A 125,892-nucleotide genomic window follows, 5' to 3' on the forward strand; every position below is an offset into this window, starting at 1 on the left:
TATATAAATGGTTTGATATACAATTAACCAGAACAATATCATCTCTCTTTTTGTTGTAATGTGGACAAACACTCTTTCATTCCCATATAATTGCCAAAGTTTTCTTCACCTGCAACAAAGAAAATCTAAGAAGACTTAGCACAAAGGATGCTATTGTGTGGTGTCTCAGGTGTTGGACCAGGACTGGGAAGACCTAGGTTCAAGTCCACGAGTCACCATGGAAACCCACTGGGTGACTTTGTCACTCCATCTCAACCTAACCAACTTCACAGAATTGCTGTTGTGGGAATAAAATGAAGGAAAATCCCCCTGAGAGCCACCTAGGGCTCTTGGAGGAAAGGCAGGATATCAATCTAGCAAATCAATCAATAAAAACATTCTTGTCTGAAATGGTTGCAGTAGCAGAAGTCTTTTTGAGAAAACAAACAAAAAATGCAGAAGTGAAGTAAGCCACAGCATTCATTTTCCTAGAACAACAAACTAATTGCTTTCCAAGACAAGTAGAGTTCAATCATTTTGGTACAGGGTATTAGTTCTTAGGAAGCAAAGTATGTAGGATAGGATATACCAGGTTTGGTAATAATGCTTACGAAAATATACTGGAATATTTGGGGTGCCTTCAAGTCACTCTTGACTTCTGGTGACTGCCTGGACAAGTCCCTGCAGTTTTCTTGGCAAGATTTCAGAAATGGTTTGCCATTGCTTCCTTCCTAGAACTGAGAGAGAATGGCTCAAGGTCACCCAGCTGGCTTCATGCCTAAGATGGGACTAGAACTCACAGTCTCCCAGCTTCAAGTCCAGTGCCTTTACACCAAACTGACTCTCACTGGAAGAATAGTTTATTGCAAGTTGAGTATGAGCCAGCAGTATGATATGCTGCAAAAAAGGCAAATGCAATTTTAGGCTGCATCAACAAAAGTGTAACTTCCAAAACATGGAATTTAATTGGTTCAATCTATCCTGCATTGGTTTGACCACTCCTTATATACATTATCCAGTGTCAGACACCATTCATTAAGAAGGATTCAGAAAAATTGGAACAAGTTCAGAGAACGGCAACTAAGATTATCAGGGGACTAAGGAAACTAAGCCCTACTTAGAGAGCTGGATATGCTGAGCCTTGAGGAAACAAAATAGAAACTGAACAGATTAACTGTTGAATTTTTAGTCAACACTAGCCATGCGATAATGTATGCAAAGGCTGCAGGCTAACTTAGGGGAAATAAGGAAGTCTTTTGTGGTAGAAATCCCCAACTCCCATACCAGCTAGTAACTGAGGCCCTTGCTGTCTCACACTACCTAAGAACAGAGTCAGTCACGACCAAAACTATTAACCCACCATTCTTCTGACCTTTGAAAGATTGTGGGAAGGAAGTGGGAAAGGAGTCCAGTTTAGGTGAGAGGAAGCCATTCAAAGAGATTCTGCCTAGATCAACTCAGATAAGTCTGGCTGGGAATTTACTCTTATTATTTTCAATATTATGTTTTCACCCCAGGCTTTAGTATTAAAGATGCCTTTCTCAAATCCATGAGGTTCATGCTTCTTTGGTTTGCCAGCGACTTGGAATTTGACATGATTCAAGAATGGATGACCAGCAGCCATATCACAAGCTTTTCAGCTGCAGAAACAAAAAATAGGTTTCTCTATATTATAAAAAATTATAATATAGAGAAGCCTCCACAAGGGGGAGACTTCATCTCACTAGAGCCAATGTTTTACTTAAAATGACATTTCAGTGATTTTTGTAAAAGCACAAATGGAATGTTGACTCTCTCAATTAAGGTATCAATTAGAATGATGAGAAGAAATTTCATTAGTGGATGATAACATTCCACCTGTTTAAAAAATAAATATTTGGAAGGGCGCATACTGTTTTATCCTTTTAGCTGCGTGCAAACTGGCCCGTCTACAGATGACTGTTTCTATGCCAAAGGTGTTTAGATGGAGTAATGAAATTCAAAATTCATGAGTCATTTTTCTGGCAAAATGAAAGAATCATCAATAATGGCCATTCTTCTTGCTGCCATTGCCTTCCTGTTCACCAATGTTTACTCAGAGCAAAGATGTTGCCAGGCACACATTCCAATCATTTCATAATTGCATTCAAACCCCAGCATTTACTGAAGTTAAACATTTACCAGACTGGTTTAATGCAGGGCCAGGAAATGCGTGTGCATTTGTCATGTTGAAATCAATAACAGATTGGCTAGAATGTGCTGGGCTTCAACGTGCCTCCTTTCTTACGTCAATAAAGCCCAGTAGCAGACCTTTTAGCTTGTAATTTCCATCTCTATACTCTGACCTGCTCCCTTGTGATGTGGCAGAACAAGTCAACCACTTGGATGGATGCCTGTACTCCGACAGCCCAAAGGTAAGACACCGTGTTTTTATGATACTTGTAAAAAGAGAAGCAATTTTCCAAACATCATCCCCCAGTTTTGCTTGTTAAGAATTCTAATGTATTGCTTTGTTGTTTGTACTATTTCCATAAGATGAGTCATGTAAGAATAAAGAGACTGTACCCAGATGACTGAGTTGGCATTGCTGCCATGAAAAGCAGCCTTCCTTATCTGGTGCTGTCTAGATGTATCAGTTTATAACATGTTAGTCATGATGACTGTGGATGATTGCTATAATTCAACTCTTTGAGAAGATGCCACCTTGGGAAAGGCTGTTAGGGTTTATTCCAAGATGAACACTTTGAGGAATCTCTCCTCTAGATGTATTTCTTCCCAAAGAATCATATTCCTTCTTCCTTGAGAGGAAAGAGGAACAACTGAATTATTTTAAAGCAAAACCTGGAAATGCTGTAATTTAGATATAGCCTAGAAAAATAGAAGCTTATTTAAGCAGATACAAACAACATTTTGCAACCAGAAGTCCACATTTAAAATATTTTTTAGTCTTTAAGACCTGGGGAAGGGTTGTAACATCCTGAGGGACTAAGCAGAATCTTTGCCCCTTGTTGTGGTTGGTTTAATAAACCATTTGTCTTCTTAGTTGTTTAAAAAATGTCAGTCAATTCACAGTTGGCTATTGAAGTTGAAAGCCAGTGTAGTGTAATGGTTAAGCTGTTGAAGACAGACCTCAAAATCCCCACTTGATCACAGCATCCACTTGGTGACTTTGGGTCATTCTTTTTCAGTTCAAGCTACTTCACAGGGTTGTTAGAGTTAGAATTAAGTATAGAGCTCTGAGATAAAAGACAGAATATGAACACTATTAATAAATGAATATCTAGGGAACTGGGCATTGGCTGAAGAGCTGCATACCGTCCATGGACTATGGGTTAGCAATTTTATTTTACAGTGACCAACCCACAGACATGACCTCTAAGCCATATAGGCCTCTAATCAAAATAAAACATATACTTCTGAATTAGCAGAGTTTACCAGCAATTTAATAAACCAAATCAAACCACTTTTTTACAATAAAGAAATTATCAGTAATAATTAATAGGAGGCATCACGTTTAAAGAAGTATTCTAAGACAAAGTCTGGCAACTGAAAAAGGGACAGAGTAGAATTCACTGGATGGATCTGAGGATTCTAGAGAAAAATCAGAAACTAAAGAAAGAGATCTTGAATTTAGCTTATTTGGACCTCCTAAACCAAAGTGGGAACTGAAATGAATTCCGCCATTTTCCAAATTTTTACAATGGAGTTTTAACTTGTAAAACATGCACTTAATAATATATACATTTAAACTAATTAAAATCTGTAGTCCCAACATATGTTGGCCAATAATATTTTTAAATATTATTATTTATTAATAATATTAATAATAATATTATTAAATAATAATCTTTAATAGTAAACTTATCTACTTGTTGATACTGTATTAATAGTTAGCTTTTTGGGGAAAAACTGTAATATCATATCCAGTTGGTCAGACCAGAAAATCCCGTTATTACCAGAAATAACTATATTGGGTAGACTGGTATTAGTAACAAACATTTTGCTCTTACACGCAATATCCTGAACTAAAATAACAATGACAACCTGGAATCACAACCCTGGAAAAGTTGATCAAGGTTTGTGATATTGCATGAATGAATAAATTAACCTATTATGTATACATTCGCAAAAGAGAAATGTACGAGAGAACCTGTGATACCAGTTTAGAACCCAATTATTTTATTAATAATTTTGTTACAGAACTTGAATGGTGCTTTTATTACTCAGGCTTATATGGCACTTCATATCACTCTAAGCGGTATACACTCCAATTCAATAAACAGGATAAAAAAATACAACAGCATAATGCGACAGTAATAGAAATAAAATCATATTACATCCAGAAATTATCACGCCAAAATAACTAAACCATCACTTGGTTGTATTGTGTTAAGCCAGGTATTAATAGATTTCTTAAACACCAATAGGCTTTCAGGAGAAACGCTATTCCACAGAAGGGGGGCATCAGAGAAAAAGACCTGCCCTCAAGTCTTCTTTTAGACTGGGATTTCAAAAGGAAACCTTTGCTCCAAATCCTGTGGGGCAGGCAGATACCATTGGGGGTAGGTAGACCTAAACATATCCAGGTCCTGAACCACATAGAGCATGAAAGGGGACTATCAGCACCTCGAATCCATCTAATAATTAGTGTAGCTCCCAAAAAGGAGAGCCAGTCTGGAGTAGCGGTGAAGGCAACAGGCTAGAAAGCAGGAGATGGAGAGTTCTAGTCCCGCCTTAGGCATGAAAGCCGGCTGGTGACTTTGGGCCGGTCACTCTCTCTTAGTCCAACTCACCTCACAGGACTGTTGTTGTGGGGAAAATAGGAGGACAAAGGAGTATTAGGTATGTTCGCTTCCTTGAGTTATTTATAAAATAATAATAATAATAAAGGCGGGATAAAAAATCTAAAAAAAAAGTGTTGTCAAAACGAGAAGCAACAGTTACAATTCAGGCCACAGCATTCTGTGGATAGTGTAATTACTAAGAGGAAAAAGAAAATATTTGTTTGAAGAATAGTCTGTTCTTCCCTCCAGGTTATCAGGGAATGTTCAGATGTGTGGGTCTGGGTATAAGGGAGAGAGCGTTTGTGTATAGGAAGCTGTTTTAAACCATACCAGATCCTTTATCTGTACTGTAATTTTCTGCACTGATTGGATATGAAATGTCACAAATTACCCTTGAAACCTTTTTAATTCAAGTACCAGTTCTAGTTCTACAGTAAATTATGACACCACCACCCCCGCTGAATTTATTTTATTGGAGATGGGGAGCCATAATTTTAAAAATGCAGTCAGGATGCAAGGTTTCCAGTGAAAATCATACAGGAAAAAAAAATTTCCAGTACTGTTGTACAGTAGCATTTGTGATTCCTGGAAGGGAGGGAGGGAATCGATTTTGGAGGACAGCTATACACAATTGAATGTCACATGTATTTCGGCCCTCAGAATGGGAATCTTGGCATTATGTAGTTGTCAGTCTTACAATGGAGGGATGGTTTTTCACTATCAAAACAATTGTGCAAGACAAGAAGGAGGGAACTGGATAAAAATACTACATAAACCTCAGGTGTTCAAGACAAGAATATGTGAAGGGAAGACACTGTTCTTGACTTTTCAGTCCCTGATTAAATTCTGAAGTGAAGATGTACAGGTAGACCTCGCTTAATGACTGCCCTGTTTAGTAACTGTTCAAAGTTACTATGGCACTGAAAAAGTAACTTTATACCTGGTCCTCACATTTATGATTGTCGCAGCATCCTTCCAGTCACGTGATTGCCATTTAGGTGCTTTACAACCTGCAAGCATTTACGACCATTGCCGCATCCCAGGTCACATGACTGCCATTTGTGCACTTCACAGCTGGCTTCCAACAAGCACAGTCAATGGAGAAGCCAGCAGTAAAATCGCAAGTCGCAGCCATGTGAAGTCTCACTTAACGACCATGGGTGATTCACTTGACAACCACAGTGAAAATGAGGTCGTAAGCCCACCGCAGTCACCTGATGTTTCACTTAACAACCGCATCGCTTAGTGATGGAGTTGCTGGTCCCAACCGTGGTCATTAAGCAAGCACTACTTGTATTTGTATTGGATGAATGGAGCTACAACTCTCTGCACATTACATGCAGAGTAATGCATGGAGCCTGTAATTGCATTAAGACAAATGTAGCTTCTCACCCCACCCCACCCTTCAGACCTAACTTGTCAAATTGAAACTGAAGAGGATGGACCCAAGATGCGTGTCCTATTTCCTTCCTTATGGATTTCTTTCCATAATAAGGCCAATATTTTAAGGGCAACCCTCCCATTTTTCCAAGCTGAATTTCACAGGCTCTGACACCAGAAATAGAGCTGTGTATAATTTAGATTTTAATGAGCCCTATTTCTCTACGGTTCACAACATAGTCCTAATAGTGCTTGAATATAAAACAAAATACCCAGAAAACATCAGTGGCCAGAATGATTTATCAATGTCATAATTAGATAAACAGTGACATAGGGATCCCTGTCTCTAAAAATTCAGTCTTGCTACAAATTTGTTCAGTGCATTTCTGCTTTATTATTTATTAACCAATTTGAAAGGGAAGGTAAATGGAGTTTTAAAAAGTATTTTAGTTAGGAAACAGAGTTTGCTCAGAAAAAGTACACAAAAAGAGAAAGAGCAGAATTTTTCAGACTTCAGGAATCCTAAGAGGAATTCTGATTAAGTAGTTTTATTCTGTCTGTTCCAAGCAGAACGAGCTCTGCAACCCTGTGCATGTTCATTCAGAAAGAATACCCCATGTATTGAACGGGATTAATCAACTCATTAATCAAGGATTAGGAGAAAACTTTTAAATCCAGCTAAACATTTCATAGCTTCCAGAAAACGATAGAACGGAGGTGTTGGCAATGGATTCAAGGTGAAAATATCAAGAAAGGGCAAAATATTTGCTATCTACTTTGCTTGACTAGCTTAAGCTAAGAACTCATGTTCTTAGAGTAGATCTGCTCCTGGCAAATGCTAATGTAAACTGAGCTGATGCACGCCTCTTCGAGTAAAATTTAAATCAGAATGTTATTAAGTTACTTATTTAATTTATACTCTGCCTTTCAACATATAAATTACTCCATTTTAAATTAAAGATAAAATATACCTATACATAAAACTGAAGAAAAATAGGGAGAAAGTTTAAAAAAAAACAACCAGGAAAATAAAAATATAATTATTTCTTTACTTACTGCAATTGTGGATATTTTGCTTCTTAGGATAATGCTTTCAATCAAGAATTTTACTATGGTTTTTTTAGAAAGCAGCACGGATTAATATAAAAATAAGAGAGAACAGATTTACTACAGGTAAGCACATATAAAAGTAACATGAACGGGAAATAACAGATTTTCCCAGTCCAAGTACAATCTCTCTGTAAATGTCTTTCAACACTATACAGTACCACAAGTATATGCTGTTCTGTTCCAGTACAACTTGGACTTCTGGCACTGTCAGTTCTAATCTTCCCAATCAAGTCCCTTCAAAAATATTGGGATTACAACTCCATGAATTCCTAGCCAATGGCTATGCTGGCTGGGGAATTCTGGGAGCTGTAGTACTAACACATCTGAAGGGTAGCAGGGTGAGGTTGATCCTAAACAGCAGATATATCTGTGGTAGTGACAAGCTTCATTGTACTATATTAACCATAGCTTTGTTGTTGTTGTTGTTGTTGTTGTTAAAACAATGTATTACATCTTCAACTATACATCCTCCACCATTGCTAAAAGCAGAAATGATTGGTCTAGAGCAGTGTTGTCCAAACTTGGCCACTTTAAGATGAGTGGACTTCAACTCCCAGAATTCCCCAGCCAGCATGGCTGGCTGGGGAATTCTGGGAGTTGAAGTCCACTCATCTTAAAGTGGCCAAGTTTGGACAACACTGCTCTAGAGTAATAAATGCCGTAATTGACCTCAGAAGTCTCTGGAAAAAATGCTGATCTGCTGCCTTCATGACATATAGCATCTGGAGTCAGATGAACCTAAGATTCATGAGTTATATGCGGGAAGAAAACTCTTAGAGTTTCCTTCAGACAAATTAATCACATGGAAACCTAAGCATTAGATAATTCTTTCCCAGAATGAAATATCTCCTACTCATTCACTTACATGCAAACCAGTGAATAGATGGTTGGTCTACAGCAATCACAGGGCATTGCCAGTGTCTTAATTTTGAGAGTTCGCTCATCACAAGCTCTTATGTTTATTTTCTACAAAGACTATAGAACTGCCAGGCCACACAAAAGCCTCCATTCAGTAGAAAGTTTTCCATTTGGGTGTGAACTGATGAAGTCAGCAATGGAGTCAAGGAAACATAATATTACAGCAACAATTGTTATGCAAGACGAATATGTGGAAAAAGTCATGAGTGCATCAATGTCAGCCTCCAAGGTTAAGAATTTAAGGTGGGAAGGCTGCTTGCTAGCTAGTTCTGGGTTTGCCAATAATGATTTGCACATTGCATCAATGAGATGCCAAGCATTTGACCTGCATCAATGGCTTGCTAGCATACAATCTGTCGGAGCTTTATTTTAGCTTTAAAAAAGCCTGCTCAGCTCATCAGATGATGTTGTAAATCAAGTTAAAGAACCACAGGTATATACTGTACAGAGCAAATCCCCCATTCTCCTTCTAAGCAATTGTAAAGCAGCATTCAGAAAGGCAAGAAGGCAGAATTACCAAGAAAGTTTTCTGACTGTCTCACCACTTGGTGATATTTGAATGAGTCAGGGATCTGTCACTAAGGCGGAGGCACTAGCAGCATGTAAGCCAGAACGCATCTAAAGTACTTTTCAACATGATCAGATGCACACAGAAAGCTTATGTAAAAGAGGGCTGTTCTGTGTAGTCAGCATCCAGTATAGATCTGGCCTAGCACACATACGTGTAAATAGTTACCTTGATCAAATAAATTATTCTTAGTCAATCCCATCAAACTGATTACTTACCATAACCTATAGCAGGGTTCCTCAACCTTGGCAACTTTAAGACGGGTGGACTTCAACCCCCAGAATTCCCCAGCCAGCCTTGCTGGCTGGGGAATTCTGGGGGTTGAAGTCCACCCGTCTTAAAGTTGCCAAGGTTGAGGAACCCTGACCTATAGGATGTAAGGAATTCACCTTACCTGTATTGTATTGATCACGTTTATTCAACAAGATTCTTTGTAGACATGAACTATAGCTGCGTGAACTATATGCAATTCTCTGAAATAGGATAACCCTCAAGAGCCAGCAAATAAGCCAGCAAATAAGCCAGCAAATTCTGCCATTGTCATCATACCAATTCAGCTTTCTGTTCATAGTCAGAAACCTGTATGTGGATGTATTGCATGTACTGAATGGTAAATAAAAGGCAGCCTGATTCAGAAGTAGATTCCTAAAAACAAAGTTCAAAAGTGTGATTGAATGTGTGAAATAGTATTGTTTGGAGGTCCTGTGCAGTGTCTGTGAACTGTATGTGAAAATACATTTAAAATGCTTTGTTTCCCCTCCACAAAATGTTTCAAACAAGAAAAATCCCCCCTACACAAAAAAATTCAGACATTTTCCCTAATCTGACCAGCTGAAATGGAGGGACGTAGTTTTCTTTTCCGAATATATTTTCTAAATTACTTTTTAATTTGCAAGGGGTATTCTCCATCACAGATTCCAAACTTAAAAAGAATTGGAGATGCAATAGCATCTCCTTCTCAATTAAGGATTCAACCCCTTTCAACAAGAGGCCAAAAGGATCTGAGAAAGAGGAAATGTTTAATATTAATGTAAGAAAGAGAAAAACAGAGAAAATGATATTTCATAAAATCAAATCTTCCTGACATGGACAGTGCCATTCTACCAAAAATAAGAATTTTTGTTCTTCTAGGCTATGGAAACTATGATAACTTCAAAGTTGAAAGTTACTTTTGAAGGTTTATATACTGTCAAGAATGCCTGATGATTAAACAATATAAAGGAAGATAATGGGAACCAGAATATGACATTAAATACTCTGATCTACCTACTGGGGTTTTATTTTAAGATTATAATGAATTGCAAGCCCCATATTTTTGATACTAGCCTTAACCTCTACCTACTGCCTGCCAATACGCATTGCTTTTTACCTTGCCTAATGAAGATTTCTGAAAACGCAGATATTATACACTCTTTTATAAGCTCTGCGTCCGCCTGTCTTTGAGTAAATGTTTCTTTGAGTTCTTCTGCATTATGTGTCCACCATATCTAAGCTTCAGCTTCACTCTTAGTGCTTCCAGTCAGCAGTCTGGTTTTTACCTTATGAAGTATTGTTTTTCTTTCAGTCCAAGTATTCTCAACAATGTTTTTCACTACTGCAGTTTGAAGACATCAGTTTTTCTTAATTCAGCCTCTCTGATTATTACCTTTTATATCCATATATTACAACTGGAAAACTATAGATTTGACAATATATACGTTTGTTGTCAATGTGATTTCTCTACACTTTAATATTTTGTCTAGACCTGTTACTGTTTTTCTTCCGATTAGCAGACATCTCTGTATTTCATGGCTTCAGGTCTCATCACTGTGAATTAAGCCTAGGAAGATAAAGTCTGTTACATTTTTAATTTCCTGCCATCTGGTGGTCATTTGGGGTTTTGCAGCCTATATATAACATGTCACACTTATTCTGCAGTAAATCCCATACATTTACCTGAGGTTCTTAATCCTAGATTTGTAAATTTAGGACTTCTTGTCCAATTTAGTCAATGAGCTAAGATCACTCTCTTGTTCCTCTCCATATCTTCAACACAGTGCTTCTCTATAAATGATGGATTGAGGATTTTGATTTTTCTGGGTCCTCATTCATGTGGAAAGCCTCCACAAAGAGAGGAAGCTTATCTTGTTACACTGAGTAACAAGAGGAGGCACAGATTTCTTATTCTCCTTCCATTTTAGCACCTTCTTTCATTATTTGCACTTCCTGCTCTTTTCTTTTCTTGCTTTCAGCAGAAGCTTTATCTATGACTGTATTCTCAAATTATTATTATTAGGTTAATGTTCAGCAAACATAAATTGACTCCTTCAATTCACAAGTAAATTATTTGGAGAAAAAAATATTTTATGCCCTTTCCTTGTTTACTGACCACAATCTGTTCCAGCAATTTTGTCATTAAGCAAAATGGTCACTAAGTGAACATGTGACTAAGAAAGAGAGAAAGACAATATGAAGATCGCTGGTTGCTGCAATCTCATTCAGATAAAGTTCTCTCATACAGTGTCCTGTGCCTGACCCATTTTTTTTTTATTTTTTTGCCCCCTCACAGGGTGGAGAGATTGCTTAAACAAGCTATCTCTTCCTGACCTGCTTTTCTCTATAGCACAGCCCTTCCCTAAAAAGTGCTAACCACAAGTTAACAAGCTCAGCTTCTGTGACCTTTTAATTAAAGCTGCCTGAAACTGACCAGACCTTAAGCAGTTCATACTGAAGGCTTTTGTTGTCAGGCCTGCACAAAATTTGGTCCTAAATGCACACATTGGTTGGAAAATGGATTTTTTATGACCATTTATTATTGTCGTATTTGTGAATGGTTGCTAACCAAGGTGTGGCTGTATCATTTTTATAATAAATATTTGATTATGTGATTCATGCTAAATAACTGGAAAACATGCCTTTTAAAAGCCCACAATATCAGAAATCCCCGGAAGCCTATTCCAATTGCAATTCAGTGAACCTATTCAATAGGCTCATCCATATGTTCTGCTTGCCTTGGCAACAGGAGGACCCATTTACTGATACTGGAAGACACAAATTCATGACTTCATCCTCAGCCTGTCCCAAACCCATCACAAAGGCTGTGTTTTTTGGCTCTACATCAAAACTTGTGGTTTTCCAACCTCTGTGGTCTGTCTACTGTGTAGGCCATGTCTCTGCTCCAATTGTATATTTTGTCCTGGGCTGTTGAACTGATGAAACATGAAGCTGTTTGTTTGTTAACCAATCCATCAGTGAAATTGTATTCCTTTGGAATTTGGTTCTCTTCTATTCTGTGCTGTTTGTAGAGATTTTTTGTTTTCTTTTGTTTTTAAATCAGTACTATGGAAATTACCTCAAAACCTCATCCAGATAGAATGCATCCTCAGCATCAGTGTCAATGCTTGAAATGTGGACAGATATTTCTTAAGTCAGAATAATTTCCAGCCAGTATTAGCATGGGCAACAAGCAGCTTAAGCCTGCCTTGCAGAATTGCTCTATATCAACCCTAGGTTATTTGGGAGTTAAATTTGTTCTACTTTTACTTGGTTTGCACCTCTGGCATAGAATTCCTAATATGGATGTTTGGGCCTTCTGCATACATGGGCTTCTGATAGACCTGTCCTCTTTTTTGATTAGTTCATCACAAATAGCATAATGCCAGCTGTCAGAATGATGCGTGTTACTGTTTAACCGAGAATTTTTGGGATGAGAATGCAGTTCCTATTATGTTACCTTGAAAACTTCTTGGCAGAGAAGGTAACCGAGACACACGTGAGCTACTAAGTAAAGATGCATGTCAACGAGAATGTCTTGTGCAAAACAAAAGTGGGCTATGCACCCTGACAAGATTTCTTGTGAACACACCCAGGTGAAGAGTAATTTTGTTCTAGGATTCATCTCTTGTTTCTAAACATTGCTGGCCCAGAACTGAACTGGGTCAGTTGTGCAAATCTTGATATCATAAAATAAAACTACATTTTTGTATGAAAATGGCTTGCAAGTAAATCTGTTGATCTGTCTGTTGCTCATCCCAAACCTATAATTTCTGTAATCAGCATCCATGCACTGTGATCAAGGGAGGTTTTATTATTATTGTTGGTCACACAGTCAGCCAGTTGTTTAGACTGGATTTGGCTTTTTTATCCACCTATCAACTCCTTCCCAAGGACCTGGGATAGGCAGATGTTGCTGTTTGATGGTGTTAAAGGTATCATCACAGGATGTAAGCTGTTCCAAGTAAAGCTGCCTTTTGCAACTGACTGATGGTGATTTTGTCAATGCCGATGGTGTTCAAGTGGTGCTCCAGATGTTTTGGGATTGCACCCAAGGGTGCTATAATTATTGATATTATCTTCACTTTCTTTTGCCACAGTCATTCTATTTCTATTTCCAGGACTTTGTATTTTGTGATTTTCTCCAGTTCTTTCTGTTCTATTCTGCTGTCTCCAGGTATTGCAATGTCCACTATCCAGACTTTCTTATCAACAGTTATTAAGTCTGAGTGTTATGTGGCAGGTGCTTGTCTGTTTGAATTCTAAAGTCCCAGGGCACTCTAGCTTCTTTATTTTCCATTACTTTGTCTGTTTTGTGCAATTCTTACTTGCAGGCAAATGGTATTTCTTGCAGATATTCCAATGCACCATTATTGCTACTTTGTCATGCCGTTGTTTGTAGTCAGTCTGTGCAATCTTCTTGCAGCAGCTAACTAGGTGGTCCCCTGTTTCTTCAGCTTCTTTGCAGAGGTGGCATTTGCTGTCTGTTGCTGTCTTCTTGATTCTGGCTTTGTTTGCATTTGTTCTTAAGGCTTGGTCTTGTGCATCCAGAATTAGCCTCTCTGTCTCTTTCTTCAACTTTCCTGCTCTTAGCCATTGCCAGGTCTTGTTGTTATCTGCGTTGCCTGCTAGTTTTTTTTGTGTACTGCCATGTAATACTTTGCCTTGCCATGTCTCTTTTCTATTCTTCATTTGGTCTTTCTTGTAGGCCAGTTTGGTCTCTTCAGTATTCAGTAAGCCTTCATGGTGTACTAGCTTCAGTGCATCTTCTTCACTGTCCTTCAGATAATCTTCCAATTCCATTTTTTCTTCTTCAACTGTCTGGTGTACTTACAACATTCCACATCCACCAATGCTCCTTGGTAAGTAGAGTCTGTCAACTCTACTTGATGAGGATGATGATGATACAAGATGAAGGGCATGATTCATTGTCATTATTTTTCTGGTATTCCTATCCAGGGCTTCTAGTTCTGCTTGAGTCCAGTCCTCTATTCCAGCTGTGTATCTAATGACTGGAACTGCCCAGGTGTTAATTGCCTTGATGGTAGTGATTTTCTTCATCCAGACTCTTGATGTTTTTTCCATTGGGCATCTTGATTCCTTCAGTTTTCACTATTTTCCCCCTGTTGATGGTAAGGGTGGCATATTTGTCCAGTCCAAACTCCATTGCAATGTTTTGGCTGTATATTCAGACAGTGTTGAGCAGTGATTCTATTTCAGATGGTGTTTTTCCATACAGCTTCAGATCGTCCATGTAAAGGAGGTGGGATAGCCTGGCAGATGTTTTTGATGTTTGATAGCCATGACCTGAGTTGTTCAGTATTGTTGACAGAGGAATCAATGCAATGACAAACAGTAGTGGTGATAGTGAGTCTCCTTGAAAGATTCCTCTCTTGATATTAACTTCTCCCAACGTTGACCAACAACTGTGTCTTCCATTGTGCCATTGATCTCTGCACAAAACTTCTGATGTTTCTACTGATTCCGGTCATTTCTAGGCACTTGATTACCCACTCATGTGGCAGGAAGTCAAATGCCTTATTATAATCAATCCAAGCTACATTCAAGTTGGTCTTCCTTCTCTTGCAGTTTTCCAAATCATCTTGCCAGTTAAGAGCTGATCTTTTGTTCCTCTGCTGTTTGGGCAGTTTCCTTTCTGCTCAGGTGGTTGACCCAGGCGACAACCGATCCAGCATAGGTTTCTGTAAATTACGTCTCACCATATTGTTTATGGGAGAGGCACGCTTCGTCTGGCTCCTCTGATGAGACCTGTGCAGTATGATTGAACCTCTGGTATAGCTCTCATCCTCCTTGGAGCACTCAAGCCCCACAACCACATCAAGGGAGTGCCTTATTATGGTTGGTTGCATAGTCAGCCAGATGTTTAGACTGGATTTGGCATTTTTATCTACCTATCGAGTCCTTCCCAAGGATCTGAGATAGGCAGATGTTGTTGTTTGGTAGTGTTAAAGGTATCATCACAGGATGTAAACTGTTCCAAGTAAAGCTGCCTTTTGCGATTGACTGATGGTGATTTTGTCAATGCCGATAGTCTTCAAATTATTAGTATTATTATAATATTATTATTATTATCATTATTTTTATTAAAGTTGGTTGCACAGTCAGCCAGATGTCTGGCATTCTTATCCACCTATCGAGTCCTTCCCAAGGACCTGGGATGATGATGAGGAGGAGGAGGAGGATTTGTTTTTCTATCTACTTCTGTCTACTTGCAGAAGTGCTGACTCTGTCTCCATTACAGTTGGCAAAGTTACATTCCTCTAGAAGCAGCCTTCTTTTCTGTGCCCTCATTGCTCCTTCAGGAAGAAGCTGAACAACTTCAGCCTGTCAGTTCTCTGACTTTTATTGCGCCTAATTCTACTGCCACCCTTCTTTATTGCCTGCTTGGAGGGACTGTAATGGTATGTGGGAACAACCTTGGGAGTCAGGAGGGAGAGCTGCAGATGAGACAACTGGCATGTAAAAGACGTCTCAGCACACAGAAGGAGGGAGGGTGCAGGAAGCATTTCAGAAGGGACCCTCCCTAGTTTTCCAGAGAGTAAAAGGAAAAGAGAGGAGAAATAATTTCAGCCTGTCAAGATTCTGTTAATGTAACCTTATAATAAAGATAGAGTACTCCTGGTTATGCTTCTTGTCTGGAGTACCTTGCAGGGCTAACAGAGACTCACCTTCCTCCACCCCACCCCCCCCACACACACACCTGTGAGATAATCTTTCAAGGGGAAACAGTGCAATGAAGCCAGGCTTTTGGTGGACGGGGACCACACTTACTCATTCCCAGTGTGGAACAAGGGCTGCGAGAGTGGAGTGATAATACAAAGTGCATGGGCCATGTCATATGCAACTCTGTAGCACCAGGTTTTGTTTTCTTTTTTTACAGTTTGGGTTGGGAAGATATTTCTTTTGCTTTATTTAACCATAGGTGTTAAGCTTGTTCTAGGACTTACACTACAGCTTTTATATGCTTTCTGCCTCAAACTAGTGGGAAACCATGATCAAATCAGTTTTCTGCATTCACACCAGTGAAATTTGGCAGCATTGTTGGAAGACACTCCAGGGACTATGAAAAGGAAATTTAGAGATTGCAGGTTGCCTTAGAATAGATCCTGGGTCTGGGCTTCACAAATAGGTTTCTTTCATCTGTCCCTAATGCAACCCACCAAAGCCCATTTGGTATTCCCTGCTATTCAGAAGACTCAGCAGAGCATAGTTGCCAGTGACCTCTGATACTGCTAAACTTTCCTTGGACACATTTTCCTTAGACAGTATCAGATGCATATACCCAAATGCACTTACTGTTCCTCCAGCTTATTGTATTATTTTCCTAGCTTTTCTATAGCACTTTCTTCTAAGCCAGCTATTTTTCAATCATCAGACAGCTACCACCATTTATCTCTTAGAGGTCTCCTATGTTAGAGAACCAACAGCTTCAAACCAGAAATGGTTTTGCCTATCATCTCTTCATAATCATAATTTTGGATTTTTAAACTAAATTACAATTACAGACAAGAAATATTTCCCTGGACTGTTGTTTCATAATCACCACAATTTCCATTTAAATCCACAAGAGCCTTCCCCAATGTGGTGCTGTCCATAGGTACTAAGTACAACTCCCCAAATTCCCAGACAGAATGGGGTACCAAGTTGGGGAAGACTGTTCAGTACTTGTGCCAACATTATGAATTTACTAAGGCTGAACTCATGAGCAGGAATGACATTTAAGGAAATGAAGCCACCCCTGTCACCTTTTCATTGCTGGTGGCCTAGTTCATACAAACCTAGATAGAACTCTACAGTAGCAAACAAAAGGTTCCAGAGAATGGCCCTTTGGCTGTTCAGATGTTCATGAACTACAGGTCCTTGCAGCCATAACCAGCATGGCTAATAGTGAGAGATGCTGAGCATTGTATTTTAACAGTACAGTGGTACCTCGGGTCACGAACTTAATTCGTTCCGCGACTCTGGTCGCGACCCGAATTGGTCGTGACCCGAATCAAATTTTCCCATAAGGTTCAATGTAATTACGGTTAATCCGTTCTGAACCATATGTATTTTTTTAAAAAAACCACAAAAATATGAAACAAAATACAGTACAGTGCAGTACAAAGAGAGAGAACGCTAACCTTGCTCAAGGCGACTTCTGGCGTGGAGGACAGGAAGGCGGGTGGGGAGGCAGTTATTGCTTGGAGGGAGAGTCCCCCTCCCTACAGGAAACCACAACCACGTGTCATGGCAGGGAAAATGGCCGCGGATCCTGTTCGTCACCCGATGAGGAGTTCGCGGACGGAAGCAAAATTTTGCGTACGGTGCTGTTCGTGACCCGAATTGGTCGTGAACAGAAGCATTCATGACCCGAGGTACCACTGTATTTTGTGGGCCACAGTTCCCACCCCTTAACTATTCCAGGATTAAATCTCACAAACATAGAAGTAAGGTACTAAAGCCACAATCTTTCCCTCTTCTTGGCCCCTAAAATCTAATCTGGAAAAGAACTCTCCAATCAGGCAGAAATTCTATTTAAGCCATCACTAATGAAAACTACTGATGGACATATTCTCCATGAATTGATTTTATCACTTAGGGGCCAAGACATATGTGATATGCTTACATGTGATTGTGCCACAAACATACCCCAATAATCTCCTTTTTTCTGCCATATCTTCATGACATTGTCTTCATCTGATCCCCAGCCCAAATTTGAGGCAGCCTTAAGTCATCCTTTGCTGCTCCAACATGTCACTGCTTTCCCTCTTATGCAAACACGCTTTTTTGTCATGGATACAACTGGATGCACTGCCCCAACCATTCTGTTGGTGGCACATTCCAGGATCAGCCCAGCTTCTGTTAGCTTCATTAGGCTGGTACAAGCACATCCCCTCCCCTTGAGTCCCTGGACACGGTCTCCCAGACCATTTTAGTTTGAGCACTGGAAGAATCTAGATCTCAGAAACTGACTCCCCTGCCTGTACCAACCAGGTCTCTGATCTGACACGTGGCTTGGAGACCAGAGTGTGAAACAGGAATCAGCCCAACTAACAGGTTACAGGCTCAGGAAGTGGGCATGTGCAGTGAATCAGGAAGGAGACCCTTGCTGTATTGCGCAACAACAACTACAACTACTACACTTGTTACCTGTTTATTGGGCTGCCTTTGGATCTACCCATGTGGAAAAGTTGTTCAGAACCTGGACTGAATTTTGACAATGGCTAAACCATCCATCTAAATCAACCGATCTAAATCAAATGGCATAGGCATCCTTCAAAACCTGTCTCTTCCCCAGCCCTAGCCCACATTAAGAGGAGTGATTAATGAATATTTTCCTGCTGGCTGGTGATACTTGGAATGAGGAAAAGGAAAGAAAGCCAGAGAAATCCATCAATTCCTTTCCTCAATATGCCCTGCATACAGTAAATAAGGACACCGCCATTAGATGAAACTGAGCCTGTGGCAAAATAGAGATCAGCAAAGAGGGCAGCATATTTTATGCCACTATAGTTTAGTTTTCTCCTGGTTCAAACTCTGATGAATAGCATTTTCAGTAGAAGAGAATATCTGTAGCTCAGGATTGAACTGTAGAGTTCTTGGTGCTCTCTGAGCTTGGCTGTTTGCTTGCAGACGTTTCATTACCCAACTAAGGTAACATCACTGATACCCAACTAGGTAATATCACTCAACTAGGTAACATCACTGACTCTCACTGATGATGTTACCTAGTTGGGTAATGAAACATCTGCAAGCAGACAACCAAGCTCTGAGAGCACCAAGAACTCTGCAGAATAGAATTTTAAATGAGCCCCTAGGGAGAGCCTAGGGTAACAGTCCAGTGCTTTGGTGGTTAATTGCAACCAACTAACTTATTTTGGTTACAGTGAACACACACACAATTTTTTAAAAAACATATCTTACCTTGCATTTAGGCCTTAGGTCTGTGTTCCAAGTAATAAGGCCTGGTATACATCAAAGAGCTTCTTTCATCATATGAACTATCTGAGATTTAACACTGAGGGCCATGGACGGCTTCAAAACATTATGGTGTTGTTAGTGTAGCCAGGATCTTGAGGCATTATCATAATATAATAGAAGATCAGTATCAAACAACTCATCTTATCCTATTGAGACATGTAGTCATGCTTTTGGAAAAATGCTGATCACAAAGAACCGAACAAATTAAGGTAGATGGAGGAAAAACATGTCTTATACAACTCTATATGAAATATTCAGATAGTCCTCAACTTACAACAATTGGGAGCGGAATTTCCATTGCTAAGTGATGCAGTTGTAAAGCGCAACCGCATCGCTTAGTGACGGCAATCCCTGCCAGTCACCATTGTTAACTGAATCCCATGGTCATTAGGCAAGGTAACTTCCTGCCAGCTTCCCACAAGCAAAGTTAATGGGGAAGCCAGCAGTAAGTTGCAAGTCCCAGGCTGGCAGGCAGGTAAGTGGCTGCTGCTGGGTTGGGGAGGGAGTGACAGGGTGCACAAGAGGTGCCACGTGGGTCAGGAAGGGTGCATGAGGGTGCGGTCCATGGTGGTGCATGATAGGCGCCACGTGGGTTGGGAAGGGTGTGCAGGGGTGTATAGGGGTGCAAGAGAGGTGCTACACTGGTCAGGGAGGGTGTGCAGGAGTGCATGGGGTGCACAAGAGGTGCTGCACAGGTCGGGGAGGTTGCGCGGGGATGCAGCACAGATCAGGGTGGGTGTGCAGGGGTGTGCAAGAGGCGCCACCCAGGTTGGAGAGGGTGCAGGGGGGTGTAGCATGGGTCAGGGAGGGTACATGGGGGTGCACAAGAGGAGTCACACAGGCCAGGGAAGGTGGAGTGGCGTGGAGTCCACTTTGGTGAATATTGGCATTTTGATAGAAGAGAATTGTGAATTTTTTACATCCCAGTTCAGGGCTTCATTAATTCTGGACTAAAAAACAAGCATGTTTAATTAATGCTTACAAAAATAAAGGCTTTTATTGTAAGTCTCACTGCAGGGTCACTCAAGCACAAAATATATGACTGCAGGCTTTTATATCTCAGCATGTGCCATATCCTTATCAAAAGCAAGTAGGCCTACATTGACAATAAAGCAGAATTGTGGAACTTTCATCAGCCCCAAGCAGCAGTAGCTGTGCTTGGAAATAACAGGAACTATAATTCAATAACATTTGGAGGGCTATAGTTTCTTCACTACCTGCAATAAACAAGTTTGTGCTTTCCCAAAAGATGTGGATAGTGTATATTTTTAAATGGAGCAACTTTGAAATTCAGCTACAATGTGCATATTATTTTTCTATCGCTTTCAGGTTTGTAGCATGCTAATTCCGTTGTTTTATTCAAGTATCTTTTTCTTTTCTTTGGGCGGTGCTGATTTTTTTTTGCATACTCTACTGAAACTTTCAGAGTTCTAGACAAAGATGAAAAAGCAAAGCAAACATTCACAGTGCAGTAGTAAATACCAGCAATCCTAACATTGCTTTGTTTTAAATACATTGTTACATGAAGTTATAAGTAGTCCTCATTTAGTGACTGCAATTGGGATTGGCAACTTGGACTTTAAGCAAAGCAGTCACTAAGTGAAAAATCACATGACCACGACTGTGCTTATGATCTTACTTCAGCTTTCCTTTGCTTTACAGAGTCAGAAGGATACAACTCCAAACAACCAGGTGGGCCCAAACAGCAGAGAAGGTTTCTGGAACTCGACTTACAAGGAAGCCGGGTAAAAGGGCAAATCTTATAGCCCTTTTTCCCCACTCCCTGCCCTTTGGAATGCTCACCCCAGTGCTGGGATAATTAGAAAAAAGAATCAATGTTTGTGTTTACATTCATTGGAGAGGAAGGGATTACAAGAGAGTAAGCAGGCACACAATGGGGAATACACATCAAAAGGAATGTGCTGATGCTGGCTGTTTGCCTAGCCAGCCTCTTAGGAGGCAAACAAAATACTTTAGTGTGAAACTGATTAGGGTTTTGTCAATTTCAGGCAGCAGCCCAAGCTGGCTAATTAAGATCACAGAGCTGAGCTTGTTAACTTGTGGTTAGCATTTTTTAGGGACTCCTTTGCTAGAGAGAAAAGCAGCTCATGAAGAGATAGCTTGTTCAAGCAATCTCTTCTCTCTGCCAGGGGGTAAAAAGAGTCAGGCACAGGACAACACCTACTAACTGCTGCAATGGCGAACACCTGACTGAGAGACATTGGGAAGGTCATAAATGTGGGCATTGGTTGCAAAGTTACTTTTTCATCACCGTCGTAACTGTGAATGGTCAATGTCCGAGGAGTCTCAAAACAAGGACCACCAGTACATAAATATCTACCATTTGTGATTTCCAAATACCATTCTGAAGTTGAAACTCTGATCTAAACAGTATAAGAGATCAAGAGTTTAGTACAAATACTAAACTGGGACTGCCTGATCTACATGAACCATCCTAAAAGATGACAAATCTTTCCAGCTGAACAGATCTGCACTCTTCCTGTGGGGTACCTCTAAAGGGGAAAAGCAGTATTTTTAGAGGAATGTTTTTGCTAGAGTATCTGCTCCAATATAATGAATACCCACTCCAAATGTTATAACATCTGATTATATTTACCCTCACCCTTTCATCATAGAATCTAACCAAGTAAGTTTAATATGTAGTTTATATGGGATTCCATTATCACTTTAATCAGTCTACTAGCCTGGAATTATAGATTGCATTTGTACAAGCATACACACACAGTTTCTCAGTTTGTCAGGAATTCCCTGCCCATAAAAATGATGATGGTGATGATGATCATCACAAATGGGTAGGGTAGTAGAAAACTTCCAGTAAAGGGGGAGTAGAAGAGATAACTAATTTTCTTTCTGATAAAACTTTATTTATGATTGGTCATAATCACCCACCATAATAGCAGCCGTTTTGGAGGAGTGCACACAACTTTCTCCTAACGTTATATCCAGGCCCACCAGCCGAGAAGAATGACTGTCCCCGATGCAAGGAGACTATATGAGAAGTTAAGAAGAGATGGTGGTACTGTTTTCCTAGTCCGATACAGAGCAGGGTAACAGTAGTAAGAAACTGATGCCCTTCTCACCAGATGCCACCAAAATGGAAAAGTCAACAGAGTAGGCAGGAATAGCAACCCACACACCCATAGCCAAAAATCCAGAGCTGTACCCAGTTAAGAAGGAGGCTATCATGGGAAACCACTGGGCTGATTACTAGTTTTATTTTTCTAGCACAGGATGCCTTAAATTATAAGTGGAAGTGGTTTAAATGTAAGCCCGCCTTAAGGACCTCTGCTATGTATGGAGGGGGAGGCATTATTTTCGAGAACACATATCTAAAGAAAGCACATTACAAAAGCCAGGAATAATCCCTGAGATGACTGTCTCTATTAGCTATTTTTTAATGAAATCTGCACACTTTCCCCTTAATTAATAACCCTCTGCTAATAGCATTTTCTTGAGTAGTTAGGAAAGGTAATGACATCCAAGGGGAGCACACACTTCTGATGAGGCCATGCAAAAAAGGCTCGTCTTAATTAAATTTTGCTCAGCGGCAAGCTGGTTTTTCTTTTTCACAACGCAGTATGTGGATTTCAAACACTAGGTAGCTGTTTCATCAAAGTAAACAGCTGGTGAGGGAGTTGGGAATGTCTGATTAAAAGTAAACAGCTGGGAGGGGATTGGAAATGTCTCATTAAAAGCCAAAATTGACTTTTAGGGCTCTAGAGTAACCAAGGTGCTGCCCCGGTTTTTCTTTAAAAAGAAAAAAAAAACGCTAGCAAAACTGCACAAAAATCTTCCTGAACATTGAGAAATGTCAGAAGGGTCAGAGCAAAAAAGCATTATTTACCTGCACTAATGATACATACTTTGCCAAAACAGACCATTTTTAGGGCTGCAGCAATTAAATGATGCCAGTGTTTCTGAGAATTATGGCAATCTACTGAGATTTTGTCTTTCCATGCAGAAATGTAGACCATCATCAGAAAGCTAAGATTAAGGTTATTCAGCACTGGGAGACAGGTAATTTATTTTAAATGAACAACAATGTATAGACACAACAATTTTGCTGTTGTTCTTTTATATTCACTGGCACCCGACATTTCCTATCTGTGTTAACAAAAGGAAATTAACAAAGAGTGCAAAGGCCAAGGAGAACTTTTCAAGATAACATTCTTATTTGCCTGTGCTATGACTGAACAGGGATGGCAATTTAATTGCTGTTTTTCCTTCTTATTATGTGCTTTTAGAAAGTATCCATTCTTGTTTTATACTGTTTGGTTTAATTTTGTTCTTTTGCAGTGTTATAAATGTTGGTGCACCATTTTGATTTGGAAAGTCATATTCTGAGTTTTCTTTCGAACCAAAAAGCAAAACAACCCCTCCAAAACAGAAAATAAGTCAAAATAAGAGGAGAGGAGAGAGCATTGGTGCTTTTCAATCTGATGTTCAAGGATCTGAAGGATGCAAAAAGAAGGAATAGCTTTATAGGAAGAAGGAGGAAATGTAGGATTTGGAAAATGTATATTAAATTCCAGTCGTAGCAACTATAACTGGTCATAGTTAAAGTGGATCAGTGAATACTGCACAGAGCATAAATTCAAATTTGAAACAAGAAAATAAATGTTGGGCTTGAATCTGCACACAAACCAGACTATTCCTAATCCTAAAAGCTATGCAAGTTTAATCAAAATAAAAAAGAGAATCAGCACTATAATAGCAATTGTCAGTTTCTCTCCTGATTATAACTGCTTCTGGGTGAAGGGCTCCTGGCATCAGTAGCGTGGTCGAAGTATGGAGTACCAAAGTAGCATAGAAGTAGGATGCTGGGGAACTCAACTTCAAAGTGACTCTCAGTCATGGAAGCTAATTAGATGACTTCTCTCTCTAGTCTTTTTTTTGGGGTGGGGATGAAAGATGAGAGTGCAATATATACTACCTTAAGGTCCTGCAAGAAAGGTAAGGTATAAATCTAACAAATAAATCCATCAAAAGGCTTCTGCCTTTTCTTCATTTGTGGGATCATGGTTTGTTTGTTTTTTTCCCCCTCCTGGGAACAAAAATGATGGGGAAAATGGCAGAAAAAGAGAGGAGGTAACAAATGGAGGCCAATGTCACTTGGACCTCGCATGCAATTCTGTGAATGTGGCAACTGAAAACTTCTACCCAAGGTTTGCTTGACTCGGATCATCCAAATTCTCCACTGGCTATAAACAATATAAAGATGAGATAAATGTGAAATTAATAGAGTTCAAAGAAAAAAATGAATCTGGAGTAACAATATGATGGATTTTATCAAAACTGAACGGCACATCATATTTGATTCTACAGTATGAACACTGGGTAGTGTTGCAGTCTCTTTTCTGAAAAGGTGCCTCAGGGCATACAGGGGTGCAAACATGTACCTGTCTGTAACTAATTTAAAGCAGCTGCTTTTCTTGGGATCCCACAGCAGCTGTTGAGGGCATCTCTGCAATCTGAGAAGAAGATGCAGCTGCTTTAAAGAGTTACAGGCAGGTGCTATGATTGTGACCCCACCGCCTTTGAAATACTTTTTCCAAATTATTTCAGAAATGCTACACAGCTCTAATAGCTGGTATACAATGTGGGCTTTCACATGCCCCCTGCAGAATGGGGCATTAAACTGTAGAAAAATTAGACTTTGCCATACCATTACATGTATAATCATGTTTCATTGTTGAAAATGTTTTATCAAATACTGTTTTAATCTTTTATACATTACTCTGGTTTCCTTTGGGAGGAACCAGATCATTGAAAAGTACAAACACGAAAATATCTACACATATACAGTGGGGCAAAAAAGTATTTAGTCAGCCACCAATTGTGCAAGTTCTCCCACTTAAAAAGATGAGAGAGGCCTGTAATTTTCATCATAGGTATACCTCAACTATGAGAGACAAAATCGGGGAAAAAATCCAGAAAATCACATTTTCTGATTTTTAAAGAATTTATTTGCAAATCATGGTGGAAAATAAGTATTTGGTCAATATCAAAAGTTCATCTCAATACTTTGTTATATATCCTTTGTTGGCATAACCCACAAATTTCCAAGCTGTGTTCTATTACCTCCTGGTGCAATATCATGAGGAATTCACAAGAGAGCCAATCAAAGAATAAGCTGATATCAACACGGTCCTGTTCAATAAGTTGGCAAAGTGTGTACCCTGTCCCTGGCCAACAAATGTACAGCTTGTCATCTAAATAAGATGATCCCACGGGCCATACATCTATCTACTGAGTCAGTATTCCACTGACAACAGAAGGGTAGTAGTAATTGATGCTGGGTTCTATAATAGAGTCTAGACTCACTCACTGCTCATATCCCTTATATATAGCATGCAAACTAGCATAGATCAGCCTGATCTACAACCCAGTCCATGACATTATAAAAACTGAATATTACTCCATACCTATTAATGTAAATGCAGTTAAAAAAAAAAAAGACATTACCTCCTCTTGAAAAAAGAATGAGGAAATAGCAGAACTCATGGACATATCACCTGAGCTGAGATGCCACCTACACTCAGCCTTTGAATATTTAGAAGTTTAAAATTCCAGCCATGGATTCACCAGGATTGCTCCATTGTATACAGTATTCACCTCATGCCTCCAGATGTATAAGAAGACCATTCCCATTAGCCCCAGGAAACCTAGCAGTAGCTGTGCAAGATGGGAGAGGACGTTCAAAACACCTGGAAAGCACCAGGTTGCCTATCGCTGTCCTGGAGAAATAGAAGAAATGGAGTGGGTCGTCACCTATCCAATCTGGAAAAACTAAGCAGGACTGGATTTGGTTTACCCTTGTCTGATAGAACACCAGGAAATCCCAAAGTTGTAAACTAAACTATTATTTTTTAAGACGAGAAGGCAATGACAAGAAAACTTTGTGGCCATGGCTATGAAGTCACCAACAGTCAAACTCAACTTAAGAGAGATTTTACCTTTATTAATAGCAACAAGGAAAGGCCACACAAATATTGGTCTGCACAGAAAATAAATTAATAGTATGCAGAAACTCAGGATACTCATATCTACTGAATTGCTGCAAAGATGTTTCACCATCTCTTAAGGATATAAAAAGAGCCCTGTTGGATCAGAAAAGAAGGCATGGACAGCCTGTAATTTTGTTCCGTTGGTGGTCAGGCAGATATCCCAAAGCAGGACATGAAAATAGCCTCCTTGTTTATAATTTTTACCGATATCCTGGGGAGCCCTGCCTTTTTTAATAGATATTTTCTGAAGTTTTCTTTAAAAGTATCATAGTAACAACGTGGAATACAAATTCATTTTTTGATGGCCTTGTTACTCAACACATATTCATCTCAATTAAATAATTAACAGACTTTATAATGTGCCTAACGGCAGGGCTGGTTCTGGTGAAGAGTTAATGCAACACTGCTTTAAAGCCAGATATGCCTCATTTCTGCTTCTCATGGCTTGCTTTTTAAAGGCAGTTTTCAGATTCAGTTCTCGGTCATTCAATGGAACTTACAGAAACACTGTAAGATTGAATCAGATGTTTTTAAAAATGCATATACTTACATTGTCAAAATAGCTTCATGATGCAATATTTACAGTGTAGAGAGTGGTGGAGATGCAGAAGGAGATTTTTTTTTTTTTAAAGGAGAAGAAAAAGGTGGGAAAGGAGTCCACCACATAATTTTTTTACATGAGGGTGTTACATGCCAGTCACTTTTTAGAAAACATATAGTAGTTTACAGAGAAAACTAGAACTCTATTAACAAGTCCTTTTTCCATCTTAAAAGACTTAACAGGGCGGTTAGAAATAGAAATAGGAAGGGAGATCCATTTAAAGGAACACAGCTACGGAAAACTTTCTTCCAGTGGTGCAGGATGTGGAACTTCTTGTTCAAGGAAGAAAGAAAAACATTTGTTACTTGCTTGGATAAGATTATCTCAACAAATGCTCAGGACAATGTTAAGAGAGCAATCTAAGGTTTCAAAATTATTTTTCTGGTCCTGGGGAGGGGGGGGGGGAAGCAAAATGTCCTTATCACAATGACCCATTCACTATAGAAGGGGATTCAAGGTTTGTTATGGTTGTAGTTTTGATGTCTTATTGCTCAGTAGCCGGCCTCTGTTAAAACCGAAATATAGAACTTGTCAGAGAAAAATGGTAATTAGTGGGGATGAGGTAGAGAAGAGACATGGAACAATAGAGCTTCCTCCTCCAGGAATAATGCTCAGGCACCTAAGATTGAAGCTAACTGATCAAGAAAAAAGAGGGAGAAGCAACTCATTTTAAAGGATTTAGTGCCATTTTGTGTGTCTTGAAAGCAAAATTTTGCAGTGCATGGAGAAGCTGGACTTAGTCAAGTTGATCTGTGGAGTTGTGGATGACAGAATTGGGGTTAGAATAAAGCATTTGAACAATGAGTTTCTAGTTCTACACTTCTATCACCTTTGTTTTTTGGTTTGTTTGGTTTGTTTGGGTTTTTTTTTTTTTTTTTGAAACATGCATTCCTTTGAGTATCCCCTGGGTGTACCTTGAAAACATTTTTGGCATTCCCAGTTAATCTAACTCAGGAGTGCATAACCTTAGTACTCCCAAAAATGCTTGGGTGCAATTTTTTTCTAAATCACAAACTAAAATTTTGAATGGGAACGGAGAAAAAATAGGTAACATCTGGGAAATAATTATACAGTACTGACTACAGCTTATTAAGTTGGTTTTTGAGCAAACTCAAGATGTCAATTTAACTTAATGAAATTGTTTTTGCCTTGGCCCTTTCAAAAATACAGCTTGACAGGCTGCTTGAAGACCAAGCACGGCCCTCAGCCTGAAAAAAATTGTGCGTTCCTGGTTTAAACTGATTTTTTTTTAAATCTAGAAATCACATATTTAATTCATTAGAAGGCTTCCTGAGCAAATCAGGGTGCATTCTTGTTCTAAGAGAAATAGGCTGTAATTCTGTGCACATTGACCTGTTTTAATCCCAATGAGTTCAGTGGCCTTTAATCTCACAGCACAGGATTGCACCCATAACACGGCGCCCTCATCAGCTTTGCTCAGACAAATAGGTATTTGGTTTCATTCAATGCCAAGGTTGCCAAGTCTGTTTATTGCAAGCAAATCTGAATTTGGAGCTTTACATAACTATTTAGCCTTAGTTTTGGAACCAATCTGCAAATTCAAAACAAGGGCTGCTGTGCCGGATTGTGGCTGGTATGTAACAATGACTGGTGTGTGGTTGGTATGTAACCATGCTGGCTTGCTTATTTGATTTTTAATGGTACTCTAGCTTATTTTTAACTGCCTGATTTGATGTGAAGCCTTTGGCAAGGGAACATTGTTGTTTTTATCCCATTAAAAGCCTAACTGCCACTTCCTGCTATGAAAAGTGCACAAGAAGCCAGTTTGTCCTGTATATGTGTGTATTTGTCTAGTTGGTCTGTTTTCTTGGCATTGGCATCTCTGTTGGCAATTCTCCCAGAAAATAGGATAGCTCTGCATCCGATAATTAACCCAGTGCAGCACTTAGGCTGGCATGATGGATTTTCTTTCTTTCTACCACAGTAAACCATCATGGGAATTCAAACAACTTAATACATACCACACAAATATGCAGAAAGGCCAGTTATAGTCTCTGCGAGCATTCAGAGTCAAATTAACAAGGAGTTAAAGCAGACTTGTAAGTCTGGTGTCCTCCAGATGTTTTAGAGATGACAACTTCAAGAATTCCCAGCCAGCATAGCCAAAGGCCATATTGGCTAGAGATTTCTTGCAGCTGCTGCTCCAGGACAGTTACAGGGCACCAGCTTGAGAAAACCTGATTTAAAATGTCTTGATGACCAGGGCATGCATGCAACCTCTGGCCCCCAATGTTCCTACAAGGCTGACAGTTCTGCAAGCATTAACCTCAGAGTGCAAAGGTCTGCAATAAGTTCATAAGCACATTCAGCTGAGCATGTTTACATGCCTCCCTGTGATCTGAACCCATGCCTGCCTTCCTTTTTAATCTATTTTGATATTTTTGTATCAGCATAATGAGAAACATATCAGATAAAAATAATACTCCATAGAACTCAAAGGAAAAGCAATATTAGAATACTAGAATAACATAAAACAATTCAAAATAGCTAGCCTTACCTTACTGTTTCTGGGCCATGCTAAATGCACAGTGAGAACGGGCTGGAATGTGTGAGGCAATAGCCAGAATATCTGTTTGTATCAACATGGCCTATGATGAAGAATGCTTTGACTTGTAATTTAGAAACATCTGAAGAGCCACACGTTGTCCAGCCATGATTTATATTTATTTTCCTCTGGTTCTCATTTTAAGTTTTACTCATTGATCTTCATTCTCCAGCTTGAAGGGTCTGATAGAGCTGCACCAGTTCACATAATTACCATGCCAACCCTCAGCCTGGAAGAAGCCAACTAAGTCTTCAGAACTGGCCCGTGAAGACTTCTCATTGGCTTTAGCTTCTCCCTGCTGAGTTCTGGACACAATGAGAGCAGGATAATGCTGGTTGACTGAAGGATGGTTCGTTGCATGGACCTAATTCTTATTTCAACAACTTACAGCATTTCAAATAAGCCTGCTTGGACAGCAGCTGATCCTCTCTATATGAAGTTCTTCTGTAGGGAAAGCATTCGTAAGAGCGCTATTCTCATGAGCAAAGTGGTCCTTCTTGAAGCACTGAGTTATCTGCCTCCTCCAGCAGATTTGAAATGGCTGCTTTGAGGCTTTCCCAAGTCACATCTGGAAGTGTGTCTGCAACCCTGGTTTGGCTGGGGGTCACACACATAGTATATATACAGTGACCATATTTTCTTGGAAAAAATAAATGACAAACCTGAAAAAGGGGCAAAGCTGAAAGAGGTTCATAAGGATAAAAAAAAAATAGTTTACACAAGAAAATTCAAGAGCAAAACCAATTTTTTTTTTTACAAAAGTGCATATTCTAATAAAAATATCTAAAATCAAACAGTATATGCAAATTTCTTTGTTAAAAGATAATTCAATTTCCATATTTTTCACGTGAATGTGAAAGACTATGCATTGAGTGGTACCATCGGTATGGTGAAAGTTAAAATGACCAAGATAAAGGACAAAAGTGAGTTTCTGAAAAATAAATAAATCTGAAGGACAGCTTTCTGAAATAAAGGACTGTCCTTTATAATAAATGACATACGGTCACTGATAGTGACATACGGTCACTATCCCCAAAGAATTTTGGAAAGCCTCCAAACAGCCATGCTCAGCCTTGCACTTCAGTCAAGCCAATGTGATTTGCTGTATGCTATCACACAGCCCTAGTATCTGGCTCTGAGTCCTATGTATGACTGAATAAAACACACAGTCTTACTTTGGGACTGTAACTCCTGCTCAGAAAGGCTGAAGGCTACTTGTAAAGTAGCTAAACTCAAAATTAGCCTGTTGTTCAATTCCCCTCTCTCCAGCCTTGGCAATGATCCTGCCAGTATCTCAGCCCTCACAAAAGTCTACCTTCTGTTCCTCATGGTGTTCTCCATGGCTCCAGTCATATCAGTTCATTACCTTTGGCAACATCCCTTCCCCTTCTGTCTGGCCACAGCTAAGTAAACCTATTTCTCCTTCGTAGCTCCACTTCCCTCCTTACTTGCTTTGTAATGCAAGGCCTTTAACTCTAGAGCTGCTCTTCACATTTAGCAAAGGGCTGTAATCTGAAAGGTTTTTACTGGGTTAAGATATCTGGGAATGTTTGAGAGCGGTAGTAGAGTTGTCTTAAGAGTAGTTCCTTCTGTAGCCACCTTACTCAGTTCTACAGACAGGTATCTTGTTCAACCCACTGTAAATATAATAGAGATAAGTCAAGAGGATTAAGTATGTTGAAACGAGACAAAGACAAATAAGCAGAAGTACATTATCTGTCACCGAATGTTAAGGTGTTTTCTTATTACTGCATGGTTTTTTAAAATAAAAGATCTGTATCATCTTTTCCCCATTCAGGTAAAAGCAAGCTGTGTCACTGAAATCTAACTAAATGAAGTATTGAAACAAAAAAGTGGCAAATATGTCAAAACACTGTCACTTGTTGTCATTTATATCGGTTGGGAAGCCAAACACTGCAGTCTAGCCAAATTGCTTTTCCTGTACCAAAGAGAATGGTAATCATACAGAGTGATTCGTTTGTACTTCATAAATATCATCATCAGGAAATACAATCCACATCAAATACTTCAGTATTGCAGAACAACATATATTTTTGCAACTAATACAAATTTCAGTTCTGATCATCCAGAACACAGTTCTCTGAATGTAACCAAGGAATTAGCAAACATCTGAACCATGTTGGTTTGGCTAATTAATGTGCTCCGCCTATTACTATCAGTACTATCTTTGCTTTCTCTTGCCACAGTTGTTCTATTTCTATTTGCAGGTCTTTATATTTTGTGATTTTCTCCAGTTCTTTCTTTTCTACTCCGCTGCCTCTGGGTATTGCAATGTCCACTATTCAGACTTTTTTGTCTTTCTTATCAACAATTATTAAGTCTGGGTGTTGTGTGGCAGGTGCTTGTCTGTCTGAATTCTAAAGTCTCAGAGCACTTTGGCTTCTTCATTTTCTATTACTTTGTCTGTTTTGTGGTCCCACCAGTTCTTGCTTGTAGGCAAATAGATTTTCTTGCAGATATTCCAAAGCATCATTGTTGCTACTTCGTCATGCTGTTGCTTGTAGTCTGTGCAATCTTCTTGCAACAGCTAACTAGTTGGTCCACTGTTTCTTCAGCTTCTTTGCAGAGCGGCATTTGCTGTCTGTTGCTGTCTTCTCAGTTCTGGCTTTGTATATGCATTTGTTCTTAATGCTTGGTCTTGTGCAGCCAGAATGAGCCCCTCTGCCTCTTTCTTCAACTTTCCTGCTCTTAGCCATTGCCAGGTCTTGTTGTTATCTGCTTTGGCTACTAGGTTTTCTGTGTACTGCCATGTAATACTTTGCCTTGCCATGTCTCTTTTCTATTCTTCATTTGGTCTTTCTTGTAGGCCAGTTTGGTCTCTTCAGTATTCAGTAAGCCTTCATGGAGTACTAGCTTCAGTGATTATTATTATTATTATTATTATTATTATTATTATTATCATTATTATTATTATTTTTCCTACCACTTTACCTTCCACAATGTTTTGAATTAAGCCTAATTTACACTTCTATTCCATATAGAACAGACATGATCCTCCCTTTTTTGTTTTTTGATTACTTCCAAGTTGCTTGAGTCATTACAACTGGCTCTGTCCCTCACTTTTACCTCAGTTAGCAGTTGATCATCTCAAGAGTAGATTAATATAAGGGACAGTAACATATACAAGATTAATGAATGAGATTTTGAATCCAGGTCTCTTCTCTCCTGGTCTGAAACCCTATTTACCCAATGGCTCTAGAGTAGCAGTATCCCCACAACATACTCCAGAAATCTTAACTACAACTCCCATTAGCTCTGACTACCAAGCATACTTATGTGACCTGAGGGATTTCTACTCCAAACCATCTGGAAGATAGCAAATGACCTCCCTTCACACTAGAATTATATCAACGGAATGACCTGCTTTGAGAAAATGTAAACAAGAATTTTACCCTAGTGGTTTTCAATGTTATTTTTAGCAAAGGACCTAGCCATTAAATTGTTTTTGGGAACCCACTTTCCTGTTGCTAAATTCAAACTGTAGCTTCCTTAACAACTTGTGTGGGCAACATTGTTCCTAACAGAGGTAGATGTTCCAAAGAGATGTGGCAAAGCTGTTGAAAACAGGTGGGTAAAAAAAAAAAAAAAGAATGCAATTTTAGAAAGCAATGCCACTCCAGAAAACTATAATATCCAGAAAAGTATTAGTCTGAAATACGTTATGCATCAGGCTAAGTCAAGGGTTTCTTTTAAAGAAAGTTAAACATAATGCATAATGCTAAACCCCAATGACTTATAAGCCTCAATGGTGTGGCCAAGTAATGTTATTCTTTCTGAGACAATAAGAATGACAGCAATGGCATTCAGGAACTGTGTGTCCTCCCTACCATTGAACAATGGTACATTTTAGAAAAATAATTTCAGACATGAGAGGCATCTGTAAATGATGTATTTATTTAGTGATGACTTATATAAAGATCTAAGTCCCAACCCTTTGAAGGAACTTCTCTGCATGAGTCTGACCATCTTTGTATGAGTTGTAGTTCCGGTGTTTCTTTCACCAGTCCCTGTTGGAAATGGGGAGAAAATGTAGTAGAATGATAGATCTTCAGAGGAGGCTGTCTGTTAAGTTTGTATATGAGTCACTGTTTTCAAGCTTTCTTTATCTCTTCCAAACAGAAACAAGGCAAGGAACTCTTGCTTTCTCTCACTTTGGTGTTAATCCCAGGGAAGACAACACAGTGAAATACTGTATGCCTCCAATTTTAATCCAGAACAGGGTGTGTTCTACAGCTATTGCAATTTGGTGAAGCATCATTTTAGAGTAGGTCAAAAGCTATGGGTGAAGCAACAACAGCTGCTGCAGTTCCTAATCTGTACAGTTATTTAAGATTGCCTTTTGGAACAAAATCCTGAGAACAACAACATATCTATATTCCTTTCCAGTTGTTAGTTTATCATGCAAGGCTCACATTACATTTTTAAAGGCAAAGTATAATCATTTAATCTTCAAAATCCCCAGTCAGTTCTTAATACAGTTATTTCAGTATCTTCAATGGCAAAGCACTGAGAAAGCAACGTGCTACAGTAAATGCCTTTACAATCCAGGGAATGGAATATATACAGCAAGGGGGAAGGTCTCCAGAAGCAAATTGTCAATATGCCAGATGCAATGTCACAAGCATTGTATGAACCAATGTTTGCTTACAACGACTGACTGAAATGGTGGGTTGAAATTTAAGCAAGTTGTTTACTTTCATTGGAATCCGTCATCTTAAAAAGTAACCATAAAGGAATCTATTTTAATTATCAGATTTATCATTCCTTCTCCAAGGAATCTACAGACAATGGCTCTTGTGTAGCTTTCGAGCTATCAAGATATAATCTTTTGGCTCTGGCACCATCATAGACAAAGTGAGCTTAAAGCTACACAGAATGACAGCTGCCCTATTTTTCCTTTTAACTCATAAATCCAGTTCTAACAAAGACTAATCTAAATGGTGGGAAGGAGTCTATTGATTGAAGGAAAAACTCTATATAGCAACAAGTTTAAATGGACCAAATATTTAAGGAACTTTTGGAACTGAAGCCACTTGGGAAAGTGACATTCTTCTGCCGGCAATCTTGTGGAAAGCTATGCGGATATACATCCCACAGAATCCTAATTGCTTTAAAAATAAGTGGCCATTATACAATGAAAAACTGATTGTTTTTTTCCTTTTCTCAAACTAGCTTTAAATACTGTGGTCCTAATACAATAAATAGTGCATGGAGGTATATAAGCAAGCATGATACAATTACAAATAACAAGAAAACCCCCAAACACAAGGGGGGAAAATTCCCAACAAAACAAGGGCAAAATGGAAAATCCTAGCCTGGCCATATATGGGATGTGGCTCCATTCATTTTGTATTATCTCTCTCCCCTCTGTGGCCCTTGACACACCAAGTGTGGCCCTCAGCATCTAATGTCTAGCCCTGATCTATTGAATGTGGATTTTGGTTGCCTTCATTAATAGTTCTCTAATTGGTAGAATGCTGATGCCCATTCTACATGTTATGCTATGTTCTAAAGTTAGTTTTCATACATTTTTGTGAATAGGCCATCAAAGATTGAACCTTACACTCAGTTAATGTTGAGACCAGTTTGCCACAAGTAGCAAAAGAGGGAATAAGGTCACATTTAAAAAAAAAAAAATCTTAATACAATGCTACTTAACAAAAGCCTCAAGTATGGTGTCATTACTGTACCAAACAACCTGCAAGTAGTATAAAAATGGGAAAGAAAAGATGCTAACAATCTTGCTAAATGTTTATAATTATCAGAAGCGAGGGACAGAAGGGAGATCAAGACGGTGAGCCAACATTGATTTGCTATGTAATCAATAATGGATTAAAAAAAGAAAGTTGACACAAATAAATAATCTTCTTACTAATCTTTTACAGACCAATCCAAATTCTTTTGTGGGTTTAAAAATTGAACATATTAAAATACTTTGGTTGGAACCAAAATTATTCAGCTATTTATTTTAGATGCATTCAGAGAAGGCTTAGGGAAGACAGAACAGGAGGGTTCAAATACTTTAAAAAGTTTTTGCAAGATAAAATGTCAGCTGTTCAGTTTGGACACACTGTTCAATAGGCCAAAAGTTTAAGCATCAAGTTACAGAGCAGACAAATGTGGCCTGTTATTGAAAAGTTCTTTGTAAGTTATTACAAAAGAACTTTAACTTAGATCAATGCATGAACCTTGTTTGGAGAAAAGAATTTCATTTCAGAGAAGTAACATTCTTTCAGCTGAGAATATCAGTCAAACGTTATTCAGAGAATAACAAAAGCTAGAAGTTGTAAATTGATTTCATTTTTGAATCAGCTTTTTGAAATTAAACCTGCAAAATTCAAACACATTTAAAGTAGCTACAATTAGATAACAATGATGGGAGAATCCAAACTTGAAAATAGCAAAACAATCATTTTTCTGTCAAATTGGGTCAGACATAATTAGGATTATTAATAGGATTAGAAGATGAATCTTTGTTATTTGGGGAGTTGCAGCATGGTGGCACCTAGTCAACCTTGACCAGCGTTGAAAAAGCTAAGTAAGGTCAGACCTAATTACAGACCTATGGTACTTGAATGAGAGAGTGCCAGAAAAATCCAGCCCTGTAGGCTAAACTGAGAATTCAAACAAAAGTATCCTGGAGAAAGCCAATGGCAAACCACTTATGTATTATTGCCAAGACTTATCCATGTAATCTTGGATAAAACTGGTCTGTTCTAATTATAATTAGAGTTATTATTATTATTATTATTATTATTATTATTATTATTATTTAATTAATTATTGGAGATATAGCACTCCAAACATAGCATCAGTTCATTTAATATTGTTAGTCGTCCTCTGGGGGAGAAGGGCAGCATATAAATTTAATAAATAAATAAATAAATAAACAATATTATCATGTGCTATAGTCTCTCTTTTATGGACTAAAGTTATTTCATATTTTAAGTTCGTTCTGGAAAAATATTGGGTTTTATAGATACTGATGTTCTTTTGCATTACAGTATATGTCAATGGTTTGGAAATTAGCAGGACAATGAAAATATGAATTGCGTATTTTTATTATCATAAGAAATGATATTACAAGTTTGGAAGGATACCATTACCCCACCAATGGCCTGAAGAATTTCCCTCTCTTCCTGTTTTATTATATACTGTGAGTCCCAACTAGACAATTACTTAGAGATTTGGATGAATATAGTGGTTTATAAATTTATTTTTTCTTTTTTTTATTTCAAACTTTTATTTTTTTTCTATTGTTAAATACACGTCCTTAGTTATTAATAGTACATTGTATGGCATACGTAGGACTAGTTTTGATAAGTATATGCAAGTCTATTGGGTTTTTGTTTTCTTTTTTTCATTCTTTTTCTTTGCTTCTTTACATCTTTCATGTTGCATCTAAAATAATAAGCAATACACTTTTTCCAAACTTCACTGGATGATTCACAAAATAAAATTAAATCTTAGCATACATCAGTATAATCTACGGGGCCGCTTTCTAGTACTGGCAGAAAACGGTCTCTTGCAGATGCTTCCCCTGTCAGAAGCCAACTTTTTCGTACACGTAAGAAAGGGTTTTCTGCAAAGTTGCTCCCTAGCTATGGAATGCACTTCCTTGATAGATACATTTTGTCCTCAGTGTTTAGACAATCTACAAAGGCCTATCTCTTTCCCTATTTGTTCGATGACTTCAGCATTTATTTTACAGTTGTTTAAAATCAGTTCTTTTTAACTCCTTATATGTGTTTTTGCTTTTAATTTTGTTAGCTGCCTGCACTGCTCAGCAGAGCAGAAAAGCAGGATATAAATCAAATAAAGTAACATCTATAAGAACCAAGCTAAACGCAACTGCAGAAGGCAGCAATGCTAGAAGGATGTCAGAAGCCATCAATCTACCCTTCAAACTGGAAGACCCAATAGATGGAAATAATTAAAAAGATCATATGACGTTAATTTGATCTAGCCAGAAATCTGGGAAAGAAATGCACAAGGATGAAATGGCATATTTGCTGCATATTGTTATCACTATAATATAATACCCAATTAGCTCATCCCGGTTTCTGAAGTACAAAGCTTTCAGGAGAATCCTTTAAACTAGGGGTTAGACGTTCTGTGCCTAACAGCTCTTGCTGACAACAGAGAAAACGTTTTGCAGTCACGTAGACACAGCGATGAGAAAATGTTTCCCTCTTCATTTCTCCTTATAATTCAAGTATTCCACATGCTACATTCACTGTACACTGTAGAGAAGAAGAAAAAGACGCTGACCGGTTCCCACACCCATGCATACTTGAGCAATTCATAAGGTAAGCTTACCTAATACTGAAGCTATGAAACAATGCCCGATATCATATAACATCTTAAATAATTCACATTCCACTTTTGTCGGGGATTTAAAATAAAAGCTTGGAAAAACAAACCCCTGCTTTGCAAGCATTGTGTGTATTTTTAGAAGGCTTGCCCTTTTAACAAGAGGAAAGAACTTGCTCGTTTTCTCAGCAGTTTAAAGCCACCTTCGACTTTGCCATAAGGTTCATTGTTGTTTTAAGAGACAAATATCTAATTCTAACTTTTTTTTTAAAAAACCCTCTAATTTATGTCTTCTGTATTGTATGATTCCCTACAATAATACCTTGCATCAACAATATTTACCATTTTTTTGGTTCACTTTAAAAAAAACTCCCTTTCAGTTTATAGGGAAAGTCACCCAGTAATTTACAGAAGATGAAAATCTCCTTAAGTCATTAATATTGCTCTGAAGATCATTGGTTGCTTATCCTTCATATATGCCGTGAATTTCATTACAGAAATGATTCTTTTATGGTGTGCTGGCTGGGAATACTAAATACTGTAAATCCAACACATCTAGAGGGTTAGGAAGGGCTGGCGTATTTCAGAAGTCAGAGAAATGCCAGTGAATTTCACACCAGTTTTCAAAACTTGAACTTGCAGCACAGCAAGACTGGAATTCTAGGAAATCATCACCCTGGAAAGCTGCCAATTCAGGGAGAAAGAGTCGAAAGCAGCATTTGGCTACTATCTATGAACAGTAGCCAAGGGGGAAGTGGTCCTTCTTACCAGAAGAAGATAGTTGTGGTGGCAACAGCCCTGGTGGTTCTGTATGTAGACCAGTGTTTCTCAACCTTGGCAACTTTAAGACGTGTGGACTTCAACTCCCAGAATTCCCCAGCCAGCCAGCTGGGGAATTCTGGAAGTTGAAGTCCACACGTCTTAAAGTTGCCAAGGTTGAGAAACACTGATGTAGACACACACAAATAGTGTCTATCCCCCTATCCACACCAAGAGCCACTGGCCATGCCTGGAGATTTTGATAGTGCTCCTTGCGCCATTAGAATAGTAGAAAGAGCAATTAGCAGAGTTCTTGCTGCCTTGTGCCAAGTGAGTGCTGCCCTTTCTTAGCCTGGTTGGACTGACGCCAAGTGACAGGACTCAGCCTATCTCTGCAGGTTCCTACAATCTATAAACTTGTCTGACCTTGACTCAATATCTGCCCTGTAGCCACTCTGAGTGCTGCTACTGCTGCTGCTCTGGACTTTGATTTCAGCTTAACCTGCTCTTCCAGTTGCGCACATGTAGAATGAGCCCCTCTCTTCTACCTGTTGGATTTTCCTCCTTGATTGAGAATCATTAGCAGGAGGAACAATATAACACCCACTTTCCCAAATGTCACCAGCCTCCCTGGCAGCTTTAAAAGAAACGGTTTGTCAAATGGCCCTTCCAAAACACTCATAGAGTTGATGTATGCTTCGAGCAAATCACTTTATTCTTTTGTATTCTCATTGGGACATTTAAACTTGCCTTCCTGACAAGGAACTTAAGATGGCACACAATTTTTATTTTTATTTTTTGCTGCTCTTTTTCATTCTCATAGCAACTACCAATGAGATAGTTAGGCTGAGCAATTGCAGTTGTCCAGCTGAAGGAAGCATTGATTGACTCTATGTATTACCAGTATTTTATGATCAGCAGAAAAGGAGATCCTGGGATGAATTCAAAATGTTCTGGAGGTATTGGGGAGGTAAAAATAGTGATGGGGTGACACTGCTTTATGTCATACAGCTGTTTCTGTCAAATGGTATTAAGTTGACCAGCGCAACATTTTTATTGGAAAGATCAGCTAAAACATTTTCAAAGCACCATCCCAAAGCTTCCCACTTTAAAAGCCAGTAAAAAATATTCAAAAAGTAGAACTTACGTCTGACTTGTCTGGAATAACAAAAAACATATCAAAGGATACTTACTACAGTTACGGTAATTGGCATCTGTTTCCGACTTGGTGTTTGTAAATATCATCATCCCTAACTTACACGGCATTGGCCTGCCTGGAATTGGCTGAGGGAAAACCATGGTTATGGGCTCAACCTCCCAAGTGTTACTGCAGACCTCAAAAAAATGCTTTTAAACAAAGGCAGAATAATAATGCCGAGGGCATCTATAGTGTTAGGGTTAATCAGAGTTCTAATCCAACAGGGCTGAAAGGACCAGATTGGGGAGTTCTGATGTAGCATCTAAGGCCGTGTTTCTCAACCTCAGCAACCCCAGCCAGCAACCTCAGATGCTGGCTGGGGAATCCTGGGAGTTGAAGTCCACACCTTAAAGTTGTTGAGGTTGAGAAACACTAGTCTAAGGGCTCATCCCTACACCCTCTTTGCCTTGATGCTCAGATGGGCTGCTCTCCTTTTCTCAAGGATATGTCTCCACAATAGCACCTCATCTTGCTGTGAGCCAGCCAAATCAAGTGTTTTCCTTCTTCTATACAAGCATTCTAGGTCAAATGGAAGAGGAACCTAAGGGGGGTCAGCAACCTGCAGAACCACCCCAATTCATCCACTCAAGCTTTGACCAGCAGAGAAAACAGAGCCCCGCCTGGTAGCCAATTTTGGGGAGTGGGGGGAATATTGACATTGTGGAAATCTTCCATGAGGTTAATATTCTACTTTGCGCACAAAAGGAATTAAGGGACCAGACACCCTAAGTGCAGCTGCACAGTGGCAGTCCCCTGAGAAGAGTGGGCTCATGGTGGTGGTAGTAGTACCAAAGCTGGTCACATGCACTTTGCACATGGGCAGAAATCTCTACTGCACTGCATGGCAGAACTGCTCTGTGTAGTCAGGTGTCTGCCCACCGCAACTCTCAACAGCACTTTACCATCCTCAATTTAGACAATTGAGAGAATTAGACAGAAGAAAGTATCTCTCTGGGTGTAGAACTGAGAGAATGAGTCCTGAGACTATTGTGATAAGATGGAATTAAACAAGAGGTGTACTCTAGTCCAAATTTCCCTTTAACTTTCAACATACTTTTTCCCCCTCAGCCTCAAGTCTTCCTTTTGACAACCTGGGAACAGTTCTACCTTGTAGGGACCCTACTAGGCATCATTAAGATAAAGCTTTAAACCCTTACAGTCTGCCAGAGAAATGCTTGCCCTTCTTTTCCTGGCCTCTCAAGCAGCACGAAAGGATACACAGGGGTTAAAAATGCCCGATGTTTTCTAGTTTGTCAATTAAAACAAAAACCCAAAAGGAATTCCACAGGCAAATATGACTGGTGTTCTGGTTGGGGGAGAGGACAGAAAATATTTGGGCACTTAATAGTTAATCTGTGGCATGCAAACCGTGCGTATTATTACAACAAAGAATTGGCAGCTGCCGCAGAAGGAAAAGGTTTATGCTCTGCCGTTCAAACTTGTCAGTCAACTGATGCCAGGGCTCTGGACGTTGCCTCTCCCGCACACCCTGCTACATGTGTCTGAGTGAGCAGATTTGCTCTCTCTTCGGAGACACTCCAGCTAAGTCAGGCAGCTTCCTTCCTCGGTGGAATTAGATCTATCCCGCTCAAAGCATCTGCCTGGGAACCCTCTTCCACACGGGAGTCTGGTATTCCTTTGTAGCTTTCACAACCTGTGTGTTTGTTTCACTCCTAGAATGGAAGAAGAGGAACTGCTGAAGGAAAGATTTCAGGCCATCACAGTAAGTAAGAACATATGTATATAAGAAAATTATACATTCTCACTCTCAGCGTGGCTTCTAATGTATTCTTCTACTCTCAGAAGCCCTTTGTTTCTGTTCCTATTTGATGTGACTGTGTACCCCAGCAGCTTTGAAGATCAGCATAATTCAATACCCCAACTGCCTTCACAGTGGGCATCCGAGCTGACAGCTCCAGAGCACAGAATGTGACAGATGCTGGAGTTACACTATGTTTTATATCAGGCATCTGCGATGCTGTCATTAGGACTGAGGGATTTCTTGAACAAACTTTGCATTTGAAGGACACCAGGATAGAAAAGAGACGGAGCTCTACAATTCCATAGCTTGAACTGAAATGACTAGGGTAGGTAGTCTCCTGCTTAGCTGCAGGAATACTTGTGGATAATTCTGTGGTTGTGGTTGTTGAAAGAGCATCATAAGTGAAATTCAGGTCAACTCATACTATAGTCAGGAGATTTTATTCCTTAAAAATCATTCATATATTTTAAGCATGTGGGAAAGCTTCCTCAAAGGTGTGGTTGTAATTAGAAGAAGATACAGAGGAGAAGGCAACGTAACATCAAAATGTGTTGTCTTCTGCTTCTCTCTTGTCCTAATATGACCCTCACACTCCTATGCTTTGACAAGTTGGGCCTACAGACTTTGCCTGTTCTGTAAAGACATGGCTTTAATTGGCTGCTAGCACCACAATAATAATCAAGATCTAAGGGAACACTTTTCAAGTGAGGCATAATGTCCTTCAGGAAAAACAAAATAAGCTAACTTTTCCAAAGTATTTACCCCGTGCATAGTTTCATTGCTCTCAATGCTTCCCAAGCTTACATAGCCAAAGGGCAGAAACTGGAGCTATCTTAAAGTTTGGGGGTAACTTCTAACCACTCGTAGATCATCCTTTCCTTCTCCATCCATGAATAAAAGACCTCTTACTGATCAACAGATTAACTCTCACCTCTCTAGCCAAGTTTGCAAATACAGGCGCACGCTTTTGTAGTTTGTGGTGAATAAAAAAAAAAATGTTCCAAATAACAAGACAATAAAGCTTTAAAAAGAAATGGAAGAGTCCTGAGTTTTTCCCCATCTCCTTCCTAACTATTATGCCTTAAAAGTCTCGGTTAAAAACGAGCAATCAGGCAAATTGTTACGAAGCAGGCAGGCTAGTAACTTCTGGAAACTCATTTGCAAGCCTGCCGTAGCCTCTTTGTAAACAGGTGGCCCAAAGAGTTTTCCATATTCACAATAATAAAATAGTATGAAAATCCAGCTTTATCATAAGATGCATTTTGCATGTAAAGGAAGTACATAATTGTAGACATTCTAATTGTTATTTGTATACCACCATCCATATTCAGTTCAAAGAGTCACCAAAAGAAATAAAGCTGGGTGAATGTGTGTTTATTTTGTATTACGATGTATGGAAAGTCGAGAGTTGGGCCAAAGGTTTCCCAGGAAAAGGTGAAATGTTCTGGGATGGCATTTCTAAAAAGAAACATCTGAAGCCTAGAAAAAAATGTTCTTCAGGCACCCTGGAAATCAATAGAATGCATATCATTTGATAACCAAAAGCAAGGAGCCAACCTCATTTAAAAGGATTAAAGGAAGATCCACGGTTCTGTGTTTGTAAATATAAATGAAATCTCAATTCAGTGCACCTTGATAAAAAAGACTTTGCCTACAGCAAACCAAATTTCTTCTGAAATTATGTCATTTGCATAAACAAATCATTATGCAAATGAATTAATTTTTATGCAAATACATGTTTGCATAAAATGACCTAAGTTGAAACCAATGATGTTATTTGTGTCCCTTGTGTAAGAGCATAAACTACCATGGCGACGTGTTTTTGTATTTAATGGACATTCCTGAATAGCAGATACCTCCTTCTCCCAGTTAGTCTGTTAAAACAGGGTTTCACTAAAATATCATAGAGATAGAGTACATTCAGCTAGGAAAAGTGAGTTAATTGGGGAGTTCACTTGTAAAGTACAAACTCATTCTGATGACCCTTTCAGTTAAGGATTGGATCTTCTCAAGCTGTTTATACAGTATCATCAGGAAGAAAGGAAAGTGTGTAATTCAGAGACTGGCAGCAAGAAGTTCTTGAAATCTGGATAAACTGAACTATCCGAAACTGCTCAATAGAGGCGTATTTAGTAAACAAACTTTAAAAACACATTTGCACAGAGACTGTCATTCTACTGTATTACCCCTACCTGCAAGAAACATTCTTCAAAGATTTAACATGGATTTAGGAATAGAACCCACCCACATTCTAGCCCTCTGTAATTAAAAATATGCCATCAACTTCAGCTTAATTAATTTTCCCTCTGGCCAGATCTACCATGAGATGAAGGGAGAGAGCTGGTTGAGGCAGCAGATACAGAGGCTGCCTCTCTACATTCCTCTGTCTTGGAGGACCTACTTGTATATGCCCTCTAAACCAACTTCTGCCTCAGGTGTGATGAAGGATGCTACCCTTTCAGCAGCATCCACACAGGGAGTGTCAAAAAAAGTCAAGATGCCAACTGCAACAGTCCCTGGTGTAAATGTGCCAATGTTGGCACACACATACAAAGGGATGGGGTATACTCATGCTGCCATGATCACCATCTTGACTTTTTTTTTTTTTACCTTGTCCTGGACACCACTGTACCCTATCAACAATATTAGGGTTGCTTAAAGCACTTTAAAGATTAAACTGCTAATCTTCTTGACTTCAGTATATTAAACAGCAAAGGGGGAATCATCTCGTCCTCTGCTTTCGGCAGCAAAAGGTTTCAAGCATGATGACAATACATTTGTAAAGAACAGAAAAGCATCTTTAACCTATGGGAGATTTTTCTCTGAAATCAGAGTAAATACATGCTTGACTTATTCTGCATTTGGCAAAATATAGAGAGAAAAACATTACAGAACTAAACCGTTGAAAGTAATTTCACCAGGAAATCTTTCATTTATTTTAACTAGGTATTTAATATCTATCAAAAAGAAAATAATTGAAAGTCTATCTTGTAATGGAATACTGAAGTTTTCAAAAGAGGAATCTACTCTATGGACATAATTTATTTAACAGTCACTTCCTCTACTCAGGGAATCCTGGGAGTGGTAGTTCAACGAGGCAAAGGCAAAGGTCACTAAGTCAATAGCATACTCTTCCCAGGGTTCTTTGGGAGAGCACAACTGTTGAAACGCTAATAAATGCCTGCTCCTTTACTTCTATTTTAAGACAAGCTACTGTATTCTTCTCTCCATCAGAACTTTTCCCCTGTATAGCACAGTTCCAGCAAGAATAATTTCCTTCTGTGAAATGAATAAAATATGCTAGATACATTGTACTTCCCCATTTTTTATCATCTATGTTCTGTAAAACTAACTTCCATGGTATTTAGTATCTCAGTAATATAGTACTAAAGATTTGGAACTTCTCTCTTTTTTAGGGTTAGCTATTTATTACAGTATTACTTATTCACATATTTATTGTCATTTCTCTATCCACATGCTCCTGGCAAGCCAACCTACAGCAGTTTACAATACAACATTAAACAATAAAATAACCAGTTAATAAAATGTGACATAAAACCAGATGGGTAAATAACAATAACATCACATAAAATATCACTGAAAGAGCCATCAAACATAAATGATCAAGTACCAGTCAAAAAGGGAAAGCTAGATTATGAAAGTGTGGTTTCACATTTCTTTTACAAGCAGCCAGAGAGGAAAAAAATCCATAATGTTGGTGCCACCACCAAGAAGGCCCTCCCTCTAGCTGCTTTATCCATGCATGTAAAACAGGTCCTTGGTAGATGAATAGAGCTCCTAACCATTTTGTAAACCACCCAGAGTCGTTTCAACGAGATGGGCAGTGACAAATTTGATATATAAATAAAAATAAATAAATAACATATTATGAAAGACTGTAAGGATGCTGGGAAAGGAAAGGAAGAGAATACAAGACAAAAACAATCAAGAGATAGCAGACAAGACCATTAACAGCTTATCTCATAAATGGCAACTTAGCCCAGTTGAAAAGAAATCTGGGAAGAAGCATTTCAAAGCATTCAAAGAGACTCTACCTTAATAAATTCACCATAACTGAAGGAGGGAAATTTCTCTTACAATTTCCAAGGTTCTGTATTTACCCCAGACTAGTATCAACAACACCTTACTGAAATCTTGGGTAGTTTTTGCTCCCTTGATCTTCCTCAGCTGTGTGGGGCTTGACACATATTGCAGAAATATTTCCTTTAGGTAGGCAGGACTCAAGGCATAAAGAAATTATTTATAAATTAAAACTAGCATTTTGAATGTGACCTGGAAACCAGTGCAGCTGATACACTCTCTGTGAGAGACACCCAACAGAAATCTGCTCACTACAGGTTCCAGGTTTCCTTCAAAAACATCCCCACATAAAGAGCATTACAAGAATCTGTGTCAGAGCTAACCAGTTCATGAATCACAGAGGCCAGCTGAGTCTTAGCCAGAAAGGAACAAAGTTGATAAATTCAATCAACACATTAATAAAATAAACTCAACTGATAGAAGGCAATTCTTACCATCAGACTTATCTGAGCACTCTGACCTGAGCCTGCTCTTATAGGGCCATGGAAGATCAAATGTCCTCCAATCAAACAGAATTTATCAACAATTCCTCACATTTATCTGGATTCAGCTTTATTTTGTTTTTTCTTATTCAAATCACAAGCTGGTCAAAGCACAAGTCTACCATAGCTATTGTAATTTCACAGTTGTAGCTACTAACTGGGGAAATGAATATCATGCTCTACCAAAACTTGGAGGGGATCCTGATCTTGGCTCCCTCACTTATTGGTTTAAGCATTGCTTTGTGAAACTTTTTTTTTAACCACACAGCTACGAATCGTACTTATGGCAACCATTTTGTTTGTTTCTGGGTGGCGGGTCTGTTCATAGGTAGCAGGGTCCTGTAGTTCAGTATTTCTCAACCTTGGCAACTTGAAGATGCATGGACTTCAACTCCCAGATTTCCCCAGCCAGCTGGGGAATTCTGGGAGTTGCAATCCATACATCCTCAAGTTGCCAAGGTTGAGAAACAAAGCTGAAGTTCATTTGCACAGACTGAGTTATTTTACACCGCAATCTTTGCTGTGCCAGATGAATGTACTGTCTTCTAGCAAATAAGTCAAAGAAACAGTTTGCCACAGGCCAAGAGCAAAGCCAAAATTGCTGCCGTAAATAGGTTGAAAGTGTGGTAGCCCTTAGTTGTGATGAGAGAGACATAGCAAAGTACAGTAAAAAGGCTTTTGCCAATTCCATTTCATGAGCAATATTCTCACGCTTTGAGTGAAAACAGAGGTTTTCCATCAGAACTGTTGGTTATTTGATATTAGTATGTGACATAAGCTTTCTTCACCTCCTTTTAAACTTATTTGATGCTCCCTTCCTCTCTGCCCCTCTCTGTTCCAAGGCTGACTTTGCGCTTCCCATTAAGCTATCATGTAGTTTAGAATGTATCAGCCCAGCAATTGTGGTTTGTAAACTTCAGTTATATATGCAAACCAGGCCATCATAGCTTTTTCAAAAACACCATCATTAAAGCTAAACCATCACTTCCACTCCTTTTGGCTTTCTCTTCTTCACTTGAGGGCTATTACTTCTTTCAACGTGCCCTCCTTTGTCCTTCCTTTCCTAGGACAGTCTGATTGTCCTCTACAGGGTAATAACAGCAGCTGGGGACTCTTAGGAGCAAAACATTTCAGTTACTCGTTATGCAGTTCTTAGGTTACAAGTAAGTCAGCAAATAAGTGCCAGAGGGCCTTCTATCTGCCCCACTCTCCCATGATAATGAGGCAATAAAGACAGCACTTCCAGGAATTTAAGCAACTGCCTGCAAATCTTTAGCATACTAAATAATTCCTAAAGATGAGTGCAATTACCTTTAATCCCATCTGTTAACGAGCACTGCAGTTACATCCTATGAATGCATGAGTACCTAGCACACTAGGAGCCTTAAGAAGACTAGGCTCCCTCTATTTTTAACACATCTAAAATGGCTGAGTAGGATTTGCTTCGGTGTGGTATTGCAATCATTAAGTAGACCTAAAGTGTGCATATCAACTAGAATCATATATGACTTTTTTTTTAAAAAAAAAAACACTGTTACACATACACCTTCCATCTTTGCTGTTTTCAGGACAAGAGGAAACTGCAGGAAGAAATCACTCAGAGACGCCTTAAAGTAGAAGAAGAGAAGCTAAAGCACCAGCATTTAAAGGTAAGGTACTCTTTTCTTTCTTCTGTCGAAATGCATGGTGTCAAAACAGAAGAAGCCAAGATTTTGTGATGGAGGGGCAGTGGACAGAATACTGAAACTCCTTCTATGGCAGCCTCCTCCGTGGGGTCACCCTCCACATTCAGGGCATCCACTTGGCTTCCTGTCCTATTTCATATATAGAGATAGATGATATACTGGAGATATAGATATAAATAGGTTGATTATGTACCATCAGGTTGGTTTCAACTCCTAGCAACCACATAGGTAGATTGTCTCCATATAGATAAAGAAACTGATGTGCTGCAAAGCAAACCAACAACCTTTAGCAAGACTTGTTTACAAGAATACCTTTGGGCCCCAAACACACGAAAGAAGGTTGATGGGTGGCTGCAGCCCAGTATTTGGATTTTAAGCTTGTACCCCAGTCCAGAAAAACAAAATAACAAAGAGAAGCAGAAAGGGAGGCTGTAGCAAAGTAGCATTCTAACATATCAAGGCTCATAACGGGCCATTCCCCACCCTCACAGCCATTTTCTACTAGTGTCAACAATATGTCCTCCATATCCTAAATGTGTCCACCAGGCCAAGAAGTTAGGCGCTGCTGCTAGCTGAGAATTCAGCCTTCCACATCTAGAGGGAAACTCTAATCTATGGTTAGATTTGTGCTGTATGAATATACCTATAAATTAGTCTTTTATTCCAGCCTACCATTCCAGTATAAAATGAATGCATATATGTAAACCAACCCAATTTAAACAAGCTGTACAATCAATACAGCTCAGGTCACAAATATCTAATTCACCGATCTCAACATTTCTTTAACGGTTACAGCTTAAATTTTGTTTGTTGGTTTGTTTTCCTTATGCTTATATATGCATTTCGAGCTTTACCAGTTTAAAAAAAGCAAACTCCATTAAATAAGCTTAGATGATTTTAGAAGTCATGCAAATGATTGGCCTATGCTGTTTGGTCATGTTATTTCAGATGAGATCATTGTCAGAAATAATTCCTTTATAAAGCATCACTCTGTATGTGTGTGTGTGTGTGTGTGTGTGTATGTGTATGTGTGTGTGTTCCAACAGGGTGTGTTCACTGTGGAACTGGCACTTCATTTACCATAACAATGAGATTCAGCAAAGCTTCAGGCCCTGCTAAAATCCTCAGACAGTCACTGATTTTATCTGGCAAAACTTTAGTCAATTATATTAATGGGTCTAAAGAAAATATGTTTTAACCCTGCTTCCCACACCTGGGGGAGGCATCTGCAAATTTTATGCTGATGTTAAACCTGCCAAGTTGCTTGGAATGGAATCTCAATTATAGATGAATCAAATGACAAGCCTGGCATGAATGAAAGGGAAGAGGAAAAAATGACGACACGTTCTCAGGCTCAGCTTATCAAGGACAGCTTGACATTTCATGTCATATTAAAAACTGAACAAACCTAAAATCCCACAATGCTTATTTATTGAAAGTAGTCAAAACCATGCCAGAATCATAAATGGTGCCTTTCCCAGGGAACAAGTGAGAATATTTGGTTGTCAAAGTCAGCTACAAAATGTGAGAATTGTTAAAGTCACAGAAATTATCTTTCTCAACTTTTCCAGTCTGCCCACACTGGAAAAATCTACAGCAAGCAAAGGAATGTTGCTAATGGATCTTGCTCAGATTGCTGGGCCCGTCCCATCACACAAGTGTTTTGGGGATCAAATTGCTAATGTTCCAGAGCTCTTTTCAGTTGTTGACTGCCACTAGTCTTCACTAAACTAAGAGGCACATCAAAGCAGCAGACTCTGCTCCTATACATAGTTACTGTACTAAGATATGGTAGGGTTCATTTGGTTTTGGCTTGATTGTACAAATCATACTAACTTATTTATTTATTATAATTTACTACGATCATTTATAACCTACCTACTAGAACAACTCCAGGCAGCGTACAAATGAAGGGGACGCAGTGCGTGCAAGCGAGTGAAGGGGGAAGGAGGGTGCTGGTGCTTGCGAGTGAGCAAAAAAAGATTGGGGTGGGTGGGAGAGACTTACCCGAGCGACTTGCAACCTCCCCTGCCAGCTTCCCCACTGACTTTGCTTGTGGGAAGCCAGCAGGAAAGGTTCCAAATGGCAATCACATGATCACAGAGTGCTTGGTAACCAATTGTAAGTGCGAAACAGATTGCCAAATGCCCAGTCATGATTACATGACCACGGGGGCATTGCAACAGCCATAACTTTGGGGACCAGTCTTGTCCATTTTTTTAGCACTGTTGTAATTTCGAATGGTTACTGAACAAATGGTCGTAACTCAAGGACTACCTGTAGACCAGACCATGAAATCAGCTCCACAGGAAACTACTCAATAAACTACTTTTATTGAGATTGGTGAGATTAGCTATAAAAATAGAATCTTGCAACTCTGACTTTGCTGTACCTTCTTTTCTTATTGTTCAATGAATTAGGGAGGCATCTGTCTGAGCCATTTCTGAATGTTATCTCACTGTTCTGGACTTAAAAAATGCTTCAGTTCCTTGTGTCTAGGCAACAGTTCCTGCATATCTCTGTTAAGTTAATCTTCTTTACTCTCTACAACTGCCCCCTTTCCATACCAATTCATGGAACACATAGAACAATGTTTCTCAACCTTAGCAACTTTAGATGTATGGACTTCAACTCCCAGAATTCCCCAGCCAGGAATCTGGCTCCGGAATTCTGGGAGTTGAAGTCCACACATCTTAAAGTTGCCAAGGTTGAGAAACACTGACACAGTTCATCTAAAAAGGACTTCCATGTCATTTCACTAAGATCCACTGTTGGTATGACATGGAAGTGTTTTTTAGATGAAAAAAATGGAATATTACCTATAGGAAATCATTTCACCATTTTGAAAGCCATCCTCTGAATTTGCTCCAGTTTGTGTCTGTCTTTTTTGAATTGTGGTAGAGAGTGTGTCCACAAAAGTATGCTTTTATAAAAATATACTTTTTATATTTATATATTTTATATTTATATTTTATATATAAAATATACTAAAAGTATACTTTTGAACTGTGTAGAGAGCCAGTTTGGTGTATTGGTTAAGGCATCAGGCTAGAAACCGGGAGGCTGAGAGTTCTAGTCCCTCCTTAGGCACAAAGCCAGCTGGGTGACCTTGGGCCAGTCCCTCTCTCTCAGCCCTAGGAAGGAGGCAATGGCAAACCGCTTCCAAAATCTTGCCAAGAAAACTGCAGGGACTTGTCCAGCCAGTCTCCAAGAATCAGACGCAATTGAATGGGTTTAAAAAAAAACACAGAACTACATAAACGTAGTTTTCTGCTGATTTTAGCCTGATTTATCACAGTAATAACCCCAGCTTAATTATCCTGGAGAATTCCTATAACATTTGTGCTTCACAGGTAGGTCTGGATGTGTTTCATTGTTTACTATACTCATAAAGATTTCAAATTTCACCATTTTTGTTTGAAACCTTGTTTATATTAATTCCAACATTTAAGCAAAAGTGACAACCTGTTCTTACTATCATAATTTAGTTACACAAAATATGTTCTGTATTAAATAGAATTATGGCATTATATTTTTAACATAAAGCTTAAAATTCTATATTATTATCACATTCATAATTTCCAGTTTTACCCAATCCAACAGTAAGTATTTAAAATATCATTGATAATAATAATTATCATAATTCTTATTGTACAGAGATTTAGATTCTATTATACTTTTTCAAGAAAATGTAATTAAAGAACAGCCAGAAATTTCTTTCTAAGAGATGTAATTAGAAACCAATGAATCACTGAGAGAATCAGAGTTTAAGTGAACAGCTGTTCTAATAAAGAAAGGTCAGATCTACTCTTGGTTACAAGTTGAAAAACTGGAAACAATGTTGCTTTGGCTCTCTCACCAATATTGCAACTCATGGCTAGGTTCCTGATTGCTGTTTTGAAGATGGACACATGAAAATATGTTCCATTTTGCAGATTAATCTCCCTAGCACCATAATGAATGCAGCATTCATTTAGGAGATGCAAGCTATAGCTCAGTCTATACCAGTGTTTCTCAATCTTGGCAACTTGAAGATATGTGGACTTCAACTCCCAGAATTCCCCAACCAGCCTTGCTGGCTGGGGAATTCTGGCAGGTGAAGTCCACACATCAGTTGCCAAGGTTGAGAAACACTGGTGTACATAAAGACAATTTTTACTCCTTTACTCCTGTCTGTCATAGGGCTTTGTAGATACCGGGAACTGGGAGACATAACAAGTCTTGACTCAAGATGTTCTTTGAGGGAAAAGCATCATCCATTTGGGTAAGATTGAAGAAACAAATCAACTCTCTTGCTTTCAGCTACAACATGATTTTCAAGAAAGAGATAATCTGACAATCTTTCAGAGTAAGCATACAGCAAGCAATATTTTCAGACTAGCTCTTGAGTTCCCCATCCCTGATTAGGGTTCACCCTTCATGGCTATCTTCTCCCAATCAGGAAATAAAAGAAGCTAGAATTGTGGTTGCTATGCAACTGCAGAATTCATTTCTTAACCTGTTCGGGGCAGTTCAGATGCTTGGAGAACACTTCCTTTAGTTGCCTAACAAATAATGTGTTGTTGTTTTTTAAATGGGAAACTCGTCAAATCTAAAGCTTTGGCAAGAATGGGGAGAACAAAACAAAACCACAAGTAAATTGCAACAATAGCTATTATAGTACACTAGTCAGGGGCATGTACCTGCAAGAAGATAGGGGTGTACATCAGATTCCAAAGAATCCCCAACCGAAATAGCTTGATTCAGACAAATTCAAGATATTTCCAAATTGAGGCAGAGGAGAGCTTTGTTAGTCTATAGTAGCCAAAATCAAGAGTCTAATAGCAGCTTTTTGTGCTAACAAATTTTAATGAAAGGCATAAGCTTTCATGACCTACAGCTCATTTCAGGTGTATAAAGTGGCTAAACTACTCTAGGATTTAAATTGGGATGAGGTGGGGGTAGGGAGGGGAAGACATGGTGGTTATGCAGAGGCAGGTAACATGTGGGAGAGATTACAAACAACTGGCCAATTAACAGTTGTAATCTGTTAAAAACCCATTGCATTTTTTGAAACCTTCTAAGATACCGTTCAATGTATGTGAGTTCCACAATCTCTTGCTCAATTGTGTTGTTAAAAATTCCTTTTTTCCAAAATAGCTGGGAGTGTCCTAGGAGGTTGAAATGATTTGATATTACTTCATCCTTGTTTTGAGTTCTGATGTCAAATTTGGGTCCATTAATCCTTTTGCACAAATATGGCCTGTTTATTCTATGTAAATCCAGAGAAACATTGCTGGCTGATGATGGCATATATCACATTAGAGGAAGAGCATGTGAAAGTGGGTCTAATCTCATATGTGAAGTTGTTGAGGCCTGTGCTGGTGCTGTTGGTTTCAATGGTGTGTGTGTAAATGTGAGTTTGTTAAAGGGCCTGATTCCCATGTTAGCATCATTGTCCTGTTGTTTCTTGCTGCTTGTGAGAATTTGCTTCAGGTTGGCTGCTTGTTTATGTGCTAGTCCTGATACCCAGTGCCTGAGAAAGTACAGTGTCATTGTTCAGTATGGGCTGTAGCTTGTTAATAATGCATTTCAGTGGTTTGAGCTGTGAGCTGTAGATGACAACCTGTAATGGTATGTGGGAATGACCTTGGGAGACTGGGCCCAGAGCCGCTACCTAGGGAACGATCAGATAAGAGACAGCATAGTCTGCAGCTGGACAGTGGGAGGGACAAGAGGCTCAGAAGAGACCCTCCCTAGTTTCTTGGGGTGTAAAGGTGACAGGGAGAAAATTGTACTTTCAGACTTGCAAGATTCTGTTAATGTAGCTTTACGATAAAGTAGAATTAGCTCATCTGGTCATGTTTCCTGTCTGGTCTACCTGGTAAGGCTGACACAATCAAAGGTCTTCTGTTGTTCTATTTCTGTGATCTGTCTTTTAATAGGTCCTCCTGGGAATCAGTTTAGCTGTATTGATCTCTCTGTTGATCTCATTAGATGGGTTGTTCACAGTCTCCCAAAAGCCTGGTTTGATTCCATCTGTTGAGCATCTCTATCAAGTGGGTCAGAACAAATGTGGTTGTAGTTTAGAGCCTGGCTACAGATGACAGATTGGGTGGTGTGTTCTGGACAGAAGCCAGAAGCATGTAAGATTCGTAGTGATCTTTCCTGGGTAACGTGCCATTTATGTACCCATTGTGAGTTTTACCATAACATCAAGGAATGAACTTCTTCTGAGATAGATCAAGACTGAGGTTGATGACAGATTTGATGAGAAAATCATTTCCATGGGTCCATGATGAAAATGTCATCAAGGAATCTCAAGTAAAGGGATGGTTTCAAGAGCTGAAAGTCTAAGTCAGCCACAAAGATGTTGGCATATTGTGGAGCCACATATGTACCACTGAACTGCAGAAATATGTTACAGACAAGGACACCTTGTTCCCTATTGCTTTTATTATTGTAATACCAGAGCGACAGTGCTAACATGATGAGAAAAAAGAAAGGACCAAAGGAGATAACGTGAGGAAGAAGGGTGAAGGCATTCATGTGTGCAAAGCAAAGGAAAGGCACAGGGAATAGTAAGGAGGGCATAACTCCAGGACTGTGGACTGGTCCACAGGGACCCAGCCAGTGAGCCTTGCCTTTCCTGTGCGGATGGGAAGGGCAAGAAGCAGGGAATGACCAATCAGTTCTTACAGGAAAGGTAAGCCTCACCAGCTGCCCATAACCTTGCAATTAAAAACAAACAAAGCCTCTTAAGCACCAAAGGGCATTTCACAGGACTGAGGACAAGACACTTATGAAATAATAACACATCAATTATGTAATGTATCTTATTTATGACCATCTAAGTCATGTTTCATTAAAGGAAATCCCTGAGCAGACGCAATAAAACAAAGCAATAAAGCCACACTACGTTCAGAAGTTAAAACTGTGCAAAACGATACAAAATTAGAACCATTAAAAAACCAAGGCCATAACAACAGAAGCATATTAACTGACATAGCAGCTTAAATTTATCCCAAAGCTTTGGTGAACGAGAAGGCATTTTATGCTGCAAGTTAACTAGACTTGATGTCAATCATAGATGGACAGAAAGGCAAATTCCATAATCAGGGTCCATTATTAAAAAGGCCCTCCTTGGGTTGCTGCATAGCAAATGTCTGGCAAGTACGACACATTAAAGAAGGCATCCTACTCCACCTTAACTGCTGGGCAGGCATATAAGGGATAAAGTAATCTTTAGTTTAAAAAAAAAATTCCCAGAACCCCTGATCAAGAGGCAAAGCTCTAGGGATAGAAAATTGACCTTGTTTGGATGATTTTTGGGGGGGGGAGTCCTTAATCTCTCACAGAACCCCATCAAGTTCTCAAGGAATCCTAGAGTTCCACAGAATGCACTTTGAGAAACCCTGATCCATCAGTTCCACCATATGAGTTATGAACCGATAAAAGTATGTAGCTCCATTTGTTGCACTGCTTTATCCTATCACTTCTTCCACCAAAAATAAAATTTTCCAACCAAGGATAAAATAGCTGAGCAGTAATAAAAGGATTCGGCAGAAGGCAGAGTCTTAAAAGGGGCTTTCTAAGATTTTATGCTTTAAACATTTCTTTAAAATATAATACAGAACACCAGAAACATGGCTAGCCCCAGGCAAGATTTATTTCAGTTTATGGAATGATTGGATGCTGAAGAACTATTACAGGAATTCTTTGCTTCTGGCTAGCTTGGGGGATTGTACACATCCTAAGAATGCATGAGGTCTTAATGACAGGAGTTCATGCTACTACTAACAGTAACAGGAACGAAATGAAATGAAATGTGATCTATGCAAGGAAATGTAACCTTCTGCCATTCGTGTCATTCTGAAAGTCTTAGTGTATCACTCGGTATTAGTATCGCCTCTTTGGTGCAATATACAAGACACCATGATATCTAAGATGGAACTGCATAACACGCAGAGTTCACACATACATGTTTCTCATCTGCTTCCATGTATACATGAGAAATCATCTACACATGAATGAAATAATATAAAGGATAGAAATCTCAGATTGCATTTTATCTCCAATCCAAACACAATACATTTCCTGTTGAGACAGTTCACATGGAAAGCATCAAGGGATGAATAATCTAAGGTATGGGACATATAATATACATTTCCTCTTTCTCCAAACACTTACTCTTTCCCATTACTTTTCTGATGTATATTTTCCCATCCTCCTTTTCTTTCAGATTCATTTTGCTGCTGTTTTAATCACTCAGCCATTGACATAATTATTTTGGACTCATGCAGATGTAGTGTTCTTGAAGTGCCCATGATTAGAAAATAAGGAACATGATACAATCTCCCTCCTTTGCTATCCCCCATAAATTCTTTGACCCTTACAAATGCACAGATCAGCATTATGCAAGAGGAGAGGGAATCTGTGACTCCCCATAGTTTGATGACCTGCAGGTCCTAGCATCACCTAGCATTGGCTATACTGGTTGAGTCCCCTGAAATTTGTAGTTCAACATGGTCTGAAAGTCCACAGGTTACCACTCCACCCTGCAGGTTGCTTCATTGTACTTAGTGGAATTGATTGAGCTGTTCATATCAGAATTCATAAAAAAAAAAGTATCTGGCATCCTTGGCCATGCTCCATTCTCAAAATAAACAAAATACTAATCAGTTTTTTCCCAGAAACTTCCCCCAGGTAGTTTGTGTATTACCATCACACAAAAGTGGAAGGAAATGATACAAATGAAACAAGATTGCGCCTGTCCAGCTGTTCCCCCAATCAGAAGAGGAAAGGGATAGGAAAGGATGCAACAAATTAGTTCATGGAACTTGAGCAACATCACTGATGATAATAATAAATGATATCCTTTATTCACTTATTCTTCAGGGTGGAACTGACATCTAGCTATGATGGCAATATGTGTTAGAGGTGTGATAGACAGAGGAAATTCTTAATGAGTATTTTTAAATATATGTGTAGAAAAAAGCTCTGCGTGAGAAATGGCTCTGGGATGGATTAAGTACACTTACTCCAGAAGAACAAGAAGAACTGCAAAACCAGCATCGAGAGGATCAACACCAAATTAATAAACTGGAACAAAATATCCGCAGGTACAACATACATTCTCCTCCTTACTGGTGTATGAATATAAGCCTTTGTGATCAGAACAATGTTTTATTCTTAACAGGAGGGTTAATATTTATGGGACCAGCTATTTAATAGTAATAATAGCTTTATTACAGTCAAGAGACCCAGCATGAAACAGAACAGAATATAAAGTTTACTAAAGTTATTACACTAGGCAATGGAGAAAAAAAAATAGTAAATGTTAAACACTGGTTAACTATTGACAAAATATTAAAAATTCAACCATTCCTAACTAATTCATTAGCTTCATCCTTAGTTTGATAGCCACCATAAAAAAAAGTGATTGTCACAAGAGTCCTCTTGGGATCTCTATCAGACAGCAAAAACTTTACATACTCAAAGTTAGATCTGCCTGATACCATTTTTAATTCAGGCCAGATCAGAATCAAGTGAGCACCCACATAAAAATTACAAACTAATAGAATGCTCCCTGAACATTACCTCGTTACGATTGTAAGGGCCAAATCTTTGTGCAGCAGAGATACCATCAAATTTATCTTTCAACCTATGTAATGGCAAGACAATTGATCTAACTTTAGTAAAAGTGATCCAGTATTTATTATGGCTAAGATTACTTAAATAGAAGGCCACCTGGAAGGCATAATTATAACTGGTGCCACAGTTCCAAAACAACCAGCATGATTTAGATTTCTGTATTGTCTCCTGAATAAAGATGACCCATAATCTTTGGTATTTAGTGAGAATGGAAGCAGATTTATAACCCCTTTGAAAAAAAAATCGTGCAGTAACAAACCAACATGGGAAATGTTCTTAATCATGTAGTTCTAAAGCTGGTGAAGCTATCATTCAAAAGTTCAAGCGCTAACCTGCTTCTACTTTTTAAAACATATGTTTGGAGCCATATTTTACTGCAAACAGCCAGTCTTCAGTTTTAAAGGGGATTTCCAGTCTTGAGGATAATAGTATTTGAGACAACTTAAGACATTTAAGAGAACCCGCAGGAAGTTTTCCTGAAGGTCAGTTATAGCTTTAGAAGCTGCTTTGATCTAAATTGAAATTGGGAGTGCTTAATATTTTAAAAACCTGAATTATACTGTAGCTGAAACAAACTTCCCACCACCAAGGTAGAAAAAGCAAAGCAGGGAGAAGTGAATGGGTTCAGCTTTCTGGAATACAAAGCTATGGTAGGAAAATATGATTGTGACTGTTAGAACAGTATTCCCAGATGAATAAAACTTCTAATCTTTTCTGCTGGCTGATATAGATACCCCATCTATAAACAGCTTTTTTTCCCCTCCAAAACCAGGATACTGAATTTTCCTTAATTTGTTTGAAAAAAAATTCCTTGCAGCAATCAGCAAATGTAGCTAAAAGGCACCTCAGCCCTAATCTAGTTTGTGGTAATGGGACAACATTATCTGCATTTACTGTAACAGCACACAAATTTTCCTGTTACCCACAGTTAGCGATGGGTCTTTTGGCTGGAATAACAAGTCTTTTAAATATATGTTAAACAAAGTAGGAGCAAGAATGCATCCTCACCTTGACATCTGCAAGGAGGCCTTAGCTACCACATCTGGCCTGCAGAAGGCTATTCTTATACAAAGGTTTAACAAGGAGAATTAGTCACCTGTCTACAGGAAATCTCTCTAGTGTTAACCATAGATTATCTCTGTGGGAAGGAATCAAATGCCCTCCTTAAATTTATAAGTGCTGAAATAAATTTTCCTTACAAGAGCTAGAGTACTTTGTCAAATGAATAAAGCCCAGACAATCATCTAATGTTGAGTTGCCTTCTCTAAAAAGCTGCTTGGGCTTCTATTTGTAATCTGTTATCTATATACTACTAAAACTCTGGTGTCTGTTTGATTGTTTGTAACCTGCAGATGCCCCAGCCCAGCCCTTCCAAGCTGCCCCAAGCCACCCCAGGGAGCATTCATTCACCCAGCTGCCTTCTCTCCCAGTTCCCCACACCAACCTTTCGCGCCTCTCCCCCACAGCCGAAGCAGAAGCACCTTACTGCCTTTGCTGTCTGCTTTTCAGACCCAACTTCTCCAGCAAACGTTTCCTACACAAGGCTCCCTGAGCCTTCAGAAAGGGGCTTGCTTTTGCAGGCTTTGCATAAAGGGGCAATTATTATTATTATTATTATTATTATTATTATTACTACTACTACTACTATTAATGAAATAATACTTTACGCAAAGCAATGGGAAAGGGCCAGGGGTTGGTTCAGGGAGCCACGTGTAGGAATCATTTGCTGGAGAAATGGCTTGCAAAGGGCTTGCTTTTGCTGGCTTCACACAAAGGGGCTTCTTGGCATGGAGGGCCAGGCTGGGCACACCTCATCAACAGCAGGAGAAAGAAGACAGCAAGGCAAGCTGGGACGATGGAGCACAGGACAGCAGGGGTCTCGGAGTGCAGAGTGGCAAGGGCAACTGAGGCTAGGGCTGGGCTGGGGTGGCTGCAGCTTCCCGTGGCGTGGCAAGCAGCCCCCAAGCCATGTGGTTCTGGAGCTGCTTGCCACCCCACAAGGCAGGGTGCAGAGTGGCCAAAATGGCAGAGATGGGGGAGAAGATAGGCAGGTGGGGGGAGTTGAAGTGCCCCTGTGGTCATAAGTGACCTCCAACAGCCGTAACTTCGAGGACCGGTTGTAGGTCACTTTTTTCAGCACCTCTGTAATTTTGGACGGTTGCTGAACAAATGGTTGTAAGTTGAGGACTGCCTGTAAATCAGAAAGGTTGCCTAGCATTCACTTCACTCCTATATATATATATATATAATCATAAAGCAAATGGGATGTTACACTTAGGAATAGAGAACAAGGCATACCGCACAATTCAGTATTGATTTTACTGTGTCCTGTGCTCTATGAGCACACTTTAAATAAGACAATATCAACTAATTTTAATTCTGGTAGAATGTGCCACCAGTGTGAATCACTTTTACACTGACACTCTCCACCCAATAATCCATTTTCAGATAAATGTTGGCAGCTGAAAACATACAGTATGTTCATGCACATGCCAAATAAAAGCAACCCAATTCCAAGAGAAGACGCCACCATGGTGCAAAGAAGTGTATATTCTTTGTAATGTCACGTTTTTCTATAGCGCTAGCATGCTAAAAGGAGACTGTCCAGAATATAACATGGAAAATATTTCTTTCCATCCCCTTGGTCCATTCCAGGAGAGTTCCTCAGTACTTTGGGTTCTTAGAAGGAAGTAGTAGGATGCAGGTTGAAACTTTGTTCAACAGATTTCTGTGCTCTTCAGCTCACATTCTGGGATCATAACCCTAACATAGGCCCTTTCCACACATCCACCACCTTCGCCTTCTGAATTGCCAGCAGTATTTTTGCACCACTCCCTACTGTTCTCATGACTGTCCTCATCTTCTGCTCCCCGACTTAAGCCTATTATTGTACCCCCTAGCTAGGCATGGATAACATTTTTAAAAAGCTAACCAGCGCCCTGCCCTCTTCTTAGTTCTTCTTTCCCTGTGTTGAGTTATCCAAGTTGGGGGAAGGAGAGGGGGAGTAGACAAGGACAAAGCCTGCCCACCCCTCTGAAGGGGCTCTGCAAAGCTGCTGCTGCTTTTATTGCAAGGAGACTGTGGCAAGCCGCCACAATGCCTTTGCTTCAGAAGGTGAGGAGAGTCCCAGCAGCCAAGAGGTGAAAATTCCTGAAAGTGGGACACTGCCTATGCTGCAGCTAATGAGGAACACAGAGCAAACCCATATTCTCTGCATTTCCTTTGGGCCAGCAGCCGAACCAATTATCTTGTTTAAATGATTCAGTGTGCAACAACAACAAAAGAAGCACTATGGTGTCATAGATATACACAAAGCAGGGTTTATTTGGTCCAGCTTCTCCATATGGAACGAGTGCTGGATTTGGGCAAGCCAAGTAACAAGAGTTTCATCTGGTTCCCAAAATCTTTCTTGGTGTCCCCTGAAGGGACTTGACCACAGCTGTCAAAAATCAATGTCATTGTTTTCTACCATTTTGAGGATATGCATAAAAATTGTATTTTTTTTTTAAATGAAGATCACCTGTCAAGCTTTCCCCTCAACCGCAGGGAAAAATAGAAAACCTGTGTTTTGACCAGGTGTATGACATGGCCTAGCATAGTTTACATCTTCCCCCATCCATTGCGGTCTTCAGCTCCCCTAGAAATATTCAGTGCAGTTCTGGCACCAAAAGGTTGCCTGCTCCTGATCTAACCAAATAAGCTTTGAATCTACTTGATTGTGGCACTCTAGGGCAAAATCAACCTAGCCACTTTGAAGAATGAGGTTACTGCATCCTGTAGCAGATGATGGTGGTGGGGATGGAGGGACAGTGACAGCAGCCTACCACCATTTTTTCTCCAAGCTCTGTTTCCCATTAAGCATGGCATGATGATGTCCTACTGAAGACTGAAATGCCAGCTCAGCTGGATATTGTACGTGGAAGCAGGCAATGAAATATCTTGGGGCAATCCCAATTCTGGGACAGCCTTTCTCAATTGGCACCTTCTGTCTGAGTTGGGAGTGCAGTTCCCACAATTTCCAAAGCCTGCAAATTCTAGGAGTCGAACTCCAGCAAGTGCCAAATTGAGAAAGATGGCTCTCTGCTCTGTATTCATTACTGTTAATCTGTGGTCTATTTAATATCACATCTATGCAGGCTTGAGAAAGAAATTGAAGATATTGAGAAAGAAGAATTGACAATCTCAGCAAAAGAAAAGGCCATTTTGAAGAAGCTTAAATCTGTTGAAAGGACCACAGAAGATATTATAAAGGTCAGCATCTAATTTGAAAATCCTGTTGCCACTGATACAGTCAATTGATCTGTCAAAAATAACAAATGAACCTTTAAAGTAGATGCAGGGATGAAAGCAAGGAAATATTCGAGGCTACAATCTGATGCACAACACTAGAAATTAATAATACCAAAAACTTACAAACGTCAAGCTCAGGATCAGATACTGTAAATGAAGTAAATGTCAGGATCAATCCAGTTATATTAGCCTGGATTTTTAGCATTGCCAAATCTGTTCCGTGTTATAGGATTTTTTTCCCTACATTTCTATTTTAACCTTGTAGCAGCATATAGTTGTACTATGCGCTGAAACATTATCGCAACATGAAATTATTTGATGTTAACTATTAACTATATCTATATTACCTAAATGTCAAGAACATTTTGAGTACATTCCCTTGCCCTCTCCAAACTCCAAAAGAAAGAAAGAAAACAATATATATTTATTCATCCTTCAGGGGGAAAAAGCCTGAACAAACATAGAAGCTTGCCCTGAAAGTCAAACAATTCTGCAGAAATGTATTATGCAATTGGTACAGTGGGGAAAAGGTACTACCTTTGCCTGAATAATTGTATTGAGAATATGGTAGTACAGAGCAAGAGGAAACAGAGGAAAAATCTCATTTTATTGACTGGAAATGACAAACCCATTTACCACCTACACTTACCACTTAAGAGCTTTTTAAAAAATTATTTTAATAACCCAAATGCAAAAGGGAAATGCTTGGTCCATTTTGGGAAGACAGAGACCTTGATTTCTAGAGCTGAGCTGCATTTTTACAGGAACAACAACACTGCTCTGAGAAAGTGTGGCCTTTTCACTTCTTTGCTTCCTTCCTATTGGCCAATTTTTCTCCAACTTTTTTGCAAGGATCCCCTTCCCCTTCTTTTTTCCCAACAACACGCACAATAATGTAGAATAACACTAAGTTTATGAAAGATTCAAAATAGCAGTGGGACAGTCCGTGTTGCTGCTGCCAGGACACAGGAAAATTTCTTCTCCAAAAATATGGTGTCATCCACTTTTCAGCCTCTCCCCTGACCTTCCCCATTCCTGGCAAGACATGACCCTTGAGCACCAAAATGTTGTTTTGCCCGATTGTATAGGAATTATTTTTAAATCCCGATTCCTTTTAAAGCTGAGATCTTCTGCACATTTACTGAAAAATAAGTGCTGTGGGACACATTTCTGAGTAACCACATGGAATTGGTTATATTGGTTAACCTAAAAGAAAGTAGTAATTGGTTGTATTGTAATTCTTTAAATGTTGGGAAAATCACAGAATTCTTTGTTATTGTTTTTTTAGTCTGTAAAAGTGGAAAGAATAGAGACTACAGAAGGTATGTTTCTCTTAAATATAGCTTTTCAAAAGATTTTATGCATAAGCAGAAGTGATATATGTACTGATTAACTATCCCTTTTTTATAGAGCCAGCTGACTACATATATGCCAACATACCAGACCTTCCAAAACCTTTCAGACCTTCTGCACTTAAAAAGACAGGCCATCTACAAACAGATGATGAAGAAGAAAATCGAAGAGGTACAGATTACAGTTCAAGGAAAAACTAAGTGTATGGTTTTATATTTTGAAAGCAAACTAAGTGTCATAAAAATAACATACGTGGTTGTTGCTGGTTATTATTTCATAAGATTGTAAGAAATTGCATCAGACCATCCTTCCCTAACTTGGTGGCCCCTAGATGTGTTCTATTCATAGAAGATTCTGCTGACCACGTTAGCTGGGAATTATGGCTGGAGGGACTTAGATTGATGGCATTTCCACATGTGGATTCTACATTGGTGTGAAAACAAGTCCAGACTTCTGTGTTCCCAAAACTTTATTAACGTTGGAGATCTGAGTTTTTTTTCCCAGCTCATTTATGGTGGAGCTAGTGGTAACTGGTTCTACTTTAGCAGTCTAAGCAAAAAATCAGGGATGAAACTAAGAAGTGTTGTGTCAGTTTGTCTCTTTTCTTCAGCACCAAAGAGCTGTGGTGAAAAGCATTAGGCTATGAAATTCTTTTTATTTTTTTTGTATGAAGTGGAGAAGGGGATTTCTGTTGCTATAGGAATGGAAGCAGATCAGGACAAGGCAGTTTTATTCTCCTTGATTTTTGCTTTTCAAGTTGGCAGAAGTTAAAACAATTGCAGACTGTTTTCCAACCACTTCTGAGGGTTGACATCTGAGTGTAACTATCTAGTCCTCTATTATCTACATTAGTTTTTTCCCAGCCTGGTATCTTCCACATATGTTGGATTACAACTTCCAGAAGATCCACCAGCATGAATTAAAATTCTGAGAGTGTATTCCAGCACATTTGGAAGATATTCACGTGAAAAAAATCAGGATACACTGGCTAGCGGCAGCTGCAAAAGCTTCAGCTTGAATCCACGCCAAAAAGTTCTCCATTTTCCTGGCAACTGATGGATCACAAATGATTCATACAGTAGTATCATGGGTAGACAGATGAGCTGGTAAACTTTGGAACATCAATTTGCATAGATTTTTTTGCAAAGCTGACTTACATTCTCAGTGAAGCCACTATCAAAGCTCAGCCTGTCCTGTCATTTTAAATGTGATCATCAATAACACAGAACTACAACAGGGGAGGTGAGAGGAGCAAGTAAGTCACATGTGTCATGATATCATTGGGAACATGACATGAATTTTGTAATTTGTGAAATTATGCCATTTGCGTGATTACATCATAATGCGTGTGATGTCGTCATGGCTTCTACCGGATGCCTGTATGTATAGGCTCAATTTTATTAAGCTAAGTCTCCAGCGTCACCATTGTATTATACTGGGATTTCTGCAGTGTGGCCAAAGTCATCTGAACTACCCTATTCTAACCTTTAATGGATAGTGGTCAGATAAGTAGAACACCAGGGAAATTGTAGAGAAGATACTTTGAAAAGAAGAAATATTCCCCTCCTCAGTGTCCTCTTAGCTGGAATCAAATTTTGAACTAGAGTTGAACCAGACTTTTATAAAGAGGAGTTGGTTGACATAAACTGAAAGAAGCAGGTAGGATGGAAGTGTTCTATCTTTCCCTAGCTTTGACTTCTCCCCCTTCCCCAGATGACCTCTCCAAGCAGTTTTCATCCCAACATAATTTACTTCCTGCTTACCTATAAGGAGAAAAAAGAATTGCAAATGAAAAGCTATCTGGGGTAGGGGAAATTCAACATTACCTGCACACAAGGCTTGAAATCATTCAGCCTACTTTGCTGGCCCCCAGATCTACTGTTCTCTCTTATAGATTCTTAAGCTCAATATACAACATTAGCTACTGTGCTAATTAGCTTTTTAAAGTTTTTTTATTTTAATTTATTTATTTATTCATCAAATTTGTCACCGCCCATCTCGTGAAATGACTTTGCTTGCTTCTTCCCTACAGCATTGTTTGCTATGGAAATTAAAGTAAAAAAAGACATGAAGACTGGGGAGAGCACAGTTTTGTCAACAATACCACTTCCCTCAGATGAATTTAAAGGAGCAGGAGTCAAAGTGTATGATGATGGCAGAAAGTCTGTTTATGCAGTGTGTGCCAATGGGAGCATCAAGAATGATGATGTGAATGACCTTGCCCCAGTTGAAGTGGAAGATCTCTTAAGACAAGCAACTGAGAAACAATCTAAGTCTCCCACAGAGTATCATGAGCCAGTATATGCTAACCAGTTTTGCAGACCCAGAACTCCTCAGAAAGATAAATTCATCCAAGAAGCAAATGGTGGAAAAGACAACACCCAGAATAAGATCAGCCATCTTGACAATATTCCTAATGAACTTGTTGATAAGGACAAATGGCATGAAGTTGAAAAAGATGATCTAGATACTTCAAAGAGCTGCCAGCAGAACTCTCACTGTCCAGTTATTCAACAATTAGGAAGGCCTCTACAGATTAGTCCTCAAAATAAGCTAGTATCTTCTGTTCAAAGAGAATCTACACAAGAAGCTGTTCAGCCATATCAAAAGATGAGGGAGTACCAAGATATAAAGATCAGAAACTCTTCTCTGGTAACACCAGAGAGTGAGGATAATTCTAATTATAGTGTGGTCCAAGCTGTGCCATGTTATGTGGATGATACAGAAGAACCTGTTACAATGATTTTCATGGGATACCAACATGTGGATGATGAAGAACTAAATAAAAAAATCTGTGGATATGATGGGATTATCCATGCAGAACTTGTTGTCATCAGCGATGACAGTGAAGATGAAGACAGAAAAACTGAGACACCTCTTTATCATCCCGTGGGTCCTTATAGCCAGGTCTATCAGCCATCCAATCAGACATGTGCAGTTTCACAGACTAAAACTTTTGGAGACAACATAAACAAGCCACTTTACAAAAATTCCATGTCACTGAAAGAACAAGAAGAAAGCTTGAGCTGTTCAACCTTCAATGGTCAACTTGACGACCACTTAGCAAGTGATGGAACTGAAGAGCCTTCCTTAACAGGTAAAAAAATGGGCAAGTCATGGCACTGTTGTGCTCTCATGTAGCAGATTCATTATTCACATTACTCTCTCTTTCTTCCTCTTCTTGTTTTTTATTTTAATTCTGATTCATCTGTAACCTCTAACCAATTTGCTCCTGGTCTTCTAAATTCTAATGCACCCTTCCCCACATTTTCCTGAAATGTTGAATTCCCAGTTTCCACAAGCCTTTGCTGACATGTTCAGTGGTTGAGTTGAGTTGAACATAACTGTGTTGATTATACATCATAGAAAATGAAGTCCAATACATCTGGAGGGCTGTAGATTGAGAAAGATTGTTTGGATCTTCATTTAGTTATTAGTAATGCGCAATCATTGCACTTTGAAGGACATAAGCGCTGAGAGCAGAAATTTTGTTTAATACTACTGAAATTAGATCAGAATAATAATGCAAGTCAGATATTTAACTTTCTAATTCAAGCATGTTTTGAAAATAGTATTAAAAATTCTCATTGCACCTGTGCAATATGAGGCAAGGTTGCATTTTGGTGATTAAGTAATAATATTTCTTTCCATTTTTGGAATTTACTGATATGTCTTTCTCATTTACTGATTTTGTATTATATATCTTACACAGAAAGACTGGCTAAAGTGAGTTGCTTTAACCATTATTTGATGGTGCCCGCTTCACTTGACAGGACTTAATGCAACTTTTAATATATTATTTTTATCCTGTTTTAACAGAGAATGCCTGTTTTAATAGTAAAAATAACAAAACTCCATTTCTGTCTGTACATTAATCTCAGACTGTGTATCTACTTTTAATAAAAGCTGTTACATTTTCTAACTTTTTGCATGAAATCTTCTCACTATAAATCTTTTGCATTCAAAATGTTTTACAGATCATAACAATCTTAAAACCAAGTGGCTTCAGAGTTCATATTTTCATTCTGTCTCAGTGCAAACACAACTACTAGTACCTCTCCTGGATGAATGCAAAACAGATAGCACAGTCTACATACAATCAATCTCTTTGTTTATGCAAACCTGCATTTGGTTTAAGATGATTTGTTTTTTGTTGAAGATGGCTCAAAATTGCTCTTTTAATCCTGGACAAACCAAACAATGGTTGCTGTATCTTCTCTTTATTCATTATTGCTCAGGTGCTGAGCAGGTACAGGAAGTGATGTCAAGAAAGATAATAAGCAAGACCATAGCTAGAATGTCAGGAGTCTTGCTTGGTAGATGACTAGTGATCCCAACTGCTGATACAGGTCTTGGACTCATGCTGCTGTTGAAATAGAAAGGGAAGTGCAAGTGACAGTGACAGTTGAAGTTTCTTCCATCAGACAGCAAATAATTAAATTTGGTAGCAATAAACCACATACCATATTTATTCTTAGGCTCCCAAGAAGAACTTTATGGAGGAAAAGCTTGTGCTGATGGAATAGTACAAGCTCTCACCCCGTTCAGTGCTTGGAGGTTGCAGACATCTCTTTGCAGACAAGATTCACACACACACAAACGTTGCAAAAATATATTGAGAAGTGATGCCAAAATCTTTCCTATTTTATAACAATCATATCCTTATTAGCATGCCCTGGGGGTTAGAGTGGCTGTGAAGAATATAGAGCTTTTCAGAAATCCAACTGGTTCTTGTTTCCAGTTTGTCTGCCTCTCCAGGATTGACAATCTTGAAAGTCTCCTTACTCTCTCTCAGCAAAGGCACTGGATCCTGCATGGTGGATTTAGACCAGGGGTACAGAATCCTTGAGGCATCCTGTTATCTGCAGAACAAGTAGTGGTGGTGGTATTGCAATGTAGGCAGCAGGTAGATACGCGGATCATAAGCTTTCACAATACTATGATCCAGTTAGCACAGCATTTGGGCCAGGGTATACCTCAACCAGGAGTGGCCCTGCAGGTGCTGCACTGCTGATTATAATTCTTTTACCTGGAAGCTGTCAAAGAAGTTTAGAACAGGTTCCTAACTCTAATTGCTCAGTGTGAGTTGTTCATGGCAGGCAGACCAGCAGCATTCCCTACAGCTTGGACCAAGATGGCATTCATTCTGAGTTTGCCTGCCTCACAGAGCTTGACAGTAGTCTGAAATTATTGCTTGATGTCACATGCTAGAGTGCAAGTTCAGTAGTACTAGATGGATACTGTATGCTAGAGAGCAATGTCCTCCTGTCAAAACCAGCAGAGGAACAGCTGGTATATTCTTATAGACGCCTCACATTCTTGAGTGGTGAGGCTAATGGCTGTTCAAGTTTGGTTTCCTTTGGAAGGAAAAAATCAGTGGAGATTTAAGACATTCATGTGGTTGTGTTATTTACAAACATGTAAGGCGAACATAGTGGAGCCAGAGAGCATATTATTACAAGGAGCCAATGTCCTGCATGACATCATTAAACCCAGAGACATACCCTCAACGGGGTTTTCCATAACTAAAACCTGACTTAGCTCCTTTAAATATGGGGTGCTAGATTAAACCATCTTGATGATGGAGCAGAGGGGAAAGTATATCTATTTGTCCCCCTCAGAACCATTGAGGAAGATATTGTTATTGCATGATTACCCTGAGTATTACCTGGAATTTCCCTGCTGGACAATCTAGTGGACACATTTGGTGACTGAATGATGGGAGATTCAGGAGATAAAAAAGGAAGTACTTCTTCACACAGTGTAAAATTTAACTGAAATTGAATCACCAACAATTTGGGTTTAAAAGAAGGATTAAAAGTGACTCTTTTGAGCTGAGCTCAGTTCCAGGTGACTTCATGACTGGATCCACGTAGTTCTTCTGGCAATATTATGGAAATAATTTGACATTGCGTTCTACTGTAATATTTGATTTCCCTGTCTAACCTACAAACCCGAGATTTCTTAGTGATGGGTCTGACTGTGCTTAGCCTTTGGTGGGGGGTGGGTGAAATGAGGCAAAGTGGATATTAGTCATGTCCAGGATAAAAATCAGCATGCCTCAGGATACCAATTGTAGGAAACATCAGCCAGGCTGAGAAAAAAATGTTCTCAGGGAACCTTGTAATGCATACTCATCTTCAAGCAGATTCAAATCATATTTGCCTCCAGACTCAGGCCAAACTTCTCTGTTTTGTTTGTGCTTAACGATTCATCTTTCTAGGATTTGTTGTTAACAAATTCAGGAATATTTCAGGAATATTTGTATGTATTTTGCGTATATATTTTTCTACCATGCAAGCATATTTCCATGACAATCTCTATTTTTGTGCATATTTCTCTAATATGCATGGTTTGAACATGTGTTCTAATACATGAGTTTTGTGCATGTTTTTGGAACCTTGAACTACAGTATGCACACAAAAATATGAATGACACCTAAGAATTCTAGGTTCTCTGTATGTGGTGAGGGCAATCTCAGTCCGAGTGTCTGTTCTGATGGGCCAAATTTCTCAACTGTTCCTAGTTAAAGGGCTAGAATTTAAGTCTGGGAGCTATAATATAAGAATAGATGACAGAGTACTTGATCATGTGCTAGTGTATTTCTTTGATTCCATGGTTACAGTCTTCCCAAGTGTTGGAGGATAGAGTCTAGATTTGGGAGATATTTCTAGATTGGAGTTGCTAGCCTTACAAACGTGCAATGAGTATCCTGATTTTATGCATGAGAAGTACGCTTGTATGCTTTGCTAACTGGTGTAGTCAGTGCTTTCTCTTTATCAACCATTTCCTTAATACTACAGAAGTATTGCCCCACCAATTTGAGCTTGCACAATGGAACTGAAACAAGCACATCAGCTACAGGCAGTTCCTCACAGAACTTGCTACTGTATCTACTATTGAAGCAATACGGCTGCCCTTGCTTTGGTCCCCTCCTCCATAGCTTTTCCCACACATTGTTCCTCTGCCATAACACATGCTGAATAATTGGAGAATGCAGGGAAATGAGTAATTTTCCAAAACAATCTCATAATTATACTGCTTGTTCTAAAAAGGAAACAAAGCCAGGAAGAGTAAGGTAGCAATGGACAAAGGATTGTTTGTGAAGTGAATAACGCTCTTTTCTTGGAATGTTTTCAGCAAAATTCCTTTGACTAAAACCACTGAAATCAGTGGCAATCTCTTTTTTGGAAAATATATAATGGTTTACATTGTAGAAAGTCAAAGCCCAAAAGGCACTAAGGAATAAAATAAAATCTAGGGTGGACTGAAACCCAACAAATAGGTAAGGACCTGTGTTTTCAGCCTAAGAACAAAAGCAGAGCAACTGTAGGTGGAGGAAGGCCTCTTCACCTTACAATTCAGTTTCACAGCTTGACACCCACCAGATGAAATAGAAATTAAAGGCTTGAAATCCTCAGCGTACATGTTGGGAAAGTTGTCTTAATATATAATTCAGATTTCAGAACAGGCGTCCAAATGAAAGGTGAATCGCTAGATGCTTTATGGTAGTGTTTTTCAAACCTGGCAACTTTAGATGTGTGGACTTCAACTCCCAGAATTCCCCAGCCAACATATTTCTAAACTTACAGTGACATGCTTGAGCTAAGAAAAGTGGCTGAATGTTTTGGAAGTGCAAATACCATGGGAAAACTTAATTCTAACCTACATATTAGTCCAAGTGGACATCCTATCCCTTAATTGCTATTTTATATCCATCATGGACAGAAATCTAGATTTGGTAATGAAAAGCCAAATTATTTAGGTAAATATTCAGTAGACTGGAATGCAGATTCAGTTGTCACTACAATACACTTGCCAAAAAGTTTAAAAAATCATCCATTCTTTATTTCTCTGATGCCTACTATAACTTCATGGCACATTTGTAATTTCTTATCTTCTTTTACACTAACTTAACAGTACTTTCTGGGACTAACCCTGTGAGGTAAGTATGGTACTCTTTAATTAATTAAACTAATACTATAATGCTACAATATAATAATATCAATATATAATATTTTGCTTCTTTTTTTTTTACAGCTCTGAGAATGAGAATGGCAAAACTGGGGAAAAAAGTGATTTAAACAGCTGCAGTGATATAATACTAAAAGTCTGGCAGTTTAACAAAAGCAAAAGAAGAATTTTCTATTTTGGACCTGGGTAGTTTTTACTTACTCAACTATACATCCACAGGAATAATGGCACTTTACAGGGAAATGAATGTTTGCCAGTCCAGATATTCACTCTGAACCATAATGAGTATTTTAAAAAAGGTCTGTCCCTCCAATAATTACTAGTGGCATTTGTTAGGAATTTGTCCGCCTTGTTATATTTTATAGGAGCTGAAGAGCCAGTGTCATGAAAACAAATGCATCTAGAGTTTTGTTGAAGGAGTCTTGTCCGTCTCCTTCTCTAACTGACCACACTGAAACCAGGAATATAAGACATGAACTGATTTTTCTAATCCCTATTAGGCTATATTCCATTACAGCAGTGTTTTTCAAACTTGGCAGAAGCGCTCCCCGTGCATGTGTATGCTATCAGAAGCTGATGACCTCAAGCATATCCAGCAGAAGGAAAAGCTTTGCCACTTACCAGCTCTTCACTGTAAGGAATAAGAGCCTTATTATGGCTTGTGGAAAAACACAATTAACGCACACCTAATATCCCCAATAGTAATGTATCCTAGATAGGCAGCCACATCTCATTTTCCCTTTCAACGCTGGAAAATGCACTGTTGTTTCATGGGAAATGGGGGCCGCTCTATCCTTCATGTCACTTGCTTTCTATATTCCTGTCTGTGTTCATTGCTCACCTTTGGAGTTTTAGCCACTTCCATATTAAATAAGGCACCCTTGTCCTTTTTTGCTTCCTCTAGCCCTCCGATAAAACTTTGCTTTTGGGCAGGAATGTGCATACTTCTCCCAATTTTTATGCAGAAGTTTAAATTTGTCATCATTGTATCAATATTCGGAAACCGGATTATAAAAATGAGCTGTTCTAGATATCGCTAGCTACTTGCTTCTGAATGCAGCATGGCTGAGAGATCAGACAAGAGGACATAATGTCCTATTATGGTATATGCAAGGCTTTCCTGTTTGGTTGAGCCTATGTGTTTGGAGATAGTATTTCATATTTGTGTTCAGAAAAATACTCAGTGTAACTTGGGGTTTTTGTTAACATTATGTGTTTTTAAAACATTTCTCTTGGAAAGATTAGACTAACATGGACTACTTCAACATGACTAGCTATGGCTATAAACCTAATCAAGAGCACCACACAGTGTCTCAACAATAGAAGTGATATTTCAGGACTCAGCTGTGTATTTAGGAGTTCAAACTGAAAATATTCCAGAAGGCAACACGCACGTTCTCTACAAATGAAAGAGGCCAGTAAAAAGGCCAAAAGGGAATTGAAATGCACTTACCCTATGGGAAATATATGAACAATACATCATACAAGAGACTATGAAGCTATCTTCTTCCCAAAAAGAGATGGATGAGCACTTAAAATACACTGCTACGAGTGCCTTCACATATTCTGCGTATTTTCTACTTTTATGTTACTTATATATTCGTGACAAAAAAATACAAGAAGAGGGAAGAGAAAAATAACTTGTTTTCTAGAATACCTACCTATTCTGACTGCTCAATGGATTTTATTTGAGATTCAGGGGCTCTAGAATGATCCTGTTTAGCATACAGCTAGCTCTCTCCTTATCCTTATAATACTCTCAAGAGGAAGACAGTTGCAATTGTTAAAAATCGATCACAAACTCATCTCCCCTCTTGTTAAAAAGAGCACAGGGGAGCTAAGATAGAAAGGGAATACTATTATCACCAAAAGTGCTTGGAAATAGCTTAGCCAATGAGCTTCATTTTCTACCTTTTTTTTACCTTTCTGGGCAGCTTCTCAAAAGCCCTAGTTGCCAACACTGGGGTATATTGCGAGTCATTCACAGCACTGCCTATAATTTTGTAATGGAAGCTGTGACCATATTATTAATAATTTCTGCATCCAAAAGTGAGGTTGGAACCAGCAGTATTCCAGAATAACTAGAACGATCTTAGACAGACATGAACATGACTAGCAACCATATATTTGGTTAAACATTTCTTACAGGTTAATTTATAAAGAAATTCCCTTCAAAAATCTGTACAAGAATTCAACTTTTCATAAAATTAAAAATATTAAATCATTGGCATGTAACGTATCTATAAAACTACAGTGTTGCTGGTTATGTACATCATGTGTATGGACCATGATAAGTAATGGAAGAAGTCTGACACCAAAGCGATTGATTTGAAAGAATACTTTTTTTTACTGGACCCTTCTTCAGGATCAGAGTCAAAGAAATCTAGCAACCTACATTGCCATTTAACAATGCGGACAGGAATTTCACAACAACATTTTTGGCCTATTTCCTAGGCAGCTCCATCTTATTCCTGATTTTTCCAAACCCAGCAGCATCACCTGCACACGTCCCACTCCTTCTCTAGAGGGTCTTCTAACCCTGTAGAACACATACAAGGGGGCTGTAGCAGAAGGGTGGCCAATGGACAGACACAATTAGAGGTCATTCTAACTTTAGCAACAATATAAGCCATCATTCACTAAATACATGCTAAAGAGGACAATCTGTATAATACCCAGTTACTTTCAAGAGAAAGAGGTAGTCTATAACCACATTCAAGTGTTTAGAAATGTCAAGAAACAACAATGTTCAAACCATTGTCATCACTCTTGGAATGTTCAGTGTCATTGCACATCTCAATCAATCTAAAAATCCTGTAATAAATACTTCAAAAAGTATTCTCCCTCATGCAAACATCTTGAATCCCAGTTCAAGAAAAAGAAGCCCCTTGTGAAACTACTGTACTTGGAGATGACTTCATAATACTGAGATAGTGATTATCTGTATTTGTGCTTGACCTGTGTGGGAGGGAGGGGAGACAAAGTGTGTGAATCATGAGACACATGCAGCAACATCTTTGGGGTGCAAGGGATCAAAACAGCAAGACAGTAGACAGAGTATTGCAATGTAAGTCCCATGTCTTTTGTATATATGCACTCATGTTCAAAAGAGGTGGATCTTTCATCATTACACTCTGATGATCATCTTCCAATTTTGACATGCTGCAGGCCACATGGTCATGGAAGGCCACATTTTACTACAGGAAAACAATACTGTATGTGAAAACATCAGCTAAATCTGACAGGTACGTCCTGGAACATGAGGAGCTATCTTCAGATGAGAAAATGAACAAACAATTGCCCATTGGCTCAAAGTAAGATCCTCCTTCTAGTTTTCAGGTAATAGATAAAGCTACAGAATACAAATAGACAACATTAAGGCAAGTTGTTAACTCATAGAGGAGACCAAGACAGATTCTTATCAGGACCAGGACAAAATCTCCAACGAAGTCCACTCTTCAGTGGCTGTGTGCTGAAGAACTGTTTTCCCATCTTGGACTGAAGACAAGTTTTGTTGATAGCTATGAAATCCAGCGAGAAGCTATTTTGAAGTCTCTAATGATAAGCTCTTTAGAATATTCAAGGCTTTTTTAGAATCATACTTGCATAACTGCTGTTATGAAGGTGACAAGAAATGCTATATTGCCACAAATGTAGATCAACAGCACTGCTTTTTTAAATGTATGGCCCTGTGGGGGAGAAAGAAGGGAAAAGAAAAATTGAAGATGTTTACCAATTTATGAAATGACTAAACCACATCAGAAAAAGGCATGTCTACAATTATTCTTGATGGTAGAGGTGGAGGGGAAAGAGATAGCATTTAGAATGTTAATGAATGGAAAAACAATACTAGCATCTTGAGGATAATAACAGTAGCAGAATGATCTGGAAATGAAAAATCCTAGCCCAGCCATGATCTCCAGAGGCTTCTCTTCCCTAAGCAGAAAGAAGTATTCATATGATTTAACCCTGTTGTCTTAAAATAGTATAGACCTTAGAAAGCATTCCATGTTAAAAAAAAAAATTGTCTTTATCCTTCCATTCTATCCACCGCGACAAATCTACAATGCTTACCTGTGCTTCTGCAGAAGTTATGGACTGCAGTATTTGTATCCTGTCATCTTCCAACACCTCGACTGTAAAAGAGAAGTATCGTTAAAGCTACACTGCAGGGAAACATTCTTCCTTTCACTCATATACATACTTATCTTGATTACCAATATCGCCTTAAATAGAAGAAATACGTTACCTGAAAAGATAATAGACACAAACGATCCAAGATTCACTGTACTATGATCACCCACCCATTCACAGTACAAAAAAGATCCATTTAATGGGATATTTCTGAAATGTCACTCTGTTTTTTATAGAGAAGGGGAGATGTTTTTCTTCCCTTGTGTTCCATTTTAACTGTCACACTGGATGGGACCCACAGTGGATGGGACACAGTAGGTGGGACCTAAGGCCAACTCAAGGCACTATTACATCATGCAAAGAATTATAACTTAAAGATTGAGGTAGACAACCGGTAGTCTTTTGTACTACAACTCCCATAAGCAAAAGCTAGCACAGGGACCAGTGGTGAATTTTGGAGTGAAACTCTCAAAAGGCATCAGATTAGCTATTCTTATCATAAGCAGTAGGACAATTTAATGACTACTGAGGCCACAGGAAAACGAGTCAAACATAAGCCTTCAGAAACAAATATAATCCCAATTCTGCCCTTCGCTGTTTTACTATATGGCTTTTTTTTTTCTGTTCCAAATTGCAATAACTGCCCCTTCAAAATGCACATAAGGCATTTGAAAAAAAAAATCCTTAGGGCCATTTGTTGCATTACAAAAATAAAATACTGGCCATATTTGCTATGGATGCCTTCATCTGAAAAACTGGCATAGTGCCTTATTATATAACTGTGTATACGTGTGTGTATATATGCACACAGACATATAATTATAGTTATTAAGTACGGCTATAGCAAAAAGAACGCTCATGTGCTTAACTGCAACTTAAAAACTGCCCTTTCTTAGCATGTCAATGAAAGGCATTTTGTACGACATTCTTTGAATGTCAGCACAGTGCTATTTTCTGTACAGTAACTAGATAAGGTCTAGCTGTCCCAATGACACATCATAGTTTTCTAGCAAGGGGGGTGGATTAAGACTTTTCTTTCCCCTCCTTACCCCAAAAGCAATTCGGATTCCAGAATGTCATTCCCTCTGTTCATAGAAGCCGAATAGTGAAATTCTCTTGGTCTGTCTGAACAGCAACAGGACAAAGTGGCGGAATTCGCTCCCTTGAGTTTTATATCAAGATTATTATGTTTTACGACACTGCAATTTTCTAATCAAGAATGGATTTTTGTCCACATGTACAAAGTTTTACACAGCAAAACCTCACATATTCACCTCTATTGAAACCTCACTTTGCTAAAATTAACGAGTCAGTGCTTTAATCTAAGAAATAGTAAATATAAGTCTTGGTATTACAAAGCAACCAAACTCAATGTACAAACCCTTGATTAAAATATTGAGTTGCCTGTTATTTCTACGACTTGTATAGGAATGTGTCATGGGGAAAAGGGTGTGAAGTACTCATGAATAGCAAAAGCCAACATCCTCCAGAAAGCCACCCCGCACCCCACCAAAAAAAGAAAGATCTGTTGCTTATTGCAATTTCGTTATTCTCAAGGCAAACCTTTGCGGATGAGGCAGTAGCCATGTATCTCCAGAAGCACATCAGTCCCAACGTGCCAAGCCACAAATCCAATCATTGTGTAAGTATCCCATGGATCTGGAAGGTTGAGAGCTGGCAAGTCCATTCCCAGGAACATTGTCACCACTAGTTAAGAACAAGACCAAATTCATACTCCTTTCTGAGGTATTCAAAAAGTACTGTAGACCAAAACATTCATTCAGATCCTTTGTACAGATGGAATTATCAGTGTTAGTGAATTCTTGCTTGTTTCCATGGAAGAACTTTTACATCCTCTCCATTTTCATAGGCTCTGATGCAGGGCCATTAGATCTGAGAACCCCAACATTTTTTTACCACTGAGCACATATAAAATCTCAGGAGCTTTTGTGGGCACTCTAACAACTGGCTCCCCACCATCCCATTTAGCCTCCCAGGATGCTCTGCTACTTCAGCTTCTCTATTTGGTTAAGGTACACGGGCAGATTTATTTATTTGAGATATACCCTGCCTTTCTGCTCAGACACTGAGCTCCAGTCCTTTACCGTTTTTATTTTCTAAGAATACCTTTGAAGTATATGTAAGACCTAGAGCCACTGCTGTAAATAAAGATTATGCCTGGTACCTTTATTTTGCAGCATGCTAGCTTGCTATTCTTTAAATAACCTATATACAATACTGTACTATACTTTCTCAGATGTAGTCAGATTACAATCACAGAATTGCTAAATCCCATATATGTGTTCCATGCTACTGTAGCATTTTGCAACCTGGTGCCTGCTAGATATGTTGGCCACAACTCCCTGAATTCTCAGATGATGCTGAATGGATAGTAGTCAGAGAGTTGTCCAACTCGTCTGGAAAGCAGTAGACTGTGTTAGAGGAATTTCAAGCAGCCAACAGAGAGCAAAAAAAGTAGCTTTTTCATCTTGAGTGAAATGCAGCTGTACATTAAAGAGTTAAAATGGGTAACTCACCAGCTAATATTCTAGCAGTTGTGCCAGCAGTCCAGTGTAACCAGTTGAAAATCTGCCTTCTGTCCCCAGAAAGGAAAGAAGAATTCATTTCTCATTTAGGGAGGGAGGGAGGGAGGGAGGGAGGGAGGGAGGAAGGGAGGAAGGAAGGAAGGAAGGAAGGAAGGAAGGAAGGAAGGAAGGAAGGAAGGAAGGAAGGAAGGAAGGAAGGAAGGAAGGAAGGAAGGAAGGAAGGAAGGAAGGAAGGAAGGAAGGAGCGAGCACAAATGCATTATGCATTTTCATTTAGGCATTTATACAATTAGGAGATCTGGAAAAATTGGACTCTGCAGAACATCTTTGGTGATTTGCAGGGGCTAATTTCCTAAGATGAGAGCAAAGAATCAGGTGCTTCCAGATGTGTTAAATGAAATTCCTATGATTCCCAGCCTGCAAGTCCAAACTGGCCAACATCAATACTTGGCTGACAATTCTAGAAGCTTCAGTTTGGCATCTGAAGGACACTAGGTTGAGGAACGATCATTTAAATCTTCTGATAAGCTACTGACAATCTCATTAAGGAATTTTTGGACAATTAAGAATACAAAATCAGAATACCTTGGTGCTTGAGGAGGGGGTCTGAAGGCTGCCATGAGAGGCTGAAAAAGTGCCAGTGCCATCACAACGCAGCCAAAATAGGGATGGAAACCTGCTTGCTATATTAAAAAAAGGAATGTTAGTTATACCTAGACTTTTTCTATTTAGTTTATTTAAAAGATTTATATAGCTGCCCTATATCTTACAAAGCACAGTCTTGGGCAGCTTACAAATAATGATAAAAATAAAAATATAAAACCAGCATAAACACCCGAGTGCCCCCCAAAACAACATATCCCTCACATCTACAAGCAACTTCACTGGGCTTCAGCACACACTATGCGTGTGTGGGAAAAGCCAGGTCTTCAAGGCTTTTGGGGAGGCCAGGAGGGCAGGAGCCAGCTTGGCCCCAGGACGAAGGGTGTCCCAAACTTTCCAAGTAGTGCAATCATTTTTTTCACAACACACATATTACAACATTAAATTTTGGATATGCTAATTTAGAAAGGACAATTTCCCATGTATAGAATGCTAGGGTTGGGTTACAGTAAAGTCTCTTTTGGAATTGGAGTTAGCTTTCCTATATCATAAAAAACAAAAAGTTAAAAGTGCAAAATATAACATTACAAAGTATTCCTTGATACGCTACTGAATGCTGGAGAAATATGGAAACTTTTCAAGAGTCTACAGTACTTGAAATAGCACAAGTCTTTTCCAACTTCTAGAATCATCTTGCACTTATTACTCTTATTACTTAAGAGGTAGATCATGTATCTGTTTGATTTCAAGACATTAATTCTACTCGGGTTATGCATAACTGCTTCTCTGTACAAATCACAATTGTACAAGATACTTTGTTTTGCCAGAACATGAGCTATACAGTTCAGGTATTTGTCTGTTTAATTCATCAACCCTAACTATGCTAATACTATTCTGAGCTAATTCTCAACATACTATCATAGTCACATACTAGTCACACATTTATTTTTTCTTGCTTTTATGAAGGATGATGGTTCTTTCTAGCAAGGTTCAAGTGAACATAAAGTTTACAAAGTAATGATACCTCCGTGTAGCCAGATATCTCAAGACCTTTGGCACAGGATTTAATTTTGCTCACCCATATACTCTGTGTGTGTGTGTGTGTGTGTGTGTGCATGCACGCACGCATACATACACAGATAGAAAGACTTGATGTCATTATAGAATACTGAGATGTTTTTAAAAAGGGATAGGGACAGAACACTGAGCCCTTAAAATAAGGTTTAAAATGACTTGTTAGATTTTAAGTAATTAATTCCAGATTAATCTATGTCACTTACTTTATTCCAGCCTCCTCGATACACAAAAGGAAGAACAAAAGATGCACTTGTGAGCAATACTGTTATTATCATCAAAGTACGATGGACCTACAAAAGTTATATTCAAGAAATAACATTAAGAGCAACCTATTACATGCACATTCTATTACCAAGAACATTTGACAGAAAATTGATGGTTAAGAATAAAACTAACAAGTAAACTCTTACATAATAGTAAAACACTTCTAAACATATCTTGTATACACCAATGCAGAATAAAGACACTCCATGATGCACTTTTTCCCCCACCTGAAACCAAATCTCTTCTCCAAACAGTAGAGTATTCGGCCAGACAGACTTGAAAAACCGGGCAATGATCACCCCTATGCTAACTGTAGTTATCCATCCAACAAACATCAATGCACCTGAAAGGAAAAAAAACAAGACACTTGCTAATGACTTTAGTCGTAGTGCTGAGAAGCCCCTGCACTTAAAAGTAAGCTTCCATTTTATTTCAGAATCAAGAAAGAGCAAAAGATCACACTCAAACCATTTTAGACTGCTTTCTTCCCCAATTTATACTATCACAAGCTAATCTTTGCACTCTATTCTGTTGGCACTGTTTGAATTCCCACAAGACTTCCAAGTGGCCGAAAAGGAGACATTTTCCACAATGTATTTTCCCCATTTTCTCTGCCAGATGCTCTAGAGCAAAACTTTCTCTGGAACGGAGGACAAAATAAAGTAGTCAAACCTTGCGATCTATCTAAAAAAGCTAACCTGTTAAGCAGTGACAAGAGGACCTCATCATACACACCCCAAGCCATTGCACAACAAGAGCCACATCTTGTACCTTACGTGTTTTATAATGTTTTTACAAAATTGTACAACGTTAAACTTGCCATGAATCTTGATCAGGAATGGAGAGCGGGATCCTCCAATATCTTTTAATGGACCTAGAACATTATATTTTCCATTTGTAATCAGAGGCTGTTGGTGGTGTTTGTAGATTACACCTCCTGCACCAGGGAAGAAATAGCAGATTATACACCACCAGCATAGGAACTGTAAATAACATCTCCACAGGTCAAGACTCTAGAACAGGGCTTCAATTTGCTTCAGAGATTCATTTCTTTATGCAGTTCCAAATTGCTAGCCAAAGACAACACCCCTCAGACACTTCTAGATGAAAATTAGCACTTTAGTGCATTCCATGTGTTGATATTATATTGATTCTTTGCTATGGAAAAATTAACAACAGTATGCCATAATAAGACTCCAAAATCATCAGTATGCTTTACATCTCTACCTTGAGCCAATTAGGTGATCCTGTGGAGGTCCTGTCTTGGTGTCTGGAGGCTGTGGAGGTTTGGATGGGGAACAACAGGTTTCAACTCAAGCCTAGTAAGACTCAGTGGCTTTGGGTTTTAGGGCCCCCTAGTTCTGGGAACTTTCCATCCCTTGTTCTGGGTGGGGTTGCACTACCCCAAACAGAATCTGTGTGCAATCTGGGATCCTTTTGGACTCACAGCTCCTATTCGTGGAACAGGTGGCAGCTGTGGCCAGGAGTGTCTTTGAACAACTATGCGTTGTGTGCCAGTTGCACCCATTCCTGCACCAGGAGGTCTTGCTCACAATCACTCATGCCATGATCACCTCCCATATGGACTACTGCAATGCATTCTACATGGGGCTGCCCTTGAAGAGTATTGGAAGCTTCAGCTGGTGCAGAACTCATGCTGGCTGTATGAGTGGTTATTTATTTATTTATTCAATTTATATAGCCACTCATCTCAAACCAGTGACTCTGGGTGGCTAACAACAATAAAAACAGCCAACATTTAAAACAGTACAAAAAATTAAATATAAATATAAATGCAGCCAAGAGATCTTAAAAAAACATTGGTATCAGCACAACCATGAAACGGGACCCTTCATACGCTCGGGGCCCCAGGCCCGGGCATAAAGTCAGGTCTTCAAGGCCTTCCGAAAAGCCAAAAGGGTTGGGGTCATCCTAATCTCAGGAGGGAGGACGTTCCAGAGGGCAGGCGCCACAGCAGAAAAGGCACATCTCCTGGTCCCCACCAGCCGACATTCTTTGGCTGACAGGACCCGGAGCATGCCCAACCTGCTGGACCAGATTGGATGGGTAGAAACAACTGGGAAAAGATGGCCCCTAAGGTAACCCGGTCCCAAGCCATGAAGGGCTTTATAGGTGACAACCAGCACCTTGAATCGCACCTGGAAACACACCAGCAACCAGTGCAGCCCTCAAAGCAGTGGTGTTACATGTGCCGAGTAACTGACACTATTTACAACCCGGGCAGCTGCATTCTGTACCAGCTGAAGCTTCCAAATGCTCTTCGAGGGCAGCCCCATGTAGAGCACTTTGCAGTAGTCCACCCAGGAGGTCAGGAGGGCATGCATGACAGTGAGTAGACCCTCTTGGTCCCGGAATGGGCGCAACTGGCGCACAATCCAAAGGTGTGCAAAGGCCCTCTTAGCCACGGCTGCCACCTGCTCTTCCAGCAGGAGCCATGAGTCCAAGAGGACCCTCAGATTGCCCACCAGGTCCGTCTGGGGCAGAACCACCCCATCCAGAACCAAAGATGGAAGAACCTTGGTACCGGGAGGCCCAAACACCCAAAGCCAGTCAGTCTTGCTTGGGTTGAGCCGAAGCCCGTTGTGCCCCATCCAGGCCCCTACAGCCTCCCAGCACTGAGACAGGACATCCACGGCATCACTCAGACAGCCCGGGGAGGAGATATATTGTGTGCTTCTCAATCAGCACATGTTACACCTCTATTCTGCGAGCTGCATTAGTTACCAATTTGCTTCCGGGTTCAGTTCAAAGTGCTGGTGATGACCCTTTATGGCATGCCTCTCCCCAACTACATCTATCTGTCCCATTAGGTCTGGCAGGAAAGGCATGCTCTGGGTCCCACCTGCTAGAGAATGCCATCTGGTGGGGGCCACAAAAAGATCTTTTCTGTTGTGGCCTCCACCCTTTGGAACATCATCCCCCCAGATTAGCCCTGACCCAACTGGCATTCCATAGGGCCTTAAAGACATGGTTTTGCCATCAGATGTGGTGACCCGGATGTGTGATAGTGCCTGTACAGTGACTATGTTGATTATTGTTGATGGGGTTTTGGTATATCTTGGCTATGAATTGTGTCATTGCATGGTTTTTTATATTGTTCTTATACTTGAGGTATTGTTTTGGGTTTTTTTAATATTGTTTTTAATTGCTGTGAACTGCCCAGAGTCATATATTTGAGATGAGTAGCTCTATGGATGGATGGATGGATGGATGGATGGATGGATGGGTTGGTGGGTGGGTGGGTAGATAGATAGATAGATAGATAGATAGATAGATAGATAGATAGATAGATAGATAGATAGATAGATAGATAGATAGATAGATTTGTAAGACATCAGAATCTCACTTATGGCTAAGACTTACTTTCCAAATGTGTTGGTTTACAACTCTCGGCTTCATTTTCCAGTACAATAATAATGCTGTTTGGGAATGATGAGAGTCATAGACCAGCACCTCTGGCAAGCAGCAGTCTAGGGCAAACTGCTTGGGCATTTGTTAAAAATGAAGAATGAAATATTAGATGAAATTTCCATAGCTATTCATGTCCCAGATCTGCAACAGGAAGATCACAGATTCAACCTCATGTACCAATAATATTAGGAGAGGGAAAAGAGTTTATTTAGGAAAATCGGTTTCACACTGAAGCAATTTCAAGCATGGCATAACTCAATGGAGTACATATCCAATACGTTAAAGACTCAGGGAAGGGAAATGTTCCCTTATCTATACCTATTAATAAGGCTCTTCCAAAGTCCCATTTACAGTGATCATGGATTGAGAAGCATTTTTCCTTCTTCAACCCAAGCATTAACTGGCAACAAGTGAAGACCAACTAATGCCTGGAACTCAGCATGAAAAATATACCTGATATGGAACTTATATTAATTCAATGTTCAGGCAGATTTTTTCCTATAGTCATAAACTTTTTACCTTCACCGACTTCACCATCAGCCAGAAATATGTAGTAGTTTGCATCTAGATTAAACCTTCCTGTAACAACTGGAAGATGAATTCTTCTTCTGAAAGAACACTGGATAAGGCCATCAGCCAGCCTCCAAGACATTTTCTCCAAAGCATTCTAAGAAATAGGCAATGCAGCTTTAACAAAAGATAAACCACCACATATATTGTGATTGGTGCTGTCAAAAACTTATCAGAACTTATCACTATCAAAGAAGGTACAAACCAAATCCAAACAGGTTTAATTAGCTGGATTTTTATGAGGCAGATGAGAAATATTTAGCAAGACAAGTCATGGCTGCTTCTCATTATAACTTTAGAGGCGTTCTCAAACGTCTTCAGCACCATCCTGCTGACTTATGAAAATTTCAATCCTTGGCCAACATATAACTAGTCTGATCATTCTTCAGCAGCCAATTTGGAGCTTGCTAAGCCTACTGATCAGATAATTACATAAAAACTGGATCCTTCAAATGAATCCTGAAACTGTATCATTCAAAGGACACCTGAAACCTTAAATTACAGCCCTCGTAACTCTGTTATCATCTAGTGACTTAGGTTTTATGCAGTACCAATAAAAACAGGCATACACTGAACTTGGCAAGAATGGGGCAGTGGTTTTCCTAATATTTATTGTTGCAAAATGAAGCCAGCTGAATGCAAATACATTGATCAAACTAGGGATCTAAAATGATAATAGTGCAAGTAATTTTTCCTCTGAGATACACTAATCTGTGCAGAATAATAATAACGATATCTACATTCTGTAGAAAGAGTTGAAATAAGGCCATATATATTGTTTTGTTAAGCAATGTAATAATTACATAAAGCAACTGTATACATACATATTAAATTTAGAATGCACCATTGCATAGTACTCTGCTCAATGCATAAAAACAATTCTGCAGAGGAGAGCCAGAGACTGGATAAAGTTTCCTACAGTACAACCCCTTTACACAGCTTCTTTAACTTTGCAGTTGTTTTCCATGATGTAAGAAGAATTCATACAGAAGTGGGACAAAGTCATGAGCCTCCATGAATTTTGATAGCAAGACAACTTATTTTGATATATGATGGTTACTGCGCAAGATCTTTTGTAACAAGAGTATACGGAGTTCACCTCTATAATAACATGGAATTATGATACCTTTGAATCAAATTCTGGATAAGATCGCCCAATCAGGAAAGCTGTACTGATGTCAACACGATGACCTTCGCTAATGCAAAGATATGCATCATCACCACCACCCTGGAAATAACAAGAAATTATTAAACTGTTTTTCCACTTTACTCTGTCAGTCTACGTGGCCCATATTCAAATCTAGAGTAGGTTAATAATTTAATATAGCCTCCCAAAATGGTATCCTCTAAACATGTTACATTAGGCATGCCCTTAACATCTAGCTGAGAATTATGGGAATTGTAGTTTAATATATCTAAAAGGTATTAGGTTGGGGCTGAACTACAGATGCATCTCACTGATGTTCTTATTTAGTAGACCCAAGGCTATGAGAGACATTACATTCCATCTTAATGCACAAATACAGGTTGCTGAAAAATCTGGCAGGAACATAATACAAGGCTTTACTAGTCTAGGAACAAATCCATAAGAAATGAGCCTTAAATATCTGTACCATTGGCCCAATAAAAAGATAGTATGCCAGAAGTTATGCAACATTTATCCTATTATCGAGGGTTAAGAATTTTCTCAGACCTTGCATGTTAATACATGACCTCTCATGATTGTCTGGGATCTCCCTCTTCCCCATATTTTTAATTATCAAAATCTCATCTCAAGATCTCATGTAAGAATGCTAGAATCTGAGAGTTTATGATTGCACAAGATTTTGGCCATTTTTCATGTGCTTATTTAACAGAGTGCAAATAGAATAGATGCTATGGTACCCATGGACAACCTTTTTACTCTCCCAGCCTAAAATACCTCAGGGCTGCTGCCAGCTGTCTCAGAAAAGCATTACATATCATGGGCATTTTAATAAAAAAATAACGGAGAGAAGATTTTGATGAACACCAGCCTTTTGCTCATGTACATTACAGAAATTACCACCATTAAAACCACAATGTAGGAGTAGCCTTAGAAGATTATGCCATTTTTCCAGATTGTCAGAGGATTTACTAACCATCCACTGATCATGAGACAATGCAAAGGCGATATAGCCTTCACTGGGACCGCTCATTTCAATCAATAGTGAGTCATAATCTTGCTTGAAGGAGAGAAAGAAGCAATTGTTGGCTTTAGGGTCACAGTTTGTTGGATTTCTCACACAGAATTTGCGATCTCCACAGTCTGAAGAATTGAACTAAAGAGACAAGAAGCAAGATTATATTACTCCACATGCCACCGCTTGAGAAACAGGGCATTTTCAGAATATCAGTAACTCAGTTATAGGATTTAACAGAAACATATTTCCTGCAACCACAAAGTTCTATCTACTAATTAAGAATTCATTTTAATTGGAAAGAGTTGAAAAACTCCATATTAACACATCAGTGTTAACTATCTTAATGAATATTAAATATGTATATGGTTTTAAGATAAGATTAAGTCAGCAAAAAACATCAAATTGGAAGTGTAAAATGATAGAGGGGATACTTGCGTCACTCTTGTATTGGTTTGACATTCATAAATATGTTAATATAGTTTGGGGAAGAACCTGGTTTGACGCTGCAAATGACATTTGAAATTATAGCTTCAACATTTGGAATGCATCAATATATGAAAAATTACAGATCTTGAGCATGCAGCATAGCAAAAAAAGCTATCTTTTAATGATGGAAAGATGGTATTACTCTGGATTTGCAGTCTTGGATTGAAGATGTGTTCACTTTCTGCTTGTGAACTGGCTCTATACTGACATAATGGAAAGACTGGCCAATATTATTCATATAGTCCAGATTTAACATTGTGTTTAAAAACTGAATTGATGTTTTTAATTAACTATTAAAAACAAACATAATGCAAATTTTAAAAATTGGGGCATTAGAAGATTTCAAGATTAATAAACAGAAGACAAAGATGTTAACAAAAATATGAAAACAGAAGATCAAACAGAATTGATGAATAAAACAGGTTTTAAGATTGAGAAGGTAAAATATCTGGGTATCACTATGACAAATATGCACTGTATATTATTTCAAAATAACTACATGGAATGAAGTTTAAAAAGACATGTTAAGAAGGGAGAAACTACAACTGTCATTGCTGGGGAGAATTTCTGTGATAAAAATGAATGTTTTGCCTAGAATGTTTTTGTTTCAGACAATACCTGTTTTAACAACTGATGCACCATTTAAACAGTGGCAGAAGGATATATTTAAATTTGTGTGGCAGGGGAAAAAACCACGAGATAAATATAAGGTGTTACAAGATGCAAAGGAAAGAGGAGGATTGGGTTTACCTGATTTGAAATTATATTTTTCAGCTTGCTGTTTGATTTGTATGAAAGAGTGGGTGTTGCTGAGAAATAGGCAGCTTTTGGAATTAGAAGAACATGACCTGAAATTTGGGTGGCATAGATATTTGTGGTACGACAAAGTCAAGGTTAATGTGGATTTTAAAAATTATTATGTTAGACGTGCCATACCGAGAATATGGAATGCATATAAACCCAGGTTGCGCCAAAAAACACCTTTGTGGCTTTCAGCACAAGAACCATTTTATAGACAAGAAATAATAGCCAAACACAAATGGCTAATTTATCGTGAGATACTACAATTTTGTCAAGGGGAATGTAAAATAAAATCAAGAGAAGAACTGGTGACAGAGGGATATAGTTGTCAATGGTTTTCTTATTTACAATTATCAGAAAGATTTAAAGTAGATAAAAGAGTTTATGGTTTTGAACATTGTAAGACTGAGTTTGAAACAGAAGTGTGTACAAATAATGAACATGCAATTGCTAAAATGTATAAACTTTTATTGAAATTTGAAACAGAAGAACAAGTGAAAGAATGTATAATAAAGTGGGCTAAAACATTGGTTATACTATACAGATGGAACTCTATGTGGTTGAAAGGATTGGAATTTACACTAAGTTATAATATTAAAGAGAATTTTTATAAAATGATATACTGTTGGTATATGTCATCAGAGAAATTGTCGAGAATACAATTAGAAGGCACTTCAAATTTACATTATGTTGGAAATGTGTACAACAAGAAGGGACATTTTATCATGTTTGGTGGATGTGTAAAAAAGCTAGAAAATTTTGGATTCAAATACATACACTGATCCAGAGGATTTTAAAAATTAATATACAATTGAGACCAGAGGTTTTTCTTTTGGGATTGATGGACAAACAGCTGGGGAAAAAGTCATGGAACTTTGTTTTTATATATGTAACTGCAGCAAGATTATTGTATTCACAAAGATGGAAAGATTCAGCACTACCCACAATGGAGAAATGGTTGGTGAAGATGATGGAACTTGTTGAGATGGCTAAATTGACTTCTTTGATCAGAGAAAAGACAGTATCTACGTTTATCACTGACTGGAAACCCCTTATGGACTTTTTGTGTAAAACAGAAAAAAATGAACTTATGATTTGTGGTTTTGATAATTAGACAGGATAGATTATAGAAAGAAGAGAGTTATGTTGTAACCATAGAGTAAAGGTAAATTTAAAATTGTAACTGCTGTAAAGAAGATTGGAAGCCACTTGTCTATCTTTTTTCTTTCTTTTCTATTTTTCCTTTACTTTGTTTTCCTTTCCTGCACTTTTAGCTTTCTCTTTGTTTTCTTTTCTTTTCTTTTTATTTATATTAGTTTGTATTAGTTTTTATCTTCTTTTAAAAAAATTTTTAATAACATTATATAAAAATAAAAATAACTGAGTTGATGTTTTTATATGTAGTATAATCAATCTTGTTTTTCTTTTTGTTCTTTCAGTTCCTTTTTTCTTTCTTCATTTTTTTCATATTAAAGCATTTTTAAGGAGTTCATTTTTCTGGCCATTATTATGCTCTAAGCCTCAAATCCGCAATTCTGTTTAAGCCAGATACTTGACATCACAACATTAGAAGTCTATAATTTGGGATGCACACTACAATTACAGTCTTGTCCTTGTCAGTCACTTAATTGTTATATATATATATATATATATATATATATATATATATATATTCATTCATTCTGCAGTATAATTAAAGGCTTTTTAAACCAACCCAAAGTGCTCTAGATAATTACTAACTCTATAAAGATTAAAGTATTTTTTAAAAAATGCACAGGGACCCATTTGTTAAAGAGGACAGAACTTTGTTCATTTTGCAAAAAGGATAAAAGAAATGACTATTTTTTTCAATCAAGATTTTTCCATAACACCACTGTATTTAGAAAGCCATAAGAGCCGTCTCGCCTTATAAATTTTTTTTAAAAAAATTATTTTTAGTAATATTTCATATCTAAGAACCACGCTCATCATCACCCACGCCTTAGCCACTTCCCATTTGAACCACTACAACACAATCTATGTGGGGCTAGGCTTGAAGATCACCCAGAAACTTCAACTGGTCCAATATGTAGCAGTGCGTGCAGTCCTGAGTGCTCCTCATTTTGCCTGTGTTACACCACTGCTGTGTGAGCTGCACTGGCTTCCAGTTTCTTTCTGGGTAAAATTCAAGGTGCTAGTTTCCACCTTTAAAGCCCTGCACGGCACAGACCAGGTTATTTAAGAGATTACCTCTCCCCAACGACATCTAACCATCCCACCATATTGGATAGGGTGGGTACGCTCCAGTTCCCCTCTATTAAATGTTGCCATCTGGTGGGACCTAAGAAGCCAGCTTTTTCTGTAGCAGCACCTAACATATGGGACAGTCTCCCCTTGAGATACAGAGAGCCCCTACCATCCCTGCCTTCCGGAAGGCCATTAAGACCTGGCTTTTCTCTCAGGTGTTGGGCCAGGGTGGGAGATGAACCCAGCATTTCTGTTCTTGCCATGTAGTGTTATGGTGCCTGGTGATATGTAAGAGTTTTCATTTTGTTGTATTTTTTGTTATTTGTATATTTGGCTATTAGCCGCCTAGGGTTATTTTATATAATGTGGGCAGCCACATACATTTTTAAATAAATAAACCAACTGAATATAAAGGAAACTCTAGAATTTTAAATCTATAACTAACAAATAAATGTTAAACAAGGAAGTATAAAGGCAAATAACTATCCTAATCATTTTATGAAGAGGAATCAATATTATGGTATCACTGTTGGAAAAAACCTATTAAGCACAATTGTTGACATTCCACTAAAATACTACTGGATGTGGCCAACAATATATAGCAAATTAAGTTACAATCTGTAACTCAACTCAAAGTAATACATCAATTGAGCAAAGCCTGTCAGATCAAAACCTTCTACAGTAACAAATCTGTAGATTTGTTTAATTAAGGCTGTTTAATTTTTTTTAATGCCTTCAGACTTCCCTGTAGGAGAACAGAGATGGAAACAGTCAGGCCTCCCTTGGTAGGGAAGTTTATAGCCTTGGAGCAGCATCTTTCTCCAATTCCTGTCATACTGATCTCTTATTATGGCAGGAAAGAGAGAAGAACCCTTTTCCAAGGCCCTTGAACTGCAGACAGCCCCATCTGGAAACATGTCACTTTTCAAAGAACCTGTTCACATATGACATGTGCCATTATAAGCCCTAGACAGCACTTTAAACTGGGTCCAGAAACAGATCGATGGCCACGTCAATGAACTTTCCAACTTTCTAAAGGGAGCCACATATAGACTGCATTACAGTAATTCAAGCAGGATATAATTAAGGCAGGTATCACTATGGCCAGATCCAGTATCTCTATGAATGGATGCAGTTACACACTAGACTTAGCATGCAAATGTATTTCTAGCTGTCACTGAAACCTGAGCAAATTCAGGCCTAATCTAGGAGTACTCCAAATGCAATTCTGAACCTTTGAGGACTTTGTAATCTTGGCCAGATTGAATTTGCTGATTGCATTTTTTAATCAACTTATCTATCGGGCTTATGTGCTGCTCTAGCTACAGCTGACTGAGTGTAAATACCCAATATTCGTAAATCAGGTTAAACATAAAAATTGCAATATCTAATAAAAATAAACAAAATTATCATAATAGAAAATCTAATCATTTATTTATTTACTATACTACCAGAATCTTACCTGGCAATTTACAAAGACAAGCAAGGATAAAACATCTATGGTAAAAGTCATAAAACATTCATGGTATAAAAACAATAATCAGAAATGAGAAACAGGCAACATTCAGTCTAAAATCAAAGCAACACACAGAATTAAATTCACAAAGCAAAATATTCTCAAACTAAGCTTAAAAAGCCCTCCAGAAAAGTTCCATCACAGCCAGTTTCTAGAGGGACATCAGTGTTGGTGTATGTCTAACCTTTAAGGGCAGGCTAGTCCAAAGTACAGGAGTCATAATGGAGAAACTTCTCTTCTTGGCCTCAATTCCCCCAACTTCACAGAAGTGAAGAATCACAAGTAATTTTGGAAAGGACAGATGTATTAAACAGGTCAATTCTAGATAAGGAGTCCTCAAGGATTCTTGGTACCAATCCATATTGGGTGAAGAGATCATACCAGCATTTTAAATTGCATTTGGAAACCTATCTGTAATCAGCACAGAGCCTACACCATTCATATAATGTACTCCTGACCCTCATGTATTTTGGTTGCTGCATTTTGTACCAACTGCAGTTTCCAAGTGATCTTTAGAGGCAGCCCCAGTAAAGCGCATTAAAATAGTTCAACCAACAAATGGATAGTGATGACAGCATGATCTGTCACCGCAAGATCCTCCTGTTATAGATAAGGCTGTAACTAGCACACCAACCAGAGCTGGGCAAATGCCCTTGTGGCCACAACCTCCTCCTGCCCAACCAGCAGTGGCCACAAGTCCAGGAAGGCCCTCAAGTCTTAAACCTGTTCCCTTAGAGGCGCTGCCACTCCTCTGAGAGAGAACATTGGAACTGACAGCCTGGATGGACAAATAGTAACTACATCTTGCTTAGGTTCAACATCAACTTGTATTTTCTCTCCCTTGCAGTCTCCATGCACAAGGATAAGACTTAAAGCACATCATCAGTGAAACCTGGAGTACTGATGTACAAGTGGGTATCATCAGCGTATTGATGTTTCACCTCAGATTGATGGATGAGTTTTTCCATTGACTTCTTTTAGATATTTAAAAGAAGAAAGAACAGAAGACATTGGGCCAATCTTTTTTCCCCCACAACTACTGACAAGAACTACTCACTGAGGAAGGAGTAGAGCTACTGTAAGACAGCACCCCCAAACTCCAACCCCTGTAGGCAGTCCAGAAGTGTATCATGGTCAACGGTATCAAAGACCACCAAGAGTTCTACCAGCACACCTCACCAGACCAGGTCACAGCAAAGCTCCTCAACCAGCACTGTCAATATGCTGCTTCCCCTAGGCACTGTGTAGCTGCCTCCCCACCAAAGTTTCAACAAGCTTCCTAAAAAGAGAAAGTTGAAGAAAGGGAATAGTTGTCCAATATGGCTGATGTAAGGAGGGCTTCTTAAGGGGGGGATGTACCACAGTCGTTTAAGGTTGCAGGAAGCACCCTCTCATGGTGACCACTTCTCAGATCCAGCAAGCCATGCCCCCTCTGGTCCTCTGCAAGAAGAGGTGGGGCATGAATTTAGAGCTAGAATAACAGCTTGGACTTATCAGAAGACAAACATTGCTACCTTCAATATATTAATGGCATTGAATGCCAAAGCTCTAGACAGCCTCTCCTGGTTTTATTTAATTACTTATATTAAAAAGTTGTATGCTGCACTTCAAAACAACATAGGCAATACAAAATCATAAGTACAACACTGAGACTAGGGTCCCCAACATCACCGCTCAAAGCCACTCTTCCAGGAAGGAAGTATAATTTACCAAGATACCCTAAATAATGTATGTCCCCTAACCAGTCTGAATTCTGACCCAAAAGGGTTTAAGAAATTCTCTCCATTCCAAAAATTTTGGAGCCAAGATAAAAATTATACAGTCCAGCAAATTGGAAAGGTTAATTATTTTGGTATTGCTGTTGGAGTCATAAATGATGTGAGAGTGTGGAAAAATTATGGTGTACAAGATGTAACTGGAGAAATCTTAAAATATGGGTACGGTTTGCTTAAGGAGTGACTGCATGCTTTGTTTAATGTGTATGTGAAGACTACTTCTATGCCTGACAACTGGAAGGATGCTATTATTGTTCCCCTACACCAGTGTTGTCCAAACTTGGCCACTTTAAGATGAGTGGACTTCAACTCCCAGAATTCCCCAGCCAGCATGGGGATGAAGTCCACTCATCTTAAAGTGGCCAAGTTTGGACAACACTGCCCTACACAAAGGACAGGTAGCAAGAATCAATGCAAAAACTACAGGAGGGTTACTTATTTAAGTATGCCTGGAAAGTATTTGAGAATTCTGACTGAAATGGTACAAGATTTGGCAATGAGCAAAACTTGGGCAGTGCAGAGCAGCTTTATGTAGACAGAGAGTGTGAGACCAGATTTTTGCCTTTTACCAGATTTCTGATAATTATATAATTAGGAGAAAGTATAGTGTACATCTGTTGGTCTAAAGCAGTGTTTCTTAAAGTATGGTCCTAGGAACCCTGGGGACCCAAGACCCAAGACAGACTTGCAAGACAAGTCTGCAAAATGAAAATTATTTGCCCGCCCATGTTGAAAAATAATACAATATTAAAATCCTATCAAATCATCATGAGAAGTGGTAGCAGCAGCAACAAATGCGTCAATTTTAATTTTCAATATGGTAAATATCGATAAATATAACCCATACTTTTTTTTTTACAAAACACAAAACCAATAATAACCAAAACATAAAATAATTCAATCAAACAATCAAAATAAAACACATATAAACTTAACCTCTACTCATTACCCATGGGACTTATAACCCTCCTTATCTTTTTACTTTTTATTATCATAAATTTTTATTATTACTAATTTTTAATAAGCCGTCCTTTCCAAAAGGATTATATATATTGATCTGGTTTTACTCCTTTCCCTTTAACAAAAACATATTCTAGAAATTCACCCCATATAACATCAAAATCATTCCTTTTTGCCAGACCCTTTTTATATTTTAGTTCACATGTCAATTTATCATTAATAGCAATATTCCATATTTCTTTAAACCAATCTTCAAGCTCATATTCAAAATCTACTTTCCATTTTTTAACTATTATTAATTTTAAGGCAGTAACAAAAATTATCATCTCTTTCTTTGCCATTCTAGTTTCATATTTCCAAAATTTAACAGTAAAGCAATTTTTATTTGCAAATTGATAATATTTCATTAATCTCAACAAAAACCTTTTCCCATATTTTTTTTACCTTTTCACATTCCCACCATAAATGCAAATAAGCCTCAATTTCTTTTTTACACCTCCAACAATTTTTTAAATTACTTCTATTATAATAGTTTAAAGTTACTGGGATCAAAAACCATTTCCAAACTGTCTTATAACAATTCTCTTTAATTCTAACAGACATATTTTTCATAATTCTTTGTGTCCAAATCTTTGACCATTCCTCTTCTGTAATATTAATACCTAAATCACTCTCCCAACTAAATTTCATTCCTTGTTGTGCTTGATTACCTTCTATCAGTATTTTATATATTTTACCTGTTAACTCTTTTGTTATTTTGCATCATTCTGTTTTGTATCATTTGTTGCTGTAATTTATTTCTGTCTTCTTTGGGATCTGAAAAATCCTTTGTTATCATCTCACTCAGAACTTTTAATTCACTAGACCAATCTTGCCCTTGTGCCATACCTTCTCCCAAATCTGTATCTTCCTCCAAATGCTCTTTTTGAAGCCTTTTAAATTTACTATCTGAAGGTTTAGGATGCTTTGGCCAAATTTTTTTTCCAACTGGCTTTAATATTTTCTCTTTTTTTTGGTCCTATGTTAGGTCTTAGTCACAAGAGGGCGCTATTAACAGAGGGAGAGTAACTCCTTCACCCTAGATGCCATTTTTCTTCATTTTAAATTATTCAGACCAATAATTTTTATCTTTTTTCCTTTTGGAGGATACAGTCGTTTTAATTCAACTTAATAATGTTCTAAATTTCAGTATTCCAAAAATATTCTTTGGGAGTGATAATGATATTTATAATCCATACATGACCGACAGTAAATATTCTCTTATTTGTTAATCCAGAAAACGTAGCAAAAACAACATTCTTTCAATCTGTATTTCCAAAGCATATATTAAAAGTTAATTAATTGTTACATTTCTTAAAAGTCTGTTATCAAAAAAAACAAGGGGAGGCGTGATTCCAAACTGATAAAAGACGACAATTCCTGGCCAAGCCAGGAATTTACTTTCATTCTAAGCTCTAGCACTGCCTCTTCCTTATCTCTGTCGATATTTGTTCCAAGCCTTTCCACTCCCTCTAACTTTTCAACTATTATTGTTCAAGCTTTCCCATATCTAACATAACTCACCAAAAAAAATTTTTATTAGGCTTTTAATTTTTTTTTCCCCCGTAAAGCCAAGCAGCAGCTAGTTTCTACTAGTGCTGTCCCATGGAGGACCCAGGGGCATGTCCCCATAAATATAACCCATACTTATTAGGACTTATGGACACTCAATTAGAAAAAGCTCGTGGATTATTGGTTTTATATATGGTAACTGCAGCGAGGCTATTATAAGCACAAAGTTGGAAGACTACAGAAAGACCAATAATGGAGGAACAGATTGTGAAGATGGCTGAGTTTGCAGAAGTGGCTAAATTGACTTGTTTGACTAAGGAGGGAACTACAATTGCTTTTATAAAAGACTGGAAACCCTTTATAGATTCTTTGCTGAAAATGGATAAAAATGAACTGATTTTGGGATTTATTAATTAAAAAGTTTTGTTTATGGGAAGAAGGGAACTATGATATGCAATATGGGAGGGTGGAGATGATAATTGCTATGGCTGTAACTGCTGCAAAAAGATTAGAAGTCACTTCTTCAGAGATTTTAATGCTTTTTTGCTATACTTCGTTTTTCTTTTACCCCTTCATAATTTTTTTCTTTCTCTATTTCTTCTTCTATGTTCCTGTAGTTTTAAAAAATCTTTGTAAAATCTTCTTTTAATAAAAATTATTCATAAAAAAAGATAAATATAACCTATACAAACAAAAGCCTTTTTGGGGTCTTCCATAATTTTTAAAAGGGGAAAGGGGACCTGAGAAAAAAAAGTTTAAGAAATACTGGTCTAGAGAACACATATAATAAAGTAAATAAGGTTTTGCTCAAATATTTATTCATGAAATTTATAGACTGCCTCAATCCATTTGGACTCTAAGTATTTTACTATATGTAACTAAATGCAACAAAAACAATAATAATAATTCATAAACTCATTACTTACTGGTTGGCTTAGATAAGAGACAGGTAAAGATGTTGGAATGTTCCAATTAGTAGACATTATTGTTGTCAAAGGAGGTGTATTAGGCTGAAAAATTGTAGGGCCAGGAATTTTTACCCAGAAAATACTATACTTTTGTACAACTGTGACTCTGTGAAGAAGAGACAACGCCTGTTAGTTAATATCTGAACTGTAAAGATATCCTAACACAGACTTAATGGATTTTTTTTAAAAAGATCCTGCCAAACTTCCATCTAAAATAGCCCAGAAAATCCAGCATTCATCCCTCTAAAAAGGCTACCCATTCCTGAGTTAGAGAATTAAAAAGTGGTAGGAGGATTAACCATACCCAATGTCTGACAGAGGAAAAAAACCCAAGGATTGATATAGATATATAATAAATATTAAAGGAAGAGACCATATGCAGTCTTCATGGTATGTGGGTCATGTTTATTCTGCAAACCTTTTAAGTTCCTTAACTTTATTGCAGGTGATCAGTCTGGATACAGAGGAGCTAAAATAATGAAAAAATTCTTCCCTGATGTCTACATATGTACTAGCCTTCAGACTAAACAGGAGCACTGAGAAAGCAGGACTCCTAATTACCCAGGGGTTCAGCCTTGGTTCAAGGTGAGTGACGCTCTTGCTGTTGCTTTGTACAGCAAGACAGGGATCCCTTGCAACATTGACATGTGAAGACTGAAGGTTATCTAGGACTTTGTCAACATGACGGTCAAACCAGAGACTTCCCTGTCTTTCGTATTCTGCATGCCACAGATATCTTTGAAAGAAATAAATCAGAATATCCAAACAGGAAGTTTATTTTAATACACTTACAGAAATTGTATTTTCTTTGGCGCATCTCTAGGAGCAATCCAATAAGCATCCAGATGGTTTTTCTTGGATTTACTTGTGTGACTAACAGCTGAATTCTACAAGATACGGAAGCCCCACTTTAGCATTACGTAAAAGCTGGATTCATACATTGCACTATATCTTAATTGTATGAACTGCGGTTCATTGAATAAGCCACAATCACTCGAGTGCAAATGCTGCATCAAGCCAGAAACAAACAAAATATCTAATGACTTAGTAAAATGTATGAACCAAGTTAATAATTGGGTTCATAAACTATGCTAAATTCTAACAATTCATAGTAGCTGGTTCATAAATACCAAGCCATACAAAAACTATGATGACTCAGTTCAACACATCACACTGACTGAGCTCAAACACAACCGTGATTTGTTTCGCTTAGTATGTTGTATGAATGCAACCTTGCAGTTTGAAAACAATTCATTGTTTAACATTTTACATAAACCCAACTGTGACTTTTTCAACAGCCACAGCTTAAAATAAAACACACAGCCACTAACAGAAACCCAACAAACCACTTTTTGACTAAGCGTGATATAACCCAATTATTGTGGTGCCAAACAACTTTGCTGGGACAGCTACAATTAATATATGAGCAATCCCATATGAAAGGCAGTCTGAGTTCCTAGATCATAAACCATTTAAGGCAATGAATTTATGCACCAGGAGGTTTATTCTGCCGAAAAATGGATTATATTCTCAAATGGGTCACCTCAATCCCTAGCTTTTAATTTTAAAGATTTCAGTGGCTTTACTGCTATTAGATATTTGAATGTTTTATTTTAATTGGTTCATTTATTTGAATGTGCTTTTACTATTTTATTATGTTTTCATATTATAGCATCTAGCCTTCATATTCTCAGGCAGACCATCCGGACAAAGAAGCATGTTGAGTTGTGTTGCTCAGAGGCAGATTAAGGAAGCAGCAAATCATGCTTCATTTTAATACCTCAAAGAGAAGGGACTAGATACCACCTGTTTAAAGTTTCAGCAACTTGAGGATTTATTTCTGTGAATATCTGAACCCCAAAGAAACTCATCGACATTATCCAATCTGCACACTGCTCCAGAGTTTTAATACGTCAATCAGAAAAGGCAGAGGGATACTGAAGAGTTAACTGAGATAAGAAAGCAATAGGGAAGGATATGTAAAGATACTCTGCTAACAGCTAGTAATTAATTCTCAATCACATAACAAGTAGAGGGAACCCTATTATTTAAACATAGTCTATAAAGGAAAAAATGAATATTATTAAAGCTTCAATAGTGTTGATTATTTCCAATACAAAACTGCTGCAAAGATAAAATGGTAATTTAAAGCAATGATGTTAAGTGTGCTTCCTGCATCATCTATTGCTCAAATCTAGTCAAAATTGGCTGGCGGAAGCCATTTTCAAGATGTAGACTTCTTACCTTTACATGCCCACATGTGAGGAGCTGAGATCTTCTCTGATCAGCTAATGCAAAAGAACCAACAGCTGGGTCTTCCAAGTGGTCAGCGTTGCGAGCTTGTAGAAAAAAGCCTTCAAATGTAGGCCCAGACAAACTAACTGAAACCAGGAATTTGAGAACAGGAATGGATATGGATCTCAGTTTATTGTGGCAACAGGAGCAAGCTTCTAATGCAGCATTTCCCAAACTTGCCAACTTCCAGGTGTGTGGACTTCAACTCCCAGAATTCTCATCAATGGCTATGCTAGCTATGCGATTCTGGGAGTTGAAGTCCACACACCTGGAAGTTGGCAAGATTAGGAAATACAGGTCTAAACCAATATAGAGGTATAACAGAACATCCTTTAGTTAACAGACAGGCAATGTTCACACAATGCACCTAGAAAGAAACATCAGTTATCAAGGATATGCATGTGCCACTTTCACGCACACACCTCAAGTACATTAACTGCACTTTCAGAATTATTTGTTTGTTTGTTTATTTATCTGAAAAAATAAACCATTCAATAGCCAAAACGCTCTGGACAGCTTATAATAAAGACACCATACATTATAATATTTATAATAAAGACACGATACAAACTGCCCAGCAGCAGGGTGGTCTTCAACATCTAAAACAATATGAATTACAGTACAACTAGAATACGATTAAAATACAATTTAAAAACCTGGAAAAACGTTACCATGTCATTTTATGTTACCACATCATTTGAATTTTACATAGTCACCCTCTCATATTTTTTTTTTAAACCAGATGCTATAATCTAAAACAAACTTAAGGTACAGAGCCTGGGTTAAGACACCCAAGATGGCAGCTGCTTAGAGTCTGAACAACATGGTAATTCTGAAAACTCTATGAAAAAACTGTGCAAGGGAAGTAAAAATGGCACAGCTACCTCAGGTTTTCTCCTGAACCAACCTCTGATCTTTAAGAGTTGGAAAAACAAAAGAGCCTACTGTAAACGTTATTAGGCGATGACAATTTACATTCTCACGTTAGGAATGAACCACTGTAAACTCAAACTGGGCTTAACTAGGCATCCCAACTCATCTGGAAATCTCCGCGCCAGGGAAAGGTGACCTATATCCAGCGTATCAACCACATCTCTGAAGAAAACAGCAGTGAAGGAAACAAACAAACAACAACAAAAAATGAATACCTTTCACACGATCTCCTGGCTTAAATTCTGTCACATTCACTTTAATGGTGTGCTTAGGAAATTTCTGAGGCAAATGCCCATGAAGAGGCATCATGGTGCTGCAGGCTTCGTATACTTTTCCATCTGGATAACCAACTGATTGATCAGAAAGACACGCAAACAGCCAAGCGATAAGAGTTACTCTGGAAGATTTCATCTACCAAAACAAAAACCGGTGAACATCACAGAGCTGCTGTAATTAATTTTTTTTACATTTTCCAAAAGCAGTCTTGGCAGTCTTCCAGTTTAACCCCAATCTCTTTCCTTTTTCCCAAACTCTATTTCATAATTCATTACACCCTTTGGAAAGGTCTTCCCTTTTTCACCTTTTGCCCCTTAACTGCCACCACTGAGGTCCCAGCATGATCAGTTCACCCCACCAGACTATCCAGCACCTTTTCTTCCTTCTGACCCCTGCCTCCCCGCTCAGCCATCACCAGTGTCCTAGTCTTGCATATTCTACCATCCCATCCACCTTGCCTTCCTCCCCTGCTTCCCTTCAACCACCATTACTACTGTCAACCTTGACTTCTCCCTCCTAGAACAATTGTTTTGGTCCATATCCAGAATGAAAGAACCATGGTTTATTCTGTACCTGGACCAAACATGTATGTTTTGGTCTGAATACAAACTACATGAAACCTACCTATTGTGCTGCATACAGAAGAGCATACAGGTTTTGCATGTCCCTACTAGTCCCTGATAATTCCCTGTAGTCTCCCATTAACCAGTCCTATCATGCTTAAGGCCCAGACAAGATGAACCAGTATTGCCACCAGCAGAGAGACAGAGAACATGAGATCATTTCTAAGATAACTAATTTCTGCTGGGAACAGATCTTTACTATAGTATATATAACATAAATTAAAAATATAAATTCCTGCTACTACTTTCTTCTGGCCAAGAAACCCTATTTTATTCTGCCTTTGATGAGGAAGAGAGACATTATCCTCACCAAAGTCCTGATGGATAAACTGGGCTAAGAGACAGTCACTGGCCTAGGATTCCCTAGTTTCATGGCCAACTGGATTTTTGTACTCAAGTCTTTCTAGTTGGCTTCACATTCTACACACTTCTTTTCTAATCACTTTCTGAAATTGCTTGTTAACTGCTTTTCAGATATTAGAAACTTTTCAATAGACAAGTCTGAAAACACTGGATGAGTTTCCTTCAATCCTTATTGAAAGAAAGTTTTAACCACAAGTTTAAGAACTTAAAAAAAATTGGAGAATAAACAGCAAAAGGTTGATTAAAACTTTGATTTGGAAAGTTACAAATGGACTAAGGGTCCAGATAAATTTGAAATAAGATTTTGGAATTAATTATAAAGAATTCTTCCCATGGGAAAATGCTTTTGTTTTTAATTTTTAAAAAAATATATTGTAAGTTTTTAAAAACTGGACACTAGAAGGAACCAAAGATTACAATTAAAGGAGAAGAACACAAACTCAACTTACAGTTACAGAATGAAGAAAAATATTCTAACATTGCACATATTGAAGGGTTTTTTGAAAAATAGACTCAGAAGTTAACATTAATAGTGTCAGCAGACACATCTGCCTCTGTGGCTAGACTGTGTCTAAAAGATGTTATGGAAGAGGAACAAGTTCTCCTTGACAAGATCATGACTGAGTTGAAAGTAGGTTTACAAATGACAGGCTATAAGAATGACATGGAAAAAGATGTTACACTGGACATACAAAAGAAACCGTCTGATGCTTTAATCATTAAAAGGGAAATACAAACAATAAATCAAGAGAGTGACCTGGATAATTTTCCTATATTGGATTTACAAAAGAGGCTTGTTAATATTTTGAAGAATGTCATGAGAAGGGGCAAAGAAAAAATGAAAAGAAATCAAGTTCTACAATATTATTTGAATGGACTAAAGATTAAGACTGTTAGAAGTAAAAGGAAGGAATATAAAGTTGGTTTATTTGATCAGGGTTAAAATAGATATGTTGTTATTTCTGGTAACCCTTAGTGGACTTTTGCTAAAACCAAGACTGAAACGACAATGCTTTATGGATTTGTTTATAGATACGAGATGGGATATGGGAAGAAGAGATCATTTGTTCTATTTTAAGAGGAGGTGATAAGTTACTAAAATTGCTTATACTTCTTGTGATGAAGGTGGGAAGTCACTTCTTTATATATTTCTTTTTTTTCTTTACTATATTCTTATTTTTTCTTTCTTTTCTATTTCTCTTTTTTCCTTTTTTAATCTCTTTTCTGCACCTTCTACTCTTTTTTTATTCTGTCTTTTTTTTTTTAGTCTGTATTAGTTTTTACTGTTGTAATTTTAACCTTTAATAAAATTACTATTTAAAAAAAAGGAAATGTGATCAGCACCTATTTAAGCAAGGCATACTTTTCTGCTGGATCCCATGCTAGATAACAGAACTTCACTGCTGACCTGTGGAAGAGCCCTAACAAACAGCCCTTATAAACTCTCCTCCCTTTGAATACATTTTCCACAATGGCTGGAACTGGACAATAATAATAGTAAAAACTACTACTACTACTACTTTGGAAGTTAGGTACTATGCTTGCATTCCAGATATGAGTTGCTCTAATGTTCCCAATTCAAGTCATATACCATTTACAGAGAGCAAATTCTTTATAATATATGTCATTTTTATTAAGAAAGAATTCTATACAGGATTAAAAACTACAAAAACATAAAGAAAAAATTAGAGAAAAGATAAAGATATGAAAAGATAAAAGAAAAAGTGAGAAACAGTAAGAATTAAGGGAAGAGAGGAAAAAAGGAAAAAGAAAAATATCTAAAGTACAGAGAGCAAATTCTGATTCTGAGCTCATAATTCTAAGCTTTTGCTCATAGAAAATTATGCACTTAATTTCTGCACTTCTACAATTCATTTACATTTTTATTGTACTATTGTTATGTCTTAATTTTATATGGTGCCTACACAACTTGCTTAAAAGGGGTCTAATTAGTATAGTAAGATTATGCTGATAACTCATTCTTTGAATTCAGATGCAAATAATCAAAGTTCATTTTATGTTTGAGCTCTTTACAAATATAAAAAGCCTTGAAGAGATGAATGAGCTTGAAATTTTTCCAATAGAAGAGAATATATATATCTCAGGGTTCAACTGTGGGGTCCTTCAGGTTCTCTGAGCTTGGTTGTTTTCTTGCAAATGTTTCATTACCTGGCTAGGTAACATCTTCAGTGCTAGAATGGAGTGGGGTTTGCTCTCTGTTTATATACTGTGGCCTGCCCTGCCAGTGTTGGTGGGGGTGAGTGGGTGGGTTTTGCTTTGTTTTATTTTTTTCCCCCTCTGGTAGTTCCTTGATTAGGGTATTGTTTACTGCTCGATTGTCTGGTGATAATCTTGGTGTTAATCCCTGCTTCTCTGGGTGATGACTGCTGGTGAGGAGATGTTCTGATCTTTTGTTTTCCTTTCTATTGTCTCTTTTGAATAGTGTGTAGATGTTGTTTATCTGTCAGCAACTTAGACCAAGCTAAATCCAAAAATGTGAGGGAATTCCTGGAAGCTTGGTATTCAGACAAGGCAGCCATCAACAGGCACATAGATTATCACCAGACAATCAAGGAGTAAACGATACTCTAATCAGGGAACTACCAGAGGAAAAAAATAAAACAAAACAAAACCCACACCCACACCAACACCAACACCAACACCGGCAGGGCATGCCACAGTATATAAACAGAGAGCAAACCCCATTCCATTCTAGCACTGAAGTTGTTACCTAGCCGGGTAACGAAACGTTTGCAAGAAAACAACCAAGCTCAGAGAACTCCAAGAACTTCACTGTTGAAATTTTTCCTCAAAAAAAAAAAAGAAGAACTCAGCACTGTGAAACTTACATGAGTCACTGATCTGTGATCTAACATCAGTGTGGAAGAACTGAGTTACTTGAAAGACAGTGCTAGGAATTTCCCAATCAAGGCAATTAGCTGGTTTTGAAGAAAGATTATGAGATACTGTGAACCCCACTATCAGACCAGGAAATCGACTCCACAAGAAGCGTACTTTTATCAAGATTGGTTAAAATAACAGAATCTTGCCAGTCTGATTGTGTTGTACTTCTCCCTCCTTCTTGTACTCCAGTGAATTAGAAAGCTATCTGCCTGCACCACTTCTGAATGTTGCTCTGAATTTAAAAAATGTTTCAGCCCCTTTTGCCTAGGTAACGGTTCCTGCATATTTCCATCAAAGTCCTCTTCCTTACACTCACAAATATTATAGGTTTGGGTGAGCCTATCAATTTGGAGACAGAAAGAAAAGGTTTTGTATTACTACCGTTAATACTAGGTTCACTTGCAGTTTCATACCACGATGTGGTTGGTTTGGGCTTAGCATGTTGTGTGATCCCAGCCATAAATCATGCTTTAAACTTTGGTGTGATGCGTGAATCTAGTCTAAGACTGGAGGCAGAGTTAGGATTTGATTATTTTATTTGAAAATATTCTATAACTCTTAGTCCCCAAAAGCCATCCCAAACAGATCTGACCACATTATTCATAACTGCAAGAGACTAAATCATAAGAAACTTATATTAAAAGCAAAATCATAGGGACTTGTTATTTATAATGTTGCCAGTTATACTAAATTAGTGTTATTAGAGGAAATGTATAGCAAAAGACAAGCTTAACTACACTTTAAGAGTTATCAAATATGAGCTCCATTTCCAGACATGGACTGCATAATTTTTCAAACAGGACTGTCTTCTGACAGCCCACCAAATAAAATCCTGTCTTCTGTAAAGAACAATATATGGCCACCCTAAGAACTACTTTGTCATATCATATTAATGGAACTTGCAAAGGAAGACCTTTTTCCATCTACTTCCTGAATTATTCATTAATACAATATTAATTCTGTTTCTAATAATGACTACCATCACCCCATCATACACCAATGAGGATATTCATGAAATGAAGGTTAAAACAAACAAAGAAACATACAGAGAAAGGAAGGAAGGAGGTAGCTTTCAAAATTTCCTTGATAAATAAAGCCTAGGCACTTCTTGGACAACTACTCAAGAAAGCCACCTCTAATATTAAAGGACCTACAATGGTTTTGTTAGTCGAAGAAATGGGCTACTTTTCATTAGCCAGTTACTGTATAGATAAAGTTGCTGTCAAAATATCAATTTCCATGCATTGGAATCACTAGACTACCATCATGGGATGACTATTCTATTTTATACACAACATAGAGAATGAGGCCCTCCTGGGAGAACAGCAATATAATCTCTTGATTTAGGTTCTTGAGAAGGAATATGGAAGAAATGGTCATGAGAGAGCAGCAAAAATCTGAATTAGGTTTCAGTAGGTATAGTGGTAAAGGTGTTATATTAGAACTGGCGACCAAGGAACCCAGATTTCAGTCCACCTCAGCCAAGGAAAGTCACTGGGTGATTTTGGCCCTAGTCACCATCCCTCTGCCCAATTTATCTCACAGGAATATTGTGGATTAAAATATGGATGAGGGAATGCTAGAATTACTACAGAATAGGTAGGATATAAATGTAAAGAATAAATGTTAAGCATAATTACTAGGAAATAAATTTAATAAAGTGTACTTGCCAGTGAAAATTATCAGAATATAGTACACAAGATCAATGTTTCACTGAAAATAAAATATATTTATGCTGTTATCCACATTATTTAGGCATTCCAATATCATTATTTGCAGAGTAAGGGCAGAAAAAAGACGAGATTCAGGAATAGTTCAATTTTTCCATGAATGCCTGATCACAAAGAAGGCTGCATACTATTTTTTTTTAAAAGGTAACATATTAAGAATGATAATGTTGTCACTTACTGGTCATTGAGAAAGCTAGACTACTAGGTTATTGCTACATCAAGATGACCCATTTGGACTTTGCAAACAGAGCTCCATATACAAGGCTGAGTCAGAAAAGAAGAGTCCGACAGCTGATAATGCTTGACAGAATCCAACAAGACAGATTAAATACAGCTGGCCTTCTAGAGGAAAAAGCCAAGCTTCACTGGGCCAGAAAATATTTGTTCTGAGGTACACCCAAGGGTATACACTCAATGAAACAGCTCTGACAGTTTGTGTTCAAATGCACTCTTCCAAATTATGATTAAATGGCCTTTAGGTCACGACATCAGTGAAATACAAGATTATCAGGGAATGTCTACCCTGCTGATCCATCCATCCCCTTAATTTACCTGCTTTCCTCCAAGGAGCTCAATGCAGTATATGCCATCTCCATCACATTTTATCCATAAAGAATCTATAATAAAAATTTTAGTCCAAAAGATAGCTACTAGGTTTCAAGAGCACCTATTAAGTTTCATAATCAGGCATGGATTTAACCATCCAAGCACAAAGGGGAATCAAATCAATGAAGTTATATTTTGCAACTGAATTTGGGAACCAAATTATTTTAATAACTGCTTCTTTGTGATTCATTTTTCTATGATGTGCTAGAAGAACTTCTATTTAGGAAACTTCCTATATTTCAGCTGCTTTTATAGAAGGATTGGAAGATTGTCACTCCATGGTTGACTGCACATCTTTTGAACTCTAAAAAAGTAAACAGGGAATGTATGTATGTATGTATGTATGTATGTATATTTAAAGGATTTCTTTTAGGATTCTAAAGTTAGTTATGCAGCTTGGAGTGGGAGAGTTTGACCATCAAATGTTTTAAAGCCATTATTTCAGAAATGCTTTCAATATAAATTAAATCAGGGTGAATATGGATGACGGATTGAATCCCTCCCAAATCATTCCTTGAGAATAATTAAGCATAATTAAAATATTGTACAAGCATTACAAAACAAATACTGTCGGATATTTCATATCCAGCAGCATCTCTTATGCCTCTAAGACTTATATTTATCTAGAAAATAACATAGCAGGATTGTCTAGGAATTACTTGAAAGCCTACTTTGAAACCCTACCATGAACAATTTACTCAGTTTTTGCATTCCTACAAGCAGTAAGTGGCGCTATCATGAAACTTTTTGTTAAACATTTTATACATGAGGAGGAGGCCAATCCAAAATCCAATGTTATATGCAATTTATCAAAGTGTGTTTTTCACCATATTAGCCTTCTGCACCACTTTTTTCCTTTTGCACACTCCATTCATGTTACTGAATATATTAAAAAGTACAGTAACACGTTTCTTTTTAAAAGAAAATGTTTCCTTGCTGAGTGCATTCCAGACAATACTGAGATTTCTCAATAAGTTGATGGGTAAAAGAAGAAAAGTTCCCTTGAAGACATGTTCGCCATTGCTAATCCTACACAGAGTGAAGAAGACAGCGTAAGTGTTTGCAAGGCGCACTCTTACAAAATAGCAGTGTGCTCCAGAAGGCCTAGCCAGGGTTTTTCATAAACCCCAAACGTGTCTTCATTTATACTTCACTTTCAAAGGGGCTTCCTAAAAAACAGGGCACCAGCACGTCCTCTTTAAATTAATCCTAGCAATGTACTTGGGTAGCTTTAGCAGATACAAGAAGCGATGGCAACAAACGCCTGGATTTAGTCTAATGAAAGTTTCTGCATTTACCTTAACAAATGACCCAGCACGTCCCTGTTTTAATGAACTAATTCAGCCGTTCTACTTTCTGTAGCAGCGAAGTCCTTTCCACAGCAAGGCCAGCTTCCTATAAACTTGCTCACACGCGTTGCCTCACATTAACTGGAGGGATTATTTTATGTTATTACGTTGAAGTACACGCTATTTCTCACATCCCTACTTTGCATATCCCCTCTGAATGTCTAGATTTCTCAGACACCCGTTTCTTACCTTGCCGAACCCCGCATAAGCTGAACCACCCAAACTTTTGCCCGATGACAGCAGCAAGGAATGAAGACTTCCTACCCGCAGCCAGTACGTTAACGCTATCGAGCACGCAGACGAACAGGCTGGCTTTATCTATAGAGACTCTTCCTGTATCGCATCTCAGAGGGGGCGGAGCCGAGAAAAATAGCGAGGGAGCCAAACTCATCTTTGGAGAAACTCGAAGGAAGACGCTTTCACGATGGGGGGGAAACAAGAGCGTGCCCTTCCCGCCCAACCCCTCAAAACGGCTCGATCGCCTAAATATTTGATCGCTAGGCATCGAGTCCTCTGGAGCTCAGCCCTCCTAGAAGAAGGTAGCACGGCTATTGAAAGAACGGCTGGGATCCCGCAAGACGCCTCAGCCATAAGGTGGTTGCAGGTTTATAATTTAGCGTGGGAACCAGCTACACCATCGCTAAGGGAAGCACATCTACGCGTATTTAGACTTCCAGCCGGCTGGCAGAACGAGAAAGCATCACTCGGATGGCGTGTCTGGTTAGAGCAGAACACCAATCTCCAACTTACTCAAGAGAAACCTCATTGAACTCCCCGGGACTTGCTTCCAAGTAAGATTGGATTGCATGCTAATTTTTAGATGCTGCCTCTCTTTTGCTAAAAAGACTAATGGGACAATGTTGACAATAAAATGGGACATGCCAGAGCAGACACTTAGCCTTGGGATATGTTGAGAGGGGATGATACGGCGATGGTCAAGTAGATGGACTGGTAACCAGAAAATATAGTTGTGAGTATCTCACTGGCTTCAATCAGTAAATGAGTATAGGATTATCACTTCACCAGGTAAAAGATAAAAAAACATATTTAAGAAAGGAAGGAAATTGGGGTGATAATTGCCTCACAAGACAGTGTAAAATTTGGAATGATATGAACTGGAACAGGGATTTCTAAAATAAAATTAATATCAGAAACATATTCCCTTGTGTGTACTAGGCAGACATCTGTATTTTGGAATACAGACAGGAATACCAATTCCCAACCATTCAAACTAATTTAATTCTGCTGACACAGCCAAAGGCAAAATGAAAGTTTGAGGCTAGAGTACAGCAAGGCTGAGCCCATATGGTGAAAGACTGGAGGTTTCAAATTTCCTCTCCCAGATATCACTGGGTCAACTCACCCTGGATTGTCCTCTTGATTTGGTGTAACTGCTTGATTGCTGCTGCTGCTGCCGCCTGTCTTCCTGCCACCTGTCTTACATGGTGCCCTATCCCCTAACTCCAGGCTGTGAAAGACATAGGGCTCCCAAATCCATACTGCTCTTCTGGCTGAGAGAAATGAAATAATCTTTATAGTATAATCTCCTGGCCTTGTAGCACAGAGGCACATGAGTAGAAGTCTCAGTCCTTTTTCCTCTCCCCAGCTTTTGGGGAGATAAGTCTAATCTCACAAAAGAAAAATGAAATCAAATTTTATTTTCCAAAAATGAAAAATGTAAAGTCACTTTTTAACTTTAAATATTAGAAGTGTAAACATGCAAGGTTGCTGTAGCTAAAACTGCTAAATTATAATATACAACCATTGGCAAATGGTTTACACTAAGATGGCAATGATCTACTTCAAATTGCCCATTTCTATTATTGTAGATGATGATGATGATAACATGATATATCAGGAAAGTAATATTTACATCCAGCCTGATGAAAAGATGAAAGAAAGCTGATAGTAAGTATCCAACTGCCTATTCTGTCCAGACGAAAAGAATATTAGTCTTAAGTACACACAGAAACATGCAGTTTCTAGTTACATTGTTTTTTCTATGTCTATATAGCAGTGTTTCTCAACCTTGGCAACTTTAAGACGTGTGGACTTCAACTCCCAGAATTCCCCAGCCAGCAAGGGGGGTGGGGAATTCTGGGAGTTGAAGTCCACACGTCTTAAAGTTGCCAAGGTTGAGAAACACTGCTATATAGAATACTTGTCCCCTGCCACAGATTTCCCTTTGCTCCAACTGTTGTCTGGAAATTCCTTCTTCTTGGAAATTCTATTTTAATCAGAGGCTGAAGGAGAACAATGGTGCTGTTTCATTCTCCTAGCATTCTTCCATATGTCTTGGAGCTCCCTTTCAAGATTTAAAAAGAAAAAACCTTTTCTTATCCAGGAGAGAGAGGGGTTGGGGCACATGAATGTGTCTAGATGCCAAAAACATCTCTCCCTCTTGAATATTGATTGAAACTCAGATACAGGCTGGCTGTCAATGAATGTGGTGTGGGGAGATGCAGCCTGCATATTCCCTATATCATTGGAACATAGAATATCACAACCATGAATGAAGCCAGGTTTACCAGAAATGTAAAGACTGAACGTTGACATTCTGGAAATCTGCAAAGTGAATGGACCGGAATGGGTCATATCACATCAGAATAATATCAGATCTTCTACTGCAGACCAGAAAATCATAGAAGAAATAAAGTAACCATCATGAACAAAAGGATGTCAAAGTTAATGCTTATCTAAACACACACACACAGATAGATTTATGTCAGTTTAAGTCCAAGCCAAGCCCATCAATATAGCATCAACCACTTCAGATGTGCTGGTGATACCCCTTTGAAGTCTGGAGACAAAACAAAATTGGGGAATCTCTTGCTGAAGATGAGCAAAAAAGAGCACAAAAGCTGGTTTGCTAAGATTATGTCAGCAGACAGTGGCAACCCAATACAAATAGGTGAAAAAGTTAAAGCAGTTACAGACTTTTTTTTTTAGGTCCCAAAACACATAGTAGCTACAGGCATGAAATAAAGATGTCTGCTACTTGGCAGAAAGATTGCGATAGATCTAGGCAAAATATTAACTTGAAGAGACATTTCACTGGCAATAAAACTACCTATCATCAAGGCCAATGGTTTTCCCAGTTGTACCATAGGACTGTGGAAATTGGGCCATCAGGGGGGCTGAACAAAGAAAAAATTATGCCTTTGAATTGTGGTGCTATAGAAAATTGATGTCAGTACCTTGGATTTCAGGAAGAACAAATCATTCAGTACTAGATGAAGAAAAACCAGAATGCTCACCAGAAGTGCTAATAACGAAGCTAAAGATTAGGTATGTTGGACACATGATGAGAAGGTGTCCATTTTCTTCATTCAGCCTTTCTGATGATTAAACCACAGTGGGCTACATTTGTACAATATGCTAAGCTATAAGCCAGCATTTACAAATCAGACTAGTTGGGCTTTCACATTTGAACTTCTACCAGTTCTATTAACTGGTCAAAATCTGGTCTATTTGCTTATACTGTAATACCCACCTTTTACACCTGTCAGAAGGTCCAATCAGCCAACTGATCACCATAAAGCCAAGATATGATTATTCATAGGGCAGGTTCACACAATCCACCTAGCTTAGTCTAGGGTAAAAAGCCCATTCACCTGGCACCAAGTCCAACAAATAGAAGTCAGTTTGTGGTGGGAATCCAGCAAAGCCAGCTTCACAATGCCATTTTTTTTAAGTCAGTTGTATCTTGAGCAGAGTTAGAGTCAACACAGACAGGATAGAGAACAGCTTAGTGTCTCTCCACTGTCTTTTTGTCCCCATTTAACCGCAACCCCACCCAACCATATATGCACAAGAGAACGTGCAGCTAGGACAACCCCATTTATGGATTCTCTAAGCTCCATTCTCTAGTAACGGGGGCAAGAAGGGAAGGTGAACTTCAGAAGAACCCACTCACATGAGTGGATAACCTTACAACAAACTTTGGGTAAAAACTGCAGTCACTGTTTAGTCTCAGGTAAGGCTGCCTTATATAAATGGCAGTAATGAAAGAGAAATCTCTTATTCTCTGCTGCCATCTAGTAGTTATCTGGATTTTTGAAACTTAGGTACTGTACTCTTGTTAACCATGGTTTGATGTAAAGTCTGAACAATATGCTAGGTTGATTGATAACCTAGCTTTATATGACATGTGAACAAACTCAGTGTATGGTTGTTAAGAGATAGATTACATTCATCTCTGCCAAGGCCCTTTTTGTAGGATGTAGTCACATATAAGATCAAAATGATTTCCCTCTGATTTTACTGTCTTGAAGGTGATAAGATGGGCAACTCAAAATATTAACATAAAGTTTGTCATTGCTATGTATTTGTAGCATTGGGTGCTCTGTTCATTTGTTGTTGGACCAGGTATCTAACTCAGTGCCCTCACCCCACGCATACACTTAAAAACAGAACAGTGGTATATTGTAAAGGACCAGCTTCTAGCATCAGTTCTATTTCCAAAAATGCTCCTTAACCTCAAAAATGCCACTTAGCCCCTTCATCAGCCTGTTGAATGATTATAAACATACCCACCCATTCAGAAAAAAAGATAAAAGTAACAGGGTAGAGTAAGAAGAGGGTAAGAGGTAGCATTCTTGTAAATCAATGTTTTGGAATTGATTATATCTGCATGGCAGCTGTTTTGTGAATGGGTAAGCCTCCTTAGACTGCTCACAACTTGCTCTCAAAATTCCTGCTTTATGCACATCAACTTGAGAATAAACATGTCCATTTAAAACAAGTACACTGTTACTGGATAACAATTAATGGGGGAGAAGTTGCAGACTGGACACCATGTAATTTCTACCTGACTGTCTTTTCAATTATGTCATCCAGAAGCCCAGAACATAATTACAATTTATGACTTTACTTATTCTTTATACTAACCTGTCTAATCATCTCTGGGCATAATGAGATAGCTTAGTATATAAGGAACGGTAATTATTCTTTGTAGTGATTTATTTCATTATTGTACAGAAAAAAACTATACCAGAATACCTACATCAAACAATCATTTGAAGAATGATCAGCCTTTGCTGATCACATGGCTGACAATTCTGGGATTTGAAACCCCAACTTTGATCAAGCTCTCAGTTATTGACCTTGTATTACATGTTGATTTTGCATAGTCTAGTGAGTTTGATCAAGTGTTTTGGAACAGACTCCTGTTCTAATAATGATCATTTATCTTTGACACACAGGTGCAATCTCCCAACATCTTTTTAAGGACATGTTATATTATCAACCAGTTGTTGTAGAGTGAGGTGGCCTGATTCAGGTTTAATGGAATTTGCGAGCAGGGAAAATGGTTATAGACTAGCTTCATTCGGTAAATGGACAGGAAATACATGATCCTCTTCTGCAAATAGGTGTGACCAGTCTTAATAGATCAGGCTCTTATACTACAGCATTTGGTTGAAAAATGTACCACCAAACAAAGAAGAGCTCTTTCAGGTATGCATTTGACTCTATTTCGAAACTATTACTAGACATTAAAAATTCCACCATTGACAGGTGGTTGTTACTATTTACATGGTACATAAAAATACAAACATAAAGGTTAACATAACACTAATGGTCAACCTTCTAGCCCTGTCGACTCCAAAAAGAAGCAGAGTTGTGCTACTCTCCTTACTTTTCCACATTTATAGTAATAAAGCCGTTAAATATTTCATGGACTTGGATATACACACCTCCAAATTGACTAGGGAACAACTGCTGTTCATGTCTGTGCAGATGATGGCATGATGCTATCACAGACTCCAGCTGGCCTCAGGAAAGTCTTGAAGGCCCTTAGTTAATACTGCTTCGATGCCCAATTTGTAATTACCGTAAGACCAAAATCATAGTCTCTGCCAAAAGACCAAGGAAATACTAATAAACATTCAATGGTAATCTTACTGAGTAGGCCAAGTGATTACATACCAAGGTATAATTTTTCATATTTCAGACCAAAAAATAAAAGCACGCTGCTAACATTTATATACTCTTTTAGTAATCATACTTGTGGAAACCAGCGAGAACTCCTCTCTTCCTGTTATAAACAAGGTATTATATTTTAAAGCTACTCTGTTGCATTTAAAATTCTCTTATTTCTGTAAAGCTGCATCTAGTGCCCAACCTGATAGAAAATGTTGTCTGAGCTTTTAGGTATGTCATTGCCATAGAAATATAACGTAAAATACATATTTTCATTTCAGAAATATTACAGCAACCTGTCAATTGACCTAAAAAAAGAATGCCAACAGTAGCAGGATTAGGGGAGGAAAAAAGAGAGATAGGAAATCAAATATATTTTGCACTAAAGTAGGTTTTCATTTTAAAAAATTTTTTTTAAATCATGTTCAGAACTGTGACAGTGTTACTAGTGCATAGAAAAAGTATATTTTTCCTGATGATGTGGGATAGCTGTGAACTCCATGATCTCTTCAAGTGTCAACTTATAAAAACAATTACGTTGCACCAACGATGACATATGTTTCAAAATATAATCAGGGGTAACTATTTTTAGATAGTTACAACAATATTGCAATTTAAAAGGGGGGGAGTGTAGCATTTATCTTGCCTGTCTTCTTTTACAATAAGATATCTAACAGAATAAAAAAGAAGCTGATTAAAAGTACCCACACTAAGATACTGGACAACACCAACAGCCACTATACCAGGCTATACCGGGAAGCCATTGAGATTCACAAACACCAGCACAGTTTCAATAAAAAAGAGGAGAGTCTAAAAATCAACAAAACCTGGCTACCAATCCTGAAAAATACAGCCTGCAAAAGGTCAACGAACTCAGCTCAACCACCAGGACATGTGAACAGTTCACACAATGAACTTGCTAATCACCCCCAGCAGCCCCTCGTTAACAATTCAAGAGAAGAAAAAACCCTGCCTAATCCCCAGGAAGATACACACAGAAACTGACACCAAAACAAGCAGCCACTCAGTAACCCAACCCCCCACCCCCAATCCCCCCAATCCCCCCCCCCTCAGATCTCTATAAATACCCACAAAAGGGTCACATCACCCTGGGCACAGAGAGAATTGCTCCTGTCTGTGCTCCTGCACTCTGAAGATGCCGGTCACAGGTGCTGGCGAAACGTTAGGAAACAAAACTTCCAGAACACGGCCACACAGCCCGGAAGACCCACACCAGCCACCCACACTAAGCTTCAAAATAGTAAATATCCTTTTCCGATCACCATATCCTTGATTAATACAGTCTACTTATAAGTAGAGTTGGGCAGTGCTTCAGATTCAGTTTCAGAAATCTGCTTCAAAACATCTTTGAAGTTTCCAATTGCTAGGTACAATTTGCTTAGCACTCTTTGGCTTAAACCACTTGGTAAAAAATGAAATAAACACTGCAAATGTGCATGGGATCTTCAGGAAAAAGTTAGTGAATGTTTAAGGATCCCTTCCTGGCCAATAATTCTCTCTTTCCATTCCTTTCTCATCTCTACACAAGCATATTGTAACTTCGATTTCTGTTTAAAGGTTTGCCTTTAATTATGCTTTTTCTATGGAAAGACCACAAGATGGCACTAAATGCAAGAATTCTCTCTTTCTCTCTCTCTCTCTCTTTTACCAAAACAAAGGCTAAGAACGTTTTTATTCATTATATATTTATCTCACCTTTCTTCTGAGGTAGTCAGTGTAGTGTCTGCTCCCCCCACTGTCAGCCTAAAACATATTTATTTACTTATTTCTTTGTTAAATAATATCCCACTTTTTCTCCAGGAATTTGTGGAGTATATAGTGCTCCCTCCTCCTATTTTTCCCCACAACAACAACCCTGTGAGGTAGGTTGGGCAGTGACTGGCCCAAAGTCACCAGTGAATTTCTGAAGGTGGACTTCAGAAGCTGGATCCCTTTGCTGAATAAAACTACAGCCCCAAGACTGGTCAAGCTATTTTAGCAACAGAGGTTAAAAACAACAACAACCCTTAGGCCACCCCCCCTTTCATTGGCAATAAGAATACAACAATAATAAATTGAACAATAATTGTCTACTGCTTCACAACACCGAGAAACAGGTACCTAAGACTGGGAAGGTTTCTCAAAGTTGCCCATATTTAGCACCAGAGTAGCAGACTGGGTAGACACCCAGGCCCCTGCTTACACTGTCTTACCATGGTGAGATCAATTACTTTTCTATTTAAATTGCAGTTATTTCTAAATTTGCATATAGTTTATTTATATGTAAATATGTTCCCTCCTTCTTTTGGAGTATTTCTTACTTGTGACAGAAGTAAGGCGGCTTCTGAAGACAATCCATAGCTGTCTTCCCATTGTTAGCTGATCCTCCATTCTTTTTTAAACCAACTGCTTGGACGCTTGCAACACACTAAACCAGGAATTAAACATGTGAGTGAATTTGCATAACAACAATTTAACCAACCATTCTTTAGCGAGTTATGATGCAATCCCAGTGGGTTTTGAACCAGCTCAGTCTGCCAGATGGATATGCAAACTGTGGAGCAACAATCTCACCAACTGCATTTTCTTCTGCAGCATTACAAAAACATCCAGCTGGGAATAGAATTGTTTTATTTTATTGTACAATGTCAACAGCATGTAGAAAAATAGCTGACAAGCTATTTAGATACATGCATCAATATTAAAATACAGGAAATCCTCGACTTATGATGATTCATTTAACAACTGTTCAAAGTTATAATGGCACTGAAAAAAGTGACTTACGACTGGTTCTCGCATTTACGACCGTTGCAGCATCCCTGCAGTTATGTGATCAAAATTTGGGCACTTGGCAACCAGTGTGTATGTATGATGGTTGCAGTATCCCGGGGTCATGTGATCGCCATTTGTGACCTTCCCAGGGGGCTTCTGACAAGCAAAGTCAATGGGGGAAGCCGGATTCGCTTAACGACCATGTGATTCGCTTAATGTCCATGGTGATTCACTTAACGACTGTGGCAAAAAAGGTCATAAAATCAAGCATGACTCACTTAATGGCTGCATCGCTTAGCAATGGAAGTTCTGATCCCAATTGTGGTTGTAAGTCGAGGACTACCTGTACTAAAGCAGTCCACTGAGCTATTTGAAAGTTTGGAAAGCGGTGATTTTGAAGAATTTGTCTGTCTTTTTTTTCTCATCTGCTTATTGTCCAGTCTTCATGCAAGTCCTATTGGTAGAGGAGTCAAGGAAGGGAATGGCATAAAGTAATAGTGCTACAGATTTTACATCCCATGAATTCTACTTCAAAATTACAGTTCTATCATTTTTTAAAAAAAAATTAAAACAATTCACATACTAGAAAATGAGTGAATATTTGTCAGCTATACATTCCTCAAAAACTGTCCCAAAGGGTCAATTATTTGCACTATTGTTATCAGGACTGCAAAAATGAGGATGACCACTGCACAGCAGCCCAGACAAACAGAAAACTGTAGCCCTGTGCAGCCATCTAGTGGTCATCTGTGTTTCTGCAGTCCAGCTATTATGAAATGAAAAGGAGGTCCAAGGGGCTGTCTCCTTACCATTTGAGTCTGTACTGTTCATTATGGTTTAAAAAACTATGGTACATATTATTTGCCTAGAACTGGGGGAAACCAGTAGGGGTTACGAATTTAAATACGACTCTTCCTTATTCCAAATGTGATTATTACTTTTCCAATTCAATCAATGAACATCAGCTAGGGGCCAAAATTACTTCTGAAACTTGATCCAAAAGTCAATATAGAAATGCTTATCCTCACTCCTTCACTTGTATTTTTTTCTAAATTTATGAATATAGCATTTGTAGTTCTCATGCTACTTTACCTTAGTCACTCCTTTAGGTTTTGGTAAGATTTTTAAAAGAGACAAAATATAAATCTTTGGAGCATCAAAACACATCACATCCAAATATGAGGTGATTAACCAATGGGAGTATGCAGAAGTATACACACTGAACAAAGTCATAACATGAATGCTTTGGTTTTGGTTTAGCTTGCTGTATAAATCCAACCATTCTAGTTTTAAGCCATGATTTATGGATTTAGTATAATGGTGAACCTAGGCAATGGTAGTTAGTCATAACCAACTATGGTTAAACATCCCATGGCAAATCAAGGCAGGCTTGAAAGAACTCGAAAGAAATTTACAGCTGCTATCCCACAGTTACCTTTCACTTATTTCTGGCTGCTTGTCCTGCTGCAGTAGTAGATTTCTGATCTGATAAGGAAGTTGATCTAGATGATCTACTTACAATGCATACATTTTATGGATCTACGCAGGAAGAGGATTGTACTTTGAAGCACATTTTCTTCTAGTCAGTGGTGCTCTGTTTCAACCAGTGGGACCTAGACTGGGCTGGTGTTACATAAGTCAAACTTAAATTTGTTCTTTTAAAAGTATCTTGCACAGTTCTGCAGGAAATTAAGGACTTAAGAGGCTAAACTACCTTAAGAGACCTTTAGAACAAAAAATAAAATATTATAATGAGAATGGTGAAAATGAAGCATACGAAGAAAGGATCTCAAATAATTTATTCCTTCATTTGTATTGTTAACAGTGTCATGGTTTTTAACATATGCATACACAAAAGACATTATTATTCTCCTGTAATGTTTTCAGAAAATCTTAGGCCAGATCTGCAGTTTGTGCCCCATTGCCAATATAGACCACCCACAATCCCACCATTTCTTGTGTGCAGGAATGGGCACGTTCTCCCAGCCCACCACAAAAGCACCCTCCCTTCCATGCTTTGAAGTTCCGCTTCAAAAGTATTGTTTTCTATCCTGAGCTGTCTTAAGGCCTCCAAGCTATTAGGCAACCACACTTGATTCCAGTGTAGCAACATTGCTAACTCTGCCTACAGCACTTGGAACAACTTGTCCCCTCCAGGGTTGGAGGCTGCCCTGTGTGGCTTTTTCACAGTGGGCTGCTATGTTCTCAGCTGGTCAGCAGCAGAAGCAGCAACTGCTTTTCCTCCCGCCATTTCAGCCAACAATTGCCTAGAAAAGCCATGGAGTCCAGTTTGGTCTACTGGCCACCATGTTTTCCTCACCTCTTCTGCCAGCATACTTCTGTTCCACCCTTACATCACCCAGTGGGCAACTTCTGAGCTTCTGCCCGGGCTGGATGAAGCATACTCTCCTTTTGTTAAACCCCCATGTGGTGCCCGCTCTGCAGCAATGTTTCCTTTCCTTAAAAAATAATCTAAGTTGAAATGTAGAAGTATTAGAATGAAGCTACAAACTTTCAATGAAAACTACTTCTTTGCTTCAGTGAACCTCAATCATCAGTTCTTCATTACCACAAAGTGTCTAGGGACCCATATTGGCAGAAAGGAATGAAGGAACAACAGCTTCCCTTTTTAAAAATTAATTGCAGCATTGAAGCAATGAGGTTCAAGGGGGGCATGGGGAGGTCTGAATTAGTGTAAAAAGAGAGGACGTGAAAAAAAAGGTGTAAAAACATCTACCTAGGCAACCATCTGGGAAAGCAAAGGAAAAACATGGAAACTGGTAAGGAGGGAACAATCCATAAAAGGAAAAGGCAGACTCTGATAGACCTTCCCATATGGAAGCCAGACAGCAAAGCTTGCCTTCCCTACTTGGGCAGGAAAGATAAGTTTCAGGGGAATAATCAATAAAGTCCACAGTGACTAAGCACCAACCCAGCCCTTTTGCTAAACTACTACAGTCTGATCTGGAATTGTTAAAGTTATCTTCAGGAACAGCTGGGAACAGAATGGGAGCCAAGCAGTTTAACGCCAATTCCACATGGCAGCCTAAGCTGCTTGTTTCCCATGGTGTGGTTAAATTAAAGGAATCTCTGTGAGGCAGGCTACGTCAGAGTAAACACATAATTGTAGAACAAACAAACAAAAATCAAAACATTGGTTCAAAAATGAAGAATGCAGATTTTTTTCTTTACTTTCTGCTGATGGAGTAGCTGCAATTTTCATCCTAAGGATCTTTTCCTACTTGCATCCAACCATGGGACAAACCTGCTGTCCTTCAGGCCCATTCTGGTTTGGGCAGTAGACGAATCTGACTCATCGACTGTTGGGCACAATTACGGGCTGGCATGTTCTGAAGGAGGGCTAGTCATGGCTGCCGATCTGGGGAACCAGCCAGTCCCCAAAGTGCATATTTGAAAAGTGGCTAGACTTAAATCGATTATCTCTCAAAACATACACACCAGCAACCAAACCATGCTCCTCACCTGTTATATAGGTCTAGCTTCTTTCAAAATGCACAAACTCCGAATCTATCTTTATAGCTGATGAATGTGGTTGCGAGCTGACTAGCTGGTTCTGAAAGATGTCTAGACCCATGTTTATTCATTTCTGTTTTGCATAGGCAAAGGATAGCTTAAATGGCCAAACCCACACCTCTTTGCCTGAACAAAGCCACTGATCAACTAATAAGCACTAAACTAGAAGGGCACTAAACCTGGGTTTCAGCAATGCATTTGCTCCACATGCCCTGCTCATCTGAAATTACTACCATTCATCAGCAAGTCAGAGCAGAGATTATAAAGAGGCAGGATATAGCTTAGAAGCAGTGGCAGCACATTTTAGGCTGGTGTATATTTGCACTGGTTTAGGGACAGATGGATAGCAATTTAACCATGGAGAAAAGCCCTAAGACTGTACTGGACAGGTATTTTGGGCCCTTGCCAAGGCTGAAATTTCTTGAAGAGCCACATTACAGTTGTCCTTCTTGCAGCTGCTGTCCCATGGCCTAGAAGGCAGGTGCTGGCAAGCAGTGGGACATTTGACTATGTCATTTATCTGTCATTTCTTTCTGATCAATGGTAAGGATTGAGTCCACAGGAAAGACAAGATGAGTTCAAGAGTGACCCACAAAGGGGACCCAGCCCGAGGGATCCTCAGCACTTGGAATGAGAAGATATGGACAGATATGTATTAATAGGTTAATGAGACATTAGTCAAAGCTTTGCTTTTTTTATATTGTTTTGATTCTTCTAACTATACCTAGAGAAAGATTTAGCCTTCAACAACTGCAATTTATAGACACTTTCTACATTTGGGTGCCTTCCTGGTTAAGCTTAGCTCCCAGCATCTTCCAACCAGCATGAACATTTCAAGGGTGATGGCAGTTGTGGGTCAACAAGCCTGCAATGTTGGGGTTTGGGGGTGTGCAAAAGGTTTTGAATCTGAACCACCTTTGTTAGGGCAAAATAAGTTTTTTAAATCATTTTGGAAGTGTTTCAAGCTTGAGACAGAATGTTTCCCATTCAAAACCAGGGATTAAAATTTCAAAACAATTCACATTCAAAACATTTTGCATAGCAAATGTTTACATGATACACAGTTCCATGTCTTTGCTGCAAATACTCATTGTAGCCGTGATTAGCCTATGAATTATATTCAGGGAGAGAATGAGCTAAATATTATTCTTCTAGCCCAGCCCCTCTTTCCAATCGTCCCGTTCTTTTAGTTAAGGGATATTCAATAATTTTAATAAATAAACGTGAACCAATTTGGTGTGCCAATAAACATTCTTTATGAGTAGAAAGCATATTATAATTTTGCAGAAGTAAAATCACACCAGGATGGGATCAAAAATCCTGGTCCTCCAAGGATTTCAGTTTAAACCTGAAAACTCTGAGGAATCTAACCTACCACATTTTCCACAGGGGTAAATTGGTCTTGTCTTATAAAGGTACTGACTTGGTATTTGAGGCATTCTGTTCAATGTCAGTAAACATGCAGGGCAATTAAAATGTCATGTCTTATCCTCAGTGTTCTGGATTTGCTGTCATATTCATGCCACCATATGACACTCCTGAAAATCCAGTTCACCCTTGTAATCTGAGAATCTCTCTGTGTGAGTGTGTTTTTTACAGTTGCAACCATTGAAAATAGCCTGACCTTCAATTACTGCAGGCCTGACCTTTTCTGAGGCTCATAGTTAAATATATTTCTGTAAGCTGCTGGCCTGCTTGTCTTACAGTGGTGGCTAAAATATTAGGAAGCAAGGATGCAAAACTCAGAAGTTAAATAAATTGCAGTTGCAAAAGCAATAAAGAAAAATATATTCATATGCAAGAAACTGAACACACATATTGGCCCAAGCCCTGAGAGAGCAACTATTGCAGCAATATTAAAATCAACAGATGCATTGCAAAAATAAGTTTGGAGAGCTAAGAGTCCCCCAGTCCATTCATTTCAGTTAGGTAAAATCTAATTCTCAAGAATGCTTTAAGTCTGCTGGCTGACTATTCAGAATAAATACCTTCAATTCTATCTTAAACTGTTTTCTACTTTTCCTCCAGGATTTAAAACTGCCTTGCAAGGTCTTCCCTAGCCCCCCTTTCATTCTTACAGAAATCCTGTGGGTTAGTTTAGGCTTGAGACTGAGAAAGTATGATTAACCAAAATGGATGTGTAGGGATATGAACCTGGCTGTTAAATATTCTAACCAGAACTTTATGCTGGACCTGCGCTGTGAAGTAAACCAATATTGCAGTTCAGGATTTGTTTGTCCAGCTAGGTTCTCCTTCATGATATTCCATTCCCTCCCACCTTTTTTTCCTCCAATATTCTCTGAGTGCATTTAATATTTGAGATACATGCAGTTCTCTTTAGGCTATTGCTATGGTTCCTCCTCATTTTTTTTTTTTTAATCAGTGTCCTCTCAGCCAAAGGAAAATCAATCACTGCATTTGCCCAAGGGTTTTCAAACCTTTCCATGCCATGGAACCTGCTGATTAAAAAATAAAAATAAAAAATCCGAGAACCCCTGATCAAAAGGCAAAGCTCTAGTGATAGAAAATTGGCTGAGTTCTAGTGAACGTTTTCTTTTACACTTTGCCTTTAGTCTCCCACGGGACCCATCACATGGAACTCTACCGTTCCACAGAACGCAGTTTGAAAAACCCTGTGTCAGCCATTGCTTTCTAATTGTTGTCAAAGTGGGGAGGGCATTCCAACTTCATTAGGATGGTCATTTGTAAATTAGCAGAGCACTTTGTTTTTCATATGGCAAATAATTTCACTGTGTACAGTAATACCTCGGGTCACGAACGCTTCTGTTCACGAACAATTCGGTTCACAAACAGCACCGTTTGCAACATTTTGCTTCCGTTCGCTAACTCCGCATCGAGTGACGAACACGACCCGCAGCCATCTTCCCTGCTCTGACACATGGTCGTGGCTTCCTGTAGGGAGGGGGACTCTCCCTCCAAACAATAACTGCCTCCCCACCGCCTTCCTGTCCTCCATGCCAGAAGTCGCCTCAAGCAAGGTTAGCTTTCTCTCTCTTCGTACTGCACTGTACTGTACTTTGTTTCATATTTTTGTGGTTTAAAAAAAAAATACATATGGTTCAGAACGGATTAACCATATTTACACTGAACCTTATGGGAAAATTTGATTCGGTTCACAACCAATTCGGTTCGCGACCAGTCGTGGAACGAATTAAGTTCATGAACCGAGGTACCACTGTATTTGTATTTAGGCAGGCTTCCCATTGGGGAAGATTGTCCCCAGACGGTTGCCCCCCCCCAAGTGTGTTAGAAGTATAAAATGTGATGGATGGGGATCCTGGAAGCTGTAGTGTCAGTACATCTTGAAGCACTAGATCAGGGAAGGGTGATCTAGACTGATTCAGATAAGCAAAATGCAATTACAAACTCATTCTGTATACACACAGAGCTATAGCCTCATTCATTTTGTGGATGGCTTCATATACAGAGCAGTTCTACCCTGTTATGCAACTGCTATGCATAATTTCTATCACATGGCTGCACCGTGGAAAACCTTTCCAAAGCTTCTTTTAGTACTATCATGGCAGCTACTGTACCAGTCAGAGAAACTTGTGAATAATTATTATGGCCTGTTTTATAAAGTTGCTGTAAGCATTACCAATACAAGTGTCAGGAGAAGTTTTAGCATATGCGTTCACACACACACACAAAGATAGAGGTAGCAATTCAAACATTAAAGTTAGGTGGTACCATTACTTAAAGTCACTTTTTAAATAATAAAACTTCTGGATACTTAAAGGATGATCATTACAGTAACAGCATATTGTCCCTTTAGCGTTCTTTTGTGTGAATATGTGCTTCTGTATCAAAGCTTCTTCTTTCCAAGGGTCCAAACAGTAAGTGGCTGGAATTTCACTCTCTTATGCTTTATAGGGCATAGATAAGATTTGCCAGTGAAACATTTTGGAAAATTGCCAGTGCATTTTAAATAGGAAAAAAATTATTTCCAGAGTTGTTTGGTTGGTTACTTCCCAACTTAGGATAAGATAGGTTTTAAATTAGTATCCTTTCAAAGGGATTTAATGACATCTCTTATCAGGAATGACTATGTGTGTATTTAGAAGTGGAGCTTGAGAGTTGAACGGGATCTGCTGAGTATTCCTCTACATCAGTCCTTCTCAAACTTGGCAACTTTAAGATGTGTGGACTTCAACTCCCAGAATTCCCCAGTCAATATGTTGGCTGTATGGCTGGCTGGGGAATTCTGGAAGTTGAAGTCCACACATCTTAAAGTTGCCAAGTTTGAGAAACACAGCTCTTCATCATGCCTGACACTCAGAGCTAATTTCTCTCCTCATGAGCAGGTTGGCCCCCATTAGAAACTGTGTAATTCTTATTAAGGGAGCTGCATTGCAATTTGTCTGAGGTGCTGTGTTTAATTAATACATAGTCATAAGACTGTTTTTTGTCATGCAGATTGATTGATTAAGCCTGATTCTTTTTCAGACTTGCATCCTTTGTTAAATTACCTTCATCTAGACTTAGACTGAAAGCAAAAGGAGAAGGGGACAGCAGAGGATGAGATGGTTACATCACTGAAGCAATGAGCATGAAACTGAGCAAACTCAGGGAGGCAGTGAAGGACAGGAAGGCCTGGCATGACATGGTTCATGGGGTCATGAAGAGTCGGACACAACGACTGAACAACAACAACCACAAGACTGTCTTAATTTCATGTCAACATTTTGGTCTATGTTCTAAATCAATAAATCTAGTATCTTTTCAAAGAAGTCCACCTTTACGACTGACTTCCAGTGAGGACATGGTGACCTGAATGTCCTCGAAGCAGTGGGGATGATGTTGCAGCAGAGATCAACAACCAGAAGGCAAATTCTGACCGCTTTTAATATCTCCGGAAAAAGGAGAGCTTGTGAGATTGGCCCACATGCACTCCAGCTGCTTCTCATGAGTAGACTGCAGGAACCGTGGTTTTTGCAGTGGGCTCATGAGTGGAGCACCTGGGAGGTGAGGAAGTTCCTCCAAGCTCAGAGCCGTTAACTTAGCTTATATGGACAAAAAGCTTATATGGACAAAAAGCCAAGCCTCATTTCTTATTCACTTTTGGAATTGCTTTTTAAAAGCTTTTCAACTATTAAAAACCTTTGGATCGGCAAGTTTTACAACATTCCCTGGGTGAGTCTCCTTCAATCCTTGGAGAAAGAAGTTTTAAATGCAGGATTAAGGACTTCTTAAAAAGGGGGGGGTATAAATTGCAAAAGGGTGATTAGAATCTTGATTTCAGAAAGTTATAAATGGATTAAGGGTCCAGAGGGATTTGAAATAATTTTGAAATTAATTATAAGAAATCTTCCCATGGGAAAATGCTGCTGTTTAGGAAAAAAACATAAGATGGGATTTTGAAGGTTGGACACTAGAGGGAACCAGAAAGAACTAAAGATTATAATTAAAGGAGAAGGACATTTACATTTGACTTACTGATATAGAATGGAGCAAAATACTTTAACTTTGGATGAATTCAAGTTTATTTGGGAATAATGGACTTAGAAGTTAATCTTAAGATTGTCTGCTCTCATAGATAAACTGGATTTAAAAGAGGTTATAGAAGAGGATCAAGTTTTTATTGGACAAGACTGACTGAGACTGACTCAAATGTGGATTTAAAAATGACAAGTTGTAAGACTGATATGGAAAAAGATGTTACACTGGATATACAAATGAAACCAGCTGATGTCTTAATGATTGAAAGGGGTATACAAATAACAAGCCAGAAGAGTGACTTGGATAATTTTCTTATTTGGATTTACAAAAGAGACTTTTGAAGGGTTTTCTAAGTTTTGAAGGGTTTTCTAAGAGACAAAGAGAAAATTAAAAGAAATCAAGCTCTGGGACATTACTTAAAGGGATTAAAGATCAGGATTGTTAAAATCCAAGGGAAGGAATGTAAAGTTGGTTTATTTGATCAAGGTTAAAATATATATGTTGCTGTTTCTGGTAATCCTTATGGATTTTTGCTGACCAAGACCCAATGACGAGGCTTTAAAGATTTGGAAAAAGATTTTTTTGTTGTTGTATTTTTAGAGAAAGTGATAAGTTAAAGTGTTAAAGTAAAGGGAAGGACTATAACATTGATTTATTTGATTAAGCTTAAAATATGTATGCTGTTTCCTGGTAACCTTTAATTGACTTTTGGTGACTAGGACTGAAGGACGAGGCTTTAAGAATTTGTTTATAGATAAGAGATGAGTTATGGGAAGAAGAAATCTTTTGTTGTATTCTTAGAGGTGATGAGTTACTGAAATTGTTTGTACTTGTGATGAAGGGGAAGTCATTTCTTTATTTCTTTTCTTTTTATTATATTATTTTTCCTTCTTTTCTATTTTTGTTTATATTTTCTTTTCTGCACTTTCTAGCCCTTTTTCATTCTTTTATACTTTTTTAGTTTGTATTAGTCTTGTATCTTTGTAACTGCAAACTTTAATAAAATTATTATATAAAAAAGAAGTCCACCCTTACATTGCTGCACACTTAATTTTAAGATCCCTTAATAAATGAATACATAATCAGGTTAATACAACCTGTGCACGCTGGCACTATGTGCATCTAAATACCAGAAGTTTTAAAGAACAAATGTTGACCATACTGAGCCAAATTCCTAAGCACTACGCACCCTGGCAACCACGTGCCCAAATTCCTTTTCTCAGAGCACCAGTTTTACGGTACCATCTGCTGCTGGAGAGACAGGGTTATCAGGAAAACGGAATGCCCTGGTTCTAACACTCTGCAGCCAAGGTTTACTGAGTAAACCACAGTGG

General features: G+C 38.6%; 2 protein-coding genes and 1 pseudogene across 8 annotated transcripts; 1 reads left to right on the top strand and 2 right to left on the bottom strand.

Annotated features, from left to right (window-relative positions):
- Positions 1–2,227: 2,227 nt before the first annotated feature.
- On the top strand, positions 2,228–73,519 carry PALMD (palmdelphin). 6 transcript variants are annotated; one of them, XM_025175496.2, is made up of 10 exons: positions 2,228–2,372; positions 41,118–41,163; positions 47,354–47,434; positions 51,653–51,734; positions 56,441–56,571; positions 61,240–61,354; positions 62,682–62,715; positions 62,804–62,917; positions 64,779–65,843; positions 70,787–73,519. In XM_025175496.2, the coding sequence occupies exons 4-10, from the start codon at positions 51,702–51,704 to the stop codon at positions 70,828–70,830; spliced, it is 1,536 nt and encodes a 511-aa protein (XP_025031264.1). In that variant the 5' UTR covers positions 2,228–2,372; positions 41,118–41,163; positions 47,354–47,434; positions 51,653–51,701; the 3' UTR covers positions 70,831–73,519. The 6 variants fall into 6 exon arrangements, with proteins under 6 accessions (XP_025031264.1, XP_007422042.1, XP_025031251.1 ...); XM_025175483.2 differs by lacking the exon at positions 51,653–51,734 and adding an exon at positions 20,617–20,646 and having other exon boundaries at positions 2,264–2,372; XM_007421980.4 differs by lacking the exon at positions 51,653–51,734 and having other exon boundaries at positions 2,229–2,372.
- A 402-nt stretch (positions 73,520–73,921) lies between these two features.
- On the bottom strand, positions 73,922–115,214 carry LOC103050684 (ferric reductase 1). 2 transcript variants are annotated; one of them, XM_088154541.1, is made up of 16 exons: positions 115,114–115,214; positions 99,235–99,430; positions 98,036–98,172; positions 96,584–96,678; positions 95,750–95,897; positions 85,467–85,646; positions 84,473–84,574; positions 83,296–83,443; positions 80,165–80,281; positions 79,572–79,687; positions 79,284–79,370; positions 77,986–78,083; positions 77,392–77,450; positions 76,418–76,561; positions 74,795–74,856; positions 73,922–74,409 (listed from the first exon to the last, which is right to left on the bottom strand). In XM_088154541.1, the coding sequence occupies exons 2-16, from the start codon at positions 99,428–99,430 to the stop codon at positions 74,317–74,319; spliced, it is 1,782 nt and encodes a 593-aa protein (XP_088010667.1). In that variant the 5' UTR covers positions 115,114–115,214; the 3' UTR covers positions 73,922–74,316. The 2 variants fall into 2 exon arrangements, with proteins under 2 accessions (XP_088010667.1, XP_007422041.1); XM_007421979.3 differs by lacking the exon at positions 115,114–115,214 and adding an exon at positions 107,060–107,163.
- Positions 80,290–81,991, bottom strand: LOC148214153 (uncharacterized; annotated as a pseudogene).
- Positions 115,215–125,892: the final 10,678 nt, after the last annotated feature.

Source organism: Python bivittatus, unplaced genomic scaffold (genome assembly GCF_059951505.1).
Source record: "Python bivittatus isolate LINGU-HERP-01145 unplaced genomic scaffold, Pbiv_v1 ctg000700_np1212, whole genome shotgun sequence".
NCBI classification, from domain to species: Eukaryota; Metazoa; Chordata; class Lepidosauria; order Squamata; family Pythonidae; genus Python; species Python bivittatus.

Coding starts and splice junctions, on each gene's coding strand:
- PALMD (XM_025175483.2), top strand. CDS start 2,317: ATGTGGCAGAACAAGTCAACCACTTGGATGGATGCCTGTACTCCGACA. Junction 2,373..20,616: donor TGTACTCCGACAGCCCAAAG/GTAAGACACCGT, acceptor TTTGCTTTACAG/AGTCAGAAGGATACAACTCC. Junction 62,918..64,778: donor TGAAGAAGAAAATCGAAGAG/GTACAGATTACA, acceptor TCTTCCCTACAG/CATTGTTTGCTATGGAAATT.
- LOC103050684 (XM_088154541.1), bottom strand. CDS start 99,430: ATGAAATCTTCCAGAGTAACTCTTATCGCTTGGCTGTTTGCGTGTCTT. Junction 96,679..98,035: donor TCACATGTGGGCATGTAAAG/GTAAGAAGTCTA, acceptor CGTATCTTGTAG/AATTCAGCTGTTAGTCACAC. Junction 85,647..95,749: donor TCTCTTATCTAAGCCAACCA/GTAAGTAATGAG, acceptor TTGTCTCTTTAG/TTCAATTCTTCAGACTGTGG.